This window comes from Salminus brasiliensis, chromosome 8 (assembly GCF_030463535.1).
Source record: "Salminus brasiliensis chromosome 8, fSalBra1.hap2, whole genome shotgun sequence".
NCBI lineage: Eukaryota > Metazoa > Chordata > Actinopteri > Characiformes > Bryconidae > Salminus > Salminus brasiliensis.
This window is the reverse complement of record NC_132885.1, coordinates 4292495-4436673: the sequence shown is the minus strand read 5'-3', so window position 1 is coordinate 4436673 and position 144179 is coordinate 4292495. Positions and strand designations below refer to the sequence as shown.

The 144179-nt window shown below is 40.7% G+C and overlaps 3 protein-coding genes across 3 annotated transcripts in view; all 3 read right to left on the bottom strand.

Moving 5' to 3' along the window:
- ttn.2 (titin, tandem duplicate 2) overlaps positions 1–58988 on the bottom strand; it is a 184343-nt gene extending 125355 nt beyond the window's left edge. Inside the window, 44 exon segments of the mRNA XM_072684995.1 lie at positions 7425–7988; positions 8110–8388; positions 9100–12888; positions 23454–23504; positions 30045–30437; positions 30778–30966; positions 31072–31197; positions 31306–31590; positions 32675–32906; positions 33012–33180; positions 33271–33412; positions 33503–33763; positions 33861–34121; positions 34202–34462; positions 34555–34818; positions 36041–36301; positions 36413–36673; positions 38045–38308; positions 38407–38679; positions 38804–39070; positions 39183–39464; positions 39554–41250; positions 41361–41529; positions 41664–41828; positions 41937–42190; positions 42306–42544; positions 45225–45452; positions 45557–45729; positions 45827–45969; positions 47361–47576; positions 47660–47705; positions 47834–48092; positions 49653–49718; positions 50077–50313; positions 50910–51023; positions 51124–51354; positions 52409–52514; positions 54280–54437; positions 54692–54953; positions 55395–55606; positions 55689–55777; positions 55863–56150; positions 58415–58618; positions 58898–58988. Of these exon segments, the coding sequence (XP_072541096.1) occupies positions 7425–7988; positions 8110–8388; positions 9100–12888; positions 23454–23504; positions 30045–30437; positions 30778–30966; positions 31072–31197; positions 31306–31590; positions 32675–32906; positions 33012–33180; positions 33271–33412; positions 33503–33763; positions 33861–34121; positions 34202–34462; positions 34555–34818; positions 36041–36301; positions 36413–36673; positions 38045–38308; positions 38407–38679; positions 38804–39070; positions 39183–39464; positions 39554–41250; positions 41361–41529; positions 41664–41828; positions 41937–42190; positions 42306–42544; positions 45225–45452; positions 45557–45729; positions 45827–45969; positions 47361–47576; positions 47660–47705; positions 47834–48092; positions 49653–49718; positions 50077–50313; positions 50910–51023; positions 51124–51354; positions 52409–52514; positions 54280–54437; positions 54692–54953; positions 55395–55606; positions 55689–55777; positions 55863–56150; positions 58415–58618; positions 58898–58988 (14521 nt within the window).
- On the bottom strand, positions 14121–17020 carry LOC140561109 (myosin light chain kinase, smooth muscle-like). Its single transcript, XM_072686044.1, has 2 exons — positions 15487–17020; positions 14121–14149 (listed from the first exon to the last, which is right to left on the bottom strand). Exons 1-2 carry the CDS (start codon positions 17018–17020, stop codon positions 14121–14123), a joined length of 1563 nt encoding a protein of 520 aa, XP_072542145.1.
- A 15388-nt stretch (positions 58989–74376) lies between the features above and the next one.
- On the bottom strand, positions 74377–140121 carry ccdc141 (coiled-coil domain containing 141). The gene is made up of 25 exons (XM_072685412.1): positions 140020–140121; positions 130401–130523; positions 121249–121440; positions 119589–119697; positions 116534–116787; positions 112404–112523; positions 111592–111789; positions 109374–109546; positions 107735–107876; positions 104998–105117; positions 103828–104019; positions 103551–103727; positions 102482–102661; positions 101861–101986; positions 100705–100893; positions 100016–100177; positions 98191–98331; positions 88433–88573; positions 87575–87772; positions 85138–85321; positions 84273–84385; positions 82631–82690; positions 80648–81130; positions 79450–80171; positions 74377–76959 (listed from the first exon to the last, which is right to left on the bottom strand). The coding sequence occupies exons 1-25, from the start codon at positions 140119–140121 to the stop codon at positions 76686–76688; spliced, it is 4875 nt and encodes a 1624-aa protein (XP_072541513.1). The 3' UTR covers positions 74377–76685.
- Positions 140122–144179: the final 4058 nt, after the last annotated feature.

Sequence of the window (144179 nt, the reverse complement as noted above, 5' to 3'; positions counted from 1 at the left end):
CATCCGATTTTTACTGGGGAACCTAGAATCTCCTCCATATCACTCAGAGGTTTGATGAAGGTCGGAGGAATAATTTGTTCTGTTCGCAAGACAAAAAGATGTCAACAATAGAAATGACCTATTCTAAAAGTCTAAATGGATCTATCTACAGGTAGTTATTTAAGATGAACCACTGAAGTGAATGAAGCACCAACCTAGGACATTCAAGGTCACTTCACACTTGCAGACACTGATGTGATTGGACACCTCGAAGTGATAGGTTCCTCCATCATCTAACTGCACAGACTGAATCTTCAGATTGCTCACATTATTGGCAAATATAAGGCTGTGTTGCCTGGAGGGAATCACCTCCTTGCCATTTTTACTCCATTTCACTTTCAGCTCAGGAGTGCCTGTTACTTTGCATTCGAAACTGACTGGATCTCCAGCAGTGACATTTATGACTTCTGGCTTTTCAATAATCTGAGGGGGCTCTAAATTTCAAAAAGAGTATGCACGTACAATCAAACGTCAAATAGAAATGAATTCTGAAGAGTCAATAAAACCTTAAATACATACAATAAGTAACTAACCTTGCACCAAAAGTGTGGCAAAACACTTGTCCTGTCCTGCCTCATTCACTGCCTGGCAGGTGTATCGTCCACTATGGCTAGACTCACATATAGGAATTCTCAAAGACGCAACATTATCCTCGAATGTCCTTTCAATTTTAGGGTCTTCCAGGATCCAGGTTTCATCTTTCTGCCACTGTATGGTCAGAGGTGGCGACCCTCTCACAATGCATTTAAACTCAGCTACATTTCCCAACACCGTGGCCACATTTTGAATCTTTTCTACAAAAGATGGTGGTTCTGGGGGTGGTGAATCCAAGAAAACAAAATGAACGATGTTACGAATTAAAACCTACACAATGTGTACAGTTCATACTGTAAGAAAGAAAACGATGAGCTAACCTTTTATGCTTAATGTTGTCCTACATGAACAACTGCCAACTTCATTTGAAACAATACAGTTATATTCTCCAACATCCAGAGCATCACACTTCTGGATGTCGAGAACAATCATTGAGCCATTCTTCTGCGAGAACACATGTTTAGTGCTGGATTTGATCTCCTTTGAATCCTTTTGCCAGGTAATCTCAAAGGGAGCAGTGCCTTTCACTTGGCACTCAAAGGAAGCATTTGAACCATTCACCACCTCTACAGGAACGAACGGCTTCACAATAACTGGTGGCTCTGAAACATTGAGATAAATATCCACACCATGAAATCTGAATCTTTTCAGCTGATTCACTTGCTCTGAATTGTTCAATTAACCACTTAACTGTTTTACTAACCTTTCACTTTCAGTTCCATACTACAGCTTTCGCTACCTGCTTCGTTTCGGGCCTCACAGTAATAAACTCCACCATCTTTGAGATCAGCACCACTTATCTCAAGCCGTGCCAGGGAATCAACAAAGCTCATTTTATGCTTCATGCTCTGACTTATTTCATTGCCATCTCTGAACCAGTATATGTCTATCTCTGGAGTGCCCATGACCTGGCACTCAAAACATACAGACTGTCCAGGTTTCACCACTGAAACCTTGTCTGGTTTTCGGGTGAATTTGGGGGGTTCTGCACAACAGACACAATTAAAATCACAATTAAAATAATAATTATTATAGGTTCTTGAACAGATTAAAAAAGGACAAAAGGGGATTAATTCAGAAATGGACTGGATAAAAACCTTTGACAAACAGCGATGCTTGGCATGAATCAGAGCCAACATCATTGGTTATTTCACAGGTATAGTCTCCAGAGTCTGATGGCTTGGTGAAAAACAGCTCAAGGGAACTAGAGCCATCGTCTTTTTGAACTGAGCAGTCAGCTCCTGATAGGACCTGTTTCTTATCTTTGAACCACTTGATAGTCAATGGGGGAGTGCCAGATACAAGTACATTGAACTTCACTCGAGTTCCAGGTATGACATCCTGTGACTCAGGCTTCTCAATGATAGTTGGTGGTTCTGATTATGAAAGGGGGGGGGGGAACAACAGTCAGTATCCTGTAATTCTATTCTAGGTTACTTGAAAGTGCATATTCATTTAATGTGTGTATATATGCATGTATAAACCAATACAGGTGGATAGCTATTTCTAATAAAATGCAGAACTACTGCAGTCAAAATAAGTTAGAAACTAGAATTAGAACAATGACAACTACCAAGTAAAGAGGCAAATAGCCAAAATGCTACTGTTGCTCAGGCCTTCTGTAGATTATACTATTTAGCACTATTAATTCTGAGCAAATTTACAGTCTTAAAGGATAATGCATGACATTATTAATGGGAATGAATGGTCAATGCAAACCTTTGACTTTTAAGACGCCAGAACACTGGTCAGTGCCTGCTTTGTTTGTAGCAATGCAGGTGTAACTGCCACTGTCAGAACTGTCAAGGCGAGTGATTTCCAAAGATGCTGCATTCTCAAAGAAAATGCACTTGTGTTTATCATCAGCCTCTATCTCCTTGTTCTCCTTAAACCAAGTGACAGTTATAGGCAGGGACCCAGAGACCAGACAGTCTAACTGTGCAAAGGATCCTTTAATACTTTCCATTTCCTTCAATTTTCGTGTGAAAGAAGGCTTAATAATTTGATCTGTCACAATAAGAAGATGCAGGTGAGTGCACAACAATGGGATATCACTTCTTCTACCAATTTTATGAAATGACAACAAATTTGCTGAAATACTGACCCAGTACAGTCACGAAAGCCTCACAGGTGCTACTGCCAACATCATTTGAAACCTCAAATTTATATTCGCCTTCATCATTTCTCTCTGCAGACAGGATCTTTAACATAGAGCTCTTATCGGTGCTTTGCACTTTGTATTTTCTCCCTGATGTAAGCTCTTTTCCATCCTTCAGCCATCTAGCTTTCAAGGCTTTGGTGCCTGAGAACCTGCACTCCAGAGTAGCGGGATCTCCAACAGTGACACTAATTGATTTGCACGGCTCTGTGATATTTGCTGGCTCTGCAAAGGATTACAGGCGTATGTTAACTTGCTCTCACTGCCAAATTGTATTGGTTTGAGTTAATCACATTAGCTTCCCGGACAGAAAATTAGACACCTTGCGTGTTTAAGGTGGTAGTAACTTCAGGCTCCTGCGGATGGCGTTGCACCAGGATTATCGGGCTATAAATACCTGCGGGGTGTACGATGAGATTCATAGATTGAGAAGAGGTGGTGTATTGAAGAAAGATGAAACTGATGGACAGCTTGTGAATAAAAAAAATGCAGTTCCTGAAAGTCTGACTGGAAGCGAAGCCATTTTTATTCACAAGCCGTGAAACCTGCTGGCAGTCCCTGTCCATCAGTTTCAGTTTTTGGTCCCAATTCTGATGAGAATTTCCTCTAGGCCGGGATTTCTGCTACTGCTAGTAGACCCATATGACTGTTTGCTTCCATATACCTGCAGATTCAGCTACTTTCTTCACACTGTGGTCGTTGGCCACGCCCAAATGCAATCCCTCCTCTTAGCCAAATATTAACTGTATCTGCTTTGCAACCCATTTTCCACACATCCAACGAGACCCTCACTGCACTATACAACCTCTTCTCAATCTATAAATCTCGTCACACACCTCGCAGGTATTTATAGCCTGAGCATCCTTGTACCGCGCCATCTGCAGGAGCCTGAACTTACTACCCCCCTTAAAAAACACGTCAGGTGACTAATATAATGTCCACGGAGCTGCAAGTTTATCTACCTAGTTTACTCAAAAGTAACCAAGCAATCGCAACAAACCTTTGACCACCAAAGCTGCTGTACACTTCTGACTTCCAGCTTCATTCTGGGCATGGCAAGTGTACTTTCCACCATGCTTTAACTGTATAGACGACATACGCAGAACTGCTGTTCTGTTTTCAAAGGACATCTGAACATGCTCTGTATCTCTGACCTCATGGTCGTCTTTCATCCATGAGACTGTCATAGGCAGTGAGCCTTTCAGAGAACACTGCATTGTAATCTCACTGCCAATAAGGGCACTCATGTTATTTATCTTCTGCACAAAAGATGGTGGCTCTAATGGAAGAAAGTGAGCATAAGACATATAGTTAGCATATGAAAATGCATGATCCGTATTGACTGACTGATCCATCCCTATCCATCCTCATCCGTACTAACCTTTCAAAATCATTTCAAAATCGCACGATGCCTGTCCTACTTCATTTGCCACCATGCACTGATATTTGCCAGCATCTCCAAATTCGAATTTCAGAATCTGGAGGGTAACTATTCCATCGTTCATGGTAATGATATGACGACGGTCATTTCTAATCTGCTTTGAGTCTTTAAAACAGGAGATCTCAAGCGGAGCTGAGCCAGAGACAGATCCCTCCAGCACAACATCGGAACCTTTGACCACTTCTTTGGACTCAAACAATTTCACAAAAACAGGCGGTTCTAGAGGGAAAATAGTATAACAAAGTGATAAAGTTAACTGATTAGCTGCTGCTCACTACTCACTAAACACTACACCACTTTTAAGCTCTCTACACACCTTTAACTGTCACCAAGCAACTGCAGCGATCACTGCCGGCATCGCTGGATGCAATGCAAATGTAATCTCCACTGTCTTCAACACTACAATTGGACATCTGCAGAGTAGCGACTGAGTCAGCGAAGCTCGTTTGGCAGTGATCACTTGGGCTGATTTCGGTCTCATTTTTATACCACTTAGTCGTGATCTCAGGGCTGCCAGCTACTTTGCACTCCAAAACCACAGTGCTTCCGTTCACTGCTAATTTATCGGAGTCAAGTTTCATCACAAATTTTGGAGGCTCTAAAAAAAGAGAATACGCATCAGTTAACGCAAACCATTATGTCGTACCATTATGGAGTAAGAAGGCAGTTACATAGAGTAACATCTGAAAGAGCTTAAAGAGCAAGGCACCTTTGACAAATAACACAGTGGTGCACGAAACCTTTCCTGCATCATTCGCCACTTGGCAAGTATATTTGGCCGAATGAGATGGCTTCACGGTGTGCAATTCCAGAGTACTCGAAGTGACTTCTTTCTTGATCAAGCAAGTGCCTCCAGTTAGTATCTCCTTCTCTTCTTTGAACCATTTAATAGTGAAAGGCACTGTTCCAGTGAAGGCAGCTTTCAGAACAACAGTAGAGCCAGGAATCACATCTTGAGATTCAGGCGTCAGTGTGAAGACTGGAGGCTCTATAAGTAGTTTGAGGGGGGACATCGTCATCAATACATACTCAACTTGTCAGTTGGATATTTATACCTAAAGGGCTCAGAAATAAGGAATACGATTAATCACAGCTATGTCAATTTCTAACCTTTAACAGATACAGTTCCACTGGTCTCACTGTGCCCTGCCGCATTGGTTGCACGGCAGGTGAAAACCCCAGCATCGGGTGTCTCTAGACGAGATATTTTCAGCGTTGCAGTGCTCTCTTTAAATTCAGTCAGATACTTTTCCCCAGTTGTGATCTCCTTTCCCTCTTTGAACCAAGATAATGTCATGGGCTGGGAGCCTGACACTTTGCAATCCATCTGAACACTGGCCCCAACATTGCTATCAACCTTTTTAAGAGTTTTCGTGAAGGTTGGGGGTATGATTTTGTCTGCTCAAGAAAATAAGAACATGTTGTAAACCACAACACTCATAAAAATGTACAGTTTATGGTAATCATTCGAAGAAGAGAGAGAAGGACTAACCAAGAACTGTGACTGAGCAAGAGCAACGGTCTTTCCCGACCTTATTCGAAACTTCGACAGTGTATTCACAACTATCCCCCCTCTCTGCCGAGAGGATTTTCAAACTTGCTACATTGTCTTTAAAGGAGATTTTGTATTTCCGGCTCCCGGTCATTTCTTTGCCTTCTCGGAGCCATTTTACTTTAAGATCTGGACTTCCAGAGACAGTGCATTCCAAGGTTGCAGAGTCTCCAGCGGTAACACTGATGGATGGTGCTTTATCAACAATCTTGGCTGGTTCTGAGATTAAAAAAGGAGGATTGTAAGGATTATTGTAATTTTACTATTATGGCTCATTATAGTTGCTAAGTATGTCTGCTACATATTGTTTCATTCTAACCTTGAACTGATAGGGAGGCTTCCGATTTTTGCTGACCAGCCTCATTTTCAGCTTGGCATGTGTACTTTCCACCATGATGTATGGCTACATTTGCAATTGCCAAACTGGCGATGTTATTTTCAAAAGTTGGGATAACATTAGGATCATCATCTCGAAGTATTTCAGAATCCTTGAGCCATTTTACAACAATAGGGGCTGAGCCTTTAAGAGTACCCTGCAGTTTTACAGCGCTGCCCAAAACTGCAGTTGTGTTTTCAACCCTCTTTACAAAAGACGGTGGGTCTGAAGAAAGAAGAACCATTTATAATATAATTTCCATTTAAACTTTACCTTTACCAAACTGCGTAAGAGACTGCGTAAGAAGAGTAAAGTACATTTACTAACCTTTTAGTTTGGCTACTGATTTGGAAGTTATTTTACCGACATCATTTGATACGCAACACTGGTAATCCCCAATATCTGCACTATCAAATGACTGTATTTCCAAATAATAAACGGCATCCTTTGAAACTATTTTGTGTTTTTTATCGCTGGTAATTGGCTTCTTATGCTTAAACCAGGTCACTTCGAATGGAGCAGTGCCTGTAACTTCACAGTGGAACTGGGCTGTATGTCCCTTCACTACCTCCATTATGTCCAGTTCCTTTTTGAAAGCAGGGGGTTCTAAGAGTAAGAGTAACAGCATGCAATTCAACAATTAATAACAATCATTAAATTATGATTATGATGATGATGATGATGATGATAATGATCATCATAAAGCAGTTGAGGAAGATATTTATGCTTGTCACAAACCTTTAACTGTCAATTGAGTGCTGCAGCTTTCACAGCCAGCCTCATTCATTACTTCACAAGTGTAATTTCCACTGTCAGACACAACAAGGGCTGAGATCTCAAGTGTTGCTTGACCATCTTTGAATGCTATTTTGTGTCTCTCACTGGGACTAAGTTGTTTGTCATTTAAAAACCAAGTAACGTGGAGTACAGGAGACCCTTTAACAGTGCACAGCAAGCGTGCAGATATGCCTTGTTTCCACAGGATCTTGGGCTCCAGTCTCTTCACAAACGCTGGAGGTTCTGAAGGGATTCAATTCAGAGTAAGTCTGTTTTGCATTGCAAGAGAGCTCACGAAAATGGAAGACTTTCAGGCACAAGAACAGAAAGAAAAATCAAGCTTGCCGCAAAGACGACAGAGATGGGTTAAGATTGTGTCCTCTGTCAAAGCAAAGCTAAAAGCTAAAAAAAAAAAACACTGAAAAATTCATTTCTAAAGATTTGTGCACACACACACTGCGCAGTATGTTAATCTCATATGTCTTACCTTGCACAGTTATCACAGAAGAGTGTGTGCTGCTTCCAGCATCATTCGCAGCAGTACAGACATAAGTGCCAGTATCTTTAATCTTGGCCTTTGGGATTTCAAGGCAGGCCACTTTCTCTTCAAAAGAAATTTTGCTATCCATTGTATTATGAATTTTCTTGCCATCCCTCGTCCAGGTGACGGTCACTCCCGTATCCTCGTTCACCTGACACTCAAGTTTCAGTGGATTACCCACTGCCAAAGACGTCGCCTCAAACGTTTTCACAAAACTGGGTTTGTCTATAACCCTGATTTCAGTGCTGCAAGTGGCCGTGCCGACACTGTTGGATGCTTTACAAAGGTACATTCCCTGATCACTCTGCTCAAGTTGCGTGATCTCAAGATAGTGTCTGTTCTTTTCAGATGAGACTTTATAGTGTTGATCAGGGGAAATGGCAATGTTGTCTTTGTGCCAGACCACATTCATCGGCACGGAACCAGTAATAACATATTGCAATTTCGCTTGTTTGCCCACAAATAAAGTCATCGGATCAGGCTTTGATACAAATTCTGGAGGGAAAACCTCTATAAAACACAAAATCAAACAAACATTAGACTGAAAAAGAAAAGGAAGAGGTATGATTTGCTTTACTAGAACATAAAATAATACACAGCACGCTGAGAAGGTAAAGGATAGGTGTCTTACCCGTTACATTCAGGGTAGCAGAGCAGCTGTCGCTACCATGCTGGTTTGATGCTTTGCAGGTGTATTCTCCACTATCGGCCTTTGCCGGGCTCAAAAGCTCCAGAGATGATGTGGTGTAGCGGCTGATGATCCTGTACTTGTCACTCTGTCTGATCTCAGTGCCAGACTTGAACCATTTGAAGGTCACGTTCGGTGCATCTTCAGTCTCGCATTCAAACTTGGCAGCAGTGCCAACGTTCGTCTCCAGAGCATGAATTTTGTGCCTGAAAACGGGTGGAACTGAATTGTGCAGAGGGGGAAAAACACAAAGGACCATCAGTTTGGTGTTTTTTTTTGTTTCATTACATGGTAAACTATATTACTATTAAAAATCTGGAACAGCTCACTGGCATGTTTAAAATATATACTTTCAAGTCCAATCTTTAATCTTTAAGTCCTTATAAGACTTAATTGAAGCATATTAAACAGATTCATTTAAACATACTGTATTTACTTATAGAACATAATTCAAAAACAATCAACATGGCATTAATAATGAGATGCGTACAGTAGTCCAGGGGTGACTGTGGAGGGAAAATTATGACCATGTTATGGAAAAGAACTGATCGATGAAGAGTAAACCAAGACTTGATGTCCTTGGAAGGCATGCAAAAGGAAGTGCTCAGTGAAGGATGAACCATGGATGAGGTACAATTCATGGGGGTGTGCCCTGGGTGACGCAGATTCAGTTTTCAAGAACTAAAGTAAAAAAAAGGTGGGGAAAACTTGTGCAATGTAAGAAGGTGATGAAGAAAGGGATGATACTGAAAGAAACCCAACCCGGTTAAGAGTTGATGAACACTACAAAGTGAAGGCATGCTTACACATTGGTGAATGATAAAAGCCTTAAAAAAGAAAAGGACTGTGAAGAGTGGATTATAATCAAAACCACATTCAGAGTAAGTTAGTCATGGATGATATGATGTGGTAAAATAATCCCCATATTCCAACCTCTTGAGACCACTGTGAGCCTTGATGATGTCGAAGTCTTGCCAGCTTCACTCACAGCCTCACATGTGTATTCTCCTTCATGTTTATTCTTGACAAGTTTGTCGATTACTAATGTGTAAGTGTCCCTATCTTTCAAACACTTGAACTCTTTGCCAGGCCTAATTGGTTTTCCATTGAAAAGCCAGTTCACTTTGGAAACATGTCTTATAGTCACAGAAAATGTCGCTTTCGAGTGTTCTTCAATGGCCATATCCTCCAAGGAGCTCTCAAAAACGTGTTCCCTCTCTAATTCAGTGGTCTCCTCTGTCAGATATTCCTGCAATCCCTCCCTCTGAATGAAAACATCAGCAGACTGTTCAGCTGGGACCGGCCCAAAGGACATTTCGGCCGTGATATCTGCCGCACCTACATCTCTGTCTTGGGTTCTTACAGTTACCGACCTCATTTCCTGTCTTTGAACCTGAACAGACTGCTTCACTTCCACTGTCGACTCGGTGGTAATCGTCATCGTTCGACTTTTAGAGTCTTGCACAATTTGTTTGTCAGCTGTTACAGACAGAACCGAAGCAGTGGCTTCAGTCTTCAGAGCAGCCATTTGAGTTTTAGGCGGCAAAAATACTTCGGTATTTTCCGCTAACTGTACACTCTCTACCATTGATGAGAACTTTTCTTTAGAAGCAGCACTGCTAACCTGTAATCTCTGGGGCCTGTCAACATGCATCGTTCCACGCTGTTCAGAGGTAAGAACCTGCTGCTCACGATAGACAATGGAATAGAAGGCAGCCTGGAGTTCACTCTTGAGATCTGCTGTCTGAGGGTACTCCCCCTCGAAAGCAATGGTGATCTCTATGGGTGCATCTGCAGTTGTGATAAGATACGTGAACGCACTACACCTGGGTTCTCTCTGCACTTTGACCGCCTGTACCTCAACAACGTCTAGACGCTGAACCACGTCTGCCAGAATCAACGACTGGTCTTGAGCAACAGCAGACGCAAGCGTGTTTTTCAATTGGTGCCTTATGTCTAAGCTGTATGCTTTCGGCGCCTGAATCACAAACGTGAGTTCCTTGGGAAGAGTCTGACTTTCTCTGGACTCTGACACTTGTAGAGCACCCATCTGCTGCTCAGTAACCACTGCTGTGGTTGTTTCCAAATGTGTAACATCCTGTGATAGTTCACCTCTTAGAACATGTTTCTCCTCCATCAGTATAGACTGTCTAACAGACTGGCCTTCTTGAATCTTTACAGCAAAGTCTTGCTCGGCAGCCTCGAGGGCAATGCTACTTTCGGTGGACACTGCCTTCTCTTCGACATGAACCAACTCTGATGGTATTTTGGGCTCCACCTCAGTCAAGCATGTATATTTGTCAACCACATCCAAATTCTCCACATGCCCTTCCTCTAGATCTTGCCTGTCTGACACGGACGTGGCATGTATAATGTTCCAGTGATCCTCCTTCTGAACCAGTGCACGCTGTTGCTTAATATCACTGGAAAAAGGAGTCTCTTTGGGGAGCTGCATTGGTTCTGCGATGACTTGCAAAACACTCTGAGGTTTCGGTTCTTTCCTGATTTCAGAACGAACCCCTGCCACAGACACGTCAAGAGAGCTGGAATAATCTGCTGTCAGTTCTCTTTTCTCTTCCGTGGTAACTGCATGTCTACGGGCCTTTTCCTGTTTCTGCACTGCCATCTGCTGGTCTGGCCTTTCTACTGACAGTATGCCTTCTTTGGATAACACGCTTTCTGGCTGAACCGCCTGTAGATGCAGGGGCGCGGGGGTCTCTTTACGGGGCTCTATGGAGATTGATGGCACTTGGTTGGAAAACTGACTCGACTCCTCACACGGAATAGTCCAGTGCTCATCTGTTGACACTGTGTGCATTAGAGTAGGAGATTTTCGAGTCGTAGCTTGCTCTGGGCTTGGTTTCTCAGTACTGAATTTCTCCTCAGATGGAAGTGCTGCTTGATCTGTAAATACCTGTAAATAAAGCACCTGTTCCTCTTCCCTCTGCGACTGAACTGAAACAGCGCTGTCTAAACCTGGGATCATGCTTGTTTTATCAGCTCGCAATTCATTCTTTTCCTCAGCAACTAGAGCAGACCTCAAAGGTCTGTCTTTAGCTAGAGATGCTGTCTCTTCAGCAGGTCTATGCATAGAGATTTTTTCCTCTTTTGAAAGAGTTGTCTTGGTTTCGTTCAGTGAAAGGACGACCGGTTTGGAGGATTCCTTCTTAACGGACGTCTGAATTGCTGAATCTGACACTGATAAATCTGTAGCATGGCCCTCTGTTAGTTGCTGTTTCTCGGTGGAAACGGCTGTATATAGAATTTTAATACCCTCCTTAACCTGGTAGCTCTTTTCCGCTTCTGTCTGTGGGATCAGTTGTGATTGCTCTTTAACAAATGGGAGTGTTGTCTCGACCTGGTGACTTGAGACTGGGTATTTGGGCTCAGGAGCTGGTTTTAGCTGCTCTTTCTCACCGCTGACTAGCGACTCTGCTCTCACAATGGTTAGAGGGGTCACGCACTCCGTTGTGGCAGACATGACCTTCGAAGGCTGCTCCTTGGCAACTTCAAGCTCGGTGACCTCAGGACTTTTAATACGGTCAGAGTGCTCCTCTGTGAAGCCCTGGCTCTCTTGTACAGCAGAGGTCATGGCGGCCATGTGGAGCTGCTTCAGAGGTGTCGCCACAGCTGGTTGTGGCTGGACTGGAGCAACAGTTACTCTCTCATGCGTCTCATGAGACTGCAGCACTGCAGCTTGGTGAGTTACCTTTTCTCTGTTCACAACTGCAGACGAGACGTCTAAGTCACGTAAAGTTCCTACATGCTCACTTGCTACGGTCTGCCTCTCTTCAGTGCCAATAGTATAAATCATCTGGTGTCCTTCCTGCAGTCTAACTCCGGCCTGCCCTGGAAGACTCACGCTGTACAGTCGAGATTCAGTCACCTCCTCAGTGCTGGACGTCTTGTAACCTTTTTGTTCCTGAATCAACTGCTGTTGACGAGATACGGAGAAACTTTTGCGGAACACATGCAACTCAGCACTACAGGTGGCCTCCCCGAAGGTGTTGGAAGCTCTGCATGTGTAAAGACCACTATCCCTCTGCTGGGCATCGATCATAATAAGAAAGCCAGTGCCATCGGGGTCAGTTACAACACAACAGTTCAGGCTTGGTTTAATTTCAGAATTACCCTTAAACCACTGAACCTGTGGACGGGGAGTCCCTATCACTTTGTACTGAAATTTGGCCTCAGACCCCTCAGCACACTGTACGGGCAAGATCTGAGTGGTGAACCGAGGTGGTTCTCCAGGGATTTTAAACATCTCCTCAACCCATTTCTCTGCTGGTGACAAATCACTGACCTGTACTCTCAGTGTGGTTGTGCAAGTAGTCTGGCCAAATCTGTTACTGGCAGAGCAAGAGTACTCTCCTTCATATTCCTTCTTTACCTCGGTTATGATCAGACTGTACTCATCTCTTTCCTCCACGAACTTGTATACAGATGAAGAAGTAATGACTTTTCCGTTATGGAACCACTGAACTTTAGGCTTTGGAAAACCAGATATTGTGACAGTAAACCTAGCTGAGCTTCCAATCGTTACTGCTGCGGGTGTAAGCTGGGTTATAAAAATAGGCCTTTCCTTTTTCTTTTCCAAGGAACTAGTGTAAGATTTTTCCTCTGGCTTGAGTTCAAGTGTTTTAGATTTTTCTGGTAATTGGAGGGAAGTGCTGTAGGTGTCGTCTTCTTGCTCCTTGGTCTCCAGGGTCAAGCTAGAAAATTCTGTATGAAAATAACGGAGGTTAAAGATTCACCATATAATTCATAAATCAAACAGATCATCAGTGAGAGAGCGTACAAATGGTAAAAGATAAAACAACTGTTGCACAATATTTTTGTCAGTACTTTATTGTGTGTCTAATGTACACAGAATTACATAGAATGAACTGAAACTCAACTTATTTACTCCTCAAACCACATTCTTTCTGAATAATTCTCTGTTTCAACTAAGGAAGGTTTAAGAAGGTTTTACATTGGTAAAATATACTCTCAGATCTCATTGTTACTATACTGAGAAAACATACTTTTTATTTACAGTTAAAAGTTAAATAAATCTTCTCTGTAACATTAAACAAGTCAAATAAATAACTCTATACTAAAAGTAATATTTAGATTGCACAATGATTCCTTCACTATCACTGTAAATTAGCACTGCTTATACTATACTGATTATTCTTTAGGGCCCTACCAAATCTATTTCAAATGTTTATAATCATTAGTTTTAATTGATAAACTACAATTATCAATTGTAGTTTGATAATTAAATTAGCAAAAAGAAATCCTTAAACCATAGGACATGAAAAATCATCACAGTAGAGATTTGAGCCTAGAGCAGGTTTTATGGCCATATATTTAAATGTTACTGCATTTGCTAAACCCACCAATTTACTATAGCTTATACTTTATTTTATTTGTAAACAGTGTCCTATTTACGTTATCCGCATCAACATGTTTAAAAACAATGCACATATTTATTTATTCATTTATTTATTCATATTTATTATCAAAATGTCATTTTAAGTGATTAAATATGTAAATAAAAAGAAATTTAAATGAGTTAATTGGTGAAGAGTTTGTTTAAACCACTATAAACTATATAAAGTAGGTTTGTTTTGTTTTTTTTGCACAAAAAAAAGATTTATGATAGCCAAACAGTGCTATCAGATCAAACTCCCTACTTGCTATTTCTGTATAGTCTGTATAGTCATGTATTATACTATATATTATTCACATGACTGATACATTGGCAATGTTGCTGTAATGACAGGTAGGTACAATAAATTGGGAAAGTTACAAGTATGTTCCTTTTTTTTCCAATTTGGTACTGACAATTAACCCACCCATTCATAACTCCCCCATCACTAGCAGTGATCTGGCCTTGCCAGGCAGCCGACGCGCTCTGAGGAAAGCGCCAGATCCCCAGCTAACAGACGCCTGTGCCAGTCAACATCACTTCAAGAAAGATGAGGGGAGAGAGCACCATCTACCCACAAACCAGTAAAACACAAAGGGCACTAAACATTTGTACTGGGGTAATATCTGGAATATATAATTACTTACAACCTGTAGATTTTGCACGAACTGCCCTCGAGGACGCAATGCAATACATTCACAAAAGCTGCTGAAGGCTCTAATCTCAATCAGTGAGGATTATCAATCGACGTGCAGATAAACTGAATCAGGTACATTAAAAACTGCAGCTTCTCATTTTTGTAATCTGACTTCAACATTTTTAAAATGTGGAAATAATCGTAACTAATTAATAATGGCACAGTAAAATAAAGTGTTAATTTCACCTTCGTCACATGATATTTGGTTGTCTACAAGTACAGAAATAATCAAGCTAATATGGTGTACAGTGCTAAATTTACCATAAATTTACTGTAGAGTATGAGTACTTTGCTCTCTAATTTCATACAGCATCACTTGCAAAACTCATATTAAACATCTAAGACAATGTCCTATTAAAGCTCTAATCTAAATTAAATTAATCTAGATTAATTTAAAAGGGGGGGACGGGTCATTCAGTGGGACATTCAATGTCGATTAATGTGTTGACTAAAATGTAGCAACTCAAAGTACACAGAAAGTTTTTTTCCTGCCTTTCCCTTAACTAGACATCAGATATGTCTGACCATCTACTTTGTGCCAGTCGTTTCACATCTACTAAATGTTCATGCACAGTATCACATGGCCAAAAAGAAAAGAAGAAAAAAATGTACATTTAATCACTTAACACCACACATGTAAAACTATGAACAATTTTTGACAACTAGTAATCTATAATAAATAAACCAACCTGCAATTAAGAGACAATACATGCTGCTACAGATTAGGCTTAAAAGCATGTTGGATATGTTGTGCAGAGAACTATACACGATACCACAATAATTTACATATACAATACATGAAAAATAATGACAACTATGTCTCTATGAAAGACACACTTCATAAAATAGCAGTCCTGTGTGGCAAAGAAGTTAAACTAATTAAACTAAAAGACTTTTAGCAGGGACATTGTTTCGATTGAGCCTGCCTTGTTTTGGATAACACATTTGAATTCGCCGGCATCCTCTTGAACTACATTTGTTATGAGCAGATTGAAATGCCCTGAGGCCTTTTCTTGGATGATGTATCTAGGGTTTGTAATTGGAGCACCGTCTTTCAACCACTCTGCTGTGGGGTTTGGTTTTCCACTGACTAAGCATTGAAGCAACACTGGTGTTCCTACTGCTGCAGTGACATTTTGCAGTGGTATTATGCATTTCGGGGGTGTTTCAGTGACCTGGAAATGAAAACTGCACGAGTTTGTTGATTTGCCTTTGAATTCTATCTTATCTTCCTTAGACGGCTCTGCGAAGACGTCAAAGTTGATGCTAACGTACTTCTCTCCCTGTTCGCTCACCTCATTATCAGTCATGGCTACCAGTCTTACAGCTTTTTGAGACTCATCCGATTCCTGCTGGAACTCAAACTCAAGCTCGATTTCTGACGTTTGTTCGCCATCAAATGAGGAATTCCCAACCACCAAATCAAACTTCTGGGGCTGAATTTTGGCGCTGCCTAGAGACACCGCAGTGAGTTCTCTCCCCCTAGCCTTTCCGGAATACGCTTGTGGATTCAATACCATTAGAGATGCTCTACAGAGCGTCTCACCAACAACGTTAATAGCTCGGCATGTGTAAATGCCACTGTCATGTGTGTTGGTTTTCAGGATCTTTAGGAAGTGGTTATCACCATCAGAGCTATGAAAGTATTTCTTCTTATCATGAGGGATCTTCATATTACCTTTAAACCATGACACTACTGGCGAAGGGATTCCCATCAGAGAGCATTCAAACATTACACTTGTATTTTCAGGTGTCTCTATGTCACATATTGGATTGATGAAACGTGGTGGCATCTCCGTTACCTCAAATGCTATTTTCAAGTCCTCACTTTCTTGCGTTATAAAATCAACGGCACCTTCCTCATACATGCTTGGAAGAACGTCAAGAGAGATGATCATGCTTTTGTTGTCAGCTGTGTATTCTGGAATGGTGACAATTTTCACCTGCTTCTCAAACTCTTTCACCTCGTTCTCATCCAGCTCAACTTCTAATAAAATTTCTTGTGGGGATGGGGATCTTGATGAATCCTCATCCTCCTCAACGTCAAATTCAATTACATGCTGATGGGTGACTGCAGGTGGCGCTGGTATCATCCTCGCCTCTTGAGATATCACTACAACTAGAGCAACACTTTTTGCTTCACCAACATAATTCACTGCCTCAGAGATGTACTCCCCCTGATCAGCTTTTGATATGTTCCGAATTTCCAACGTTATGTTATCACCATCTCTTTCAATGCTAGTTCTGTCATCTGGAACAAGCTGAGTTTTGTTTCGGAACCATTTGACCTCTGGGGATGGCAGTCCAAATACTTCAGCACTGAACCGTAATACGTCACCTTCAAACACTCTTCTCTTGGTAAGAGGTTTAAGAAAGGCCGGAGGTATTCCTTGTACCTTCTCCTGAAGGGCCCCCAAGCCTAACAAACCACGACCTTCTTGGAGAATCATGCTCTCATCAATAGTAACTGCAGGGGGAGTTGTTTCAATACCTTCATCATCTGGGGATCTAAGAAACTTAGCAGAATAGAATCCATCACTAGAGCTGCTTGGGGGTCTCTTGTGTTCAATGGGAGAAAATGGATAGTCAGGGGACATCATAACACCACCTGGGGTCTCAGTAGAAGTGTGGAAGGATTCAGGTGATTTAGGAAATTGTGAAATTTCGGTGGATGAAGCAGGTGTGTAGAACCGCTCAACTTCTGCCATTTCCTCACTAAAGGTGCTGCCAACTTCAATGGACATCTCCGATTCTGGTGACAAGGGTCGTCCCCAGTCAGACGGTGGGTTATAATAGTCATAAACAGCACTGAAGGTTACTTCTTCCTCCTCAAGTTTTCTAACACCAGTAGCACTTAGTTTAACACCTTTTTGCTGTTGTTGCTGTGAACGTTCTTGAGCAGTTAGTCTTGTCGCCACTTCACTTTTTGGTTTCGATATGTCTGACATTTGACCCAAAACCCCCCCTTCTGTGTCCTTCTGGCCTAAATCACTAGTTGCTGTGTCTTTGTATTCCATTTGGATTCCCTGAATGCTAATTGTGCTAGTTTTCGATGGTACAGCTGCATGTTCCTGTATTTCTGATACGATTTTTTGAGTAGATACAGCAGGGTCATCTTCTTCAAGATGGCTACCACCCGGTCTAACAAAGGCTCCTTTACTTCCCTTTATAGCCGCTTCCTCTACTGCACTTTCTTTTGTTCTAGGGCTACCAGGAGTGTCGGTTAAGTTCCTCGATACATCTGGTAATATAGCCTGAGGTCTAATTAAAGTAGGAGACTGTTGAGTCTCAGTGACTTCTGCGAGAGAGACAAAACGATGCAAATCACTAGATGATGGCTCCACCAGCAACATGTCCCTCACTGCTTTCCCCTCAATGGACTGGTCCACATTCTCTACAAAGCCTGTCTTTGAAACATCTTGGATGATTCTCAATGGGGATGCCTTGCCTGCGACTAAAGAAGCAGACTCCTTAACATCACTCTCTACTGGTTTAAATGAAGATGTTAAACCATCTGCATACTGTTTAACATCAAGTGCAACTTCTGGAATGTCCTCCACAGGGTAGGAGGACTCTAAAGTTATACCTTCCGGCTCTACTGTGGGAGATTCTGGTCTCTCGAATGCCTTTTTTATTCTTGATACTTTAACCTCTGCGCCTGATGACTGCAAACCACAACCAGTTAGAACAGGTACATCTGACATACCCCCTTGCTTTCCACGTGGGACTTTTCGTGCATCCACTTGCAAGCTAGAGGGGTCATGCAGGGACAGTGTAGGGTCTTCAGCTGATTGATCAATCCTATACATATCCTCCTCACCTTTTCTAGTCAGGTCCTTGGATATAGAAGAAGGACCTGCTAAAATTTTAGCTCTAACTGTGGGAGTGCTGTCAGTTGTAAAGACAAGAGATCTTGCCTGCTCACTCATTTCTAGTGTTGCAAGAGATGAGAATCCAGAGTCTAATGTTGTGGAGTCAAAAGACACATCGGCTACACTCTCGACTTGTCCAAGTTTGTTAGTGGCAGTGCATCGGTACGTTCCTGCATCAAGATAAGTGAAATCATGAATGTAAAGCCGGTAGATTTTGTCATGCTCTTCAAACGTGTATTTGTTTGTGTCAGGGTCAAGGCACATGTCATCATGTGACCACATGGCACTAGGTGTTGGTTCACCAGATATCATGCATTCAAAAATGGCAGTTTGGCCCTCTGAGCAGCTTATGTTCTCCAACTCTCTAATAACTTGAGGTCCTTCACCAACATCATCAAAAGAAAACGTGAATTTATGCTTCATAGTTTGAGATGTGCTCTCATCAGACGGCGCCCCAGCCATCTTTTCACTGGGCTCAAATGTGTCTTTAACTTCCTCACTAATATCTAGCACTGGTGTTGGAGCAGTTATTCTGATTTCTACTGGAGATGAGTGGATGGAGGAGTCGGAGGTGCGAGGAACATGAACAACTGCCTGCGGTACCTGCAAAGTGAATTTTTTGTCTAGGCCAGGATCCATGAATGACTCCAGTTCTTCCTCTAATATTTGTTCTTCAGCCATTACTGACTCTTCTGTCACTTTAACTTCTTGAGGTGCTTCAGGCCAGGTCTTGTGTTCATCATCAGTGACTTTAAGCATACAAGAAGTACTGGCTTCTCCATATTTGTTGAAAATTTTACAGGTAAATATGCCTTGATGATAACTTGTTGGATAGTAGATGGTCAGAGTTGAAGAATTTGCTCTGGTACGTACATCAAAGTCTGGGTCTCTTATTATAGGCTGTCCATCTTTAAGCCAGGAAACAGATGGACGTGGGTCTCCATGAAACTGGCATTTTAGTTCAGTCATTTCCCCCATCCTTACTTCTACATTTGGCGCAAATGTTGTAACAAAGACGGGTGCCCCAGATTTCACAGCGCCTTCGTCTACCTTTTTCTGCAAAATGGGGGCAGTTTCTTGTTCTGAGAGCCCTCTAACATCTTTTGCTGCAATGTGAGGAGTCTCTTTTGTAACTTTCTCATGGGCGGTATACTGGCTTTTAGTGACTTTTTCAACGTCACCAGCACTGGGTCTGTCCTTCACAAGGAAAGCTTTTGAGTGCCTGCTTTGAGTTCCTTCAAACTGAGAATCTAATACAGGTACCCTGTTGATTTCTAAACCAGCTTCACCAGTTGAGGATTGAGGCAAATGTTCAGCCATGGTCCAGTTAGATTCCAACTCAACATTTTCTTCTTGCTCTTGTTCAGACAGAATGTCATGCTGCCATTTTTTAATGCGTGTAGCATGAGCCTCCTCCTCACTGACAAGGTAGTCACTGTCAGTGCGTAACTTTCCATTGTCTTCATGAGAAATAGTCTCGAGTTGGATTTTTGAACGGTCCATTCCATAGCCTTCCATGGTAACATCACTCGAGAACATTTCCTTTGGTGTTTTTGACAATGACTGACCCTTCTTGGGTAACTCAGCAACTTTGTGCGTCACAGTATCCTTGGGACTATCCACAACGGCAGCCCACTCAGGCTCCATGTGAGCTGCATGTACTTGTTCACTCAAAACATCCTGTTGCCACTTCATTATTCGTTGGTTCAAGGCCTCCTCTTCACTAATATAGCGTTCACTTTCATTTTTTAACTCATTAATTCGTTCTCGTGATAAATGCAACTCCCTCTGAGATCCACGTTCACTTAGGCGCTTCTCTTTTGGAGATCTTGCAACCTTTGTTAACGAAGAGTCCCTCTGACTGATTCTTGATTCTATGTAAGTTTCATCGTCTTCAGATCCTTGCTGCTGTTTCAATTTTCTTGATGGTTGTACGGAAGTCTCCTCCTCACTCACCAACTGCTCTGGCTTATGTTTCAGGGCTCTTTTGTCAGGCAGCAAAAACGGCTCACTGTGGGTTTCACTGTCAAAGTCTGGAGGCTTTGCTCTGGTCAAAGATCTTGAAACCTGTGCTGATGACAAATCTTCCTGGGTTACTTGTGAAGGTTCTTTCCTGTACTTTTCAAATGCAGGAGTATATGCTTTCTCCGTGGACCAGTCTGGTGTAACAATCTCTGTGAGGCCCTGTTGGAGTTTCTTTACATGGTGGGTTTTGTCTTCTCCTGTACTTGCTAACTGCATACTCTCACTTTTTAACTCTAGTGATGAATGTGCTTCACTTGGTGTTACATGCTCACTTAGGAGATTTCCCTTGGATGAGAATCCTGGAGCCTTGGTGGATGAAGAGTCCATTGCAAGTTCCTTTTCGTTCTGTTTTACAGATTCATGAAAATAAGGTGACTTCTCCTTAGACCACACAGATGGCATAGCTTCTGGGTGACTGTGTTGTTGTTTCTCTTCTTCACTTATGAAGTCCTGAATGGATGAAACCAACTCGCGTGCTGAGCCTTTCTGAGTAATCGTGGCTTGTTTATATGTTTTATCTTCAGCTTTGTGAACACAAGAGTCCCTTGCTTCAGACCTGTCAGATGTACCTGCTCTTGGTTGGTCTAACTGCACATCCTCTTGCCACCTTCTAACACGTTGAGCCAAGACCTGATCTTCACCTTCTAAACTCTCTGGGATTTCTCTGTTTCTTTCAAGCTCACCCTCCATATACATTCCTCTGGACTGCAACTGCTGGATGGTTTTGTCATCATCCTGTGGAACATCCTTACCAAGAAATGCTTCCTTCATTAACTTAACATCTTTTGTTCTTGGGGATGTTTTGAGTTCAGGCTGCTCATGTAAGGTTTTAACACCTTTAGTAGTTTTGGAGGCTTCACCTGCCTCAAGCCATTGCAGCACAAAGGGTTCTTTAGCCTTTACATTGGCCTTCTCATACCACTGTCTAAGATCTGAATCATCTGTGCCAGTTTCACATTCCTCCTTTGCTGCTTCTTCCTTTGAAGCAACAACCGCGTGCATTTTTATTTCTGATGCCTCAACTTTAGTTTCCTTCATTTTGACGTCCCCTAGCGGGAGTTCGCCCCTCATCATCTGTATTGTCCTGGATCTGGACTGAGGTTCAAATGAGTGCTTCGATCTTGGCTGTGCAGGTTCACCCGACTGAGCTCCAAGACCAGTGATTCTCTCAAGCCTACTTTGAAAATCTGCTGAGGATCTACTCGCAGCACCCTCACCTTGTTCACCTGGCCGAACAACATGCTGAAGCTCCGGCAACAAGACCGGCTTAGCCCTAAGCCTTTCTGCGTAATCTGCATAACTAGGCTCACTCGTGACTGACTCCAGATCAAACTCGGAAGAGGACATTGTTGATATGGAAAGCCTCTTCTTCTGTTTAACAGCTTTTTGTAAGAGGCTAAGTTTTGCTCTGACCTCTCCATGAAGACTGTCTGTGTCACTAAACTTATCGCTGTACCGATCACTGCATCTATCACTGAATTTATCACTGAACCGATCACTGTAGCGGTCTTGACCAGTAAATCGGTCACAATAAATGTCACTGTAGCGATCACTGAATCGCTCATGTCTTTCAAACATAGCCGGAGGAGAACGAGCACGTTCTGAAGCAGTCTCCAGCTTGCTGTCTTTTTCCGGTGCCCTTGATGGGGACGAAGTCCCAAAGTACATTGTGCGGAACATAGCACTCTTAGGTCTAGGGCGCCCTCTTGGTTGTCCTTTGGTTGTTTTATCAAAAGGCGAGCCAACACATCTAAGGTCTACTCTAATTTTTCTCTCCTTTGTTTGATCAACCAATGAATCCAGGCTTGAGTGGGATCTGTCTGAACGTCTGGACAGACTTACATAATTGGCCTCTTGCTCCTCTCTTAATGACACAAGAAGTGATGCTGTGGATTCTGCAGATCCTTCTGTGTTAATCGCCATTACTTTGTAACTCCCTGAGTCTTTATCTTTAATTTCATTAATGGTCAAACTTGTTAAGTGCACATGCATTTTACTCGCAGTGTGTATTTTACGACGGTGCTCCTTTTGAATCTGCCTGTTATTATGAAACCATAATATCGTGGGAGCCGGTCTTGCGACTAGTTTGCATTTGAATGCAGTTACCTCCCCCTCCACAACAGACTGAAATTTGAGCTTTTTTACAATAAAAGGCTTAATATTTTCATTCCCAGAGTCTGTTACAAGATGAAGATCTAACGCTTCTTCGGGTTCTGATAAAGCACCATGCTGCTGTCTTCCTTTTTCGGTGTACTCAGTTCCTTCATTATAAAACAATTCTGTAAAAGAAGGGAGACAAAGTTCAACAAAATTCTCAACATGCTAAAGAGACTAAAATGTATTTGAAATTGAATATTAATAGAAATATTAAACACATGCATCGAGTCACAAAGCTATAAAAAAAACAAATTCACTCACCATATTTGTTCGAATAAACGCAAGACTCGATTCTTTAATAAAGATTCTGACACGAAAATGGCTTGATGTTTTGTTCCTTCTTCTGTGGACATTTCTTCAAAGCATAAATGTCTTTTCAAAGCATTAATGTATTAAAATAAAACTGGCCTTTGAAAAATGGATTTTTAGATAGATTTACCTGGTGTATTTATCCTAAAATATTCCTTACCTGACTTGCAGAAAGACGAATAAACGCCCTTTCTAATCCTTAGATTGGCGGTAAATTGCTCAACATTTAGAGAAACATTGCTCTCTATTGAATACAAAGACAAATTGTTAAAGCAGCTCTAGATTTGTATGAGAAGGCGTTTATTCGAACTAATATAGTTTAGAGGTATAACCAGGTTATTTAAAAAGCAAACAACATTAATCACATACCGCTATCTGCAAGCCAGTCTAAGAAATATTTGCAGGAGGGAGGTCCAGATGCAAGAAACATAGGAAGCAAGTAAAAGATGTGGCTACTTCCATATCTTTTAAAGAATTATTTCCTGTGGTTCGGAAACTTTAAAAGATACACATCCTGCACCTTGAATTTTCAGCTACAAGATTTCCTGCATGCTCTTTAAATCCAATAAATAGATGCAAAACCCCACTTTTCCCAAAATGCTGTACAACAAGCAAGTCAAACTGCTTGCTTTCCAAAAAGGTCAAGAGGTCATACATACAAATAGGAAAAAAATAAGATATGAAAGTGTTCCCATCAAAGAGATCCATGCAGTTTGTACAGTCAGTTCATACAGTATTGTCAAATAGTTCATGTTCAACACCATGTTTCACAAAAGGACATTACTTAAAACAAGATTCAGTAGACAGTTCTTACCTTTGACTTCTTCCTGAATTTTAGTCTCAATCTCCTCGTGTACTTTTGTAACTGTAAAACAGCAATTCGAGGAACTGGGTCATTACAAAGCCATGCACCAGTTTTTTTAATAAAATAAAAAACATGAATTTACTTGAATTCACTTTAGACGACCAGCACTGATCAAATGGCATGAAACAAATGGCTACAGAGATGACATACAAGAAAAGGAACAGAGGAAGATCATGCATTCGCCAACCTGGCACTAAGAGGTGAGTACTGCATGCAGCTTCTCCTGCAGCATTAACAACTTTGCAGGTGTAAACTCCTTCTTGTTGTGGACCAACATCTTTCAGGTTCAAGCAGCACACTGAACCATTCTGTGACATTGTACATGTAGGGGACTCCTCAACAACTTTACCATTATGTAGCCAAACAACCGAGACAGGGGAGGGGTCATTCAAAACACAAAGAAGAGTTTTCCCCTCCCCAGACTTCACACTGGTAGCTGGGGACATATTTTGAAGAAAGTCAGGTGGAACCATAATAAGCTCCCCTGTTTCCTTGATGGACACAGGCTCAGTGTATTGGCTTGTTTCCTTTGGTGTTGGCGGAACAGAACGTCCCATTGAGTGTTCCACTTGTTCCTGTTGAACAGGCCTCTTGTAACCATCATCTGCCTTAAATGGACTCTCAGGAGTTGACTGAGAGATGGTCAACGTTTCTGCCTTTGGCGTTGCTTCTGTTGCAACAATAAAGTTAAAGAATAAAGAGTTAGCCCAAAAAGGTTTCAAGAGAAAGAGTAGGTTGAAATGGAGTACTGAAGACGATAAAAGAAGAGATGGTGATCATGATGACGCATGTGGAATGAATTTCGGCGTAGCTAAATGTCAAAATAACAACAAACATTGGTGGATTGGTGGGTGAAAGAAAGACACAAGTGAGAATGAAATGGAATGGGATGCTTAAAGGGTATATAGCCACCTTCCACTGTAAGCTGGGCAGAGGTCATCTGGGTCTTGCCAACTTTACTGATAATGGCACAGCTATAAACACCCTCGTCCTCAGGTTGGGTGTTGTATATATAGAGGGATAACACATTTCCATATCGGCCATATTTAATCCTTTCTGTAACAGTGAGTCTTTTACCATTATGGTACCATATAACATCAGAGAGTGACCGGGGATCAGCGTGGAGGACAAATTTGACCATTCCACTTCTTTTTACATTTACATTGCTCTGATAACTGGGCGAGCTCATAGTGGCTTCCTCCAAAGCTTGGTCTTCAGCTTTAGAAGTTGATGATTTAAGAAGCACTGCTGGAGACATGCTGGAGTTTGTAGCATCATGAGAACTAAAATCAATGGACTCAACTGGTCGTCCGGGAAGAGTTGTTGACCCTGATGTTACATATGATGTTAATCTCATCACTGAAGATTTCCCAGGCATGGTTTCAAGAGAAAGAGTATCACTTGGTAACGTTTGATCCAGTTGGTCTTCCGAAGAAAGAATTTGTATTTCATCTTTCGTTGAAAATATATCTTTGTCCTTGGTCTGTGGAGTGAGGTCGAGAACTTTGACTTCATGAGAGCCAGAAATACTTTTAATCGTCGTTGTGGTAGCAGCACATGGCTGCTGAACCTCATTACTTTTTATATCTGATTTTGACAATGACACTGAAGGTCTTGCAGGTGTGGTTTCAAGGACAAGCGTAGCTCTCGGTAAATCCTTGTCTTTTTGGAGCTCCAGTGAATGTTCATGAAGAATGTGTTTATGGTGATCAACCATTTGCTTTTTTGTTAAAGAATCTTCAGGCCTCTCCTTATGAACCTCACCTCTTCCTTCTGAGGTGTGTGCTTTCATCAAAGATTTGTTCTCCAAAATATTTCTAGCAGAGCTTACACCTTCTGCCATTTTACCTGTTCTGTCTTCTGCGAACACAGGTACATCAGTACTTAATGGCAATAATATTCTCTCTGTGGAAGGCCTGTGAATTCTCAAGCCAGGGGCTTGATCTTGTAAACCAGGTTCTTGTTCAGGCAAACATGGCTGATCTTGCAAAGGGACTTCTTCATGATGGTCAACAAGAGTTCTCTTAGAGGCTGAATGTTCCTGAACCTCACCACCTTTTACAACAGGCTTTGAAAATATCTTTGAAGGTCTGTCTGATGTAGTTTTAAAATCAAGACTATCACATGGCTGGTTTTGATTTTGAGCCTCCACAGATAACCTTGGCTGATCTCTCATTGAAAGTGCAGTAGTGCCTGGCAAAGGGATCTCAATGTCCATAACTGACCTTCTTGAAGGTGTGAATGGTTGCTGAACCTCAACAACTCTTTCACTTGATTTCAACCATGTCACTGAAGATCTTTCAGGCAGGGTTGTAATGTCACTTGCCAGCCTGTTATCTAGTTGGACCTCTACATGTGGTGGTTTGTCTTTTGTTAAAGGTTTGTCTGGTGAAGTGATTTCAAGAGAGCCTGCAATTCTATTACTAGGCTTTCCAGAAAGGGTCATTTGTTGCTGAACTGTGACCCCTGGTTTGGAAAATATCTCAGAAGGTCTGTCTGATGGATGGATTTGAGTTTGATCCGTCACAGGTAAACTAGCTTGACTTCTCAGTGAATGTGTAGTAGGGCCTGGCAAAGGGACTTCGGTGTCCATAACTGACCTTCTTGAAGGTGTGAATGGTTGCTGAACCTCAAAAACTATTTTGCTTGGTTTTGACCATGTTACTGAAGCTCTTTCTGCCAGGGTTGTGATGTCTGGAGAATCACTTGGCAGCCTACCATCTAGTTGGACCTCTACATGTGGTGGTTTGTCTTTTGTTAAAGGTTTGTCTGGTGAAGTGATTTCAAGAGAGTCTGCAATTCTATTACTAGGCTTTCCAGAAAGGGTCATTTGTTGCTGAACTGTGACCCCTGGTTTGGAAAACATCTCAGAAGGTCTGTCTGATGGAGTTTCAAAAATAACAGTCTCACAAGGCAGGTTCTGATTTTGATCCGTCACAGGTAAACTAGCTTGACCTCTCAGTGAATGTGTAGTAGGGCCTGGCAAAGGGACTTCAGTGTCCATAACTGACCTTCTTGAAGGTGTGAATGGTTGCTGAACCTCAAAAACGATTTCGCTTGGTTTTGACCATGTTACTGAAGCTCTTTCTGCCGGGGTTGTGATGTCTGGAGAATCACTTGGCAGCCTGCTATCTAGTTGGACCTCCACATGTGGTGGTTTGTCTCCTTTTAAAAGTAGATCTGAGACCATGGTAACCGTATCAGGGGGTGGCAAAGTGATTTCAAGAGAGTCTGAAATTGTCCTACTAGGCTTTTTAGAAAGAGTTGTTTTTTGCTGATCTGTAAGACCTGGTTTAGAAAATAAGTCTGAAGGTCTGTCTGATGGAGTTTCAAAATCAAGAGCATCACGTGACAGGTTCTGATTTTGATCCTCCACAGATAACCTTGGCTGATCTCTCATTGAAAGTGTAGAGCCTGGCAAAGTGTCTATAAATGACCTTCTTGAAGGTGTGAATGGTTGCTGAACCGCAACAGCTTTTTCGCTTGGTTTTGACCATGTCACTGAAGATCTTTCAGGTGGGGTTGTAATGTCTGGAGAATCACTTGGCATCTTGTTATCTTCTTGGAGCTCCACATATGGTGGTTCATCTCTTTTAAAAAGTAGATCTGAGACCATGGTAACCGTATCAGGGTGTGGTAAAGTGATTTCAAGGGAGCCTGAAATTGTCTTACTAGACTTTTTAGAAAGAGTTGTTTTTTGCTGAACTGAAAGACCTGGTTTGGAAAATAAGTCTAAAGGTCTGTCTGATGGCATTTCAGAGCCTAAAGCATCATATGGCAAGTTCTGATTTTGATCCTCCACAGGTAAACTTGATTGATCTCTCATTGAAGGTGCAGTAGGGCCTGGCAAAGTGACTTCAATGTCCATAAATGACCTTCTTGGAGGTGTGAATGGTTGCTGAACCTCAACAACTCTTTGACCTGACTTTGACCATGTCACTGAAGACCTTTCAGGCAGGGTTGTAATGTCTGGAGAATCACTCGCCATCTTGCTATCTAGTTGCACCACAACATGTTTTGGTTTGTCTTTTGTTAAAGGTTTGTCTGTGACCTTGGTATCTGTGGTGGGGTCTGGTGAAGTGATTTTAAGACTGTCATCAATTCTCTTACTTGGCTTTTCAGAAAGGGTTGTTTTTTGCTGAACTGTAACACCTGGTTTAGAAAACATCTCAGAAGGTCTGTCTGATGGAGTTTCAAAATCAAGAGCATCATGTGGCAGGTTCTGAGTTTGATCCCCCACTAGTAAACGTGGATGATCCCTCATTAAATGTGTAGTAGGGCCTGGCAAAGGGACTTCAATGTCCATAACTGAACTTCTTGGAGGTGTGAATGGTTGCTGAACCTCAACAGCTTTTTCGCTTGGTTTTGACCATGTTACTGAAGATCTTTCTGCTGGGGTTGTGATGTCTGGAGAATGACTTGGTAGCTTGCTATCTAGTTGGACCTCCACATATGGTGGTTTGTCTCTTTTTAAAAGTATACTAGTAACTGTATCAGGGTGTGGTAAAATAATTTCAAGAGAGCCTGAAATTGTCTTACTAGGCTTTTTAGAAAGAGTTGTTTTTTGCTGAACTGTAAGACCTGGTTTAGAAAATAAGTCTAAAGGTCTATCTGATGGAGTTTTAAAATCAAGAGTATCACATGGCAGGTTCTGATGTTGATCCTCCACAGGTAAAATTGGTTGATCTCTCATTGAAAGTGCAGTAGAGCCTGGCAAAGTGACTTCAGTGTCCATAACCAACCTTCTTGAAGGTGTGAATGGTTGCTGAACCTCAACAACTCTTTCACTTGACTTTGACCATGTCACTGAAGATCTTTCAGGTGGGGTTGCAATACTCAAAGAATCACTTGGCAGCTTGTTATCTGGCTGGAGCTCCATGTGTGGTGGTTCATCTCTTTCTAAAAGTATATCTGAGACCTTGGAAACCATATCAGGGTGTGGTGAAGTGATTTCAAGAGAGCCAGAAATTGTCTTACTAGACTTTTTAGAAAGAGTTGATTTATGCTGAACTGTAGGAGCTGGTTTGGAAAATGTCCAAGGCGATCTGTCTGATGGAGTATCACATGTCAGGTTCTGATTTTGATCGTCCACAGGTAAACTTGGATGATCTCTCATTAAAAGTGTAGTAGGGCCTGGCGAAGTGACCTCAATGTCCATAATTGACCTTCTTGGAGGTGTGAATGGTTGCTGAACCTCAACAACTCTTTCACTTGATTTCAACCATGTCACTGAAGATCTTTCAGGTGGGGTTGTAATATCTGGAGAATCACTTGCCCTCTTGTTATCTAGTTGGACCTCTACATGTGGTGGTTCGTCTTTTGTTAAAGGTTTGTCTGTGACCATGGTATCTGTGGTTTTAGAAAGAGTTGATTTTTGCTGAACTGTTACACCTGGTTTGGAAAATGTCCAAGGCGATCTGTCGGATGGAGTTTCAAAATCAAGAGTATCACATGGCAGGTTCTGAGTTTGATCCTCCACAGGTAAACTTGGTTGACCTCTCATTGAAGGTGCAGTAGAGCCTGGCAAAGTGACTTCAGTATCTATAACTGACCTTCTTGAAGGTGTGAATGGTTGCTGAACCTCAACAACTCTTTCACTTGACTTTGACCATGTCACTGAAGATCTTTCAGGCAGGGTTGGGGTGGGGTCTGGTAAAGTGATTTCAAGAAAGCCAGCAATTCTCTTACTTGGATCTTCAGAAAGAATTGATTGTTGATGAACCTCGGCACATGTTGCTACTGATTCGGACCACACTTTTAATCTCTTGGGTGTGGTTTCAAAGAGAAGAGAATCACTTGGCAGATCCTGACCTGGATCAGGGCTGAGTCTTTGGGTTTGTAGACTGGTTCTTTTTGTAAAAGATTTTTCCATGCTTGACATTTTCTCATTACCAAGATCTTTAAAGGACTCATCTGAGCAATACAAAGGAATAAGTTAGACAGAAAGTAACTCAGTTCTGCAGTATAAACACATATACTGCCCAGTGAGCACAGAGCGACATAAGAAGCCACATTTTATTTGGCCTATAAAAAGATTTTGCTATGTAGCTGTTATGTAAAGCTGTCTTATTTGTATCTTTGAAAGTTTGAGTTTTTTCAACATCCAGCAAAGACGTCTATTAAAATTCTAATCGAAATCTAGACTTCTTATTCACATCTTTTAAATGTCCTTGTGCTCAGTGGGTGAACAATACAAAAGACTACGTTAGACACAAAGAAACTCTTCTAGAGCATGCCACATGCAAAAAAAGAGAGTGGAAAGGTTTGTAACAGGAAACCAATTATGGTGAGAAATATCTAGAACTGAAATGAAGAGAGCAATGTGGATCACACTTCACAAAACTGAATGTGGGTTGATTGTACCAATGGAAAAAAAAATGTATATCTATTAAAAGGTTTAACTGTGAAGTTAGTAAAAGTGACTAAAAAGTCTCACTGAGGAAAATCAATGAGAGTTTTCAGCTAAGAAAACAACGTGAATCAACAATTAATCTTGGTGCGTCATACCAAAATAATGACCCAATTTTATATGAATATTACCTTCTTTGGTTACTGCAAGGGTTGCTGTGCAAACTGCCTCTCCAGCAGCATTGGTTGCTTTGCAAGTGTACTCTCCGGCATGCTCAGAGAAAGTGTCGACTATTATCAGTGTGGCAGTGTTGGTCATTTCATCAAAATGAAAGACAACATTTTTGTTTGGCGTAACAGGTTCCTGGCCATGAAACCAGCTAATCTCTGGTTTTGGCATGCCAGAAACACAAGCATAAAATCTGGCCACTTCCCCGTGAGGCACATTGCAACTCACGATGGGCTGAATAAATGTGGGTCTCTGACAAATAGGCTCCTTCTTTACACTCTTAATGCTTGTGGAGAGACTGGAGGAGGCATGCCACTGAGATTCTTGAGTTGTTACATCCGTAATTTGAGTTTTCCCTGTAAGGAAGTATTGATTGGTCTTCAGCCATCAGGCATTGAGCACACATTCATACATCTTTCTTAATAACGTTTCTACAGAGAGCTACAAAAGACTTCCTTGGAAAAATCAATAAAGTGAAAGTGTTCTTGCAGCAAGTGAAGTGTGTCCAATATAGATCCAGTATGAGTTTATAGCTAAAATCACCATAATTGAACATTGTAAAACAAAGAATCGGTTACAGATTAAAATGCAATTAACTGTAGCATAAATCTGCCATCACATCTTTAAGCGAAAAAAAAAAACAAATTGTCGTGATCATACAACCATGCTAGTAAGGATTAAGAATATTCAGCTCACCCTCCAGTGTCAGTACTGCAGAACAAGATACCATTCCAGCAGAATTGCGGGCGACGCAGGTGTACTCGCCCACATCTTCCGAATAAACTCTGACAAGCTCTAGCTGGCAGATGTCATCAAACTGAGACACTTTGTAGAAGCTCGACTGCTTGATCTCTTTGTCTTTGTAGTACCAAGTGATTGTCAGATCTAGAGAGAACATCAGCAAACAGAACAGAAGAATTCATCAGCTGAAAGATTGTAAATATGGACCATATGACCATATTTCTCAATGTGCACATCAGACGACCTTACCCTCTCCGGACACCCGGCACTGGAATCTGCAAGATGTTCCTTCTTTGACAGAGGTGTTTTGGATTGGGGATATAACCACAGGTGGGGACAAAGGTGCGCCAGTGTCAGGGGAAACGACCTCTGGAACTACAAACAATGGTTTTCATTAACAGTGTTATCAATGTTAAGTCATTAACTGGATTTCTGGGCTTAGACTGCCATTGGTTTACACAGCCATCTAATTTCAAATTTTACCTTCAACGTTCAGTGTGGCGGAGCTGGTGGCCTGTCCGTAGTCATTTCTTGCCTCACAGTTGTACTGAGCTGCATCTTCTGGGAAGACCTCAATGAGCAGCAGGGTGTGTTCATTTCCCTCTCTCAGGAACTTACACTTGAATCCGGCAGACAGCGCCTGGGAGTTCTTGTACCAGGTGACCTGAGGCTGAGGGATGCCGGTCACTTCCACAGAGAAGCGTGCAGGTTTGCCAGCTTCAACAGACAGAGGCTCCATGTGCCTGATGATCTGAGGAGGTTCAGGGACTGAGAAGAGAATATAGATGAGGTTAGTTAATTTTATTTATTTCAAAATTAAACCTGGACTTTTACAATTCAGAATCTAACCGGCATGCTTAAAACATCCACTAAATATTATAATCTTAAAGTTATACCCCTGCTGTCTGGAAGGACACCAATTTTTGATCAGTAAGTCTTTTTTTATAGCATTTGGTGAACCTTTCCTCATATTCTCAGCCTGGATAATAATATTAAGCTTTATTTAAACAGCAACTTTCAGAATTACAAAGTCCCTTTACAACAATCCAGAAACTTTGTTTCTTAAACTAAGAAATATCATGATTTATGCAGGAGCAGTAGCCTAGCCTTATAAGCAGTGAGCTGCAAATCTGAGCAAATCAGTTACCACTCTGTTAGCACAAGCACTTAGACATACGGCCTTGTGAATGTGTTTTGAGGGTGAAGAGTCCAGCTGCAAAACACTTAGCTCTAAGCCCTATTAGGACTGGATTTGTTGGACTGGATTTGTTGTACTGAGGGACGTCTGCAATGTCGATAACTAATTTGTACAGGAATAGAAAACTTGTGAGAATTTAGTCTCCTACACTCATAGAAGACTAGAAAAATCATTGAAAAAGCATAGAAGACTAAATTATCAATAAAGTTTTCAGAAGCATGACGTCTCTCAGAAGTCCTTTGAAAAAAGTTTTACCTTACAACTACAGTAAATGCCTGCCTTGGTGTTGTTATACATGACAAAAAAAATGAGGAAAACTCATTTTTAATGGATAGATTAAGCAAATTCACACAGGATATTTTTACAGGTGTTTTTAAAGAAGGTAAAAGGTGTCAGAATCTCACACAGTCTGTAAAAATGGCTGACATGGCAGATTCGGACTGGACTAAAATCACTCAGATGCACCGTTAATAATTATATTACCCCAGTTCTAGATATTCTCCCCATGTAAAATTTATCCCATACAAACAGGTTTTTCAGTTAACTTCTGTCAAAGTCCCTGTCCCTACCTTTAACATGTTAACTTAGGAACAATACTCCCAGATTTTTACAGATGAAGAATCTATATTTAATAAATAATGAACCAAGACTTACTGTTGACATATAGTGTTACAACACTCCTGTTCTTCCCAGCAATGAAAGTATACTCTCCAGCGTCACTTCGGAAGGTTTCAGAGATTGTCAAGCGATGAATTTTCCTAATGGTAACATAGTTGAAGCGCTTATCAACTGTGAACTGAATTTCAACACCGTTCCTCAACCAGCGGCCCTCAATATCATCCTCATTGACTTCAAACTCCAAAGTAGCCCTCTGCTTCTCGAGCACCTGCAAAACAAACAATAATCAAAAACATATTATTATTAATAATAACATTATAATGCAGATCAGTCATTAATATTTGAGAATTTGGGTCTGTAAACCAGTGTTTACCGTTATTTCCTTCTCGACAGGTTCTGTAATGCGGACATCCTTGCCCTCTACTGTGAGATGAGCCTTGGAAACGCTTGAACCGGCAACCACAGAGTACTCGCCGGCATCAGACATGCGAACAGTCTGAATCATCAAGCGCTGTATGTGCTTGTCTGTGGAAACTTTAAACCTAAGGAATCGTGTAAAAATATAGGCTTAGAAAAACTGGTTCATAGACAGAAAAAAAGACTTGGAAAATCAATTAAAAAAATTTCCAAACCTTTCAGATCTTTCAAGTTCTTGTCCATCTTTCATCCATGTGACTTGAACATTGGGCTCAGAGAGCTCACATTCAAAGATGGCCTTTTTCTTCTCGGTGACTTTGATGTCTTTGATGTGTTTGGTGAACTCAATGACACGAGCTAGAAAAGAAAATATTACAGCATGATCAGAATAGAAAACCTCTAAATTCTGCACAAGATTCTTTTGTAGGAGGTTGAAGAAGAACTTACCCTCCACAAAAAGCTTAGCTGATGTCTCGGCAGATCCAGCCACAAACTTGTACTCTGCACTATCGCCAAAGTGCACGTTCCGGATGGTCAGAGAGTGAGTAAGCTGTCTAGATCGGGTCTGGCATCTGTCTGTGGAGCGAATCTCCACACCATTCTTCAGCCATTTGTAGGTGATGCCCTCATAGTTGACCGTCACCTCAAATGTGATGGTGTCCTTCTCTTGAGCGTTGAGGTCTTTGAGCATGGAGGTGATCAGAATGGCTGGAAGATTCGAGAAACAATGCATGTGTATATTATTTTCATGTTTCGGTGAAGACCAACAACCTTGAAGAAAATTCACACAGACAAACTGACTTACGGCTAACGGTCAGAGTAGCGGAGACTCTGTCATTTCCACACACGAAAGTGTACTCTGCAGCATCATCTCTACTGGTGTTCATGATCTTCAGTTGGTGGAGCTTGCCTTGCACCACAATTCTGAACTTCTCACTCATCTCAATCTCGACTCCATTTTTCAGCCAGGTGGACGGGACATTGAAATGTGAAACCTCACACTCGAATGTGGCCACCTGGGTCTCTGGAATCTCAATGTTCTTCATAGTCTTGGTGACTCTCAGAGCTGGAACGATCATTGCATTGAATTTATTTAGCATTCACTATGAAATTCCAATGGTAAAAAATGGTATCAAGTATACTTACATTCAACATGCAAAAATGCACTACACTGCAAATGGCCCACTGTAGCTGTGTATTCTCCTGCCATGCTCTCTTCAACATTAGAAATCACCAGCTTGTGTGCTTTTCTCTCTGAAAATATTTGGACGTTGGCACTTGGCTTGATTTCTTGGTTTTTGAACATCCATTTAACTGGGATGTCATCATGGGACAGGCTCAGCTCAAACGAGGCAGTGTCATTCAGTAGGGAGGTCACATCTTTGGGCTTCTTCACAATTTTAATAGCTGGGAAATGATTAGAAACAGTGGTCAAAAACAGTTACATTATCCATGGATTTAGACGCAAAAGGGGTGGAAAGAAGGGGAGTTGGACCTACTCTCAACGTTCAGTCTGGCATTAGCAGACAGCTTTCCGAGCTTGAATCCGTAAACTGATTCGTCCTGGGTGTTGCAGTTTTTGATCTTCAAGGAGTGAACAGCGCCATTTACTGTGATCTCATATTTATCACTTGGGACAATCTCCACTCCGTTCTTGATCCACTGGGATCCTTTTACATCCAAATGAGTGAGTTCAAGACTGAACACTGCCTCCTGAGTCTCAGTGACAGTCTGGTTCTTCAGTGTTTTCTTCACTTTCACAGCTGTAAAAACAAAGAATGCAGATTGTAAGGGTGCACATTGAATGAATGATGAAACAATGCTGTCAGTGAAGTCAGTACTTCATAAAACATCTCATCTCATTAATTACTTCATAAATCTCATTCATTTCTCACAGCAATGAGAGAGTTTTACTGTAGAAGCTGCAGATCTCATCGGAACAGATAAAGCAGGTGAACATAAATCCAGTAAAAATGAGAAACAAGAGCTTCTCATTCTTAAGAAAGAAAGTAGTGAGATCTTGTCAGTGATCTAGTCTGAAGAACAGAGCTTGGTTCCACATTCCAATGCATGGGTGTGTTCAGAGCCAGCCTACTCAAGTTACGTGGCCGCTTAGGGCCCCGACGCCACCAGGGGTCCCCCAAGAGCATCAAGATATCGTGATAAAAATATAAATTTTACACTGAATAGAATACATGACATTAAATAATAAAACAAAATGGTATCACACAGGTAAAATAAATTTCTACTGTTGGGCAAATGCAGATTTGTGCCGCTTGAATGACTGATAAAGGCCCGGGCACTTCAGCGTAGTGGGATGGGGGGGCCCCAAATGAAAATCTGTTTAAGGCCCCATAAAGGCTTGGGTCATCTCTGGCTGTGTTCAGTTCCATCACCAGCTCACCTCATTTAACATCAATCACTAATCCATGGTCACACTGGTTAGGGTTAGCCTTTGGCCTCGCCTTGCCAAATGGGCACGGCTGAGAGCAAGGCTGGAAATCAGCAATGTAAACAGTCCTCCATTTTTGTTCAACAGTTTTAAAAACGTGCTGTTAAAACTGCTAAAAAACCCAGAAGAAAAGATAATTACCATCTAATCCCACCTCCCTACTGACTCTGTACCGGGTCGCCTCTCGCTTGTGTTGTATTTTGCAAATTTGCATGAGAACTCGACGCGAAAGTTTCCCCCGTTATTAAGTTATTCGCCCCAAACCCATGTGACCAGGGCTTTAAGCACTGATTTACCAAAACAAGGGCTGGATGATAACTATATATAACACTAGACTCCCATGAGGAGAGCTTTGGAGATGGTTAATGAATGCAGGGATAGGAATGTTATTAGTGTTTATTTTAATATTAGTGTTTTACTGTATAAATAAACACTAAAAACCAGATAATTTTAATGTCTCACTTTCTCATTTTTACAGACGCCTAACCCTTTTGCACAGTATTCTTAATGTAAGACACCAAAAGTCAATGTACCTTCAACTCTCAGGTTGGCTGATGTTTTGGAGTTTGCCACTTGGTAGGTATACTCTCCAATATCCTGTGGTCTGGTGATAACAATAACAAGGCGTCTTACAGCACCAATCTGTTCACTCCTGACATTGTCATTGAAGGTAACAGGTTGACCATCTTTAAGCCAGGTCCCCTCAGCAGCAGGGTTAGCAACTTCACACTCCAGCACAGCAGTCTGAGACTCTGCAACAGTTAAATCCTGCAGGGGTCTGTTTATGGCACCACCTGTTGAAAGAAAACGCAATCTGAGGAAGCATCTTCACAAGTCCTTGGCTCTTAGAATAAACAGTTTTAACATTTTGCTCAAATGAACTTGGGTAAAACAAATTATCTGACCTGATACTGTAAGTGTTGCACTTGATGTCTTCTCTCCAGCTGCAAAAGCGTAAGGGCCCTCCTCGTCTTTCATGGCATTGACGACAGTGAGACTATACTTCTTGCCCTTCGACTCAATCTTATACTGAGGACCAGCTTTAAGGGGTTGATTCTTAAAGGTCCAGAAGGCATCAATCCCAGTGTGAGATAACTCAACCTCAAAAGTGACATTTTGGGTCTCGGTACAAACACGATCCTCCATGTGCTTTATGATGCTGACCTCTGAAAGAAGCAAAAGGTCACGTCAATTTTACAGTTACAGTATACATGTATGTATAACATATGTAGCTGTTCATGTTTTTACATGTGATACAAGATATATTGGTTATTTCTACATTATACAGCTGGGTTTGAGGACCTCTTGGCACATAAGAATTCTCAAATGCCCACCCAGCACCAGATATCATATGGATGTTGGTTTTTTGGGATAAATCTGGTTGGCCCATTATGGACTTTATATATCCCCAAAAGAGATGTTGGAAATTGGGCTGTGTCTGGCCTGTCTGTTTTTGCCCAAATTTAGCCCAAAGTGGACATCTTTTTCAGACCACATATAACCCTAATACATCTATGAAAATAATTTGATGAAAACATTGTGTACAAACCCAATTTCTGAACATGCTGCTGTTCAAAAACATAACATTTTGGCATCTTGAAAAAAAACAAAGGGATGTGTGAAACTACGCCACCCAGTGCCTCACTTTTAACATGGACACAGAGGGATATCTTTTTTTAGATGCCTTTTCAACTGTCTGAAAAAGACAGCTATTCACCTTTCACTTTTTAGCCATTTTTATCAACGCTATTAAGACGTCATGTATAGTTGTCTTTTCAACTGGTTTTGCTGGGTGGTTAAGAATTCTCCTGCATCTCTAACATGAGAATCATTGTGCAAAACAACAATGGGCATCATTTACCAACATCTTCTAAAGAAATGTTGTCAGAATGTCAGAATTTTCTCAAAACGGCACGAATGGGTTTTCAGAAGAAATTTCTACATAAGAAAAGGTTGGTGAATAAGGCCCAATGCTCTTTATCCATTATTTGGGTGTGTACTAGACATGGACAGATCAGTGTTTTGGATTTTCATGAAGTGAAGTTTACTTTGAAATTTTTGAAATGTACTTTGCTTTTTGGAACCAACACATTTAAAACATTGTTGAACGTGAACATACTCACAGATACTCACAGTACTGGGTTGAGTGGTTCACTCTCGAAAGGGCTATCAGGTTATTAGTGTCTTTACTCTCTCTCTCTCTCTCTACTATATATATATATTCTTTACTCTCTCTCTCTCTCTCTACTATATATATATATATATATATATATATATATATGTATATATTTGGTTGTTCATATTCTATAAATGGGTTTTAGTCAGATACGATAAAAAAGACTGACTTTATTGGGTTTCTGCAGTATGTTTTGGAACTGCAGCATGCTGTAATGCTCTGGCAACTCGCAACTCGCGACATATGGATCATATGATCGGCCGATCGCATATTAGGTCTGAAAATCAGCCAATAACAATACACAGCCAATCAATCCTTCACTCTCTAGCATGTACCATACATATGTTGCAAAAGTACTTACTCTCAACAGAAAGCTTGCATGATGTATCAACTTTGCCAACAACCAGTTTATACTGTCCTTCATCAGAAGCAAAGGTCCTGTTCAGTACCAAGCGTTGCTTAGATCCCTTAGCAACCATTTGGACTCGCTCACTAGCTGTCAGCAGCTTGTCATTATGGTACCATTTCACAGAGCTAACATCAGCAGCTGAAATCTTGGCTTCGAGTACAGCCTTTGTACCTTCCACTGTACTGACGTCCTTCAGGGGTATAATAATATTGATTGCTGTGGGAGAAAGAGGCAGAGGGTATTATAACGAATGTAAGCTTATTTTCATTTAACATTCTATATAACAACTGAAACCAGTGCTGACAGAGACTTACTTTGAACAGAGAGTTTTCCTGTGGTGGAAATGTCCTGAACAGGCACAACAAAGGAGTACGCTGCAGCATCATCCTTGTTGACATTTTCGATAAGGAGCTTGTGTACAAGCTTGTCGATTACAATATGAATTCTATCAGTAGCTGAGATGGGTTGACCATTTTTCATCCAAGTTCCCTCCACATTCTCCTGAGAGAATCGCACCTCCAGCTGGGCGATATCACCTTCACAGACAGTCAGGTCAGAGAGGCCTTGCATCAGCGTAACTGGGCGCACTGTAACAAGAAGAGGGAAGACCATTGCTTAAGTCCTAACTCCTAGACATTACACATGCTTCCTAGTAGATTAGTAGGATGCAGAATTGTAAGGCATATTTTATCATTTACAGCTTCAACTTACGTTTCATCTTCAGGGAGGCACTTGTCTTTAGATCGCCCACTTTGAAAGTGTATTTGCCCTGATCCTCTTTCTTCACATCTTTTACAGACAGGCTATGGCGACCACGACGTGAGGTGACGACGTATTTGAGGCTGGGAGTGATCTCTTTGTTCTCGAAGTACCAGGTGCCCTCAGCATCCTCGCGGGATAAGACGCACTCAAACTCTCCAGCGTACGTCTCGGGCACTTCGATACTCTCCAGATTCTTCACGATTTCAAGCGGTGCACCTACAGAAAATCCCATTGTTTATTTATCAAACTGTTCCTACATTCAGATCTGTCAGTTCAGTCATTATTTCCTTCTTGGAATAAACAAAACACATTAAATCATAAGGCTTACCTTCAACATGAAGTTTAGCAGATGTTCTAATGTGATCGTCCTCAACAACAGCACAAGTGTACTCAGCATCATCCTCCATGGCTATGATCAGCACAGACAGGAAGTGCACCTTTCTGTCAGAGTGCATCCTGTACTTGTCTCCAGAGAAAATCTCTGCATTGTTCTTCAGCCATTTGACCTTGACAAAAGGCTCATTTGTCTCACATTCAAAGGTCACCATGGTGTCCTTCTCTTTGGCATATACGTCCTCCACTTGCTGTGTGAAGCTTATAACTTGCTTGGCTGAAGAAAAACATAATTCAGTAAATATTACGTTTTGGTAAAAAACACAGAAGCAGGTGAAGCGGGAGTCTCAATAACAACATACGTACCTTGTACCAACAAGAAGGCATGACTTGAAGTCTCTCCTGCAATATTAATGGCTTTTACCATGATGCTAGCAGAGTCTTCAGCTGAGACATCTCTAACTACCAATTCACAAACATGGTCTTCAGGCCAATACCAGTAAACACGGTCCGATTTTTCCAGCAAGATTCCATTCTTGAACCACTGGCATTCTGGATCTGGTTTCCCAACAACTCTGCAGCGGAAGTGCACCTCATCGCCTAGGGCAACTGTCTGGCTCTGAATTCGTTCTAGGATCCTGGGCGCCTCCATGCTGGGAGATAGAGTCACTTTCTCAGGTCTGATGGTAGGAATTGTAAGTTTGCGTTCCTCTTCCATCTTCTTCCTTTCAGACTCAGGTATCTCTTTGGTCCAGTGCAGAAGCTCCTCCTTTCTCTTCCTCAACATATCTTCATAAGACTCATCCTTCTTGCGAGATTTAAACTCTACTGAAGAGATGGCCTCATAGTAACCCTCTTCTGTTCTGCGTTTGAATTTGCTTCTCAATTCCTCTGTCTCTTCTGTAGACCTCTCATGAACAACTCTTTCAGCTCTCTTCAGTTTGACGACCTCTTTGGCCTGTGATGGTTCAGCAGGCTTGTCCACTTTAACAACATCAAAGGCCACTCTGCCATGCTCAGGTCCAGGACCCTCTGGAGGCTTTATCTCAGGGGCACGTCGCAGAACTGTCCTAAAGTCTTCCCTCTGTTTGATCTCTAGCTTCACTGTGTGCTCAGCAGTGCCCTCGGGGTTCTCAGCCAAGACCTTCACATCTCCTGAATCATAAGACTTACAATCTACGATCTCAAGATAGTGAATGCCATCATACTGTAGTCTAAATCTTTTGCTTTTGCGAATAAGCTGTCCATTGAGGTACCAGTTGACTTTTGGGGTTGGGTAGCCAGTTACTCTACAGCGGTATTTTGCAGTTTCCCCCTCCAGTACTCTGTTAGGTTCTGGAAGCAGGACGATCTCAGGTTTAGTTTTCTCTGATGTGTCATCTCCAGTAACTCCTGAGGGACCTCCCTCATGAGCAATGCGCTCCATTTCGTCTATTCTCTGTCCCCTCCTACCCTCTGGCAACTGACTTTCCTCAACGAGACTCTTCTCGTCTTTCACAATCAGAGTAGCGGAGGTCTGGTCAACACCAAATTTGTTAGTAGCTCTGCAAGTGATGATGCCACTGTCTCTTGAATAAGCAACCTCATAATCAAGGCTGCAGTACCCAAACTCATTAACCATACGTAGTCTGTTAGCAGCTGCCAGAGGTTTCCCATCGTGCAACCACTCAACAATCATCGTGGGGTCACCAATAGGGGTCAGTCTACACTCAAAGTGCACAGGGCCAAATTGCTTGAGCCTGACTGAAGTCAGTTTCTTTTTGAAGTGAGGCTTCTGCTGCTTCTCCTTGTCATAAAGGTCACCCTCCTCCCATTGTTCCTGACCATAGCGGAGATGCAGTGGCTCCAACTCTGGTGCAGCAATTTCCTTAGCCTTGTAAGTTCCCTTGGGGATGATTAGCCTCCTTTCTGGTTCGGGTTCAGCAAACTCCACCTCAACGTTGACTCTGCAGCGTGTGGTATCTCGGCCGGCTTTGTTGATGGCCGTGGCTGTGTACCATGCGCTATCAGTTCCAGTGGTTTGGGGGATCTTGAAATGTGCCTCTCCCTTAGCCCCCTCAATCCTGAAAAATAATATCATTGATGTAGTTACGAATGTGCAGACGCCTTCAGTAAGGGAAAATACAGATTAACACAGATTTTAAAGCCAACATTTTTAAGAAGGGGCACTCACTTAATGTGAGGGTACTTGTGAGGAGAGATGATGTCACTGTTCTTCAGCCAGACAATATCAGGGAGAGGGTTTCCAATGGCTTTGACAGCCAACTCAACCAGAGTTCCTTCCTTGACGCTAACGTTCTTCAGCTTCTCGATGAATTGTGGTCTAACTAAGTTTTCCTTGGCTGTAAATCAAACAAGAAAATAGATTGCAATGATTTAGTGGGCTGTTCAAAGCTTAATTATTTTAAAAAACATATAACACAAAGAATGTAGCATAATTTAAACATATAGAGACAGTAAGGGAACTGGATGTTACCTTCTACAGTGAGAGTCATAGAAACAGAAGTTTTTCCAGCTCTGTTTTGCGCAACGACTGTCCATTCTCCAGAGTCATGAGACATTGCAGGAACCACGATCAGAGACTGTGTTCCATCTTCCTTCACCACAATTTTGTGGGTATAGTCATTAACCACTTGTTGCCCTTTATTAAGCAACAACAACAAAAAAAATCAGTTTTTGACTTCTCATCAAATTCTGTCAAATTAAATATACACACATAGAACTAAACTAAACGAATCAAACTAATTACCATTGTGGAACCAGAAGGTGTCGGGCATGGGTCTGCCAACAACCTTCAAATCAAATCTTGCAGTCTGTCCTTCAGAGCATCTAAAAGAGGATGGCTTCATGACGAACACAGGTTTGTAAAGTCTTTCCAGCTGGGTCTCATCCGTCTCATCCAGCCTGCGAGCAGGGGAGCGACCAGGGGAACGGCTGACAGAACGTGCAGGGGAACGTCCGGGAGAGAGGCTAGTGGAGCGTGCAGACATTGGAGATTCAGACCTAAAATAGGAATTGATAAGCTCATTATATAAACACATAATAATAAACAGACACTGATTCAATCGTTTTGTGGTATCCTATAACTGATTATGGTATTATAAAAACACAAACTTACTGTACTCGTCTCACTGCCTCTGCCTGAGGATAGTACGGTTGAGCAGAAGCTGCAGACTCCACATAGAGTTTTCCAGAGCTGACTGCATTGCCCTTCATGTTACTTGATAAAGCTGTATAGACTCCTTCATCTTCTGGCAGGACCACAGGAAGACGCAGACTGGCTCGACCGTCCTGAAGAACCTCCATCTGATAACGGCCTCCATGTTTGATGCGCTTACCATCTTTGTACCATGCAATCTGTTAAGAAATTAGAAGGGGCATAAAGGTTATGAACCTCAATGTTTGCAATGCCTATGATTGCTATAATACAAAGGGAATGGGGTTAGGGAAATCAAGGAATCAAGGAAAATAACATATGTAGCTGATAATGAGCTGTTTCCATCTAAATGATGGCATGCAACATATTTTATATTGCAGAAAAAAGACTGAAAAATGTTGGACATAGCAAATATTGAATAACTCTAAAAAAGGAAGTTTAATTGAGGCTATTTAACAACTAAAAAATGCATTTGCCAAAATGTGATCTAATCTAAAATCTAATCATATCTAATCATATTCAATTAAGGAATGTGCCAAACCATTTTTTGCCCTTGATCTGAATAAAGTCTTAAATTATTATGTATCAGGTGGTATAAGTTTAAGTTTAAGTTTAAGTTTCAAGTTTATTTGTCATTTGCACAACATGTCAGGACATTTATGCATTGAAATGCTTGTGATGAGGTTTATGCTCTACAGGAGGACAAACTGTATACATACTTAACATATTACAAATAAAGTTATATATAAAAAAGTATATTAAATAAATACAAAATATACACAAAATACAGAATATACAAAGACAGAATGGATCTGTAGAAATTCTTGATATGTACATTTATGAGACAGGTATAGTCTGAAAGAGAGTGGAGCATCAATATAAATATGTATGTTTATGCCTATTCCTGTTGTATAAAGTGACTTAGTGATGTTGTCTATAGCAGTGATATATATATAGTATTAATAATAAAGTGACCGAGTGCAGTGGTGTTGGTGAAAGGTTCACATCTTGTTCAGGAACCTGATGGCTTGTGGGTAGAAACTGTTCATTAGCTGGTTTGTTCTGGCCTGTGTATAATCCAGTCTGAACATTTCAAATACTTTTATTTATTTATTTATTTTTAAATTATTTAAATGTTATTACATTCCTTTCCAAATAAGGGTCTGCAATATGGTAAAAAAAATATATTATATCACTATATTTTAAAGACATTTTAACGATATGCAATATTAACTGTGATATACACAGTCACTGACAAAGTTCATCAGTAGCAGCAGATTCTTAAAAACTACCATTGGAATCCTCTCCTGTACTGAGCACAGTGCTTTTTATCTCAATGTGCTGCGCTTCATCTAATTAAACAGTCCTAATTGCACTGTTTGTAATGAAACTAGTTAGTTAATCAGTGTTCGTCAAGCCCAAAAGATCTCTATGATCTGCTTAGAAAAACCTATTGTTTATCATGTTAACACAACAGATTCTAATGGACCTAAATCTAATGTTCTGTAAAAGTCTCATGAACTGTATATATCCAAAATAAATATTTTATAAGCATATACGTGTGTGTTGTTTGAATCTCATTTCCTCAAAACCTTGTGTCTCCAAAATGTCAACTTTGGGCTCCTTTGCCCATTTAAACTATTGTAATTTGACTGATTGGGTGATTGGGCCTTAAAATGCTTCACTAAAGGCAGGGGGTTCTGTTCAGCGCATGCTTCATTCTTCCTCCTCCAGACATTCTGCTGATCCATAGACCCAAAAAGGTCCAGTTCTGTTTCATACCTCCACCGAACAGAACCCCAGAACTCACATGAGGATGGCTGGACATCATTCCTATATTGCATAATAATAGTCAAGTGTCCCTGTACTGAGGGACATGCCTGAGGGATTGTTCAGAAGGAACTGATGTAGTCTAATTCACTCTAAATAGGCATGACTGTAAAGAGGCTCGACACCTTTATGTCAATGTTGCTAACATCCTCCTAAAACAACACCCAGCTTAGTTATTTTCACACCCATTCCATTTGGTAGCAGCACTGCCCTGGCCTGGTCTACAGGTCTATTCCCTGGCTGGGAAAGCCCACCACTCTACACCAATAAAGGTCTTCAGGTCCTTGGAAGTCGATACAATAAAATATTGTCATATTGCCCACCAATAATTCCAAATAAGGGAAGATATGTACAATTGTCGATTACTCTGAAATGCCAAGTAACATCAACATACAAATTGATGTAGGCTGTGTTTACAGCTTTACATTCTGAACTGGTGGGTTCTGTTTTTTGACCTCTGCTTTTTTTGCAAGTTACTGTGATATAGTGTTTATCACTCACTAATGATCCAATATTTAGATTTTAAAGTAAAAGACTAGATGGCACTACATCTCAAGTGACATACTGTGCAACATACAGTCAAAACAGTGGTATTTAAAATTCCAAAATCATCATTAAAATCATTCCTTATAAACTCCACAGGCTGCTTGTTAGCTACTGAAAAAGGCCTCACTGCTGCAAGTTGAGGGCAAGTGGAAAACGTCTGTTTTCGGCACTTCTGATAGATTGAAAAATTGATCAAAGGAAATAAACTGGGACAGCCTTATTCTGTTCTTTTGGAGCAGATCAGGACATCCATAGTTTCCATTGTTGTCATTAAATTAGGCATTATTAACAGTGCAACAGACCACAATACTGAGGACCTAGAATGCCGTATTTAAAATTTGGGCCTTCTGAAATATTGCACCCAGCTACCTCAGCTTACAGCTTATTAACTGCGTCAGGGCACTGACCAGTGCGCTTTGCATTCATCTACAATGAGAAACGAGCTTTAATTTCATGTGAAGTGACAACAGAGATAGGACCTTATTAAGTAAAAGTATTCAGTACCTTTGGTACGGGATTTCCTTCCATTTTGCAGTGGAAAGTCACACCCATTCCCTCCATGATTCTGTAGCTTTTGACAGCTGTGCTGATTGAGGATTTGATAGCCTCATGTTCAGCCACAGTCACCATTTCCTCTCCATCTTCAATCACCAGCTCCCGGTAGGTAATCTTCAGAATCCTGATCTCAATCTCTTGAATTATTCTCTGCTCAATGGCAGAGATTTGGAATTCCTGATGATGATAAAGATAAATGTGAGTGATCATGTGTTGTGATTGTTGTAAACATGCAAGATTCTTTTTTTTTTAATTGAATAAAACACCAAAAACAGCTTTACCTTCTCTGTTATGAAAGTCTGCATCAGCTGTGCTTGCTGGGCCATCCTCCTTTGCATATCATATTCACTAACAACCACAGGGGGCACTTCCGCCACTCTGGACTCCTCCACTGCAGTGGTTACTAATGTTTTATATGTCACTTCTTGTGTTTTCATGTAAGCATCGTATTCCTCTGTAAAATGACACATTCATATCATTAGTTGATTCATAAAACTGGCCTCTTTCCTATGGCTTTAGAGAATCCTCGTATGATATCAATGATCACTGACCTTCCTCAAGGAGGTTTGTGGAGGCAGATACTTCTCCATGCTGATTTCTGGCAGAGATGGTGTACTCTCCAGCATCATCAGCAAATGTCATGGAAATCTCCAGTTTGCATTCTCCCGTGTCCTTATTGTAGGCTACCCTATATCTGAGGGTAGTAAAACATGAGTGTGTATGAGTTGTGATTCTCTGCATTGCTGCATACATTTGATCTAAAAATGTGATCAGATACTTTTCGCCAATCCTGAAACTAGTTAAAGAGAAGAGAATTAAATTAATGATATAAAATATTATCATTTTTTAAATTAATTTATTCAGCAAAATATTTAAATTTCTTTGTCAGAAAAAAAACATGTTTTAAAAACTAGTGTTGACAGAATTTTAGCTCATTCCTCCTACAAAACTGGCTTGTTTAATGAACTTCAGTCTAGAGCTGGACAATATGGCAATATTTTATCATATTGTGATTAATTTTGTTATCGTGGTACAGAGTATGCCTTTATGAGTGTATCACGAATATGGTCAGTGCTTAAAGAACACTGATTAACAGCATGTTTCTTTACAAAGAGTGTCAGTAATCAGTCTTACTTAAATCAATAGAGTGCAGCATATTTCTAACAAATCACGGTACTCAGTATGGAGTATTTTGATAGCACTTAAAATTTAAAAAATAAGGGAGCGTAAAAATTTTATGCTGTTGGTACATTTTGTCTACATGACAAAATATTGCAAAAATATCATAAAAGTCTTTCCATATCGCCCAGCTCTACTTCGGTTATTTTAACTTCTCCTGCTTCAACTACTTTATAGACTTAGCTTAGGGTCATCGTCATGCTGCATGACCAACTTATGGTTAAGCTTCAATACACAAACAGATACCCTGACATTTCCCTGATGGTTGATACAGTATATCAACACTAACAATATTCAATGAATTAGTGGCCTGTAGGTTCTTAGATATTACTCTGGGGTTCTTTGTGACGTCCTGTAATATTATTTTTCTCTTGAAGTGATATTTGCTGGATGACTATTCCTTGCGAGAGTAACAGCGGTGATGAATTCCCTTAATTTGTATATCATCTGACTCACAGTGGAATGCTTGTGGCCATAATCTTTAAAAATAGTGAGCCTCAATAACTCAATAACTTATTTTTCTAAAGTACTCAGCAATTTTATTTGTCCCTTCACTCCAAAACATGTGGTACAGACCCAAGTTTATGGTCTGAAAATATGAGAGGTGCTAAACTTACACCTCATTACCATCCTCTTGACTGAAACACCTTGACTGAAATAACTTTTACTGGTTCACATAGTTTCTTTTTCTGACAAAGATATTTAAAGTTGGATAATTTTGCTCAATAAATAAAAGCGAAAAAATGAAATGAATAAAAATGAAAGTTTTTGCATAATTTGTTCAATTTGATTCTCTAGATTTAGGTATTTTGTAAAGATCTAATCTCGTTACAGGTCTATGCTTGTATTGTATGAACTCAAGACAGATGAAGATCAGGAGATCTAGGAGATCAGAACACCAGGTACCTATATCCAGTAGTGAGTGGGACACCATTCTTCTTCCAGTAGATGTGAGGTTTGGGGCTGCCTCCAATCTGGCAGCTGAAGACAATGCAGCCACCTTCTACCAGTTTCTGGGTGGTTGGCTTCCTTACAAAGAAAGGAGCCACAGCTGCTCCGGATTCTACAGTCTCGACAGCGCTGACCTCTGACACCGCCGCTTCTTTAGTCTCAACAACGGTCCTACAGGAAGTGTTACAGTTGATTAGGGATGCACAGCGGATGATGCTAATTATTTTTGTTCTTTACGTGACTTTGGTACTTACTGTTTCTCCACAGTAACCTCTTCTCGGCTCTCAATCTCCTCAGACACTGTAGGGGGGAGAAGAGGTTGAATACGATGATTAGGGTAAGCTTATTAAAAATAGAGTAAACTACAAAGCAAGCTTGACTCATCATAATTTCCAGCCAAAAAGGATTTATGCTTCATGGAGGGCTACCTTTAACAAGGAGATAGCAGGAGGTGCTGACAGTTCCAGCTTCACTCGTAGCAGTGCAAGTGAAACGGCCACTGTCCTCAGCGAAGGCCTCACGTATCACTAAGCGGGCATAGCTTTTCTCATATGTGATCTGGAAGTCAATGGAGCTCTCGATCCTGTAGTCTTCCCTGAACCACATGATACCAGGGGCAGGATAGCCTGAGATCTGGCACTCCAAAGTTACAGACTCTCCTTCAGTAACGGTCATGTTCTTCAATCCCTGAATGAGAGAAGGCAAGAGAATTCTGCTGGATAGGATGTTCACCACTGGACACAAATAGGAAGGCGGGCAGTTTTAATAGATCATTTTGCTGGATCATTTACTAATACATACATTTACTTTGAATTTATGTATTTACATTAAAACACAACTTACATATGCAAATTATATAATGCAAATATAGTGAAAATAAGGATGGTTGTAGATTGACTGCAGCTTTACTGAACCCTACAGATTGTGCATTAGCTACTGCAATTATTTACAATTTATTTCATAAACACTACAGATCAAAAGTTTCAGAACACCCCCAATATTTCCGTATTCCAATGGAAATGCAGCATGGCCCTCACAAGCCTGCTTTTCTTGTTTCACCATCTTAACACTTGACTTTTGTTATTGCCAGTTCACCTGCAGAAGTCAAACCTGCAGCTCTAGGTCTGCTCTTCACAGCTGAAACTGAGACATGGTCCAGTATTAAGCTGCTGAGCTATGATGAGTTGTCGTGAGCCGCCTCAGAAATGTGTCTTCTGATGCAATTGTGGATTTGAGTCTGTCAGACCTCTTCATACATATACTTTTAATGTTCAGTAATATGCACATTTACTTTAAATCTTTGTATTTACTCTAAACATACATAAGTTAACTCAAATATACAAGTTTTTTATACAAGATAGTTACAAAAAAATATGCACTGAAAATATGGATGGTTCTGGATGGGCTGTATGCAGCTCTCTTGTTCCGTTTTCAAGAGTTTTCTGACTCTTGGTTTAGGAGACTGTCCTCATCACATGCTGGCTTTATCTGGATGTTTTCTAAAGGAAAGAGCTCCACTGATAGGAGTTACATTTTTACATTTATGGCATTTAGCAGATGCTCTTATCCAGAGCGACTTACGAGGTTACTCGTATTACAGAGGAGGGCCAATGTAGTGTTAGGAGTCTTGCCCAAGGACTCTTATTGGTGTAGCGCAGCACAGTCACCCAGACAAGGAATCGAACCCCAGTCTCCCATGTGGTGTAGCAGCTCACTGGCAGGTAGTGGTGTTATCTGTTGCACCACACCAACCACTATTATTGAGTTACTGGGTTACTGTGCTCTATCTGTGGTTCTGTGTGCAGGGTCTATTTCTAGTCATTATAGGAGCAGTCTGAGCATGCAGTGTTGGGTAAATACTGTGGTTGAGAGTGCTGTAACACATTTTTTGCATCAATTATCAGATTGATTTACCTCCATTGACCTGCTTACTAGGAAACGCAGCTTTTTTATCATTAACATTATTTTTTCATTTTTCCTCAAAAGCTCTGCCAGTTTACTGCTTACCTTTGTACCATTTCAGGTTATATAACCTTAAATGGACTTGAAGCGCTAATTCAATGTCAATAAAACAGAAAGAAATAGGGTTGTTCTAAAACTTTTGACCAGTAGTGTACTACATGTTCTTTGTTTTGCTTTGTCTCGGAGAGTCTGCAATGTCCAACCGGCTGCAAAATGAATGCACCAGTTGGAATTTTAAATGGGTTACTGTGCAAACCAATGCACAGTGAACTTGCACATACTTACAGCAACAATGGTTGGAGGTGTAACTGGCTCTATGGCAGCTGAAGGGACTGCTGCTGTCTCAAGAACCTGGAAGGTGTAAACAAATGTGTTGGTTACATCCAGATCATTGGTGTCAGGCACCTGAGTTAGCAGTGGGAGATTTGTTAAAGGATAATGTTACAAGGGAAGAAGATGTTCTTGGAGTGCACAAACAGAACGTCAAGTAATGTGATTAGAGGAAGCAGGTAGGTGTCAAGTAGAAATCCCCAGTTAACCAGGTAAAATCTGTAAGAAAAGGTGTTAGAGCTGGACTAGGTGATCAAACAGGTGACTAAATGACCAGAAAAGAAAAAAAGAAAGAAAGAAAAAGGAACGAACAGCCACTCACTCGTGAGATTAATGGCAAACATTAGCTCGGGCCGGCAAGCATCACCAGTCTACAAACCTGTGTCTCCCATTCCCCTGTATATGAAGCGCCTATCTGTCTCTGTAACTCTGTGTCGAAATGTAAGTGATATTTTTCAGTAGTGTCCCTAAACGGAGGAGGGGTCGGCTCTGGAGTCACTCTCGTCTCCACAACCTTAAAAGCTGGAGGCTTGACGGGCTTGATGATCTTTTGAGTGGCAGAAGTAGAAGAGAACTCTTTCTGTAGAGTGGCAATAGCAGAGCCTGCTATTGAAACCTGACCAACCCAAGGAGAGCAGCGTTACCACCACATATCGGAACAACATGGTTTTTTATTGCTTGATTAGCCACTCTACATGGAAAACATCTATGAAAAAGATGACTTTTAGAAGTTTATGGGATGGAAAAGGTAATGGGAAAATGGAAAATGGAAAGGTTAGATGATTCGTTCTTCAGCATTATTATGTGGCTAGAAAATATGGTGGATATTTGTTTATGATGGACTACGGATTGTAGATTACATGATGTGATTAGGTTATATGATGAAGAGTTAGGCCTAATAGATATGGGCTTTATATATGTTATGTGTCAGTCAAATTTACTGTAGTTTCTTAAAGCTGTTTGTCAGGCAAGCAGTATATACCCATATTTCATATTTGGGGCATAGTTATCATATCATAAATGGTAATCAAAATCAAACAAATGCATTTAAATCTTTGTTTAGATTCAACAATCTTAGCATAAAATCATGCATTTCCCAAGAATATCTTAATCAGCACTGTGTCAATTCTGTCTATAGAGTTTAAAGATATTGATTTTAATATTGCAGTCATTTTGGGTTTTCACTGCTTGCTTGACACTACTCAAGCTTACCTCATAGCTATGTTCAGGCTTAGGGACAGTAATTTTTGAAACTGTGAAATGTGGAACTGGGGATGGGGCAAGTCCAGTATCCACGTGGGGCCTAACCTCAGTAGTTCTTTGGATCTATCACAAATCAAGAGAAAATGAGTTGACGTCTACAAAAGACATCATCTTCAATGGCAGAAAAGTGTGGGCTGTCACAGACACATGAAAGACTTCTAACCTGGGTGATCTGAACAGTTTGATCGGAGGTGGCACTCGACGCGACACTGGGAATTTGCAACACCTCCGTTTTACTTGTCACATGCTGCTTAGCAGACAGAGTTTCCTTCTGCTGTTTTATTTCTGTTTCTTCTTCGGCCGCGACACTTTCAACATGCCCGGGCTTTCGCACGCGAGCCTGATCCACTGCGGCAAGAACCGTAGCCACCGCTCCGGCCCTTTTCCCATCACCCTGGCAAGAACAAGCGGCCATCGTAATCTAGCACATACACAGAAGTCACGTCCTTGGGAAAAGATGTAAACAAACTCAGACAGCGTGGGTTGGTTAAAACGGCAGGATTTCAATAACACGCCAGTTTCAAACTGAAGCCAGGTGGTGAAGGAGTGTTCCTGGTGTTAGAAAGCATGGTGAATAATGATAAATCATAGACAGTACCAAGGTAGGAATCGGAGACAGTGCCACAGTCACACGAGGGAAAGTCATATCTGATTAATAGTCAATACCCCTATGGAAATCTGATATATGACAATATATACATTTAAGATATATTACATATATTAGAATATATATAACTGTCTTATATTCAACATACATCTGTCAAATACTGAAATATAGGTTACCTATATGCCAACTTTAAATATAGGACATATATGTTGGCTATATACAAATACAGCTGATATTTACCTGTATATTTGCTAATTATATGCACATATATGTTTTTGATTTACCTATCAATCAAAAATATATTGTCAAAAACCTTGCATCTCTATTTTTGTTTTTCACTTTTTGACATAACATGAATGGCAATTTATCTTTATATTGTGTCCAAATTTCATGAAGACTGGACCAATAGAAATTCTCCAAAATTACTTCCATTGAAAGTTACCTCCTCTAGTGACATTTTGGAGATACACAGTTTTTGCATATAGTATGCATATATATCCAATAGTTGATACTTACATATATGTACCCATGAAATATATGACATATATATGTCCAGTTCTTTCTAATATATGTCAAATATATGGCCAAGTACCAGATTTCCAGAAAGTAACTGCCTTAATTTTATGCATCATATTCAGTAGATTTTCCACTGTTTTCCATAATTAACAAGAGGCTCTAAAACACAGTAAAACACAAGCACACTACAGTGTACCTCAAAAGACGTAAGTGTCGGATCCATTCGCAGTGATGTTAGGTGAAAGTGTTGGACTTCAACTCATACAAAGTGCTCTTAGTGAAACACGGTGAATGTGGTCAGAGTGAATTTGTAAATTTCAGCTACCTGCTTCTGTAAGTTAATGGTCTGCGATGTTACTGTACTTGTTGTGGTCTCGGTCACAGTGGACTGCTCAAGAACTGCCGTGGACAAAACCTATGCCAAGGGATTGGTTTGTTATGCCCAGAAGGAAACTAATAATTATCTTAGTTTTCAACATAAACAAAATGATAGGTCAGTTAATTGCTAGAAAAAAAGCAAAACACATTTTTTATACTTATTTTTTACTTATTTTTATATAGTTTTACTGATGCAGTTGGATAACATATGTAAAATAGATGTATCAGATCTCAACCCTGGAAATGAGGTCAAACTAACACTGAGGTGCCACAACTGCAATAATAACAATTCAGGATTTTCTTGTGATTCAGTGATTTAAAAAAAAAGTGAAGAAAAGTAATGGATGAAAAATGAAATTCTGAAAAAGTCTAAATGGAATTTGACTTTGTGAACATGAATGGAGGCACAACATGCAGATGTGGGTAGAAAATAGCTATATTTACTCAAATAATAATACTAATTTAATAATAATAAAATGGACTCATATTCAAATATGTGATCAAGAGAAACTATCCTATGTTTCACTCCATTACATTTACATACACCTCCTACATTAAATAGGCATAATTTTATTTTAGATCAAAAGTTTCCTCAAAAGAGAAGTAATATATTTCTATGGCAACACATGCTAAATGCAGCTCAAATCCAGTGAGATGTTTTTACTTTTTACTTTTTTTTTTTTACTTTTTTTTATGTCATTATTATATAATATTTAGGGTGTCTCAATTTGTTTTTTTGTACCCCCTGATCTGATCCGAGTCTCTAAACACTGAATATTAGCTCATTCAGATCTGATCTTTGTGTGTGTATAAATAATCCATCCCCACAGTTAGGTCAGACGAGCTGCTGATTAATGGGATCAGTAAAATCCTTTATTTTCAGTCTCAGTTTCTATAATCAGACTTTCTGGACTGACTGATTTAGTTTAGTCGAGACTTTTCTTAAAATGATGTTTTATAGTGTTTAATATCTTATAATCCAGTCTGATCTCCTCTCTCCTCACCAATCAGCTCCCAGCTCCTTTACAACACTGCAGTCTGATCACTTCCTGTAGTGGTACACACTCTGGACTGGTATCTGTGGTTGTTGTTGGTCTACTGGTGTGTAATAACTGGTTTATAGTGGGTGAATGTGCTGTGTGTGTGATTGGGGTTTCTATAGCGTGTGTGCATTAGCATTAGCGTTAGCCTCCACTCGGTTCTGAATGGGTTCTTCAGTGCTGGTTTATAAACAGAGAAAGGCGAGCACCGGTTCTGCGGTTCTCCCGCTGGTAAGACAGAGCGTTTCAGTGAGAGTTTTATAAAGGGTCAGATATTATGGTCTGTTTTCAGGTTCCACTGTAAAATAGCTCCACACTGCAGAACCTCAACTCCTTTATTTACCTTCTGAGAATGTCCGGCAATTATCATGTCTGTTCATGGTACTTTGAGGACACCAGATGGCGCTCTGAACACCGCGGTTAAAATAAAGACTCGGAACTGGATTAGGATTAAAGTAGCCAATACCCAATCCATTCAAATATGCACTGGATCGCATTGTGACATGTCTAAAACTAATAATTGGCTTGCTTTTTAAAATAAACAAAATTATTTTACATTATTTTACCACATAAATGTCTTTCTCTTGAATTTTTTATTCAAGCTGTGTTTTGCCAGACTACTTTTACTTCTGAGAGTCATTATAGCAGTGAAGTAAAAATACTCCCTTAATCATGGTTTTAAGCCATTCTACCCACCTCTGAAAAAAAAATAATAATAAAAAATGGACGTAAACAAATGGATGTCGGATGAGTGACCACACCACTGAATGACCAAACTACCTGCTCGGTCGGAGGTGCGAGAAGGACAGTAGCAGGGCTGCTCTCTACACTGTGAGGCTCTGCTGAGCCAGGGAAAGGCTCGCGAATACGAGCCTGGTCCACTGCTGCCACCACGGTGGCAACAGCAACAGATTTGTCATCCATGCTTTGCTGTTCCTTTACCGCACATGCAGGTTAGGGTGCAAGATAAAAGTCAGTGATTGATCATGTAGCAATTCTTTAGCATTGCAGGTAGAGACATATGCATCATTGGAAATACAAATGACTATATTTGAGTTGGCTCGAACCCTGTTCAGATGAAAAGCCAATATAGACAACCCAGACTGAACAACAAATAGCAACCAACTCTACTCCTTTCCATACATGCGAAGCAATTCCCCAAAGCAAAGTGTCCTAGAAAAGTGTCTTACCTCTTTGACAACAGCGCCACTGACTTGTTGCTGCATGGCGATGGAGCCCTCCCAGCGCTGCTCTGTGTGTATCTGTGTAGACGTCTGGACCTTGGCTACTCCAGCTGCCATGCTGGCTACATAGCTGGACTCAGATACGTAGCCTGCTTGTTTCCACGGAGGCAGGACCTCGGCACTGGGTGTGACCTGTTTGCGGGTCAACACTGGGGACTTGACTGGTCTGATGGGTGATACAGACAGTCTGGTGGAGGGTGATACAGCTCTGAAAACAAACAAGGGGTAAACGTCTCAAATGCCATAATAGCAAACATGGGGAACGTCCGTCGCCCATCGAACATCACCATCATGAGTGTGTTCAGTGGCGGGTCACAGTTCAACTCTTCCCTAACTATCCTCAGTAACACTACGATCAAATCCTCACAGCAATGCCCCAGAATCTAGAAAGAAACGTTCCCTGGACATTACTGGGACAGGTCCAAAAGTATTGGGACACCTGCTCATTCTTTGCTTCTTCTGAAATCAAGGGTATTAAAAAGAGTTGCTGTCTCTACTGACCAGGGAAGAAGACTTTCTACTAGATTCTGGAGCATTGCTGTGAGGATTTGATTGCATCTATTTATCTCTTATGCTCTAATCCTAAGTGTAAACACAGTCATAGAGTTGGGTTAGAACTAGACTAGGTAAAATTCAAGAGGTAAGATACCTGACAGGAGTAGGCGTGGGTGCCTTCACATGCCTCACAGGAGAGGGGGACTGGTGACGAGTAGTTGAAACTTTAGTCAGAAGAGATGGAGGGGACTTGGAGGTTGGTTTCGGGGGAACACGAGGAGGTGTCTTATGGGCCAGCTGTTGAGTCATAATACCTCCCTCTACGTGCATTTGCATAGCTGTGGACTCAAAGTGAGCCTCCATTCTCTGGGAATGGGAAAAAACACACGGTCAGCAGAGCAATCTCACTGCGATCTTGTGGAAATTTGGATAAAGGATGATGGATTACCTTTTCCACTCTGGTTTGACGAGCTTGTGAAATCTGAGTGGTTGAAATAACTGTCTTTGTTTTCTTAGCAGGCACAGCTTCCTCCTCACCTGTGCAGACGTTACGTTTAGTTCAGACACTAGTTAAGATCTCCAGATATAATTTTTAGTAATAAAAAATAATCATAAAATGTACCTTGAACCAGCAGTTCAGCAGTAGAGGTGGCACGTCCACTGCTGTTAGATGCATTAACAGAGTACGTTCCAGAGTCTTCAGGGAAGGCCTCTGCAATCAACAAGCTGTAAAGGTCTCCATCCTGAACGATCTGAAAGTCAGCGGAGCTCTGAATCTCAGCTCCCTCTCTGTAGAACTTCACCACAGGTGTAGGGATTCCTGTTACACGAACATCCAGTCGCACTCGGCTTCCTTGTCTCACGGTCATGCTTTGTAGTCTTTGAATGAAGTTGGGTGGCGCAGTTTCCGCTGAAAGGGATTGATCAAACATGATCAATGAATTACACATACAGTGGCATGAAAGTTTGGTGTACACTTATGTTACTGTGAATAGTTAAGCATTTCCAAAAGACATGACGCAAAGGAAAATGGCCCAAAGCAAGGGTCTGGGCACCCTGCATGGTTGTAATTACCATTATCATTACTTAACACAGTTTATAGACACTGTTTGTTGCAGCTAAGGGTCTTTCCATTATCTATCCACAGATTTCTGATGATGTTTAAGGCAAGGGACTGTGAGGGCCACTAGCGGTAGTCCGTTGCCGATGTTGCAATGTGTTTAGGATTATTATCCTGCTAGTTTTTATGTCCCTTAAAAAAAAACTGGGACAAAATTTTAATGGTAAGGCTGGTAATGCAGGAAAGGCTAACTTCTGATGACTCTTCTGTGAAGGTCATAGTTGTGCTGCACAGTAGAATAGTGCACCACCACTCCAGAGGCTCGCAGTATCGCTGTTCCTGTTTCTTTTTTTAATTACGTTATGAACCAAAGACTCCTAAGCATCCTGAAAACGCTTTGCTAGGCATCACATATTATAATTTTTAGAGTGAATGCAGCTGCTTAGAGGAGCCCACCAGGATAATATTTCTGATATTAAGTCAAAATGGATTTAAAGATCTTTTCTATTATGTGCAGGCATGTTTATTCCTGATTAACCAATTATATTCTGATGGCTAATTCTGGCTTTTATAGATTTAACAGCATGGCAGACATTACAACTGCAGCTCAGATGGATGAGGCACATTAACACAGAGGTTTTACAGAGGTTTTTAATTTAAAAGAATAATTAAATTAATCCTTTCAGAGGAAACATGTTCATTTATGTCAAGTACTGGGACTTCTTTGTTTTTGACAGTAAATGTAATTATTCTTCTGTCAAATAATAGATATTTTAATACCACACTGATAATATATTAACATTAATATAACCATGTTTACGTTGTTTATGTTGTTGTGCTTGACCAAACATCTTTTGCTTTTATTATTAGTATCCATAGCTCAGATTTTCCATGCATTTAGGTACCCATACAGGCACGGAGTGTTGGTAATTAACATGCATGAGCTCATTAACATGTCAATTTTGATTGAATTCAGTCCTGAGAGCATTAGTGAGGCCAGGTGAGGTACTGGATGGAGTTCCATCACTACAGAGAAAGCAGATCCACTGTTTTGCTGCCCAATGCTTGGGGGCTTTATACTCCTCTAGCCTACCATTGGCATTGAGCATGGCACTCACCTGAAGATAGCTAAATTAATTCATTAGAACGGACGTCTGGTAGGACTGCACTTATCAATTACATCCATAAAGGGTTAATCTACCAACTATTTTAATCTTCTTAAGTGTATTGATTAATCTAACGCAGGATGCAAGTGTTTCTTAGCCAGCTGTGTTTTACTGCATCTTTAGTTCATACACAAGAGTGAGGTTGTATCTGGAGTCAGTTCCTGTTTCATCTCTCAACATGATAACCAAAGAAGAGTCAAAGCCAAAGACTGTAAACCAAAAAAATACACACAAGCAAACTATATACTGTAAAACCTTAAACCTGCAAGCACAGCATTTCTTCACATTCACTTCATCTTGTACAGCAACTCAGAGCCTACTTACAGAGTATTATAAATAGCAGTCCTTAATCCCTTCTGGACATGATACTGCTCTTTATCTTTGACAGCATATCCAATTTTTATTGGCAGAGCCTCCATTTAAACTAGTAATATAATTAAAAGCCTGAACTGCACACCTAATCCCTGCCTCTCCTGTTACAACACTTGCCAACAGTTAAAAGCTGTGCCAATCAGGGTGAAATACACTACATTTGCATCACCAGAAAGGACATTTTTGGTACTTTGGGTGGGAAAAACAGTCATCCAAACTGTTAAAAATACATGCAGAAATGTACACACTGTTCTAACATTGATTACCTAATTATCTAAACCCAACACGAGTCCTGGAGGAACCTCTGTCCTGCTCTCTGATTAGCTGATTAGCTGGATCATGTGTTTTGGAGGCTGGATTGACACTACAATGTGCAGGACAGAGGGTCCTCCAGGACTAGTGTTGGGTCTAAAAGATCTAAAAGATCAATAAGCTTTACAGTAACCTCACACTGCACAACCACTGTCTATGCAAGCATAATAAAAAGTCCTTCAAACTGAAACACCATAGCTCAAGCAAGTTAACGCAAGCTAAAGGTGCCCAAGGCCTTTACAAATGACATGAATTGTCTGTTACCTGTAACCAGCAGTTCGGCTGTGCTAGTGGCTTGTCCAGCGCCATTGGTGGCTCTCACAGAAAATCTTCCGCTGTGTGCGGCTGTCACGGCGGGGATCCTCAGAACAGCGCGGCCTTCGCTGAACGAGATCTGAGCGCCGGGCAGAGCGGCAGCTGAAAGAACCTGGCCATCACGAAACCAGCTCACCTCAGGAACTGGAGTACCTGGAAGCGAGAGGACCTTTTCAGCTGGAGTTGTGGTTCTTTTATTAACATCAGTTACTAGCAATGTAATTAGCAATGTAATTGTAATGTAATGTAATTGTAAACCGATAAATACTGGTTATAATATTAAAATAAGATTGCAGGTTGGGAAATGAGGAATTTTCACTTCCTTTTAAACTGTACATGATTATTATGAAATTATGAGCTGGGTCTCTGAGCTCTCATTTTACATTTCACCAGCCATGTAAGGAGATGCATAAGCTTGGAAAGCTTCCTTACCACTAACTTGAGCTTCGAACGTTGCAGCACTACCCTCAAGTGCCACAACGCTCTGAAGCGGTTGTGTAAACGTTGGCGCCTGTGTAGTCATGATGGTAGGCACCCTAAGGAGGAGAGAAGACAACACAACAAAGCACTGATTACCAATTCCCCCAACACAAACACCCTTTAGGAGTCAGCAATGTGCAATTAGGAAGAAATCAACAGTTACGGGCCGGGTATTTTTAGCTGTGGTTAAACTGACTAATGGTTGATGTGACTCCTCAGCACCTGGCCAACGGCAACTTGTCACTTGAGAGATCAGTGGCTCCATGGGGTCTGGGTGTTAGGCCAAACACTCAGATCTCGCATCTACTGACAGTTCACAGACATGACAGTAACAACTGGTGCCTGTCCCTCCCCACACGCACTGCTTCAGCCTGGTCATAGCTTTTTTACAATGACTATTCACATCTGTCACTGACTGTCGCCTATACGGGACATACCCCGATCACATCGTTTCATTTAGAAGATTCGGGTATTACTCTCATATGGTCACTTTCTGGGGAAAATCTTTTAATTTTTTGACATAATATAAATCTGGCAGTTGTTTTTTTTATTGTGTCCAAATTTAATGATGAATGGACCAATAGAAATGCTCCTAAAGACTTCCATTGAAAGTTAAGACGGTCTATGTGTCTATGTGCAACAGGGACGGTCTGCCGGTGAGTCAGTTTAAAGGATGGTCATGGATAGAGCTGATATGAATAGCACAGTGCTCACAGCGACCAGTTTAAACATGCACACATCACATCACATCTTACTTTTCATCATAATGATGATGGATTTTTAATTGAATTAAAAAAAAAAAATCCCTAAAGGTTTGGAGAATAAGCCCCATTCTTATGAACTTAAAATTCTTCATATGTTTTCAGAACCATAAAAGCCTGAGATGGCAGTGGTTCTGTATTTACCCCCTGCCCTCACCTCCAAAAAAAGCATCCTGCGACCACTGATACAGTGTTAGATCACTTTTAACCCACGTATAGAAGTAGTGTGAAGGTTAGCAGCTACATGTTCAAAGCCTGTATGGGGGCTATAGGCCACGCTACACAATGACTTCTGAGGAGTCCTTTGTCTCGTCTTCTGGATTTGATGGTGATGATGATGATGATGATGATGATGATGATGATGATATTATGGGCCTAATTAAAGCCTTCCACCATCAATTTTAAAAGACTGTCATCTAACACAAAAACTGTCACAATTCTTATCATTCTATTAGGAGAAGCAATGCATGGCTAGGAAGGAAGTCTTATAGTCTGATTGAAGATGGCTGACAAACTACACATGTGACCTTCACCTAAAATAGACTGAGCAGTGCCTGTGCCAGATTCCTACATGGAAAGCTGATATTCCCATAAAGTTAGTCAGAATATTGTTTAAATATTCGACATTTTCTATTATTAAAATATCTGAGTTCTATTTTAGAACTGAATTTATTTTTTTTGTATATTCTGTTTATGTATCACCGACAAAATCACAGCTGTAATGCAACAAAGTAAATTCAATAAAAATATATATAATATTATAATAATATAATAATAATATCTTAAATTGGAATCTCAGAAATTGTACCAATTGTCCCAAGCTGAGCATAGTCAAGACAAAGCTAGAAGACAAAATCAAAGGCAGGCATCCTTTTAAAAACAAAAATATGACTGATATGCCAAACAAGTCAACTCCACTCATCAACAGCACAAAAAAACTCACATCAAAGGTTTTCATTAAAATGAAAAGATTTAAATTTTAATTCAACTCCATTTTTAACTGTAAAACTTCAAACACACTGAAAACCCAGTGTCACAAAAGGCAGAGTCTAAAAATAAGCCATATCACACTTGATTGACAAGCACCATGTGGCACATAGCTGGAGGTGCAACTGATAGCCCTGCTGCTGATTCCCTTAAAAAGACATTGTGGCCCAGCTGGAACACCACTCTAATGCTATCACAGGCTATTCTTGGCTTTTCTGAAGTACTTTTCTGAAATGACTGCACCATACAATAACCTCAGGGATGAAAAGTCTCAATCTCAGACCAATGACCGTCTTCAAAAAACCCTATCCACACTACTCCACACCTAATCCATTGAGGAACATCCAGCATGGTCTGACGTTCTCAGGGTTTTGTAGATTCGTCTTTTTCTTCAAGTAATCGAACAAAACATCACACCAGAAAACAGCAGGACGGAAAGCACTGCGGAACAGGGCTACAAGAGCACGACGCTTGCTTACTTACTTGTATCCACAAGAGTGCCTTGAATTGTGGGGACGGAGCCCAAGGGGATATTATCTTCCGAAACAAACTCCTTATCCAGATATGATTTCAGAAAGTCCAGTGTGAGAATGGTTGGGCCTCGAAAGTATCCCCCAAAAAAACAAAACTACACAGGCTGTTCTCCGTGTAGTTTTGCTTTTTCCCTTGCAATCCCTACACCCGAGGCAAGGCTGGGAATGCTTCAACTGCTCAGAAGTGCTGGCAAAGTAGTTTTACTTTATATACCCCTGGACCTGACAGCATCACCGCTACATCACCACACCCCATTGGTCAGCTGGGCATCATGGGAGACAGCAGCCATTTTATGCAAACTCACACCTGTCACTCACTTCTCTTAACACTGCTCAGGCCTTGGTAACACAGGATGTTCACTACCCCCCTCCACAACACTCTCCCACACCTCTTAAGATAAAGGCCAGTGCCCTACATACAGATAGGAGGCCTTGAGCTCTCCAAATGTATTGTATCAAAGTCAGTCCATTCCTAAAGGTATCTCCCAAAGGTAAACCTGTTGCTTACTGTTGTGTGTATATATATATATATATATATATATATACACACAACAGTAAGCAACAGGTTTACATATATACATATATACAGGTTTATATATATATACATAACAGTAAGTATATATATATATATATATATATATATATATATATATATATATATATGTGTGTGTGTGTGTGTGTATATATAAACTTCCTTTATGAGGATTATTTAAGGTTCATTTAAGACTATGTATCAAAAAGATCCTTCAGCAGACCAGCAGACCATTCATCTTAGATGTTAGCTGTTTTTATTAACTTCTTAAGTATATTAACAATTATTAGTAATTTCTATATTATTCATTATATTATTAGTTATTCTTCAAAAAATGACTTTCACCAAAATCTTTGTAAGAATTTTCTTACATTTGTTCTTGAGAAAAGTCCTAACAAAAAGTTTACCTCAGATTTATGGTGTTTTTTTTTTTAAGTGCATTAAGTTGCTCACAGCTCTGCTCTTATAAAGGTGGATCCCACTGAACACACCCGTAATAAGAAACATCCTGGAAACCGCGTAAGTGGGTTTTAAGAAGCCTCTTAATTCACTCTCGCCTCACTGCATAGCTGTGCATATGACTGTTCACATGCACAAACTTTCTCTCACATTTTTATCTTTTATGGCTTGATTGATGTCACATTTGCCGCTCCAGTGTCGGCCAGAGGAGGATGGGTTCCCCTTTTGAGTCTTGGTTCCTCTCAAGGTTCCTTCCTCTCGAGAGAGTTTTCCTTGCCACTGTCGCCACTGGCTTGCTCAAAAGAGGCTTTTTAATTGAAATGATATAGAAATGTCTTCTTAAAAAAGTTTGAAGAATTGAAGAAGCTTCTTGGACTACTTACGAATAGCAGAGTACTATGGTCAGCTTATTGACTAAGCTTAGAGGTATCTTTGAACTATTAGTCTATTCTAACTAGCTGAGGTTTTTCTTGGGTAAATAGCAAAGCACTTTTGTAAGTCGCTCTGGAGAAGAGCGTCTGCTAAGTGCCTTAAATGTAAATGTAAACTTGAGATTTTAAAAACAGCATCCTGCAACCACTGATAAAGTATTAGAGATAATAGATAATAACTTTTAACCCACTTATAGAAATGATGAATCTTTAGTGTAACACTAACACTACAGGAGTCCTTCGTCTCGTCTTCTGGATTTGGGTGTTGCACCTACAATTGGCCCAGACTTGAAAGACCTGAGGTATCTTTGCCAATTCGTCCTTGAGTGTCTCAATAATTAAGAAAAAATGTAAAAACTCAGATTCCATAAAATAGGACAGAATATTTACGTGTTAATTTGCACAGGATTACTGTAACCTGGGGTTATTTTTAATGGCTTGTTTTATAGACGGTAAAATGCACTTGAAAGTGTGAGTCCATATAAATGACTTGCACAGAGCATTTAGACTGGAAATATGATTATATTTTTTCATTACATAAAAATATGATATGCCCCATCCCACATTCAAGATTGTTTCATTACATATAGTTTAATTTAGTTACCCAGCTAGATCTACCCAAACTCTATAATCAGCACACCTAAACATAATAACCCCATAAGCCCATTTGTAAAGCTAATATGCATATAATGCATAATAATCATAATCAAAGGGTTCCTCTGATATTAACCCATGTCTGTTCCAGACTGACGAAGAAAATGAATGAAACCAGAGTGAGAAATTGGGGTTGATGTGCCAGGTCCCGTTTCACTGTGCCTTAGTGCCATAGTTTAGTGCCATAATCTCGTTAGCTACATTCACCAAAGATCATGGACACCCTTTCCCTCTCTCTGAAAGCTTGCTACACAGTCAAACTAAGCTGCAGTTGGAAGCTAGCTGGCTATCTCACCCACCAGCCTCAGTGCAAATTTCCCACTCCACCTTAAAAACACATAGCTAGCCAGCAGCTAACTGCTGCCTCATTTAAGGTAGAAGTGTCCTTTTACACGGAAAGTTGGCAAATAAGAAGCTAGTGATGGCTGTCATATCTTCAGCTTTTACTTTTAAACAATGAAATAAATATCAGAGGTGAAACACTGTGTATTTTGTGGTAAATGGGGGGGGGGGTTGTTTCTCTGTCTCCTGAGGTAACTATTGTTAGCTAGCTAGCTAATTGTTAATGTTACTAGTTTATCAGCTAACATTTAACTATTATCAACATGTAAACAAAATGTAATGTTGCTATTCTTTCAAACACATATAAATATCCATAATCACATTTTTTTAATTAATGAGAAGTGCCCACCTTCAGTCTAACACATTTATAGCTAAATCTTTACTTTAGGAAATTTTAATTTAATTAAATTAAACTAAATTTAATACTATTTTAATACCATTTATTAATCAGTTCCCATATTCTGGCTAATACTTAATTAATTCCCTTTATTTAATACATTGCTCAACACTATCTAAACTAAGAGAATTATTTAATAAATGTAAATGCTTTTGGTTATTAAATAGAAATGAACTCATATGAAAGAATTACAAATCTACCCCTAAAAACATTGAAATTAATATTAGAGGTGAAAGATTGCGTGTATTTGTTGTAGTAAATGGTAAATTTAGGAAAGCTAGCTAGTGTATAGAGCCCCTGAAGTGTCTAAATAGAAAAATAAAATTTTTAATACCACTTATTAATTGGTTCTTATTCTGGCTAATGCCTAATTAATTCCCTTTATTTAATAAATTGCTCAAAACTATCTAAACTGAGAGAATATTTTAATAAATGTAATTACTTTTGGATTAAATGCTTTTGGTTGCAGTGTAGTTTTAACAGTACGTATTACAATGATACTTACAGTGTTTAAATACAACAGGCTTGAAGGTATTATTAAATAGAAATAACCTACAATGACAGAATTACAAATTTACCCCAGAAAACATTGAAATTAATATTAGAGGTGAAAGACTGTGTGTATTCTGTGTGGTAAGTGGGAGGAGGTAGCTAACGTTAGCTAGCTCGCTAATCGTTCATGTTGCTAGACTGTTAGCAAGCAAAATGCAAAGTTACTATAAATCTCCATAATCACTAATTTATCTAAATTAATGAGAAACGCCCACCTTCAGTCTTTACTTTAGGAAACTTCAATTTAGGAAAGCTAGCTAGTGTACCAAGCCCCTGAAGTATCTACATAGAATTTTTTATAACCATATATTAATTGGTTTTCTTGTTCTGGCTAATAACTAATTAATTCCCTTAATTTAACAAATTGTTCAGTTTAAAGGCGTTTAAAAGGCAGTTTAAATGATCTAAACTGAGAATGATTAAATATATTTACAGTCTTTAATTTATAAATCTACTCCAGAAATCAAATGTTTTTTCAAGGCCTAAAATCCTTGAGGATTCCTAGATATGTGCATTTGACCTGGTCTTTGTAAGCAGGTTACTTTTATTACAGCAATACTGTTGCATCACCTGTTACACCATAAATAAAGCAGAACATCTGGCCTTGGTATATCTGCACTCTGCATCTGCTAAACTACAGGCATCCTGAGAGAAGGAACAATTTCTGAGAAAGAATTATAGCTAAATTTATATAAATATAAATATATATAAATAAATATATATATACTAAGTATACTTTTATAATCTCTCATAAATGTTGAATATTTTATATGGTTTATCTATTAAGTACAGCAGTGTTGTATCTTTGGGCACATTACTGTCTCATATTTAGATGTATATTTTACATATAGTTTAATTTAGTTACCCAGCTAAATCTACCCAAACTCTATAATCAGAACACCTAAACATAATAAGCCCATTTGTAAAGCTAACAGCATAATAATCATAATCCTGAGATTCTGCAAAACCAAGAGGAAAGGGTTCCTCTGATATTAACCCATGTCTGTTCCAGACTGACAAAGAAAATGAATGAAACCAGAGTGAGAAATTGGGGTTGATGTGCCTGGTCCCGTTTCACTGTGCCTTAGTGCCATAGTTTAGTGCCATAATCTCGTTAGCTACATTCACCAAAGATCATGGACACCCTTTCCCTCTCTCTGAAAGCTTGCTACACAGTCAAACTAAGCTGCAGTTGGAAGCTAGCTGGCTATCTCACCCACCAGCCTCAGTGCAAATTTCCCACTCCAACGTAAAAGCACATGGCTAGCCAGCAGCTAACTGCTGCCTCATTTAAGGTAGAACGTGTCCTTTTACATGGAAAGTTGGCAAATAAGAAGCTAGTGATGGCTGTCATATATTTTACATATAACGGATGACAAATAAGAAGTAATTGGAAAATAAGTATTTGGTCAATAACAAAAGTTCATCTCAATACTTTGTTATATATCCTTTGTTGGCAACGACAGAGGTCAGACGTTTTCTGTAAGTCTTCACAAGGTTGGCACACACCGTTCCTGGTATGTTGGCCCATTCCTCCATGCAGATCTTCTAGAGCAGTGATGTTTAGGGGCTGTTGGCGGGCAACACAGACTTTCAACTCCCTCCAAAGGTTTTCTATGGGGTTGAGATCTGGAGACTGGCTAGGCCACTCCAGGACCTTGAAATGCTTCTTACAAAGCCACTCCTTTGTTGCCCTGGCAGTGTGCTTGGGATCATTGTCATGCTGAAAGACCCAGCCACATTTAATCTTCAATGCCCTTGCTGATGGAAGGAGGTTTGCACTCAAAATCTCACAATACATGGCCCCATTCATTCTTTCATGTACACTGACCAGTCGTCCTAGTCCCTTTGCAGAGAAACAACCCCAAAGCATGATGTTGCCACCCCCATGCTTCACAGTTGGTATGGTGTTCTTTGGATGCAACTCAGCATTCACTCTCCTCCAAACACAGCGAGTTGTGTTTGTACCAAACACACTACTTTGGCTTTATCTGACCATAAGACATTCTCCCAATACTCTTCCGGAACATCCAAATGCTCTCTAGCAAACTTCAGACGCGTCCGGATATGTACTGGCTTAAGCAGGGGAACACGTCTGGCACTGCAAGATCTGAGTCCCTGGCAGCGTAGTGTGTTACTGACGGTAGCCTTTGTAACGTTGGTCCCAGCTTTCTGCAGGTCATTCACTAGGTCCCCCCGTGTGGTTCTGGGATTTTTGCTCACCGTTCTTGTGATCATTTTGACCCCACGGGCTGAGATCTTGCATGGAGCCCCTGATCGAGGGAGATTAGCAGTGGTCTTGTAGGTCTCCCATTTTCTGATTATTGCTCCACAGTAGATCTCCTCACACCAAGCTGCTGCCTATTGCAGATTCAGTCTTCCCAGCCTGGTGCAGGTCTACAATTTTGTTTCTGGTGTCCTTCGACAGCTCTTTGGTCTTCACCATCGTGGAGTTTGGAGTGTGACTGTTTGAGGTTGTGGGCAGGTGTCTTTTATACTGTTAACCAGTTCAAACAGGTGCCATTAATACAGGTAATGAGTGGAGGACAGAGAAGCCTCTTAAAGAAGAAGTTACAGGTCTGTGACAGCCAGAAATCTTGCTTGTTTGTAGGTGACCAAATACTTATTTTCCATTCTTTAAAAATCAGACAATGTGATTTTCAGATTTTTTTTCTCATTTTGTCTCATAGTTGAGTCTACCTATGATGTCAATTACAGACCTCTCATCTTTTTAAGTGGGAGAACTTGCACAATTGGTGACTGACTAAATACTTTTTTCCCCCCACTGTATATGCACCACACACATCTGATCTAGTTCTAAAGATCCTGCAACTCCTGGATTTTCCTCTGTATTGAAGGTAGCTGTGTTATTTGGCCTGTCACTCAGATGATTTAGCTGAAGCTCAAGCAGTTCCTGAAGTGAAATCGAACACCCGCACCTCACTTCTCTCCGCCCAGCTCCAGTATCCCTTCTGCACACTCGCTCTCTGCTCCAGCTGATGAGGTGGCGTGGGGTTAATATGACAGATCCATGGTATCTGTGTCACCTGCCTCATGTGCAGACAAGTTTGTGACCGGCCTCACTCTGACCTCTGCAAGGCAGACATCACATTTCAATGCTTATGATATTTTATACTTTGATAATTCACAAAATATAGGATGGTCACATAACACAGCTGTTGTCAGAACTTTTATCATTATTCAGCATGATTATTCATTATCAGTCACCAATGATTGGATAGTTAGATTTCAGATCATTGAAAAGTATTTTTATTTTGCATTTATTAAAGTTTCTCAGCTGAGCTGTAAATTATACAAAAGTAGATTCAGTTTAACTACTGATACTAATAATTCATTACCTACAAAAATTGTTTAAATTCTACTAAAAATCATTTAGGAACCTTGCTATAATGATATGATAAATAAAACAATGCTAACAATGCTATCTCCTTTTAATTATTTAGCAACTAATGTGGTATTTATTCAGTACCTACAGTGGATGTTTCAGTAAGTACAGTGAATTTTTCAGTATATAATATAAATTCATTAGTATCTACTATGATTCCTTTAGTAACCACTATTAATTATACAGTGTCTACCATTAATTATTCAGTAACTAACATGTATTATTCTGTATCTATTATAAACTGTTTTGTAACCACTATGAAGTATTCATCTATTATGAACGATGCAGTATGTACTATGGATTGTTGAGCAACCACTATGAATTATTTTGTAAACACAGCAAATTATTCAGTATCACATTTCGATTTTTTTAGTATGTACTATGATTTCTTTATTAACCACTATGAATTATTCAGCAACTACTATGGATTAATCAACAACTATGATTTATTCAGTATCTACAGTGGATGTTTCAGTAACCACTATGAATTATTCAGTTACTAACATGGATTATGTAGTATCTAATAAAAACTGTTAAGTAACTGTGTTGCATTATTCAGTATCTACACAGAATTCTACAGTAAATACAACAAATGACACAGTATCTATCAAATTCTTCAGTATCTACTACTAATTCTTCAACTAATGTGGTATTTATTCAGTAACTACGATGGATGTTTCAGTAAGTACAGTGAATTTTTCAGTATATATTATAAATTAATCATTAATATCTACTATGATTCCTTTAGTAACCACTATTAATTAGTCAGTGTCTACCATGAAATATTCAGTATCTAACATGTATTATTCAGTATCTATTATAAACTGTTAAGTAACTACTATGAATTAGTGAATCTACTATAAATGATGCAGTATGTACTATGGATTGTTGAGTAATCACTATAAATTATTCAGTATTTACTATGATTTCTTTTCACAACCACTATGAATGATGCAGTATGTACTACGGATTGTTGAGCAACCACTATGAATTATTTTGTAAACACAGCATATTATTCAGCTATTATTCATCTCATTTAGATTTTTTTTAGTATGTACTATGATTTCTTTATTAACCACCATGAATTATACAGCAACTACTATGGGATCATTAACAACTATGATTTATTCAGTATCTACAGTGGATATTTCAGTATTTATAGTGAATTATTCAGTAACCACTATGAATTATTCAGTAACTAACATGGATTATTTAGTATCTAGTATAAACTGTTAAGTAATTGCGTTGCATTATTCAGTATCTACTCAGAATTATACAGTAAATACAACAAATGACACAGTATCTATCAAATTTTGCAGTATCTACTACTAATTCTTTAAAAACACTGAATTATTCAGTAACCACTCTAAATTAGTCAGGAATCATTTTGGATTATTATAAACATCTATGGATTTATCAGTCTCCACTCTGAATATAGCACTGGGTTCATAAAATCCAATATGAATTCAGTAGTAGTTTATTACACTGCTTTCAGTAAATCATTAAAAGTCTGCAGAGGCTTTTCAGAGGCTATTGTGCATAAATAACGGAGTAGTCCTGAACCTCAGTGTTATGGCTCTTCAACATTATGTGGTAGTGAAAGTAAGTTTAAATGCCATTTGGCCAATCAAAGACGGACCAGAACCCACCCCCGCTGCCATTTGCTTTAACAGTCAACACCCCCTACCCCCCCCCCCCCCCCCCAACATTCACATCATCTCACACACAGTGAATAACAGTACACAGCCCCCAACACTCTGCTCTTCCTCTGGGGTGTGGGACAGTGTGCCCGAAAGATCAGGTCTGTATTTGTGGAAGCAGAAGACCTCAAATCCTAAATGTTCTAATTTGTCAGATGTCACAGATGTTTTGTAATAGAGATATGTGAAGAATCGAAGAAGGGTAAAGAAGCTTTACAGTCAGCACCATGTAAAAGTAAAGGTCACACCAAGCGACCTCTAAAAGGTTCCTTACACTCTCTATTACCCACCTTTATTACAAATATGGCCCTTCAAATCAAATCACTTTTATTGTCATGTCATATTACACAGGTGTGAAAGTGAAATGAATCTCTATTCACAATATGGCACCGGTAAAGGCAATTAAATTAGCATTATTTACATTAATTAGGCACTGGATGAGTGTGAATTGAGGTAAAGTGTGAGTGGGAACAGTCTTCTTCTATGAAATCCCTCAAAGCCCTTTTATTTTTAAGAGTCTTTTTGTTGGTTTTGATGTTAGAAGAAGAAGAAGGGTTTATTTACCCCATAGCATTTGTTTGCATAGCCTGAGCTGAGTTCTTGGCTCCTCCTACTGTGTTTTCGGCCACACAGGCACTCGCACCAAATGCTGACACATCCACACCTCTCTTTAGAAGAAAGCAAGAGCCTCTTTGGCCTACCCCCTCAATTCACCATTAAACCACATTTCACTCCATTTACATTTATGGCATTTAGCTGGCGCTCTTATCCAGAGCCACTTACAAGGTTGCCCGTATTACAGAGGAGGGCCGATCTAGTGTTAGGAGTCTTGCCCATGAACTCTTATTGGTGTAGCGCAGCACAGTCACCCAAACCAGGAATCGAACCTCACTGGCAGTTAGTGGTGTTATTTGTTGTGCCACTCCACCCTGGAAACTTCCACAGATCCAATACATCCACAATTCCAATTATCTCCTTATCTAATCTACATTATCATTCCCTATCATTTCTATTATCTTCAGGGTCTGGATGAACTCACATTGCCTTCGTCACATGCCACAGAGTGTGTGTCCCTTAAGCACAGTGTGTGAGGATCGTCTTTGGCCTCTTCAGGGAGGCTTACTTCTCTGGTTGATAAACCCTGCTGTTTCTGCCCCAGCATGGAGGGAGGGGCGACTCCATGCTCTGGGGAATGAGATTAAGTCATGACTGAAGGAGGAGATGACCAGATATAACAGTGACTCACTCAAATGAGGGGTTCACTAGGATTTTGTTGTATGCTCAATAAATGATTTTCTAACTATACATTAAGATTTGAACCTTTATAGGTGCAGTATTGAAGCTTGATTATCTGAAAATCATTAATAATTGCACTGTAAGGTGTAATAATATACAATAAACACTTTCTTACCACCCTGTTATGCAGATTATTCAGGACTGTTTAGTCTATAATTAGTGATACATTGAACCTACAGCACCCAAACTGTCCATTACACAACAGTCAAGCTGGACAGATGGTAGTTTAACCCTTTTGAACAACCAATCACTGATAAACTGAGCTCCTCTATGGACCTCATTATGACATAGTAGAGATTATGTTCTTGCTTCCAAAGTACCACAAATACAGACTCTTACACCCTGTACAAGGCACCTCGCGATGCTCATCGACGCTATCTTCCACCCCCCAACAGTCTATTCTCCCTCCCTCCGTCTGCGTCGTTTAAACTGCAACGCTGCTTGTGAATATCTCTAAACTGATGGGCGTGGTGGTCTCGAAATGAGGGGTGTTCAGGTCAGTTTCTGGAGTATTGCTGTGTATCTTGGCAAATGAAAACACAGACGTTCATCAACAGTCAGACATTCGTTGCTATCTTGGCAGTGAATTGTCAACACAGGCACGTGCAGCCTGATGCTCATACACCCCCCCACACACACTTTACACCGCTGAAATAGCAACCCGCCAAGGTCAGTCTGACCGCACCTGGCTCTTAAAGGGATGGCGAGAGACACGCTGGTTGGTTTATTACTGCACGTTTTGCCCAAAACACACCCATGATTAATTAAGAGACTCAGTATGTCTTTTGCACGTTTCACTGACACACCCTAAATCAATTTTTGTTAAACTTATTGAAATGCTAAATTAAATTTGCCATGTACAAACTTAAGTAACTTTACCTGCAGTTTCCTAATTTCACAAATCCTGAATTTACACTTTGAATATTTAAAAGCTGCTAATTGTTAGCAGTGTAGCATCTACACAGCAAGTGCTTTATACTGGGCATTAGGCAGTGCAGTGTGTGGGGGGGATAATGTGACCGTGTGAACACTTACCATATGTACTCATAATAAACATAATCTAACCAATGACCAAACAGAACAAAATCAATAACCATACATAACAAATAAATATCAGTATTTTATATATAAATAACAAAAGTAAAAGTCTTTTTACATTATTACATTCAGAACATTTCAAATGTTTTTTTTTTCTTTTGTAATTTCCTACAGGTTCTACAATAGGTTCTGTGAGTAATGCCATAGAAGAACCATTCTGAGTTCCATAAAGAACCACTTTTTAGAATAGAAAAATAATAACTAGTAAAAATAAGCTCGGTACAGTGAGTAAAAGTTCTTGAACCTTTCGGAGGTTCTTCATACTCACAGATACAAACATGGTTCTTTATGGAACCAAAAGTGGTTCTTCTAAAGCTTCTTTTCCACTGCAGGGCCAAACGTTCACTGATCACTGAGATTAATCGTTCTGGTGGTCTTTCCACTAGTACATGGTGTGACAGGCAATGCTTACAAACTGGGCTGGTCCCGGTTTTCTCAGCACGTTTCGCTAACTATACATGGGGCCACAGAACTTAATGGCTTCGGCTGATTGGCTCCATTAACTTTGTGCTGCAAGATCCTGGTCTTTATATTTCCAGTACAGAAAATGGGAACAATGTGGCAACAAGAAACATTTAGTGAACTGTAGCCGGCTACAGTTCAAAATCTCTACCACAGTATTAGCATGACGACTACAGGCCTCATCCAACATCAGCATTAGCACGCCTGCTACAGGCTTCATCCAATATTGCCACCGCAGCGCCAGCACGTGGGCTACCAGACATGTCCAACATCCCTACCGCAGCAAAAGCATGCCGGCTACCAGGCTCATCCGACATTGCTACTGCGGCATTAGCACAGTCTGGCTCGCTTAGTGGAAACTAGCATTACCTTCATGAGGCAAACACTTAAAAGTAAACTGCAGGGTTTCTTTATTAACGCTGATGTGTAGCTAGGGTTGCCACCTCACAGAAATGAAAATAAGGGATGCCCACCAAGGCTCCTCTGGGCCATGCCCACCATGGGCCCAACATTTTTAATCTCGGAAATGTATATATAATAAGGAATAAATGTTTTCTCTTAACTAATTTATTTATTTATTAATTATTTTTCCATTAGTATAATGTGTTCTTTGAATGGTCATATATAATATTTGTATTGGCTAATATTACTGAATATTAAATAAATGATTATTCATTTGACCTTAAAAACAACAACACAACAGTCTACTAAAATTTTACCATTTCCCTTGTAATGATCTCTACTTATGCTGTCCAGCCAAGGATGTGCCTCATCCCCCTTACGTCTGTATCAGACATTTATGAAAGTACGGAACATAATTGGTTCAATACGGGACGCAACATTTAAAAGCCAAATGAAGGACGATTCTGTATTTTACGGGACGGGTGGCAATTCTATGTGTACCGGCTGTACTGGACCATGTTCATGATTGCGTGTATATCATCAATTTTTAATTTCAAGACTACAGTTATAGCTATCCGTTAGCATGATGAAGTTATCACGTACGACTTGTTTATGTTAAGTCAACATTATCTATAAACCGCCTCCTTGGCATGGTTTTAGACAAGTGTTATTTATGCATGCAGATTTCGCGATGCTAACAGATGAATTACGGCTTCAGTTAGCTAGCTACAGTAGCCTTGTTGATGTCGTGCGAGACTAAATAGCGAAACTGTCGCATAATTATTTTGAGACGCTGAGTGTGCACTTCCTGGTCCTGATTTAGCAACACAGCAAATTGAAACAGGAGCCAACAGTCTAACAGTCTAACCGGTGCAGAATGGTACAGCACGGACTCAGCAACCAATGCTAGGCCAGTGGCTTTGCTTAAAGAACCCATTTAGGTGAGGTTAGCAGATGGTGGAGATATGTGTTTTTGTTCTGACGTCAGTGAAAGAAACCATAACCAGTCGATGAATATGTTGCGTGGCCTTAGTAACCACTTAAGGCCAATGGTTTCGCTCAAAGAACCCATTTGAGCACCTTTTATTTTTAAGAGTGTAAGGTTAGCATGCTGGAGATATGAGGTTCTGTTCTGAATTAGATGAACATAGAGTCTATTCTTTAACCCCTCAACACTCAGAGCTTATCACACACTAAGCTGTATTACTCAGTAACTACAGGCACTTCTGGACTTCTGGTGGGGCTGTTCTCTGGTCACAGAAGTTTTTCGGCCTGCTGGCGGATCAAAGGCTGTTTAATGGGCTAATGTTTATTATTTATTAACACACATCAAGAAATGCTCATAAACCAGGGAGATGTAAACAATGCACTTTATACAACATTTTATTACTTTATTACAGTCGTATGACCAGGGTTATGTTAACAGCAGAGACGAACAACGTGAGAGCTTTTTTAATACCTCATTATTAGGAACAGGAAGTTGATCACATTGTTAAAAACAGATTCATAACAGATGATTCTCAGATGTGTTGAGGTTGGGAGTGAATGCGTTTGGTGTTAAAAGCATCACATACACTACAGGTCAAAAGTTTTAGAACACTCCCAGTTCTTCTTACTGCCACTTCACCTGCAGTCCAACCTGCAGCTCCAGCTGGAACTGAGACCTGCTCCCTTCCAGCTTTAAGTATGGCTCGGTTCGGCCGGCCATCCCTCAAAATCCACGAGCGTCCAGACTTTTTTCTGTCCTGCACCAAAATGGTGGAACGTACTTCTCCTGGGTGTCCGAACAGCAGAGTCCAATGCTCGCTGTCTTAAAACCCAGACTGAAGACCCTCCTCCTCTTCTGAGAGGACTTGGGTGAAGAGTAGAGTATTATGGCCTCCATATTGACTTGTGTTTAGTAGAGTCTAAGATTAGAGGAGCTTAGAATTTTTAGTCTATTTAAACTAGCTGAGGTTTTTCGTGGGTAAACAGCGAAGCGAAGCTCTGGAGAAGAGCATCTGCTAAATATTGTAAATGTAAATGTGTTAAGCTGCTGAGCTTTGAGGTGTAGTCATGTCAGCAGCCCATCACACAAGCAGCTGTTCTGACCTCTCAGAAACTGGCCTTCTGATGATGTTATGGATTTGAGGGGGTCAGACCTCTTCCTCTACTAGATCTCTTCAGTTTCCTCCAGTTTCTAACTGGAGTCTTCTGATGGGGTAGAAGATGGTCCTCACCACATGCTGGCTTTATCTAGAGGAAAGAGCTCCACTGGTAAGAGCTAGACTGCTCTATCTGGGGTTCTGTTTTCAGGGTCTTTTTCTAGTCATTATGAGAGCAGTCTGGGGATGCAGTATTGGGTAAATACTAAGGTAGAGAGAGCAGCAACACACTCATTTATTAACCAAAGACTTGACAAAGACAAAGACTCCATAAAAAGGACCCTCAAAAGCTCTGACAGTTTACTGTCTACTGCCTAAGCCTTGGCTACACTACAGGATTTCTATATTCGAGGCCGCTTATAAAAGCACTGGGTATCTCATACCTCCCCACTGAGTTTTGCTGATGTTTACAAAAATGCCAATCGCACTAAACGACTAGGGATCATCCACCACACAACTTCAAACTGTTGCTGAACCGAACCTCTCTGACCGAACCAAACACATACCTAAGCCCCATGCATGCCTTGTATTACCCTAGAAGATGTGCCACTGACCCAAAACAAAAGATAGGTGAAAACGCCTTGGGGTGAGTTTGTGATGGAAAGACTGAGTCAGCAAGGTCTGTACAGACTGCAGAGGATGTTGGAGGTGAGGAGCACATACTATGGAGTACTAAATGGAGCTGCAGTTTCGGCAGCTGCAGTGTACTAGTGCCAAAATATAGCTGCTGCATCATTTAAGGAGGTATGTAAAAAATTAATTAATAAGAAACTAGTTGCGTTAATCTCTGTTTTCATTGGCTGTTGATGGAACCCGTTCAGACTGAGTTACTGGTCAGTATACACTACTAGATTACGCTCGAGTTCCAAAAAAATCCAATGATTAATGCACTCCGACTGGTCTGAAATGCGATCGGGAGTCTGGGTCTTTAACACACTACTTGATTCTCTCTCCAACTGTCGACTCCGACAGACGAAAAAAATCTCCAGACTAGAGCCGACCAGCACAGACTCAGCCAGGCTAAAAATGAGATAAAAAAAATTGCGTAGTGTAACCCTGGCTTATCTTTTGTACTGTTTGAGGTCATTGGAAATGTATCATTTTAGGTTTCTGTAAATAATCTGTAAATAATATTGTTGTTGCTTTTTTACTTCTATTATTTATATGTTGTATATAGTGGTAATTGATCTGTTTTAGCATCTGAATGTCTTGCTATCCCTTTTCTGCCTTGACACTAAGAATCTCCCCACTGTGGGACTAATAAAGGATTATCATTATATGTCAATAAAAACTGGAAAAATTAGGTGGTGTCCTAAAACTTTTGACCGATACTGTATCTTGGAAGCTTGCTATCCTGAGAAAACTGTTCTAATTCTGACAGCAGACAGAACCTACCTTAAATAAATCTAAATACAAACATGACAATCAGAAAACCTCTGTAAAATGAAGGTGTGTCAGTTCTGTTACCAGTGATTGTGAGTAAGTGACGCGACTTTGCGCTCCTATGAATCCTTAGAGTCAGATTTCAGGTTTTCAGGTGATCAGGTGATTAGAGAAAGGAGAACTGTTTAAAGGGTCCGTGTGTTATAAAACCAGCAGGTAGAGGAGCCACAGGAGGACACACAGGGTGCCGAAGCAGGTTTGCCAGTCCAGCTTGAGTGTATCAAGGTCATGGCAGGTGTTACCTTTGACGTGCAGCATGGAGCTGGAGGAGACTGTGCCGGCAGAGTTTGAGGCAGTAACCACATACTGACCCGAGTCTCCCTCAGCAGCGCTCTCAATGTACAACACATGCTTGCCTTCTTTATGGGACAGTGACAAGCGCTCGTCACTGGTCACTTTCTGTCCATTCTTGAACCTGAGGCACAGAGCGAATCATCACATCACACAATCACAGCACAGCAAGAAACAGAGCACACAGATCAATGTGGCCGGCAGTACAGGGGTGAAGTGGGAGGTTAGAAACATGGAGAAATGGTGACGTTAGAGCTGGGAATCTACAATAACAACAAAAACTGGGGTTAGTGGAAGTGGGAGAGAAGATACAGCACTGCTAAATGTGTAGTAGTGAGCCTGTTTACACTGGGTATTAATAGGAGTTTCATATCCGGATCGGATCTGGATCTGGATTGCTTCAAAAACGACATTAAAACATGCATAATATACTTTATACTTTATTAGTAAAATTTGAGAAATGTGTTGAAATCACACACACAGCTTTTAGGCAATCATTTCATTACCTGTTGTCCAGTGAAGAAGAACCTTGTAAAGGCCTAAAAAAACATCACTTAATATAAAAGTTCTTCACCAGTTTAAAGTTCTTAAAGTGTTATTTCTATGTTGTCACTCTAAGAACCATTTGAAGCACCCATTCTTCAGCTATGGCAGGTGTAGATGATCAATCACAGCCGGTAGCATGTCAATGTGAGAACCCTCTATTGTTCCGTAGTATTGTGGTAGCCCCCCCCCCCCCCCCCCATCATTCTTCAAAATTGCTCACAGTCTCCCAGAGCCAGACCACATAAAAGTACAAAGTAGAAAGTAGAAATCCACCCCAGTATTTTGTACCAACTGCCTGAACAGAGATGGGGCGTATTTTTATTTTCAGAACCTGGATTTGAACTTTCTGGACCAGAATTAGCTCAGCCCAGGCAGTTGGAGCAAAATCCTGAGGTGGATTTTTACTTTCTGGACCTGGATTTTCCATTTCTACTTTGTACTATTATGTGGTCTGGCTCTGGAAGACTGTGAGCAGTTTTGAAGAACAATGGGGGGTCCCACAATACTATGAAACAATAGAGGGTTCTCACATTGACATGCTACCGGCTGTGATTGATCATCCGCTGAAGAATGGATTCTTCAAATGGTTCTTAGAGTGACGACATAGAAATAACACTTTAAGAACCCTATAAGAACTTTTAAGTGGTGAAAAACTTTTATATTAAGTGATGGTTTTTTAGGCCTTTACAAGGTTCTTCTTCACTGGACAACAGGAAATGATTGGCCCAGTTAATGAAATGATTGCCTAAATGCTGTGTGTGTGATTTCAACAAAATTATCACATTTTACTAATAAAAATGACTTAAAGAAAGGCTTCCTTCTTGTTTTTTTCAGTATTTTTGAAATGCTCTGTACTGTTACAGTACAATACGTTGATCACTTAAAGCAGCAGTATGTGAGAATTGCAATTTTGGGCTTCTGGCCTTCGTCTACAGTCAGGAAGTATCATTTGCATTAGGAGCCACTGTTCAAAGAAACGCTTTTCTGGACAAGCTGAGAGAAGCTGCAGGAGCTTGATCTGAAGGTAGAGCAGCATGTGGGCTGAGGCGGTAGAGTAATACTACAGGATTTTACAGTAATATGGGTTACGCAGCATTACACAGTCCAGAGTCCAGAGTAGCAATGGTTGCTACAGGTGCTATTCTGCCTATTACACTGCGTTCACACTAGCAGGCAAGCGATCAGTCATTTCCTGTGGGAGTATGTGATCGGTTCCCACAATTTAGCAATAAGCGTTAAGCGACCAATTGAGTTGGGATTTTCTCAACTTTATGCAAATGAATTAGGAAGCAGTGAAGCAACAGTCTAAATGACTTCCTTGGACCAATTGTAGACACAGTGGGTCGAAGTCCCCAGCTTCTGCTACCTGAACTCTTTGTGCTATTCCCAACAGTGTGGTGCTAAACATAGAAGAGTGGCTCAAAACTGCTGTCATTTTTATTATTTAGTTAATTTTGAATTTATTTATTAAATACACATATTTAGTTATTTTAGAATTTTTTTTTTAGATTGTTAAGGAAAAAAACAACACAAACGGCCTCAAACACACCCACAAACCCCCCCGCTGGTGTGAATGCAGGGTTACAGGTACAACTGATATTTTAAGGTAAAAATGTTACATAATGCTGCTTTAAACCCTATTTTTTGATGTTTAGCTTTAAAAAATCCTAATTTTCTTTCTCTGTCGTCAAAAAAATGTGAATACTCAGTTACTAATATAATCAGAACTGTAAATAAGACTTAGGCCAGGTGATATTGTCTCAGTATCAACAACAGTTGTCTGCGTATCCTCTCCTGCTGCATGTCTACCTGAAGCGTCTAGCCATCTGGGAAATGAGACTACTTGTGTGTATCTGATGAGTTTGACTGGAGGTATGTAAAATAACACACTCTAAAGGGCTGCTAAAGGGCCACAATTATTTTCGGTAAGAAAACATATCAAAGAAGAAATCATGGACTACTTAGAGTTCCAAAAGGACCATTTTTCCACAAAACACAAGCACGACAAACTATGAACAATCTCTGAATGTCTAGGTTTTAGAGGTTGAGCTTGCTATGGGCTACCCACCAGGTTAAAGCAGGTTCAGGGAATCCAGTGACTTCCACCTCCAGGGTCACCGGAGAGCCCTCCATTACGGTGGCGTTAGCCAAGTGTTTGGAGAAGGTAGGGCCGTGCGCTGTTGCTAGGTTCCCCACGGCCCTGGCGCCGCTCGCACGCCTGATTTCCTCTCGGGTGGCCGTGGGCCTGCACAGCTCGGGCTCCTGCTCTGAGGTTAAGGGGGGTTTGGGGGAAGCATGCGTGTTACTGGCCCGAGCATGGCAGTGTCGAGCCGGGACGGGGTCATGCACACACTCCTGTGTCTCAGTTCGGCTCTCATGCACCGAGTATATGGCTTGGTGGCGCTCTGTGAGGTTTCCTGGCTTGCTGCTCTTCAGGATGCTGGAGATGGTGCTGGACACAATGGTTGGCGTGGGAACGCTCAGGGGGCTGTGGACAAAGGAAGAGGACTCGGCCCTGAAGCGGCCGGCCAGTCCTGCCGTTGGGGACGGGTAACTCTCCATTTGGCTGGACGCCCCGTGCTGGTGGGTGCTGTGGGAGCTCAAACAATAGCCATCCAGGTCCATGTTAGACTCAGGGGTTTCAGACAGAGGGGGCAGGGAAATGTCGTCTGGAGAAGTGCACTCGTATTCGTCGTTGGAGAAGGACTCCTCGGTAAGGTGGTCGTGCTGGAAGTCCCCGTCTAGGGGCAAGGAGAAGAGTTCTTCTTCAGCTGGAAGAGGAACTTCACTCTGTGAAACCACACATGAATATTTGGTTATATATATATATATGTGTATGTATTTATTTATTTATTTATTTGAGAATATTGTCCAAAAAAAAATATTTATATATATATTTTTCAATACTCTCTAATTAATTGATGACGTTGATGACGTGATGAAGTTAAAATGCTAGCAAGCATGTCCATTACATGTCCAGAAGTACTGGATGGAGCACCAACCATCCATCCATAATTCCAGAGAACACAGTTCTTCCACTGCTCCACAGCTCCTCAATGCTGGGGGGCTTTATACCCCTCTACTAGCCCACGCCTGGCATTATTAGACAGCATGGTGCCAATAGGTTCATGATGTTGATCTGCTCCAGAGAGTCCTATTCTACTGGCAGTACTTCTTCTCTACAGGGACTAGACAAGCTGTGTGTGGATTTGCAGATCTATGGTGGTAGGGGTGTGTCTTTTACACTGATGCTGCCGGGTACGCACCTTGAAGTGTGTGTGTACGGTGTGTGGAGTTGTGTGAGATCCACTAACGACCTGGATCTTGTCGTGGTGGGTGCCGTGGGCCGATGAAGCCTGCTTCTGTTCTCTCTGTGCGTCTGAGAAGCTGGGCAGGGAGGTGTCCTGAGATGTCCCCTTGGCCTTTTGGAGCGTGTAGAGTTTCCTGTCCCTTTCCACAGGTGAGCTGGACATACTAAAAGTGTGTGTGTGTGAAAAGGAGGTGTGTGTCTGCTCCTTCCTCTCCACCGTGGACTTGCTGGTGATGGTCTGCACTGTGCTGGTCTTTGAGTAGGCCTCCTGTGTGTAGCTGCGGGTCTCCGACAGCACTTTCTGCTGATCCAGTAAGTCCTGGCTTCGAGACTTGCGCAGCGGAGGCTTCTTGCTGTCTGGCTGCTTGGTAAGCGGATCCTCCTTGGTGCCGTCAGGCCCCGTCATTTCAGGAGTGTGACCAGTCTCCTTCGCCTCGGGCTGATAAAATCACACAAATAATTCCGGATGTGAATATCACTGAGCATATATCACTGCTGTTTTATAGAGATGGTTGACAGTGGTAACGGCCTCCACTTAACTGAACTGAAAACATGCTGGGTGAATGTCTGATGTCTAACATGAAAACTGCATTTACTGCTCAAAGCACAAAACCACTTACAAATGAAAGCTTCAATAACAGGGCTTTAATAACTGCCCGGGCACATAAAACAATTAGATAAGATAAAGGACTGAATGCTATTATCTATCAATTTCAGATTATATATATATATATATATATATATATATATATATACACACACATATATGTCCATATAGTAGTATTAGTCATATATGTATATACACATATTGAATTACTTACACTTTACTTAATTTTGGCTATTTTATTTTATAAAGCAGTTTAATTTGATAAATCATCTTTGCTTTATTTGCAAAGACGATTATTTGCTATGATCTTCTTTCATAAATGTTTATGCTTATATAAATCATACACTTTGCCTTATTGTTTCATGTGCCTTATTGTTATCAAAGCATTTCACTGCCAGCTTCTACTGTGTGTAACCTATACGTGTAATCTATAAACTATGAGGATCAAAATAATGAGGATAAAATAAAAATGAAGTATACAAAAATAAAATATATACAGAGCTAACAAGAAAAATAAAACAAAAATAATTATTATATTAATGTTAAAATATATATATTTTTAATGTTTATTTACTTCATTTACTACAAAACATGTACTATATTATAGCTATACTTTACTATATATACTAGTTTAGTATAGTATATATAGTAAAGTATAACTATAATATAGTATATTACACTATACTAAAACTTCTCTATGAAACCTAAAGTGGTTCTCTATGGCATCCTATAAAGAATGAACCACTGAAGCACTTTTAATGTAAGATTTCTTTTTTAACCCCGTTCTTGAGCTTCTCTGGGTGGACACATTTTGGCAGGGGTGGTGGACGGAAATCATGCCCGAACAAAAAGCTGGCTATGTTCTGGCGTATGCTTTTAGAACATCCTCAGACCTTAGGGTTCGAACAGCTAGACGTCTGAGGTATCGTGTCTCAAGCCAATTGGAGATCAGGTGGGAGAGTCTGGAATGGCTTTAGGCTCAGAGGCTACTTAGATGGTAAAGTGATGTTTGACATTCGCAGTTTCCTTCAAAACCAGTATTTACTGAATTGTACTGAGTTTCTATCAGAGATTAAGCTTTAACTCCCATCACTGTCCTTACTCCATGCAGTTTAATATTAGGGACCAAGGCCAAATGACCTACAGAAAAAGTCGCAATATTCATTTACTCATTCTTTCGTTAATTTTCTTCTTCTTATAATAATAATAATAATAATAATAATAATAATAGTTGTTGTTGTGTGCAATTATAAACTCTGAAATTTCTGAATGCAGATATTGTCACTATAAGGATTCTCTTATCGGCACAGGCCTGCTGTTATCAATGCTTACAGTTTCTATGGTGTCGTATGGCTTGTTGTCCTCAGCACTGTGCTGCTTCAAAGACTCCGCCTGGAGAAAAACACATGGTAATATAATTTTACTACACTGCTCACAAACATGGCATGTTGTTGGTGTGGCGCAACAGATAACACCACTACCTGTCAGTGAGCTGCCACACCACGTGGGAGACTTGGGTTCGATTCCTGGTCTGGGTGACTGTGCTGCGCTACACCAATAAGAAAGAGTCCTTGGGCAAGACTCCTAACACTACATTGGCCTACATCTGTAATACGGGTAACCTTGTAAGTCACTCTGGATAAGAGCGTCAGCTAAATGCCATAAATGTAAATGTAACATGCTATGCTTTAAGCAACATTTTAAACAACAAGAAACTGAACAGGTCTGGATTCCCTGTAAACGTGATTGAGCAATAGGTTCATTTCAATTCAGTGGATTTTAATTTTAGTTTTAATGAATAATTTTCATTTATTATGAAACGATCAACAGCTCTGTCCACCGTTATGAACACCTTTACAGTTTGCTGTTCAACACTGACACCAGTACATCCTGTGCATTAACGTATGAACCTGCTGTGATTATGAGGGTTATTATTATACAATATTTCCCTGTTTAACTAAGTAAAGTTAGAGTTGCAACATTTACATTTAGAGTATTTAGCAGACGCAAGACGGAGCTGCTGTACATCCTGGGAACTACTGGACCTAAAAACTACTGGACCTAAAAACCTTTGAGAACTCACTGATCACTCCTTCTACAGAAGCTTGAAGCCTTGGTGTAGTGATGGATGATCAGTTATCGTTCTCAGGTCATGTTGCAAACATAACTCGGTCCTGCAGATTTCTCTTGTACAACATCTAGAGAATTCCACCCTTCCTCTCTAGAGAGGCCGCCCAGGTGCTCGTTCAGTCTCTCGTCACTTCCAGACTTGACTACTGCAACTCTCTTCTGGCTGGTCTCCCTCTGCCCACCATCAGGCTCCTGCAGCTTATCCAGAATGCAGCGGCACGGGTCGTCTTCAACGTTCCTAAATTCAGCCATGTCTCTCCACTGCTGCGTTCTCTCTTCACTGGCTTCCTGTAGCTGCTGCCCTCATCAGATTCAGACCCCTGACTCTGGCCTACAAAGTCAAGAACGGACCAGCCCCTCCATACCTGATGGCAATGGTCAAAAGCAGATCCGCACTGAGAGCCCTTCCAGCTTCAAGTACGGCTCGGCTCGACCCGCCATCCTTTAAGATCCACGGAAGACGAGCGTCCAGACTTTTTTCTGTCCTGCACCGAAGTGGTGGAACGAACTTCCCCTGAGTGTCCGAACAGCAGAGTCCAACGCTCACTGTCCTTCAACCCAGACTGAAGACCCTCCTCTTCTGAGAGTACTTGGGCGAATAGCAGAGTGGTCTCCTTACTGACTTGTGTTTAGTAGAGTCTAAGATTAGAGGATCTTTGAATTATTAGTATATTTAAACTAGCTGAGGTTTTTCTTGGGTAAATAGTAAAGCACTTTTGTAAGTTGCTCTGGAGAAGAGCGTCTGCTAAATGTCTTAAATGTAAATGTAACTGTGAGGTCTTCAAGTCTGGACCCACCTGCGATTCTGTGGGGATCTTTAAACATTGATCAAACCATTACTCACCTGTAGCTTGGCTTCAAGGTCTAAAAGTCCACTGGAGAGCTCCTTTATTGATTCCACTATTTCAGTGTGCTTGTTAACGGTTTTCTCAGTGTACTTCTTTCCTTCCTCAGCGCCTGCAGGAGGAGTGATGTGGGCCTCGATTATTCACAAGTGTATTTTCAGGACTTTTGCCCAATTAAAGCACTACTTGGATTTAGCACCACCACAAACATTAACAGGCAGAATCACTCTACAAACAAAGCAAATCAGACCAATTTCATTTCAGAAGAGAAATCTATAAGGGATGTAATGCTTGTATTTTTAACCCTTAAATGAATGGCCGCTTTACAATATTGTGTGAAACAGGTGGATGAGCTTTGCCGCTCTGAAAAGAGCTCAAGCTCACTCATTTCCAGGCCTGATGGAGGTGCGAGAAGACCATCAACACCTAAAATAATGTTATACTTTTAATCTATCATTTAAAGTGGACCACATACACACACACGTAAACTAGTCAGCATACACTAGCTTACTAAATATATATTGCAGGTGCAAGTATATATTTATTTATATAACAAATAATAATAATAATAATAATAATAATAATAATAATAATATACTGTAGGTGCAAGTATATATTTATTTATATAACTAATAATAATAATAATAATAATAATAATAATAATTTATATTTCAGGTGCAAGTGTATATTTATTTATCAAACTAATAATAATAATAATAATAATAATAATAAGTTATATTTCAGGTGCAAGTATATATATTCATAAAACAAATGAACAATAATAATAATAATAATAATAATAATAATTTATATTTCAGGTGCAAGTGCAGACTGCATTAAATCTACAGCAGTGTAATATCTCACCATGCAGACGCACTGCCAGCTCCATAATCTGACTGATCCGTTCCTCCTGCTGTGGAATTGTGGGCCAGACGAATTTCTCAAACTGCTTATGGAGAGTGGTGATGGCCTCCTTGGTTTTGCACTGAGACGAGTATTTGCCCACTCTCACGATGGTGGAGCTTGCCTCATCACACCAGAACTGATACTGAGGATCAAAGAGAAAATCAAAGCCAATCAAAGAAGTTTTATAAAGAGAAAAGAACACTGACAGTCCCGTGTCTTGTAGTGATTGATGTTTATCAGTACACGGTTCAACAAAAATGACAAGTAATTGAACTGGGATTATTCTCCTCACAAATACTTTCAATAAAGCATTATTTGAACGAACACTATAAATAATGGTTAATAAATAGTATTTATTTTGTTGAATAAATCTGGTTTAATGGCTTGTTACTACATAAAGTCATTTTATAAGTCGACTGGACTTATAAATAGCGTACAAAAGCACTGTTACATTATACATTGCACTGCGTCTCATAGCAGCAAAGCAGATGATGTTAATGCTGAGTCTACTGAGGGCTCTGAAGCTTCTCCTGTTTCTCATGGTGGAAGCAAAAGTCCACTGCTGCACGGTCCTTGTTAGTAGTTTTGTATTATTGATGAATGTAAATAAAAAAAAAAGGCCGAGATCATCATTATCATTTACATCCTCACAGTTATCAGAATAAATAAATCTAATTAAATTAAATTAAAATAAAGATGCTACAGAGGTTTGTTAAGCACTTACTGCAGGAACCCTTTGCACAGTCACACTGCACCCACTAAGACTTTCCCCACCCACACCTACACCTCAACTCACACCTATCCAGAGCCTTTAGTAAATAATGTAAACATTCAGATTATATAAAACCTGTACATTTAACTGCTTTTACCAGAACAATACTGTAAATAGAGGGTGTGTGTAATGTGTGTGTATGTGTGTGTGTGTGTGAGTGTGTGTGAGTGTGTGTTCACTACCACAGATGGGTCAAATGCAGAGGACACATTTCGCTGTACAGTGACAAATACATGCACCTTAATCTTTTACAGGTTTAAAGAAGTGGAATTAAAGGTTCTTTACTAATCTGAAGGTTCTTCACACTCCAATCTCTTTCCTTTATGACCACGGTTCTGCGATTTTAGCTAAAAAGATTTTTTAAAAGGTCCAATTACAGAAAGTCTAGTTACTCAAGCCAAGGTCCGGAACATCATAATGTCTACCTTACATTAACATTCAGTGCCATATCCTGAGTACCAAAGTAGCCTAGCGTCCACTGTATGTGTTCAACAACTCAATGTCCAATCAAATTACAGTTCAATAACAATTCAGTTATATAATACACATTATTAATATATAACAATAATATAAAAATGATAAATAATGATCACTTTTTTTTCTTTTTTCATTTACAGTAAAATTTTAACCTACAGTGTATCACAAAAGTGAGTACACCCCTCACATTTCTGCAGATATTTAAGTATATCTTTTCATGGGACAACACTGACAACCTTACACACTGAAAAGTCATCTGTGTGCAGCTTATATAACAGTGTACATTTATTCTTCCCTCAAAATAACTCAAAATACAGTCATTAATGTCTAAACCACCGGCAACAGAAGTGAGTACACCCCTTAGTGAAAGTTCCTGAAGTGTCAGTATTGGCCAGTGTGGCCAGAAGAAATTAATGGCTGTGTATTGAGTTATTTTGGGGGAAGAATAAATGTACACTGTTATATAAACTGCACACAAACGACTTTTCATTGTGTCAAAGTGTCATTTTGTCAGTGTTGTCCCATGAAAAGATATACTTAAATATCTGCAGAAATGTGAGGGTGTGCTCACTTTTGTGATACACTGTAGAATAATGCTTTTTAATGCATGTGCATTAAAATAAAGCGCTTGATAGCTCAGCTCGTCTCGTCTCGTCTCGTCTCGTTGTCCTGCTGCTGGACAGCTTTTAATAATGGCCACGGTCTCTGAACATGTGAGCCATACTGGTTCAGAACTGGGCATGTAAAGAATAAACCTGTCCGAGACGATTCTGGATTAAAAGCTCAGAATTTCGTCCACTTTTCTCTTCATAGAGTCGCCTTTTGAATTTAATTATTAAAATAATTGAATTATTACTCACTACAGAGAAGTTTGCTGGTGGGCCACAGGCTGTTTAAGGGGATAACATTCCCCTGACTCGCTCTCTTTCTCCTCTTGTGTGTGTGTGCCACTGACTCGAGTCACAGTGATTGGTCTGGGAGATTTCTGGCCTGCTAAACCTGTACCGTAAAGGCCAGGACCAGGTCCAAATAGGACAGCATCTGCTCCCATTACTGACCTCTGTTCTATGGCATCGCTCAAATCACACCACTATAGAGTGTATGTTAGATGGTGCTAGTGAATGTGTCTTCTGAGCTTTTCCACACCTCTTCCACGGCTTGCTGTAGCTTCATGCTGAGGTCCAGGTTCTGCTTGTACTCCTCCACCGTCCTGTCAAAATCTCCCACCTGCCTCTGCAGCTCATTGACGGCATCCTCCAGCTCTCTGGGGCTGCTGCCAATCAAATGCTTCTCGCTGCTGCTGGACAGCTTCAGTGTGAAGGCCTGTAGCTTCTTCTTCACAACCTGCAACACAAAGCAGGACCTGGTTCAGACCCTAACTAACGCATCAGAAACTGCCAAACAGATACACTATAAGGACAAAAGTATTGGGACACCTTCTTAGTTATTGTTTCTTCTGAAATCAAGGGTATTAAAAAGAGCTGATCCTGCTTTGGTTGGAGTAACTGTCTCTACTGTCCAGGGAAGAAGGGTTTCTACTGGATTTTGGAGGAGGAGCATTGCTGTGAGGATTTGATTGCATTCAGTGAGGTCAGGATGTTGGACGATGATCATCACCCCACCTCATCATTCTCAACTTCCCAGCTCATCCCAAAAGTACTGGATGGAGCACCATCATTCATCATTCCAGAGAACGCAGTTCCTCCACTGCTCCACAGCTCCTCAATGCTGGGGGGCTTTATATCCCTCTACTAGCCCACACCTGGCATTATTAGGCAGCATGGTGCCAACAGGTTCAATGATGATTGATCTGCTTCTGATTCTATTGGCAGCACTTCTTCTCTACAGGGATTAGACAAGCTGTGTTTGTGTCTGTGTGCATTTGCACATCTGTGTCAGCAATGGGTGCAACTTAAAGTAGCTGAATGCATTCATTAGAAGGGGTGTCCACAAGTATTTGGACACACAGCATATCAGTAAAGATTATTGAAGTGTAAGCTTCACCTGTAGCTTCTCGCCGTATATCTCTATCTGCTGCATCTGGTTTTTCACTGCTTTCAGGTTCCTCAGCTTCTCGTTTTTCTTCATGTAGTTGAACTTCAAATTGTTAAACTTCTTCTTCAGGTCTTTAAAAGATTCCTTCAGCTGAAAAAACGAAGAGAAACCAATCTCTGATTATGAGTCAATCCGAAAACATCTACGCAATGACTGGCCATCACATCTCACATCTCCATTACTCCAAACACTGCACTGTCTGCACTCATATGATCAGTGTGTGTGTGCATATGTGTGTGTGTGTTTGTGTGTACACTTCAGGGTCAAAGGGGGGAAAACCCAGGCCTCCGCGGAGGAGAAGGGCAGCAAATGGCTGGGGTCCGTCAGAGAGGATTATTTTAGATGGTTTAATGCTCGGGTTGGGGGTGATTTATAGTACAGGGCCATTTTTGACCATCCCGACGGGCTTTTGCAATGGTGTAGAGTCTCCAAATGATCGGCTCATGTGTCATCCAAGAACAGCTGCAGCCCAGTATAGAGTCTAAAGAGCCTTACAGGACACAACTAACCTACAGGGGGAGTCTCCTGTACTGAGAATGAAAGAAAGAGAGAGAGAGAAGAGGGGGAGGGGGGTTTGGGGGTCTGAACTGAAATAGGAGAGCAAGCAAGCGAGTGAGAGAGAAAGAAAGCAAGAGGACGAGAGACACCAAAAGAGAGCAGAAAACAGTAAGGGTGAGGGAGAGAGAGAGAGATTGTGTGACTCTCTCATGGTGGGAGTGTAAACAGTATTCCAGCTTCTTCCTCTTTAACTGGGCTTTAAAACACACACACACACACACACACACACACACACACACACCTGCTGCCCCTCCAGGTCCTCTGAGCCACACACAGCCAGGCATGAAGTGAACTGTGATAAAGTGCTGTCAGTGTGAAAGACAGTGAGAGACAAATGGACAGGGATGTATTAATAGTGAGAGTTTCTGTGTTTTAATGCAATGGGTATTTTATATATATATATATATATATATATATATATATATATATATATATATATATATATATATATATATATATATATATTTCTGTTTATTATATTTGTTTTTAGGTTTTATATATGATTTCTATCCATTTTCACCCCAATTTGGATCACCAATTACCCAACCCATGCACATGCTCCTTCCATCACATGCAAGGATGGATGAAGGCCGACACCCGCCTCTCCCCTGACCAGCCACCGCCTCTCTTTCTGAAAGTGCCGTGTACCTGGCTCTGATCTGTCTGATTGGCCAGCACTGGAGGGATGTGAGGAGAATGTGCCAAACTGGTTCAGACCCTTCCTAAAACATCAGACACTGAGCAAAACCCTCAAATACACCATATGGACAAAAGTATTGGGACACCTGCTCATACATTGTGTCTTTTGAAATCAAGGGTATAAAAAGGAGTTGGTCCTGCTTTTATTGGAGTGACTGTTAGACTGCTAGATTTTGAAGAAACATTCCTGTGAGGATGTGATTGCATTCAGCCATAAGATGGTTAGTGAGGTCAAGATGTTGGATGATTGCCACCCCACCCCATCCTTTTTCCGAACTGCTGACAGTGTGTAAAATGTTTTATGACCATTTATGTCAATAAAAGCATTTTTCTATTACATTTTTAACTGTTCAGCTTTATTTTCAGAGTTCAGTTAAATGTTAAATGCTCTTCTTGCTGCTATTTCAGATTAGACTTATCTGTAATACGTCGCTATATCACTGCTGTCCAATAAAAACATTTTTCTCCATGGTTTGAACCCTAATTCTGTATGAATGGTTAAAAATAAATAGATTGAGTAAAAATAGAAATAAATAGAGTTCCATAAATTATGTCATAGAAGAACCATAAAGAACCACATAGAACAAAAGAGTGGGAGAGCACGGGATAAAAAAAAGCGAGAGAGCAAGCGAGAGAGAGAACAAGAGCATGAGAGAGCGTAAGAGAGTGAGCAGGTGAATGTGCGAGAGAGAGAGAGAGAGAGAGAGAGAGAGAGAGAGAGAGAGAGAGAGAGAGAGAGAGAAATGTGAGAAGAGAACAAGAGCAGGAGACAGAATGAGAAAAAGTAAGAGTGCGAGAGTGAGCGAAAGCAAGCGAAGGAGTAAGAGAGTGAGAGCGCAAGAGAGAAAGTGAGAAAAGAATGAGAGTGAGTAAGAGACAGAGAATGAGAGTGAGTGAGAGCATGCGAGAGTGAGAGAGAGCAAAAGCAAGAGAAAGCGAGAGAGAGAACAAGAGCATGAGAGAGGGTAAGAGAGTGAGCAGGTGAATGTGCGAGAGAGAGAGAGAGTGAGACAGAGAATGAGAAAAAGTAAGAGCGCGAGAGAGCAAGCGAAAAATCAAGAGAGCATGAGAGTGAGAGAGTGAGCAAGAGAGAGAGTGAGAGCAAAAGAGAGAGAATGTGAAATCGTAAAGGAACTAGACAGCGAGAGAGAGAATGAGAAAAAAAGTGAGAGAGAGAGCAAGAGCATGAGAGAGAGTGAGAGAGTGAGAATGAGAATGTGAAAGCGAGAGAGAACTAGACAGAGAGAATGAGAAAAAGTGAGAGAGCGCGAGAGAGCAAGCAAAAGCAAAGGGCAACCGAGAGAGAGAGAGAGAAGAAGAGAGCATGAAAGAGAGAGGAAGAGGACAAGAGATAGTGAGAAAGAGCAAATGAGAGAACAAGTGAGAGAGCGAGAGCAAGGGAGAGAGTGTCAGCTCCAGCCTCCTGATGAGCAGCAGCAACTGGCGGAGCTGAAATTCCGGGCTGTTTACTCATGCATATTTATGACTGTGAGTGTGTGTGAGTGTGTGTGTGAGTGTGTGTGAGTGTATGTACATTATCCTGGCAGATGAGACATGACCACACACATAATCATCAAATAGAGACACACACACACACACTCTCTGTCTCTCTCTTTCTCTCTCTCTCTCTCTCTCTCTCTCTCTCTCTCTCTAAACAGTTCAACAAACCAAATAATACAGCAGTAATAACAGCATGCTGACTGCCAACAAGACAAACCGACCTCCTGAGGAGCCCCACCTTGCTGCTTTTCAGTTAGAGACTGTAGCTTATATATATATATATATATATATATATATATATATATATATATATATATATATTAGGCGGTATATTAACCAAACTGTGATGTTCTAGATGACTAGAGGGTCAGAACCATCTCCAGAACATCAGGTAGGTCTTTTGGGATGGTATGCAGTGGTCAGGATCTACCAAATGTGCACCAAGTAAGGACAACCAGTGACTTCAGGGTCATGGGCACCCAAGGCTCAAGGAGGCCACACCTCACAACTTACAGGACTTAGAATAAACTAATAATTCAAAGATCCTCTAATCTTAGACTCTACTAAACACAAGTCAGTAAGGTGACCATAATACTTTGCTATTCGCCCAAGTACTCTCTGAAGAGGAGGGTCTTCCGTCTGGGTTTGAGGACAGCGAGTGTTGGACTCAGCCATTCTGACACCCAGGGGAAGTTCGTTCCACCACTTCGGTGCAGGACAGAAAACTTTTGGATCACAGTCCAACCCATGATGTGCTAGTGGCTTCAGGCAGACTCTACATACCTTTGAACATAATCTGACACCTTGGAGTTTTGGGGTCTGGCTTTCTGGCCACCAGCCTAAAAATTCTCAAAGCTCTCCCTGCTTTCTTACCGTCTCCTCCCACATCAGCATAACCTGGTTGAATGGTCCAAACCGGCAAAGTGAAGTTAAGCCCCTCCTCCTCACAATCTAACAGCCTATAAATTACTACCTCATTTTTTTTGACAAAAGTATTGGGACACCTGCTCATTCATTGTTTTTTTGGGGGGGAATAAGGCTTTGAACTTTCTGGAGATTCTGGAGAAGCATTGCTGTGAGGGTTTGATTGCTTTCAGCAACAAGAGGGTTAGTGAGGTCAGGATGTTGGATGATCACCACCCCACCAACTCCCCAACTCCCCTAAAAGTATTGGGTGGAGCACCACCAACATTCCAGAGAACACAGTTCTTCCACTGCTCCACAGCAGCTCAATGCTGGGGGGCTTTATACCCCTCTACTAGCCCACGCCTGGCATTAGACAGCATGGTGCCAATAGCTTCATGATGTTGATCTGCTCCAGAGTCCTATTCTATTGGCAGAACTTCTCTACAGGGACTAGGGACTAGCAATAGGTGCAACTTAAAGTAGCTGAATGAGTCCATTAGAAGAGGGTGTGGACATATATTTGTATCCGGAGCTCGGACAGCGTTCCCCAGAGTACAATTAAAAGGTGGGGGTTCTAATAAAGGTGTCTAATAAAGTAGATCCTGGTGACTTTAATAGAAAATCTATGGTGGAAATAAACTCCAGTGCAATTTGATCATAAAGACGAAACCGAACAGCCACGGCAATGAGACAGATACGACACACACCCAGTGTAAGTCCTATATGTACAGCTGCAGTCATATCCCCCAGCTCTATTTAAAGCCAGGCTTCTCTGAGTAATGCAGCTGGTGATAAATTTAAAGGTCATGGCATGTTACGCGACCTGGGTGAGTTTGGTGCCACGGCAGAACTGCCCTCTGCTGGGCAGAATGGGCCTGTGTGTTTAAAGCATTGCTAGTTAAACAGTGCTAATGCTCTGTGAGTTTTGGGGATCTGAAATAATGTGATTATCATTCTGTTCTATTTGTATCTCTGAATCAAGTGCAGGCCTCATTAGAGATGCCATTTGAACAGATTAAGAGTCTTCATCATGTGGCCCTCTGGGCTCTGAATGTTGTGAGCGTTACACTAAACCTCTAGTTGTTGATCTCAGTCCCACAGGACCTCTAAGCAGCTCGGGTTCTCTTTACAGGATTGAGCTCATCAGTTAATCCTGTCATGAGACGAGTCAGATGTATAATATTAAAATGAGTTTATACTGGCACAGAAAACCAGTTTGTGGCCTACAGCTTTCACACTACAGTACAATCAATAAATCAATCAATCAATCAATCAATTAATATATATTTATATAGGCTTTTTACAACAAATGTCAGTAGGGCAGGGGTATAGTCAGTTGTACTGGTAGGGCAGGGGTACTGTCAGTTGTACTGGTAGGGCAGGGGTATAGTCAGGTGTGTTGGTAGGGCAGGGGTATAGTCAGGTGTGCTGGTAGGGCAGGGGTATAGTCAGTTGTACTGGTAGGGCAGGGGTATTGTCAGTTGTACTGGTAGGGCAGGGGTATAGTCAGTTGTACTGGTAGGGCAGGGGTATTGTCAGTTGTACTGGTAGGGCAGGGGTATAGTCAGGTGTGCTGGTAGGGCAGGGGTATAGTCAGTTGTACTGGTAGGGCAGGGGTATTGTCAGTTGTACTGGTAGGGCAGGGGTATTGTCAGTTGTACTGGTAGGGCAGGGGTATAGTCAGTTGTACTGGTAGGGCAGAGGTATAGTCAGGTGTGCTGGTAGGGCAGAGGTATAGTCAGGTGTGCTGGTAGGGCAGGGGTATAGTCAGGTGTGCTGGTAGGGCAGGGGTATAGTCAGTTGTACTGGTAGGGCAGGGGTATTGTCAGTTGTACTGGTAGGGCAGGGGTATTGTCAGTTGTACTGGTAGGGCAGGGGTATAGTCAGTTGTACTGGTAGGGCAGGGGTATTGTCAGTTGTACTGGTAGGGCAGGGGTATAGTCAGTTGTACTGGTAGGGCAGGGGTATAGTCAGTTGTACTGGTAGGGCAGGGGTATAGTCAGGTGTGCTGGTAGGGCAGGGGTATAGTCAGTTGTACTGGTAGGGCAGGGGTATAGTCAGGTGTGCTGGTAGGGCAGGGGTATAGTCAGTTGTACTGGTAGGGCAGGGGTATAGTCAGGTGTGCTGGTAGGGCAGGGGTATTGTCAGTTGTACTGGTAGGGCAGGGGTATAGTCAGGTGTGCTGGTAGGGCAGGGGTACTGTCAGTTGTACTGGTAGGGCAGGGGTATAGTCAGCTGTACTGGTAGGGCAGGGGTATAGTCAGGTGTACTGGTAGGGCAGGGGTATAGTCAGGTGTACTGGTAGGGCAGGGGTATAGTCAGGTGTGCTGGTAGGGCAGGGGTATAGTCAGGTGTGCTGGTAGGGCAGGGGTATAGTCAGGTGTGCTGGTAGGGCAGGGGTATAGTCAGTTGTACTGGTAGGGCAGGGGTACTGTCAGTTGTACTGGTAGGGCAGGGGTATAGTCAGGTGTGCTGGTAGGGCAGGGGTATAGTCAGTTGTACTGGTAGGGCAGGGGTATTGTCAGTTGTACTGGTAGGACAGGGGTATAGTTAGGTGTGCTGGTAGGGCAGGGGTATAGTCAGGTGTGCTGGTAGGGCAGAGGTATAGTCAGGTGTGCTGGTAGGGCAGGGGTATAGTCAGGTGTGCTGGTAGGGCAGGGGTATAGTCAGGTGTACTGGAAGGGTGTGTGTGATAGAGGGGAATCAAACCAGGGGGTGGAACTGGCTGTGAAAATCAGAGTGAAGAGCTGCTGATCTGGGCAGTAAGTGTTTATCTGCTCAGTAAATCACTGATATTAGAATAAACACTAATAATAACACTCCTACAGAAAGTGGTGGTTCATCTGTGTTCATCATTAGAACATTTCCAAAGTTCTCCTCTCTCATGGAGTCTAGTATTATTTAGAGTTCTCCTCAGATCAACACCTGGTTTGGTGGTAAATCAGGGCTTAATGATGGGAAATCAGGTGAGCTGCTGCTGCTGCTGATGGAGGTGAACACTGACACAAATAACTCCTGTCCAAATACCAAATATAGCTGAATTGTCTTGTTACCAGGCCATCATGTGTCATCACGTGTTCCTCAGCTAGGAATTCTTATCAAAAACTGATAAGACAGTGATCTGCTTTCATTCGTACCCCTATCTATACGCCAATCTGCCAGACATTAAAAGAGAGGAAAACTGACTGCTTCTGTCAGCATTAGTTATCTCTCAGCAGATGAGTCACAAAACTACTGATGAGCCAAACTTTCCACAGACCCATCAGTGTTACTCTGACAGGCTGTAGAAAACTCTTGGGAGATCTCCACTAGAGGGAGACAGATAGTAATCTATGAATGATCTATTCGGCATCATGACAGTGACTTTGTGTTATAATGTCGGTACATAAGAGGCCAAAGTTTCTTTATAGGAGAAATAGGGTAACACCTTTTAATCTTTTGTAGATGTTTCGCTTCTCTTTAACAAACTTTCATCAGAATATCTATTAAAAGGAACTACTTTAAGAATGCATATATATATATACAGTCGTGACACAGGGCGTGACTTCATCCCAAACCAGGAAGCTGATTGCCTTTTTTGTTCAGGGGTGCGGGACTTTATCCATAAACAGACGCCATGTTGAGCATTACGAGAGCTCAACAAGTTCAACAATTGACCGTCTCCTCATTTATAACGCCTCTGGGTGACTTACTGGAAGAGTTCTTCTGTTTCCACTCAGCCCGAGTCCATATAAGACTCCCACTCCTCACACTAATACAACTCTGCTCTCCACTCTCACACCAGAGTGATGGAGCTGCAGCTGTGTGGTCGTGTTGCCTTCTGGCCCATGCGGTCACGTGACAGACAGCTGCTCAGTCTGTGTGTTCTCACCGCAGCTCAGCGTCCAGACTATGTTAGCGCGAGAAACGTGTGTGATGACATCATCAACTAATTGACTATTAAATTAGTTGCCAACGAATTTGGTCATTGATTGATTTGATTAGTTGTCGCACTACTAATGGATGCAGTCTTAAAATTAAAGGTGCTTGAAAAGGTTCTTTGAGTGACACCACTGAAGAACCACTTACTAAAGGCTTGAAGAACCTTTGAGAGGTCTAAAGAACCTTCAATTGGTGTAATGGTTCTTCACTAATGTAAAGGTTCTTCACACTCCACTCTCTCTATTACAAATACTGGGTAAACATTTGCCAATATCCCAAAGGGGTTTTAAGAAGAAACGTCATCTTAAGAATGGTGGGTGGATAAAGCCCAAGATTGTTCATGGAACCAAAAGTGGTTCTTCTATGGCCTTACTCAAAGACCCTTTTAAAGAACCTTAATTTGTAAGCGTTTTTAATAGAGTCTATTCAAATTAACCCTAAACCATAAACTTAATCTCAAATCCGAACCCTAATCCTAAACAATAAACAAAGAGTTTCACCAGATCATCTATAAAAGACTGTCAAAACAATGTGACCAAAAATAGAAATACCAGTGAAACATCTAAAACACATGCGCCGATACAGAACCAGGGACAGAGTGTGTGTAAGGGAAGCCAGCTGGCTTTCTGTGCTTTGGTAGGTCTTTAATATAATCCTGGGGCCTGGTTTATTTTTGGGTAAGTGACTGATAACACTGGAATCCTCGCTGCTCTCCGGAGTGGCAGGAGACAAATGGCAGAATCCCACCGACACAAGGCCTCCCAGCCTAGAGACTAAACTTAACGAGGCCTGAACTCCTGTAAAAATAACCCAGGGGGAAGGAGACAATGGATGAGGCCTCCAGTAAATATGAGCTGAGTCTTTAATCTAGTTGTGGAAATGGGTTAACCCTTTAAACCCACATTTAGCGGGCCCACACTCCAGTTCCTCACTCCCATAGTAATTAGCAGTGGGAAATAAGGCAGTGTGTATTTGTTCATTCTTAAAAATAAAGATGCTAAAAAGGGTGAGGGATGAGTGATCCCATATAAGAACCACTTTTGGTTTGGATAAAGAAGCATCTGTCTGTAATATGGATGTGTGTGAGAGTGAAGAACATTTTAAAGGCCTAAAAAGCCTTAACCAGATGCTCTTTACCAATTCAAATGTGGTTATTCAGACAGATTTATATTGCAAACATGGTTCTTTATGGAACCAAATATGGCTCTTCTATGGCAATGCTCAGATAACCATTTGAATCACCTTTATTTTTAGTGTTATTGTGAAGACATATGTCCAATTATGTAATTATCAGTGTACTGTTGCAGTCACACAAAAATCTTGTATCTCAATTTTTGCAATTTCTCACTTTTTACATAATGTAAATCTCATTAATTATAGTTCCTCAAAAGTTCATGATGAATAGACCAATAGAAACACTCCAAAATGTCTCTGAATGAAATGTTATCACACTGACTTCCATTAACATATAAGAAGATTTTTGGATAGGTCTGAGCAAAAGCATAAATACAGGGACACACCTATTAATCACTGAATTCAGGTGTCTCATTCAGTCCCATTGCCACAGGTGTATAAAATCAAGCCCCTAGCCCTGCAGTCTGCCTTTTTTCCACACATCAGTGAAAGAACAGGAGGTTCTGAAGAGCTCACTGAGCTCCAGTGTGGTTCTGTATGTAATAGGAGACACCGCTGCACCAACTACAACAAGTCAGCTGGTGAAATTTAGACCTTCCCTCCTAGATCTTCCTCCATCAGCTGTGAGTGGTGTTATTATTAAACAGTGGAAGAGTTTAGGAGGAACAGCTCACAGAGAGCAGCTCAGCCACCGAGTGTCTGTCAGACCACGTAAAGTTACAGAGTGGGGTCAGGGCCGAGTGCTGAGCTCAGAGCAGAGTGCAGAAAAGCCTCCAACTGACTCAGTAACTGCAGCAAAGCTCCAGACCTGCTGCTGCTGGTAGAGCTTAGAGCAAAGGGGGACCAGCTCCATATTAATAATGCCCATGGGGTTAGAACGGGAGGTCATTAAAGAAAGATCCTGTAGGTGTAACGTGTAGGAGCAGTTTCTGAATAATGGAGCGTATTATTGTAGAGTGTAGAAGCTGAGCCGGCTTAGCAGTGCTCACCTCACCGATCTCCTCTTTAAAGATGCAGTAGTGTACGTTACTCATCAGGCTCTCCTCACACCGGCTGGACTGGGCAGCCCAGCTCACACTGCCATGACGCAGGCGTTCCATTTTATCCTGAACCGAGAACATCAGCACTTGCTGGAGGCAAAAAGCACATAAACACAGTTAAGAATACATCTAATTAAACATTAATTATAATCTTCACAGCTTTTAGACTGAAAAGGAGCACAAAAATGCTAATGTGACATTACTGAACCATCAATTATCAAGAGCAGCATAATGCAGCAGGTCTTCACACTCTTAAAAATAAAGGTGCTTCAATGTGATGCCATAGATGTCTGTAATATAGATGTGTGTGAGGAACCTTCACATCAAGGGAAGAGTCTTTAGACCTTTAAAAGGTTCTTCAGACACATACATCTCTATTATAAACATGCTTCTTTATGGAAAAATGGTTATTTTAAAAGGGTTGTGACAAAAATACACAGTAATCTTATATGTAGACAGTCAAGTGAAACTCAGAGATGGTGTACAATTCTACGTCGAGATGTTTTCAAAGCAGCATTAGGCGAGAATTGGTATTTCCTGCTCCTGTGCTCCCCCTACAGTCAGGAAATGGAATTCACATTTTGAGTCTCCCCTTTAAAAACAGCCATGCTTTACACATGCATTTCTGGACTTCTGAGAGGTACAGAACTGTCACTGAAAGTGGAGGAAGCATGTGGACTGAGGCGGTAAAGTGATATTATAGGATTTTACACAAAAATGACTCAGGATGCCAACTGTGCTCTTTCTGACTCTGGCTGCTGATGGCAAAGCGGCATGGGATTTTTATATTGCAATCCCATAGTGGTAGTGCATTAGACGGCTGTGCCACTTCAGGCCTAAAAGCAATGATTAGTAATATGATTTTACTGCATCCTTACTGTTAATTTAGAGTTTTAGAGTTTGAACAATGGTTTTATTGCTTTTTGGGATATATATTAACATAAAATCACAACAAAAATGTCCCATCCCATTTGAAATTCATAGTAAGTACCGTATTACCCCACATAATTGAGATAATTCCATAACCATTTAAGAAAGCATGCAAGGATGTCCTTGTCAACAGAAATGTGAAGGAATCACTGTCTAGTTGTTTAAATAGTTCTGATCAGAGGAGGACGGGTCGGGTCTCCCTTGTGAGTCTTGGTTCCTCCCAAGGTTTTTTCCTCCAGCTCTGAGGGAGGTTCTCCTTGCCACCGTCGCTGTTGTTGGCTGCTCACTGGGGATCTTTGATCCATCATGTCTTACGTCACTTTTTTACTAATTACTAATTATGTAAAGCTGCTTTGTGACGACAACAGTTGTAAAAAGCTATACGAATAAATTTGACTTGACTTGACTGGCTCTCAGTAAATTGGCACTCCTGACATCAGTTTATTCCTAGTGAGAGTCAAACGCTGATGGTTTGTTTACATCATGCAGAAAGACATAACTCTCTAAGCCCCAAAACTATCAGGTTACCTGACTCACAAGAACAGGTAACCTGTGGTTGTGGTTGGTGTGGCGCAACAGAAAACACCACTATTTACCAATAAGATATTGCACCATGTGGGAGACTGGGGTTCGATTCCCAGTCTGGGTGATTGTGCTGCGCTACACCAATAAGAGTCCTTGGGCAAGACTCCTAACACTACATTGGCCCACATCTGTAATACGAGTAACCTTGTAAGTCGCTCTGGAGAAGAGCGTAAGCTAAATGCTATAAAATGTAACAAACTGTTTAATATTCTGGCAAAATTTCAAAGCTGAGAGCGCCGATTCTGAGCCCTCGTCTCACCGACTGCTGGACGGTGTTGGTGATATCCGCCCCCAGCGAGATGGCCAGTTTGTAAAGGTGTCTGATGTGGTTCTGTCTCTCCTGGTGCTGACTGAGCTGGATCCTGGCCTGGGTTGGATCACTGAACCCCTTCACTGGTTCTGCTTTCAGCAGGTTGTCCAGCTGAGGGTCAGGAAAAAGAAGAGAAAGGTGAGAAAGGTGCACAACTGACCTGAACTGCAGTCAATCAGCCAAGACATGTCTGAATCTTGCTTTTAAAGAGTTGCAAGGGAGCTGTAAAGCTAATGTAGCTAATAAGTAATAGACCTCAGGTCTTCACACTGGTAGGTAGGGAGGGGGAAGAGTTGAGGAATCTATAAAATAACACACCGCCAACCAGGTGGAGGGGTACGCGCTGAAGAGGGGGTTTGCCCAGGACGTCATACAATCTAGAACCGCCACTGGGCATTATAGATACTTGCACAACAACAGAAATATTTGTCATTTGTATTTGTTGCATTCTGCCTTTGAGTTAATCAATACTTGCTTGATACACAACTGAGGCCTTCTGCAATCAATAAAGTCTGAGACTTCAATAGAGCTACTGCTGCCTTTTGTATTAGTCTGGAGCATCAAACTTTGATCTACTTATGCTGCCATTAGCTGAAGCTTATTGAAAAATCATGGGAGATCAATGAGCGTGACATTACCTCTTGATAAAGCTGATGGAATTTGACGGCCATGCAGAGAGCTGCTTCATATTCTCGGATTTTATCCCTCACGCGCTGGTGCACCAGGAGGAGCTCGCTGACCCTGTCGTTCTTCTCCTTCATTGGTATTCCTTTCAGCACCAGCAACTCCGACGTCTTAACAAGGAATTCCACTTCTGCATTCAGCGGCTAGGACAACAGAGAGGGAAGACACAATGGTAAACTCATCGGATTGACGATTGACGATGCATCCAGAAGCAGATAAAGAACTGCTGGGTCATATCATTTAGTCTGTATATGTACAACAACTGCTCGAAAGAACAGTGTCCAGTGCCAGGCTGTGCTGAAAATATGCAGCAGATGCAGTAGATCCAGAAGTCTTGGCACCCTTGACAAAGACCAGGTGAAGGCTACCTACATAAAATGTCATCATCTTAACGTACACTGGAAATATGAGAGAAATCTCACCTATGTGAAAGGGCAAATATTCATATACAGTCTAAATTGGTGAATTTCCGGCGTTACTACGTATTCTTTGGAAACACTCGACACAACTGATGCACGTTTACATTCATACACAATTTCTATAAGTAAAGGTGGTTGGTGTGGCGCAACAGATAAGGCCACTACCTGCCAGTGATTCCCGGTCTGGGTGACTATGCTGCGCTACACCAATAAGAGTCCTTGGGCAAGACTCCTAACACTACACTGGCCCACCTCCGTAATACGAGTAACCTTGTAAGTCACTCTGGACATAAATGCCATAAATGTAAAGGTAAAGGTAGCGTAAGGTGCAAGTATCTGTCACTGTACTGTGTACAGCAAAATGTAACCTCTGGATTTGACCCATCTGTGGTAGTGAACACACACTAGTGAACTAGGGGCAGTGGGCAGCCAACTCCGGGCAGCACCCGGGGGTTAAGGGCCTTGCTCAAGGACCCAACAGTGGCAGCTTGCCAAGCCCGGGTATCGAACCCACGACCCTGTTATTAACAGCCAGACTTTCTAGTGTCTATGTGATGCAAAATTGTAAGGTCAGTGTGAAGTCCCTGAGTTACTGGTGTACAATCAAACTGATGACCAACGAAGACATTTCTACCAAGGGTGTCAATCATTACAGACAGCAGACAGCAAAAGACATCAGTGTGACCCTCACCAGAAACTGCGGCTTGGTGGAGCTGAAGCTCTCCTGCAGCTTCGATACAGTCTGAAGATCACCTCCTAGGTCAACTTTAAATGCTGGAGTAAGAAGACCCTCCAGAGCTTTCAGGTCCTGTACAACCTATAGAAAAAAAGGTACACAGTCCACGGTCACTGTACACACTGTCACCATGACTAATTAAATAGGGTTGCTTGTTGTCCACACAGGGGTTAGGCCTAGTCCTAGACTACACTTTTGTCCTTTTACTGGAGAATGGCTTTTAGACGCCATATCCTGCTGTTAAATTTAGGCAGCTTTACCTATACACACACACTATGGTAGAAGAACTTATTCATCTGCAGACATCACTTTGCGGAGAGTGACGGCGGGTCGAAATCTGCTCGGAGGTGGTGCTGAACCCTGCAGTTTCTCTCAGAATAACGTTCAAAAGCCCAAAGGTAGAGAAGCTGTTTATCCAAGAGCATCCACCCAGCCTGTTACAGGTACTTTTACTCAAGTCTGGGGCTCTATTGCTTTTTTCCACATGTCTGAACATTTAGCTGTTTGCAGTGAAATAACTCTGGAAGACAGGTTATCAAACTTGACTTCTAAGGTGAGCTGTTTTCTTCTTGTTACCTTTTTAAGCTGGTCCTTGAATTTCTTCCACTGCTTCTTCACAGACTTCATCTGACTGTATTGGAGTTGCCACGATGTCCACAGGTCAGAGAGTTCGACTTTTTTCCTGTTTAGACTCTCCATGGTCTTTTCCACCACATTCGTTGCTGCTTTCACATTCAGACTTAGTGTCTCGCTCACCTGGGTCCAGCAGGAATCAGTTTAGTAAATGAAAGCAGCATCAGGTATACATTAGATTAGATTAGATCAATTATTTAAAAAAATTGATAACTAGTATAATTAGATGAATTACTATCATTAATTAAATTTAATTAATTTAAATTAATGTTATTTTTATAGACTAATTATAAAAAAGTTAGTGAGTATAATTAGATTAATTATTAAAATATTTTTTTTTAATAGATTTATTATAATTATTAAAGAAGTAGATGAGTATAATTAGATTATATATATAAAATATATAACTATTTATATTAGATGAATTATTATAATTAATTTTACAAATTATTAAAATTAGATGAATTATTATAAATATTTTAGAAAATAGGTATAAGTAGAGTATAATTAGATTAATTATTTAAACTTAAATAAATAAAAAGAAAACTAGTATAAGTAGATAGTGAATATAATTAGATGAATTATTATAATTATTTACAAAAGTAGATAGTGAGTAAAATTACATTAATTATTATAATTATTTTAAAAAGTAGATACTGAATATAATTAGATGGATCATTCTGATTATTAACAAAAATAGATAATGAGTATAATTAGATTAATTATTTAAACTTTTTTAAAAAGTAGACAACTAGTATAATTGGATGAATTATAATAAGAGAGGTCAACAGATAATGGTAATGAGATTTCCATGGTAATTTCTACCCCAACCACTATGTGGCAGTATTTTGGTAGACAGTCTAAGTCTAGACAGTTTAAATGTAATTGTATTTCCTGGGCAATTTAACTAAAGATCAGATGCAGGTTTTGTTTATGCAGATTATTTTTACACAACATTAATTTGGGAAAATGAAAACAATAAAGGGATGTATGGAGGACTAGCGTTGCTGACCATGTTAGCAGAGTTGATGAAGTTGTTCCCCTGATCCTGCATAGAGAGGAACTTCTGTAAGAACGACTGCCATCTTGCATCCATCACTTCCTTTACTGTAGCACCTGCTTCTTCATTCTCCTCCTCCGTCTCTGGCCTGTTCCTATAGCAATCCAGCACCTTAACCTGCTCTTCAGCCTGGGGAAAGTGAGTAACACAGCATTACTGACTTTACTGACAACAGCCTTGGAAAGAGCCATCTTCAGAATCGTCTTCAGATGACAAGCACTGCACGTACCTCGTCAGCAGAGTGTAAGAAGCTAACATAGGGCCTGAGGGTCTCCACTCGCACTGTGATGTTCCTCTGAAGGTTCTGCAGCTGCTCTCTCAGCAGGGACGCCCTGTTAGTAAGCTCCACTGCACTAGAGCACTCCAGCTTCCTCACCTCACCAACAATTCCTTCAGCGATCTCCAGCTCCTTTACTACACCCTGCAGGTAAACAACACACCTGAGTTTCTGCTTACTATTTATTTACGGCGTATTTTACGAGTCTCCTGTTATTTGGCAGAAATTGTGCCAAAGCCAAAAATCTCTTGCTTCATCTTTTATCAGACTGACTTTTGTTGGACTACAATCGAGATCAGACAAATTTTTTGTTGGGCTACAATTGAGATTAGATTTCAGTTGAGATCAGACTTTTGTTTGAATTTTGTTGGATTATAGTCAAGATCAGGCAGACATTTGTGGGCTACAGTGGAGATCAGACAGAATTGTGTTGGGTTAAAGTCAGGATCAGATAGAATTGTGTTGGTAACAGTCAGGTTCAGACAGAATTGTATTGGGCAACAGTCAAGATCAGATAGAATTTTGATTGGCAACAGCCGAGATCAGACAGAATTTTGTTGGGCTACAGTGGAGATCAGACAGAATTGTTTTGGGATACAGTCAGGTTCAGACAGAGTTCTGTTGGGCTAAAGTCGAGATCAGACAATTGTGTTAGGCTACAGTTGAGATTAGACATAATCTTTTGGGTTACATTGGAGTTCGGACAGGACTGGGTTGTAGTTGAGTTCAGACAAACTTCTGTTGGGTTACAGTCGGGATCAGACAGAATGTTTTGGGCTACAGTCAAGATCAGACAGAATTTCAGTCAAGATCAGATTTTTGTGAATTATAGTTAAGTTCAGACAGACTTTTGTTTGGTGACAGATGAGATCAGACAAATTCCTTTAGGTTACAGACGAGATCAGACATAATTGTTTGGGCTACAGTCGAGATCAGACAGAATTTGTCAAGATCAGATTTTTGTGAGTTATAGTTAGGTTCAGACAGACTTTTGTTTGGTGACAGATGAGATCAGACAAATTTCTTTAGGTTACAGACGAGATCAGACATAATTGTTTGGGTTACAGTCGAGATCAGACAGAATGTTTTGGGCTACAGCCTAGTTCAGACAGTACAGCCTACCTGCATGTGTGTGGAGAGCTCCAGGTGTTTGTTGAGTGTATCCTGGGCCTCGGAGAGGGAGGAACCGGGCTGTGTGCTGCTGGCCAGAACACTGTTACTGCTCTGAATCCAGACAGTGATCTGAAAAAAGCAGACATACAGTCTCTACAGTCCACAGTATATTTAATGAGTGTGCTCAGAGGTGCAGCTTCCCAGCAGCACTCACTGCTTTACACTCTTTCCCAAAGCATAACAATCAGCGCCACAGCCAGGTCTAATTTTATGGCCCACCCAGATACACTGGCAGTCATATCTTCTGAAATAAATGCAAATGAGCATCACATTTTGGCCCTCACACTTTTTATATTGGGTTACAACTTGGTAAAATATCGTAATAAAAAACGTTTATTATTAGCATCCAAGGACCAATCATACGTTTCTCCTGTTCATTAATCAATGAGCTTCTTTCAGCTGAAAACTGGCCTTACTTTCAATAACTACAGGCAATTTATTCTTTCTAAACTTTCCACACTTTAATTAGATTTCTTTTGTATTCAAGGTGACAGAAGTGTGACGGTCATTTATCCCTTTCTCTCGTTTACTGCAGTTCTGGGGTACTATTAAATATGGCCCAGGCTGTTTACATGGCAGGCACTGAGCGAAATGACCTTCACTCTCCCACATAATGATGCTCATTATGCTACAAGACGTTTGGGACACCAGGCCCAAAACCACAAACCTCCAGCCGTAAAGAGAAACTCAAATTACAGATTATACTTCAGCTGGAGGAATGTCCATAAAGCCAACTATAGAAATATTACTGACGTCTATTACGACATATTGCTGCTAAAAACCGTAGCCTTCAAAATCAAACCCCTGAGATATAAATACAGCACTGTGCAAGAGGCGTAGTCCACCTGAGACAGCGTACTTAAAGTAGGTGTAGAACTACAGTCACATTGTAGCACAGTTGTCACAGTCATAAACAAAATAAATAAATAAACAAATAAATAAATAAACCAGCTCTTCAGAGTAGATCAGCGGATATGAATGCATTCTTTTCATAATAAAATAAAATAAGCTGTAATTTTGTTTGGTGACAGATGAGATTGTTTGGGTTACAGTCGGCTTTAGACAGAATGTTTTGGACTACAGTCGAGATCAGACAGAACCTTGTTGAATTTCAGTCGAGGTCAGACAGAGTTATAGTTAAGTTCAGACAGACTTTTGTTAAACTACAGTTGAGATCAGACAGAATGTTTTGGGCTACAGTCGAGATCAGACAGAATGTTTTGGGCTACAGTCGAGATCAGACAGAATGTTTTGGGCTACAGTCGAGATCAGACAAATTTTGGTGAGTTATAGTTAAGTTAAGACAGACTTTTGCTGAACTACAGTCAAGATCAGACAGAATTTGTTTGGGTTACAGTCGAGATCAGACAGAATGTTTTGGGCTACAGTCGAGATCAGACAGAATTAGTTTTTTCATTTTCATGGTGGTCAATAGAAGTGGTGTAACAGATCACCCCTGGCGGTTCGGGACGGACATGAACTGCAGATTAATCACCAAAGTTTAACCATAACAGTGTGGAATCCTGTCCTACTGCCGCTGCTACGTCTTACAGTAATAATTCCCTGAGTACAAATAAGAGTCACTAATACAATCTGTGTCAAAATATATCAGTAATACAAACAGACCGTATTAAAATAAAAGTCACTAAGACAAACGAATAAACTGATTATCAAAATTAAAGTCACTAATAAAAACTAACAAACTGATTTTGTCTAATTACAAGTCACTAATACAAACTTACAAACTGATTTTCAAAATGTCACTAATATAAACTAACAAACCGTGTCCAAATAAAAGTCACTAATACAAATGACTAAACAGATTGTATCAAAATAAGTCACTAAGACAAACAAACTAACAGTATCAAAATAAAATTATTAACACAAACAACCAGACCATATGAAAATAAGTCACTAATGCAAACAAACTGTATCCAAATACGTCGCTAATACAAATGAAGTCAATGTCAAAATAAGATTCACTAACACAAATTAATAAACAGATCATATCAAAATAAGTAACTAATACAAACTAACAAACTGATTGTCAAAATAAAAGTCACTAATCCAAACGAATAAATAGACTGTATCAAAATTAGTAATTATTCCTACAAACAACCAAAAAGTAACTAATGCAAAAAACACCAAACTGTATCCAAATAAGTCGCTAATACAAATAAAGTCAATGTCAGAATAAAAGTCACTAATACAAACGAACAAACAGACCGTGTCAAAATAAGTCACTTATATACAAACAATTAACACAACACTTTCAAGCCAAATAACTCTCTCATGTTTTGTCTCCCTTTTTCCTTTTTTTGCTGAAATCCAATCAGTGATCTGATCAGTGACTCTAAAACCGTGATCTGATCTGAACCATGTTATTCATTATACCACTAATCAATAGGAATAAAGAACCTAAGCTGGTTAAAAAGATCATGTGAAGATTTTTAGATCTTTAAATGGTTCCTCCCACATCTCCATTACAAACATGGTTCTTAAACATCATAATTTTTTATTTTTTTTAATTTATTTTAATTTTTATTTATTAATGTTATTTATTTAGTTATTTATTTATTTTAGTGTGGGTGTAAGACGCTTGCACAGTACTGTATGTGTTTCAGCAGAATTCAGTCGATATGAACAGAACTAAAAGACCTGAGGTGTAATCGTTTTTCTTCTGTACCTTGTCCTCCAGGTCTTCGAATGAGGTCAGCAGCTGCTGCCTCTTCCCTGCCAGCTCCCTGTAGGCCTGACACTGCTGGCTCAGCCCATCCACCCGCTCTCTGAGATATCCCAGCATCCTTTGCACACCTCCAACTTGGGCACTGCCATGCAAAAACACGAGCGTGAAGCACCAGTGAAGACGTATATAGCAAAACAAACCTACTTCTAATTTAGGTCACATCTCCAAACCCTCATACAAGAACGCTTTGGAAGGGCTATGACCGTCTCCAATGTCATGGACTAATTTTATTGGACAACTTGACACTGTGTCCCCTTCTGTAGAGAAGAAGCACGATGTCCTCAGTTAGTCAAGCTAATGTCCAGCTCTACGAGCTGCCTCTGAGCTATAGTGTAATAACATTTTAATAACATAGTTATCTTTATATTACATATTTTTTATATTTTTGTGAGTTAGGGTGACTTTGAGATTGATTCTGTTGTCCCTCCCCCTAGCTAAAATCAAGAATCTGATTGGTTCTGACTCTCAGTTTGACTCTGTTGTCCCACCCCCAGCTATAATTGATGCTTCCGATTGGTTCTGTTTCCCAGTTTGATTATGTTGTCCCACCCCCCTAGCTAAAATCAAGAATCTGATTGGTTCTGACTCTCAGTTTGACTCTGTTGTCCCTTCCCTCGCTAAAATCAAGAATCTGATTGGTTCTGCCTCCCAGTTTTTACTCTGTTGCCCCTCCCCCCAGCTAAAATCAAGAATCTGATTGGTTCTGCCTCCCAGTTTGACTCTGTTGTCTCACCCTCAGCTATAATGGAGCTCCCGATTGGTTCTGCCTCCCAGTTTGACTCTGTTGTCTCACCCTCAGCTATAATGGAGCTCCCGATTGGTTCTGCCTCCCAGTTTGATTACGCCCCCCCCCAGCTAAAACCAAGAATCTGATTGGTTCTGCCTCCCAGTTTGACACTGTTGTCCCACCTCCCAGCTGAAATAGAGAATCTGATTGGTTCTGCCTCCCAGTTTGACACTGTTGTCCCACCTCCCAGCTGAAATAGAGAATCTGATTGGTTCTGTCTCCCAGTTTGACACTGTTGTCCCACCTCCCAGCTGTAATGAAGATGTTGATTCTGATGACCTCTTAGTACGACTGTCAGTTGTCCCACCTCCAATCTGAAATGGCCATTCTGATTGGCCCTTATTGGGTTAATGGCAACAGCTCAGTCTTAATGTGGTTTGGAAAGTGTATTGTTTTTTTTACAATAAGCTGCTGAACTTATTAAAAATATATATGTTTAGAATATGGATACCAAATTGATTTGACCAGATTAGAACCTTTAGAACCTCATGTTAGACAGCCCTGATTTACAGCAATTTACTGTTCACCCCCATTCACCCCCCTATTTTAACACGAGGGTCACAAAGGATATTGAAATTATTACAGTGTTTCCTTATTCCTTATTCTGGACACATTTTTTAATTAATAATTAATCTAAAAAATCGTAATATTTCTCTCAGATATTTGATTTAAAAAATATTTTTTTATTTAAAATATTACACCTTTATTAACATCACTGGCTTAATACTATTGCAAACTGTTGGATGGCAGTCCGTGGTTTGCGGCCTTGTAATCACTACTGGAGCTTTTCACCTTTGTGTGCTGAGTTTCTGAAGTATAAGCTGGCCTCTGAGAAGCGGATCGGCAGCGGCGTCTTTGATGCCGCGATGAAGCTCCTCGTGCTTCTTCGCCAGCTCAGGTAAAGGCACAGTCTGAGTCTTCAAACCCTTTATGCTGCTCTCAATGGCTGCCAACACTTCAAACGACTGAAAAGCACAAAGAGCAGCATATATAGAACACAACCCAAACTTCAATGATCCATATCTCAGAGCCTGACACAACAGAACAAAGCTGTGTCCTGCTGGGTGACAATGCCTACTATCAGACGGGCTCTGAGGCAAAAAATGTCCAGAAGAAAACATCACCACACTGGCAGAGACATCTCAGTGATCTTCTTTAAATGCTGCACAATGGAGGTGAAACACAAAGGAGGAGGAGGAGGAAGTATACCGCAGAGCAATCAAAGGTTCAATCTGCTTCTTGCTCAACTTGACACCTACATGATCAGCCTTAATAATGCAGACCCCTCTCCTCTGCTGAAACGGCAGGGTGTGTAGAGGCACTGCACATGAAATCCTAGCTGTATTCACTAGAGGGCAGTGCACCAAAGCAAACACTGCACTGAGAGCTCTGTTTACTGCTGCCAGTGGTGGGAGAAGCACTTGAGTAAAAGAAGACAAAAGATTAATGCATTAGTGTCTGGAAATTGAAATTAAAAAGTATGAAACCCCGTAAAAAGCCTATGATTCGCCGGTGGGCTGAAAGTGTTATTAAATATTAGGCCCTATTCAGCAACTACTAACTATTCAGTTTAACTATAACTATAGTTTAGAAAACTGTATAAATGGTTCTACTATTTATTATTATTTAAAAAATAATAAAATTAATTATATATATATATATATATATATATATATATATATATATATATATATATATATATATATATATAATTTATTGGTTTGATTGTTTATTTATTTATTTTTTATTTACCATGTTTGCTTATTTCTACCCAATAATAAGATAGTCCTTTATTAGTCCCACAGTGGGGAAATTCTCAATAATAATATTAATAATAATAATATTCTTAATAATAATAATAATAATAATAATAATAATAATAATAATAATATTGTGGATTTAAAAATTCTAAACAAAAATAAAAGAAATGTAATTACATATTTTATATTAAATAGATCTCTCTCTCACTCATATATATATATATATATATATATATATATATATATATATATATATGTATGTATATATATAAATATTAGGACCTATTCAGCATTTACTAACTATTCAGTGTAACTATAACTATAGTTTATATAGTTTAGAAAACTGTATAAATGGTTCTAGTATTTATTATTACTAAAATATATATATATATATATATATATATATATATATATATATATATATATAGAGAGAGAGAGAGAGAGAGAGAGAGAGAGAGAGAGAGAGAGAGAAAATAAATATAATTATAATATTAATATTAATTATATTAATATTAATATAATTATATATATATATATATATATATATATATATATATATATATATATATATATATATATATATATAATATTATGTCATTATCATATGTCATTTTGAGGCAAGAAATTCTGGACATACATATCCCTTTGGGTTCATGTGGTTTTTCATTAGCCAAATTCAATAATCTGATTGGTTCTGCCTCTGAGTTTGACTCTCTGTTGTCCCACCCCCAGCTGAAATCAATAATCTGATTTGGTTCTGCATCTTAGTTTGAGTCTAGTTTTTGGGGGTTCTTCAATTTGAAACAACTTGGAACCTCTTAAGATGCTTTGAGGAACCTTCAAGAAAAGGTTTTGAGAAGAATAGGGCTCCTCTCAAAGGGTCCTTAAGAGGTTCCTCCACAGTTTCAAACCGAAGAACCCCTATAAGGTCCTTAAGGAACTTATACTTTTAACAGTGGCCATGTTTTGCCACCTTCTTTACTTCAAATGGTTTCTAATCAGCCAAAATCAATTATTTTATTGGTTCTGCCTCTGAGTTTGCCTCTCTGTTGTCCCATCCCCAGTTGAAATGGACATTTTGATTGATTCTGCATCTCAGTTTGAGTCTGTTGTTAGAAGAAAACATGCTCCTAGAAGGTTCCTCAAAGCACCTTAAGAGGTTCCTGCACAGTTTCAAACTGAAGAACCTCTAAAAGTTCCTTAAGGAACTTATACTTTCAACAGTGGCCATGTTTTGCCACCTTCCTTACTTTATTAGCGCTGCTGAAGAAGCTGTTGCTCTCCTGCAAGTTTCCCCGCCGGCCCGTCAGCAGGTTCCAGAAATGCTCTTGTGTGGCAGAGAGGTTCCGGCTTTTCTCCGAAAGAGCCTCAAGCTTGGAGGAGCTACCTGAAGAGGACAGCAGCTCAGAAGCCTGCTGAACCAACCGCTCAACCAGCACTCCCCAGTCCTGCACAGTCAAGGGCATAACTGTTAATACTCTTCTGAGTGGACAGAGTGGACAGAAATGGGACAGTGCTAGCAAATATGCTACATATATATAAGAGAATAGTCTGCTGTGTCTGATCCACTCGTACCACCAACGCCACACGTCAGTCAGTGTCACTGCAGTGCTGAGAATGACCCACCACCCGAATACTACAGCCCTGTGGGGTCCTGACCACTGAAGAACAGGGTGAAAGGAGGCTAACTAACAGAGTCTGCAGAGAAACAGATGGATACAGTCTGCTCCTATATGGCCGAGGTGACTAAGTTATACAAGAGTTTGGAGGACTGTGGTCAGTTACCAGCTGATGGTGCACTTTGGGCTGACTTCAGTCTCAGCAGTGTCTTGGCTCAGCTGAATGTAAGCCATTAATAACTTCAAAAAAAGGAATAAAATGAGCAGCAATGATAAACGGACATCAGTTTTTAATCATCTTTTTATCTGCAGGACTTAAATGAGGAATGCACAAAGAGCCTTGGGAACCTCAGTCTTCCCAGAGATGATTATCCTTCATCTGTATTTACTCACTTTGGTCATTAAACTGCTCGTAAAAGTCCTCATAAAACATTCAATCTTACCTTGGCTTTGAGTTCAAACTCTTTATACTCCTTCAGTAACTCTTCGCTCTCAGAGAGTGAAGAACCCAGCTGATTCTTCTCCAAGTACAGGTCAGTGTTCTCCGTGAACCAGCGGCTGACCTGCAGGTAAATGCAGTAAACGTTGAGTAAAATGAGTGAATACTGCACCATCACTGCACCGTCTGTCTGAAATCCCCAGCATTTTGCCTCCCGTCTTTTAGGTTGGAGCTTCTGGCAGTAGCCAACACTAAATGGCCAAATGTTTGTGGACACCCCTTCTAATAAATGCATTCAGTTAGTTTAAGTTGCATCAATTGCTGATGCAGATGTGCAAATGCACACAAACACACACATAGAAACAACTTGTCTAGTCCCTGTAGTGAAGTACTGCCAATAGAATAGAACTCTCTGGAGCAGATCAACAGCAGCCTATTGGTACCACTATTGGCAATGCCAGGCGTGGGCTAGAGGGGTATGAAGCCCCCCAGCATTGAGCTGTGGAGCAGTGGAAGAACTGTGTTCTCTGGAATTAATGATGGGGGAATTGGGGTCCAACGTCCTGAGCTCACTGATGCTCTTGTCGCTTTGAATGCAATCAAATCCTCACAGCAATGCTTCTCCAAAACAGCTACTGACAGCTACTCCAACAAAAGCAGGATAAACTCTTTTTAGGAGCCTTGATTTCAGAAAAAAACAACAACGAGCATGTGTCCCAATACTTTTGTCCATGTAGTGTATCTGCAGGTATGTCATATCAACTGTTTGCCCTGGTTAAAACATTTTGGTCTGCATAACATTTCTTAGATTTTGTTAGGCTAATATATGTGCTTTTTTTATTTGTTTGATTGTATGCGTACATTCACTGGCCACTTTCATTATTTTAAGCTGCATTATAAGCAAGTATTATTACACAAGGGTCTTGCAGGACAACAGCCATATCCATTCGCTTCTGTTTATTTATGAGGCCAACTGCCTACTATTTTTAAGCAGAATCAATAGGACCACTATTATTGGAACATTGCAGGATATTAATAAAAGCATATAGCGTTATTAGTCTGTATTGATAATACAGCTCCTCATTTATGTTACCCAGTGATATAGGTGAGGTGTCAGAATTAACAGCATTAACAGCCTTAGCAACTCTTTATCTTCAGAATAATGCATCATATCGCTGCCAATGACAAACAGGTGTCTCTATAACGTTGATTTTACAGAAGAAGGCAAAAATGATCTTAACTCTGAATGGAAGTCAATGTAAAAAATCCCTTATTCCAGGTAATTTAGAGTGTTTCTATTGGTCACAGTGCACAGAGCAGCTACAGGGTTCAAACTTAATCTAAAACTAAAAACAGACAACATGGAGATACATGGTTTTCATTGGACAGCAGCGATATTATCCCTCAGTCTGAAATAGAGCTGCAGTTTCTTGGTCAATTAAAGCATCATATTAATAACGAAGCTCAGGCATTAATGTACATTTAGACAGATGATTATGACCTGCAGAACAGTCTTACCCTCGAGCTCACATTCTCCCCGACGCCTGAATTAGCATATAATTACCAAATAAACTAGTTTCTCATATCACTGAATTATTTAGAATAACTATATTCTGCACAGATGACACCATCACTGAAAAACTCATTTCCTGAAGAACTTGCAGAACTGTTGCACAGCTTAAGTGTTTTCCACATCCAAGCAAAAGATCACAGGTATAAAACTGCTTTTATCCTAAGAGGTTGCTAAGGTGGTTGCTATGCCATTGTTTGGTGGTTGCTATAGCGTTACTTGGTGGTTGCTATGGTGTCACCATGGTATCCTAAATGGTTGCTGTGGTGTTGCCAAGTGGTTGCCAGGTTGTTGCTAGGTGGGTGATAGTTGCTATGGTATATCAGGTGGTTGATATGGTGTGGCTTGCTTCATTGTTACTAGGTGATTGCTATAGTGTTGCCCAGTGGTTGCCTGGGTGTCACTAGCTGTTTTAAAAGGTGGTTGCTATGGTGTCACTATGGTTTTCTAGATGGTTGCTGTGGTGTTGCCAAGTAGTTGCACTCATGGTTGTTGCTTGGCGGTTGCTATGGTATCATGAGTAGTTGCTACAGTGTTGCCCAGTGGTTGCCAGGGTGTCACTAGCTGTTTAAAAATGCAGTTGCTATGGTATGTCTGGTGGTTGCTTGGGTGTTGACAAGTAGTCAGTAGTCAGAATGTTACTTGCCAAGTGCTTGCCAGGTTGTTTCTAGGTGGTTAAAAAGGCATGCTATTGCTATGGTTTCCTAGGTGGTTGTTTTTAAATTTTAAAGATTAGAAGTTTAGAATTTTTGAATTTCTCAGCATATTTTAATGAGCGTACCGATGCTGAAACACCCAAAATAATCCAGAAATCATCTTTGGAAAATAACCAACCATTACTGCTTTAATCTGTGCAACAGAATTCAGTCCATGTGTATTTAATAGCAGTGTGTCACACAGTGTCAGAACCACGTATGTGTGATTACCCAGACACACAGTAAAGGCTAAACTGAATGCTTCCCCTGACTCGGCTTTATTTATAGTGTGAAAACGCTTGGCATGACGGCTATGCTGAGACTTTGACTCCATGTCTCGTGACTCTATTTCAGCGGCTGAGAGACAGACGGCAATATGAGGCACCTTCCTGGAACTCTGCCAACTCAGTAGAGCTCTACTCTGCTGTCATTTCAGCGTGTCTCCTCCTGGATAAACGCCCACATGCCTTCAGGAACCACACATTAGCAGGTGAACGGCTAGAAGCTTAGAGCGTTACTGTTCTGCTGTACATTTAGTACGTGCAAATACCTTGTATCTCCATTTTTTTTCATTCTCATTTTTCACGTTTAGACATAATGTCAGTCTGACAGGTGGTCTTTACACAGTATCAGAATGTCATGATGAACGGACCAATAGAAATGCTCCAAAATGAAAATTACATTGACTTCCTTTGAAAGTTGTAAAATTGCCATTTTGGAGATGTCATGACCATGACGATATAGTTTCAACCTACCTAGTTGAATGTGTGCTGATCATCAGCTTATAAACACCTGATCTTGAAGGCTAGGGGCCAAACACGTATCCACCATAGTTGTCGTAGGATGTCGTGGCTGGGGGGTTTCAAAGAGGTCTAAGTTGTAGGACTGTGTGTGTGTGTGTGTGTGTGTGTGTGTGAGGGTGAAAATACCTCTCGAACCCTGCAGCTACACTTCATGTTATTGTACATTAATACACACACATTTACTCATTTAGCAAAAACAGTAAATAGCCTTAATAGCCTATATGACCCGATCATCTCCTCCCACTTCAACCTACGACTTAGGCCTACTTGAAAGCCCCACAACATCCTATCTACGGTCAATACCTGTGGGTCACCCTAGCAGTTGAATCAAGTGATGATCATCACACATTCAACCAGATGTGTCCAGATTTTTGACTGATATTGTATGTTTGTACTGTTATTTCAATTTTTCAATGTTTTTTAAGGACAAAAATATTTGGATATTAGATAATTCCATATTTTCAAGTATGGCATCTATTTAAAATCTATATATAAATTTTGATTTGTTACATTATTTTTTAATATGTTTTTTATTTATATTAAAAATAATATTTTACATTTTTATATTTATTTTCATTACAATTATTTATGCATAAAGTGTCTAATTACATCATTTATTGTATTTAGATGTTGAAATATATTTTATTTATTTTTTATTTAATATTTTAATTATTTATTTATTTATTTTTATTATTATTTATTTATCATATTTATATTTATAATTATTTTATATTATTTTATATTATTATTATTCATTATTTTATTCTTAATTTTATTTGATATTGAAGTTGTTATATACTAGTTACATTCACATTCTACTGACTGTATCTGTATTAACTGTACTCTTGATTGTAGTTTTTATCAAATCCACATCACAGTAAAAAATCTCTTCTGCTGAGAAAATACAGGTTATTAAATTTTAATGTTTAGAAGTTCAGAATTTTAGATGAGCTAATAAGGAGCAATCAAAGTGTGCGATGATTAAAACACCCGAACTAAATCACCAAATCTTTTTGTTACTAAACTGTGCCAAAATGCAAAGTCCTCAAACCCCAGAGAGACTTACCTCTTGTTCCTGCCTCTCCCACTGGCAGATCTTGTGCACGAGCTCCAGGTCATGAATCTGCTGGGCCATGCGTTGGTCGACCTGCCTGCGTCGGTCCTGCAGGAGCTCCAGCAGGCCCTCCACTTTCCTTTGGCTGTTGCGAGCACCCAGCCTGCCCCCTCCATACTGCAGGGCCGCTTCATCCTGAAAACCCTTCAGGAAGTCCAGCAGCTCGTAACTTTTGTTCAGCACCAGCATGGACTTCTCCAGCAGTCCTGGGTGTAGGAGTAAGTAGAGCAGTAAGCAGACAAATCATAATTTTATACAATTTTAGCCACCAAGTACACCATCCACTGTAGAAGCTCCAGATCTCATCATAACTGATAAAGCAGGTGAACATAAATCCAGTAAAAAGGAGAAACAAGAGCTTCTCATTCTGAAGAAAGAAAGTAGTGAGATCTTGTCGGTGAGCTAGTCTGAAGAACAGAGCTCGGTTCCTCCAGGTTCCTCCTGGATGCCCCCCAGTCCAGGCAGCAGCAGCTCACCTGATTTACCATCATTAAGCCCTGATTTACCACCAAACCAGGTGTTGATCTGAGGAGAACTCTAAATAATACTAGACTCCATGAGAGAGGAGAACTTTGGAGATGTTCTAATGGTGAACACAGTGATGGAGAACCACCACCACTTTCTGTAAGAGTGTTATTATTAGTGATTATTCTAATATCACTGATTTACTGAGGAGATAAATTCCTGCCTGTTAAGTCTGTTAGAGGACTAGAGGCACGTTAGGAATGCAGGCATTACTGTGAGCTTCCATTATTTACAGCTACAGTGTCTATACAAAGCACCCAGGCAGATTTACACATGTGCCATATTCCTTCCATTTCCTAATGTTGGATTTAACTGAGCACCCTAGACTTCAACTCTCCGATAGCCTTTCCTCAGAGTGTGCTGTGCTCTGTGGCTCTGTGGTCTTCATGGTGTAATAGTAGCCTGAAATACAGATTAACCAGTGCCTGGACCTTCCAGACAGGAGTCTTTACACTACAATCACCTGAGACACATTCACTGCACTGTGAGCCTACCAGCACCAACTGCCTGCTTGCCTAGTGTAGATTCAGTCTTCCCAGCCTGGTGCAGGTCTACAATTTTCTTCCCGGTGTCCTTCGACAGCTCTTTGGTCTTGGCCATGGTTAAGTTTGGAGTCTGACTGTTTGAGGCTGTGGACAAGTGTCTTTTACACAGATAACAAGGTCAACAGGTGCCACTAATACAGGTAACGAGGGGAGGATAGAAGAGCTTCTTAACGAAGAAGTTACAGGTCTGTGACAGACAGAAATCTGGCTTGTTTTTGGGCGACCAAATACTTATTTTCCACCATTATTTACAAATAAATTCTTTAAAAAAATGTATTGTTCTCATTTTGTCTCTCATAGGTGAAGTGTACCTATGATGAAAATTACAGACCTCTCTCATCTTTCTAAGTAGGAGAACTTGCACAATCAGTGGCTGACTAAATGCTATTTTGGCCCACTATAGGTCCGTCACTTTGAAGGGGGTGAATATTTATTTTACAGTATATAGATATTTTTAACTGACTTTACTTTGTAGAAATCAGTTTTCACACGAACAGTAAAAAGCTTTTTTATAAATTCTTGTAAAAAATATTTAAATACATAATTTAATACATAATTTAATACATTATTAAAATAAATAAGGGAAAACATCAAAAGGCGTGAGGCAAAGTGCAGTCACCTCTGAAAGTACTGGAAAATACTAGAATGTAAATACCAGGAAATAACATTAACTGTAGTGTACTGCACCCACACACACACACACACACACACACACACACACACACATTGGTTTAGATACTGTTTGATTGATCGGTTTCACTGGAGGAGTCTAATATTCCAGTCTGAACGTGTGGAGAAAGTGAGATTTGGTCCATTAGCCTCGTGTCCACATGACGTATTGTTATGACATTTCATCTTTATTACAGGCCAGATCTGTCAGCGTGGGTTTGGATTAATAAATATTTCCATCTGAGAGAGATGACAGGCAGACGTGTTCCAGGGGAAAGAGTACAGGATGTACAGTGTGTCTGGCATTTGGAGATAACCGGACCGGAGAACAGACAGGGTCAGCGCTGAGAGACACTGTTCAACCATTACAAAAACTACAAAGACTAATGTCAGCAGCATGAGGTCAGCGCCGAAGGACCTGGGTGGACTGGGCTGTTATCTACACTGCCTGTTAAGAGGAGCTTTTTGAGATGCATGACCACCAGTATGACCAAGCTTGACAATGCTGGTCGACCAGTTTGACCAGCAAAACCATACTGGACGACCAGCATGTCCAACCTGGACGACATGCATGGGAGCAGGGAAGGTTGAAAGAACCTCAAGTCAGTGGACAAAAGTATTAGGACACCTGCTTATTCACTTTCACTGTTTCATCTGAAATCAATGGTATTAAAAAAAGAGTTGATCTGTCTCTGCTGTCCAAGGAAAAAGACTTTCTACCAGATTTTGGAGGAGCATTGCTATGAGAATTTGATTGCATTCAGCGACAAGAACATTAGAGAGGTAAGGATGTTGGATGATTACCACTTCAACTCATCCCCAGCTCCCCAACTCATCCCAAAAAATTTGAGTAGCGCATCATCATTCATCATTCCAAAGAGCACAGTTCTTCCACTGCTCCACTGTTTAATGCTGGGGGGCTTTATACCCCTCTACTAGCCCACGCCTGACATTAGGAAGCATGGTGCCAGTAGGGTCATGTTTATCTGCTCCAGAGAGTCCTATTCTATTGGCAATACTTCTCTACAGGTGTGTGTGTGTGTGCATTTGCACATCTGTGTCAGCAATGGCTGCAACTTAAAGTAGCTGAACACATTTATTAGCAGGGGTGTCCATAAACATTTGGACATATAGTGTATTGCGCCTGGGTTTGAAGAATCCCCACGTCTCACACACGTCTCACACACGTCTCACAAACGTCTCACACACTCATGCTCACCTCTCAGGCATCAAGTGACAAAATACAATGAGACTGGAGCATCCCTCACCTTTCTTCATGGTGCTGTATTTCTGCATCAGCTCAGTCGAGCGGTCAGCCTTGGTCAGCTCTTGGCCAGCACTCTGCAGCTCCTCGGCTTCATCAATCTTGATGGCAAACTGCAGGCAGAGAAAGAGTATAGCTGTATATGAGACAGGGTGATCAATATCTCCACTGACAGAGACCGTAATGGTGTTTAATCCCATCAAGTGATTGAAATGTTCAGCAAACAATCTAATTAGTGCATTTTTCACTTATCCCAAATGAAATGGATCATCCAGGACTTTTTTGGTGTCGGAGCCATGAGGCCAATGTAGCAATGTAGCTAAGTAATGAAAAGTAATTGAAGGACAATTCACACTAGAACCAGTAAGACAAGGCAGGACAACCATATTCACTATTTGTCAGCCTCCGCCTTTAACCCACCCGTCCAGTGATCAAACACACACACAGTGGACAGTGAACACACATGGCCGGATCGGTGGGCAGCCATTGCTGTGGCACCCAGGGAGTAAAGAGGGTGAAGGGCCTGAATGTCACTGAATGCAATCAAATCCTCACAGCAATGCTCCTCCATCTAGTAGAAAACCTTCTTCCCTGGACAGTAGAGACAGTTACTCCAACAAAAGCAGCTCTGTTAAGGCTAAAAAGGCCCTGAAAGCCCCCATCCCCACCCGATTACAGAACACCACCCTGCCGGCTCCGTTACACAAACACAGTAATGAAAATGGTGCTGTCGGAGCGTTTTCCGTGTTTTAGCAGCTCAGTAAACCCAACACCACACACACTTCCCCCCTCCACACACACTTCCTCCCTCCACACACACTTCCTCCCTCCACACACACTTCCTCCCTCCACACACCCCTGTTTACTCTCTCACTCCACACAGAGAGGAGCGACCTCAGCCCGGCCCTTTATCTGAGATTCAGGAGCGGAGAGTGAACCTCAGACAGTGATATCAAAGCCCTGCTCTGACTCTGACACACACACACACACACACACACACACACACACACACACACACACTCCTCAGATCTCCTTCAGAAGCACATTAGAGGAAACAGCTGCTGCTTTATAGACAGGCTAAACACACACACAGCGCTGTTATCACACACACACACACACACACACACACACACACACACATAGTGCAGTCAGACCTAGGCTGAAAAAACAGAGCAGGACCGCCAAACTACAAAACTAAATATTGATCAGAACAATGTCACACTCACACATGCTGCCTAATGCCAGGCGTGGGCTAGTAGAGGGGTGTATATAAAGCCCCCCAGCATTGAGGAGCTGTGGAGCAGTGGAAGAACTGTGTTCTCTGGAATGATGGATGGTGGAGCTCCATCCAGTACTTTTGGCATGTGTCGGGGAGTTGGGAATGAGGTGACTTTGAATGCAATCAAATCCTCACAGCAATGCTCCTCCTCCAAAATCTAGCAGAAAGCCTTCTTCTCTGGACAGTAGAGACAGCTACTCCAACAAAAGCAGGATCAACTCTTTTTAATACCCTTGATTTCAGAAGAAATAATGAATGAATGAACAGGTGTCCCAATACTTTTGTCCATATACTGTAGTTCTGTATTTTCCTTGCTGTCCTGGGATTTTAAACACTGAAGGAATAAACTCCTTTCTCCATCTCTATCTCCCTCTCTCCATCTCACCTCCAGAGCGTGGTCGTAGAACTGGCAGGTCAGCAGCAGTAGTGTCCGTCGTTTCTCCAGGTGGCCGATCAGCGTGGTCCAGGCTTCACTGAGAGAGAGCGCCATGGCCTCATACACTCGTTCCTCTCCCTGCTTCTCCTCCGCCGCCTCGTCTGCCTGCTCCAGCAATGCCCGCACGCCTCCTTCATTCCTCTGTTAAAACAGCAGACATTTAAACCTCAGGCCCCAACAATTTAATCAAGAAGTAAAGTGTCCAAATATTATAATATTTATTTATTTACACCCAGTCTCGAGTCCCGTAACCCTTTAGCATATTGGGGCATTATAACGCCCTGCTGCTTATTAACCAAATTAAATCAAACTTGATTGGACAGGAGATCAACAAGACCTAAAATCCTAAGACCCCCAGTGAGCAACCAAAGATACCAGTGGCAAGGAGAACCTCCCTCAGAGCTGGAAGAAGAAACCTTAGGAGGAACCAAGACTCACAAGGGGGACCGACCCGTCCTCCTCTGATCAGAACTGCTTAGTAGAGATGGTCAGAATAATGAGAGTAATCATGGGTAATAGTGATAATAATGATAATAGTAGCAGACTGGTGGGATTAGTACTTTATTAAGCAATAACTGTGTAAATTAAGCATTTTCAGAGAACACAGGTGTATTTCCCATTACTTTGCACAACAGTTAGGTGTCCATTATTACGTGCTTCTCAAACATGATCAAGCCTGTAGATGGAAACTACTTCATCAAACCAATGCATGCTGCATAAAGAGGAAGACAGCATGCTATTTTGGGTTAAACCAGAATGGCTATTTGTTTTAGTAGGACGAATAAAGGGACGGTAACGTTGGTGGCTATTCAAAAGTCCAATGTGGTCCAATGGATTTAACCATTTTGAAGCTGCTGTAAAGATCCATGATGGTTTTGAGATGATTGAAGAGAGGCCAGATCATTCAAACAGAAGCGACATACACTAGGGGCCCTATTTTAGCGATATTTTTAGGAGAGCCATCAACCGAGCACCACGCAGCTTGATTTAGGGGGCGTGTCAGTGTGTCTTTGCTATGGTAACGACGGGAAATGTTCACCTTGCATGGCTCAAAATGCTAAAAAGTCATGTACTGAGTCTCTTAATGAATCATGGGTGTGTTTTTTTGGGCGTAACATGCAGTAATAAACCAATCAGCACTCGCCGCTCCCTTTAAGAGCCAGGTGTGGTCAGACTGACCTTGGCGGGTTGCTATTTCAGTGGTGTAAAGCGTGGGGGTGGTGTACGAGTGTCGGGCTGCACACGCCTGTGTTGACAATTCACTGCCGAGATAGCAACGACCGCCTGACTGCTGACGAACGTCTGTCTAGGCTGTTTTCAGTCAGTGGAGCTCCTGCTGTGTTTTCCACTGCTGAGATACACAGCAATACTCCAGAAACTGACCTGAACACCCCTCATTTCGAGACCACCGCGCCCATCAGCGTAGATATATTCACAAGCAGCGCTGCTGTTTAAACAACGTAGGCGGAAGACGTGAAAATAGGGGTGTACGATAGCAACGAGCATTGCGCTATGCCTTGCGCAGGGTGTAAGATAGGGCCCTAAATGTCCAAATATTTGTGGACACCTCTCTTAATAAATGCATTCAGCTACTTCAAGTTACACCCATTGCTGAAACAGATGTGGTAACTACCAGGCTGTTCAGCGCCACGTTACAACACAGTGATATGACCTGGCTGGATTACTGTGTGATGATCATCTCAGAGCATTGAATATTAAACGGCTGGGTGATATTTTATTGTATTGGGCCACATTTTATTTTATTCTATTTTATAGTTATATACAGTATTTCATGCTTCTCTAAGCATATCGTCAGAGCTTAAAGAACACTGGCCAACTGACCGAACACATTTCATTATAAACAGTGTAATTAGTGCTGTTTAATTAAATGAAGTGAAAATCACTGTACTCAGTATGGGAGCGTCCCTGAATAGCAGTTTTTAAGATTTGTCGCCACTGATGGGATTTTCATCTATGATTATTTCCAGAACACAGCTGCTCGTTAGTTCAACATTTAAACTCTAGGTTTTGTACACATTTCTAGATAGGGCTGGGTGATTTTCATATGCTAAAAATGCTATATCGTGATATTTAAAGGTATTTTCACAGTGCATGATATTTATCACAATATTTTGTCAGGCACACGAAAATCACCAGAATTTAAATGCTGTCCAAACACTCTGTACCTTGATTTTCTACTTCATCCAGTGAAACAGGACTAATTACATGCTCAGTAATGAAGCATGCAGTTGGTCAGTGTTCTTTAAGCTCTGACTATATGTCAACGATCTCATAAAATTCTCATAAAAGCATGTTGTGTTTCACAGTAACCAAATGTATCATGTTTCGATAAAATTGTCATATTACCAAGCCCGACTACTAGAGGCAAACTGCACAAAAAAAGATCTTTAAAAAATAAAATTAAATAAAGAATGAAAGTAATAAAATTGAGCTTTGCACAGAAATTATTTAAAAATTATTCTATATTGTAGTGAAAAAGGTTCTTTAAAAATTGGAACACTTGGTGCAGTATTTAGAGCTTCTTAAAAGGTTTAATATATATTAAATAATATTATATATATATATATATATATATATATATATATATATATATATATATATATAAGCAGAAAATACATGCTCGTCCTGACAACAAGACCATGATTTAGAGTTAAAGACTAAAATACACTGAAAATGAACGTGCTCTGGAAAATGGCCAAATTCCTCCTATTCACTGCTTAATATATCTGAAATTAGCAACCAGTTCATTACAAACAGGCTACAGACTTAGGCCTAATAACACCTGGGCAAAGATGACAATGTCCCAAGTAAATAGTAGACTTTGTGGGGCACATACACCACATTGCAAATCCCAGAAGAACAGGTGGTAGTGGTAATTACTCAGGCTTTCTGAAAGCCCACCAAAATCTTACATGGGTCCCATCTAGGCCCCATGTGCAGTGGACAAACCGGATGGGTGAACAGTCAGGTATTGAAGGTGATGTTGGTGTTAAAAGCAGGAGAGATGGACAACCGTAAGAACCTGAGACACTGGGATGTTCTAGATGACTGGGTTAGAACATCTCCAAGGCATCAGGCAGGTCTTGTGGGGCATCAGACACTGTGTATGGATAACTGCATCAGTCAGAGCCTGCATTGTTGGGTTTCTGTACAGTGTTTCGTACAGCGTCAGACCACAGAAGCAGGTCTACAGACCCAACAGCATTTGGGATTTCAGCAGTTACTGCTCCCTGATCCAACAACAATGCTAGTTTTCACAGCAGCTCTCGTCCGTATTCAGCTCTGCGTACTACGAACTTAGGCATTAACGTCAGAGCTAATATTTTGCATATGCTTTCACACACAGGCATTCTGTCTTCTCCCTCACTTTGCTCACTGTGAGGTCGTGGAAAAAATGTGCTATTCATTCAAAAGCACAATTGCGTCCTTGAGGCGTGTTCTGCCAGGCTGTATTAGCATGTGAACAGGGCACTCCACACAGCCCTGCGTTCAGACGCAGTGTGGGGGGCAACTCCCAATTCCTGAGAGCATCTCATCTGCAGATATAAAGGCAAGACTGCAAAGAGAGCCTTTAATTAAAGCCAAACTCCACCATATTGGCACTGGTTCAACTCATGCTTGACATGCTCAGTATTTAAAAAGCACTGGGTGGATTTGAAGCATCTGTTCAGCAGATAGATCCTCACTTCACTTTTACATCAAGAGACATCAACAGTTCTGCATGTTTGCAGACTTGCTAAGCTCTTAAAAAAGGTTCTACGTGGTACTCGAAGAAGGTTGTTTGAGTCACTGACTCGTACTGGAACACATTTTGGTGCTATAACGGTCATGATAACAGTAAATCAATTAATTAATAATGAGACTATAAGACTCTCAAATATTTTGAGGCATGAATAGAGCCACAGAACTGTGCAAATATCATTATATTTAAAAAAATTAAAATGAATGTGCTCTGGAAAATGCCCAAATTCCTCCTATTCACTGCTTAATATATCTGTAATTTGCAACCAGGTCATTACAAACAGGCTACAGGCTTGATCCGGCAAAGATGACGATGTCCGGAGTAAATAGTAGACTTAATGGGGGACATACACCACATTGCAAATCCCAGAAGAACAGGTGGTAGTGGTAATTACTCAGGCTTTCTGAAAGCCCACCATAATCTCACATGGGTCCCATCTAGGCCCCATGTGCAGTGGACAACCCGGATGGGTGAAGAGTCAGGTATTGAAGGTGATGTTGGTGTTAAAAGCAGGAGAGATGGACAACCGTAAGAACCTGAGACACTGGGATGTTCTAGATGACTGGGTTAGAACATCTCCAAGGCATCAGGCAGGTCTTGTGGGGCATCAGACACTGTGCATGTATAACTGCATCAGTCAATATATATATATATATATATATATATATATATATATATATATATATATATATATATATATATATATATAAAAGTTCAGTCAGAGAAATATGAATAGGAGTTCTCATAACGCTCAAAATCGCGTCTGTTTACAGATAAAGTCCTGCCCATCAACAAAAGGAGCCAATCGGATTGCTGGTTATGATGCGAGTAGAGGAGATTCCATATGCTAGTGGGTAATGCCCCTCGATTTGGAGATCCGAGCAAGTGCAGCAGCCAGAACAACCCAAAAAATCAGGCTTTTGTGCATTACTGAGCTGAAGACTACAAACTAGTCATGAGGTTGGAGTCAGATTTTATCAGTGATTTAAAATATTTGACTGTCAGCTTCATATTCGAATTACTCGGCCGCTTAGGGTCCTAACACCACCAGGGGGGCCCCCAAAAGCACCAAAATAACATTATAAAATATACATATTTTTAGGATAACATTGAATAATAAAATGAAATGGTATTACACAGGTAAAAGCAGATCTTATATGAATGTATTTTCATAGTTGGCACAGCAATACTAGATTAATCAATTTCTGCTGTTGGCTGCTGCCACTGTTGGGCAAATGCAGATATGCGTCACTTGGGTGGTCGATAAAGGCCTGGGTGCTTCAGCGTATTGCATAATATCTCACTCCCTGTGGAATGATGAAGCATCTGATACTGAGGTGGTGGTATGGGGGAGCCCCGAAATGACAATCTGCTTAGGGCCCCATAAAGGCTTGAGCTGGCCCTGCTTTTGTTTCTGGATATAACAGCAAGGTGGCGTTGCACTGGTGGCCTAAAATGAACTTGCCTATGAGGACATTTGTTGAGCTCAGCCTTTACAATTGTCGTCAATGTGTCTGTGGATATCTGTTATCACAAATATCAGCAGTTAGACATTTCTTAACCAATCAGGTTGTGAGGTTGGAACTAAATGTAATAACATAATTTTGGATTATTTTGCTTAATAAATGAATGTAAAGAAACTATAATGGCTTAAAGTTTTCTCTTTAGATCTAGTGTTAGACATCAAATGAAGGTCTGATCACATTTCAGGTCAAAGCTATGTAGAGATACAGAAAACGATAATGACCTGATGACATGTGACTTGTCCCTCCTTCAGTGTGAAGACCTGACACTAAGTCACTCCACTGGACCCAGCCTGGAAAGTGCCGGAGAAAGAAGAACTGACTAGGCTAGTTCCCCAGCTCGCTGCCTTCATGGACCACAAGAGAGAGAGGACGAAGGTCCTCCAAGTCCTCCACTGAGCACAGACTCTGAGGATGTTATTGTGAATGATGATAATGATTCCCTTGTCTTCACAGACCCGGTGAGCGAGGATGAACGTCAATTATTTCCTCCACTGAGCACAAACTCCAGGTTGTCATTGTGATTGAAGATTGATGATCTTCTTGTCTTTATGGACCCTGTGAGAGAAGATGAAGTTTACCCACCTCCTACACTGAGCTCAGACTGAGAATACATTCTTGATGGAGAATAACAAGCCATTTGGCTTTATGGACCCTGTGAGTGAGGATGAAGGTCCATCACTTCCTCCACTGAACACTGAGGGTGACGTTCTGAACCTGTGATTGAGGACAAAAGTGGATTACTTCCTCCACTTGAAGATGGCGATCTTCTTATCTTTATAGACTGAAGGTCCACTGAACTCAGACTCTGAGGATACATTCTTGATGGAGGATAATGAGCCTTTTCTCTTTATGGACCCTGTGAGAGAAGACAAAGGTCACTCACCTGGCCACTCAGCTCCTCCACTGAGCTTACTCAACTCAATTTGTGTGATTTGAGTGGCGATGACGACGACACAGATGAACATTATGAAGTGTCGCTGCATATTCTGGAGCTCTTACAGATTTTTCTTCACAACCCAAATGAATTATCAGTTGGAGTACTTCTGTTTCCTCTGTGGATGAATTGCACTTCGTCACAGATGAGTGCCAACAAAGCCTGGACGTTTTTGCCCAGATTTTGCTGAAGAAGACAATAAAGAACTGAGCCCACAAATGGATGGTGGTTACAATGGCCAAGACAGCCAGTCCAACGGGAAGAGTCCGATCCAGCCATTTGATGACTTGGTGGCAGAATACGGCAGGGACCATCTTCTGCTGGGCATGCTGGCCTGGAAGGCTGATAAGTGGAGTGTCATCTTTAAGTCTACGGGGGATTCAGTCATACCTGGATAGTACCCAATTTACTGTAACCCACCATCTGTTAATGCCTTCAGTGCAGGTGGGCAACAGTTCTGTATATGAATTGATTTTCTCATTGTTTTTCATAGCCTTTATGAAACGGGTTGCCATTTTCAACCCTTCAGTTCCAGTGGGCCACCTCCTGATGCCTTTAATGCCACATCTGACCAGCCAGGCCCGAGATGGCTTCATGCCTTCAGTTGCTTCTGACTATGCTCAGGTTCATTGCTCCAGTGCCGCCTCTACCTCTGGAGGCCAGAATTCCAGAGACTCGCCGAGCTGCTCCTTCAACAACACTGAGAGGGAGGACAGCCCCAGCAAGAGGAGCAGAGCAGACAGTGATGAGGAGAGTGACTAGTCTCTAGGTGACAGGACTCTTGTAAACTATGATGTTTATTTTTGAAACGATTATAAGCATTAAATGAAGATCATCAATTTCACCAAAGCAGCTTCTGAAGAGTAGAATTCCATGGTTTGAGGACTACTTTGTCCTACCTCTCCATCATCTTTTAAAAAGTAGGTTTTAGGCCAAAATGGTTCCTCATAAGCGTCATAATCCAGTCTTTCAGGTGTCAGGCAGTGTATTCATTGTGTAATAACGTGGATATGTAGCTTTTAGAGGCATCAAACACCAAACCTTGGGGCTTGGAAATCTTAAGGTGCTGTCAGAGCATCTCACCATGTCTAGAAGCCCAACTTCAAACAGCACAAACAGACTGGACATCTGATCTCGCTTCAACCAAAAGGAAGCATAACTGTTCCTGTCATCGTTATCTGAAGGATGTTACCTGTCTAGTTTGTGTGGTGTTTTGGTTTAGTAGTGCGAGAAACTTGGCCTTTGTAAACTCTCACGTCTAGTCTGCATTTGAACCTACGTACAGATGGTGCATAAAGCTATATGGCAGTATGAGGGTACAAAAATGGCCCACAAACAAAATGGCCCAAGGTGCACTATAGTGAACCTCATCTGTCCATAGACAGTTTACAGGCAAATATCTCAATCCTGAGAGGTCTCAATTATCAGTAATGACACCAAAAGCATGGGGTCATACTACTCTAACCATTTCTATAAATAATCCAGCCCCACAGTATGGATCAGACGAGCTGCTGATTAACGGGTTCACTAAAATCCTATATTTTCAGTCTCAGTTTCTATAATCAGACTTTCTGGACGTGATGTTTTATAGTGTTTAATATCTTATAATCCAGTCTGACTCTCCTCCCTGACCAATCAGCTCCCAGCTCCTTTATGACACTGTAGTCCAATCACTTACTGTGTGTATGTATGAGTGTGTGTGTGTGTGTAGTGGTACACACTCTGGGTTGATATCTGTGGTTGTTGGTCTACTGGTGTGTAGTAACTGTTTCGGTTTAGTAGTGCGAAAAACTTGGCCTTCGTAAAATCTCACGTCTAGCCTGCATTTGAACCTACGTACAGATGGTCCAAGAAGCTGGTTGGCATTATGAAGGCACAAAAATGGCCCAAAATTAAATATTCACGAGCCACAGATCACATACAGCATGAAACAAATCTGTTATCTTGGCATTTAAAGCACTTTATTATGTAGGAATTGCAACTTAAAACAGCAGCTTCAAAATCATGTTGATACTCCACATTCCCAATCTTGGCTGGAATGCTGCTACTGCACTGTAGAGCTTTGGTGGAGCTGCATGAGATGCTACATAATGTTAGTATAAAACCCTGTAATATATATATTATGTATAATTACAGTAGTATCACTTCATAACTAATTAATATCTCATTGGAATGTATTCAAATAGACAAAATGGAAATGTAATATTGTTAAAAAGGGATGAAATGCACTGGGGTGGCTGTCAATACTCTGGCAGGGTGTCCAGCAATAGCTTACATTTGGCAGGAAATTGGGCTCCCACACACACTGTATTGGGGAACTCACTCTTTTAAATTTCCATGCGACATCAAGACTAAACCCAAAATGGCTCTGATCCCAAAGAGTCGCAACAGCAGCCCTTAAACGTTCTGGGATGCCACACCGGACCAGGTACTGAAGGAATCACTGGAATGAGAAGCATTGGAGCAGGAGCACTTGGGTGGCTGTCAATACCCTGGCAGGGTGTCCAGCTATAGCCTACATTTGGCAGGAAATTGGGCTCCCCCACACACTGCATTGTGGAACTCACTTTTTCTAAATTTCTATGCAAGATCCAGACTAAACCTGAACCCAAAACGACTCCGATCCCAGAGAATTGCAACAGCAGCCATAAAAGGGTCTGGGATGCCACACCTGACCAGGCACTGAGGGAATCCCTGGAATGAGAAGCATCGGAGCAGGAGCTATAACGAGGCCCGGGGGGAAAGCACAGCGTGGAAATATCACAAAGGAGGACGAGGAGGACGTTCTGTACAGGTCTGGACCATTTAAATGAGAATGTGAGGCTGAAGTCCAGACTGGAGCTGCAGTGACTGTGTGCACAGTGGAGATAACCTGCACCTTGAGTCTGGCCAGCAGCTGATCATGCTCTTCCAGAAGCTTCTTGCTTTCATCCTGGTTGTTTCCGATCTCCAGCAGGTCCGGATGAGCCTCGGTCAGCTGCAGCTGGATCAGCTCTCCACACTGTAAACACACACAGACGCATATTTTCCTCATTTATGGACTGGTATTGTTGCGGGAAAAGAAAATGTGGACTGTAATGCCATGTTTAACCCCCCACATACCTGTAATTCACTGTGGGATTATTTATGAAATCGTTTTTTTTAACTTTCAGTAATAATGTAACGTCTGTAAATACACTGTAGGTTATTGTTATTTTTCATTGCTTGATGTACTTTACACTGTTTATGCTTACCTGACATCATTCCACTCACCTTTACACTGTTATACTGGAGCGAATTGTGCTGAAAGTAAATATATCCAGCTGTCTGTCGCCACACACACAAACACAGCGATGATAAATGAAGGCCATGTTTACACTGAGGTGGATCAGCTGCAGCAAGGTGCACTACAGTGAACCTCCTCTGTCCATAGACAGTTTACAGACCAACATCTCAATCCTGAGAGGTCACAGTTATTAGTAATGACACCAGAAGCATGGGGTCATGCTACTCTAACCATTTCTATAAATAACCCAGCCTCACAGTTTAGATCAGACGAGCTGCTGATTAACGGGTTCAGTAAAATCCTTTATTTTCAGTCTCAGTTTCTATAATCAGACTTTCTGGACTGTCTGATTTAGTTTAGTCGAGACTTTTCTTAAAATTATGTTTTATAGTGTTTAATATCTTATAATCCAGTCTGATCTCCTCCCTGACCAATCAGCTCCCAGCTCCTTTACTAATCTAATTACGTCCTGTGTGTGTGTGTGTGTGTGTGTGTGTGTGTATGAGTGTGTGTAGTGGTACACACTCTGGACTGGTATCTGTGGTTGTTGGTCTACTGGTGTGTAATAGCTGGTTTATAGTGGGTGAATGTGCTGTGTTTGTGATTGGGGTTTCTATAGCAGTGTGTCTGTTAGCATTAGCGTTAGTCTCTCGGTTCTAAATAGGTTCTTCAGTGCTGGTTTATAAGCAGAGAAAGGCGAGTGAGCGGTTATGCGGTTCTCCCGCTGGTAAAACAGAGCGTTTCAGTGAGAGTTTTATAAAGGGTCAGATATTATGGTCTGTTTTCAGGTTCCACTGTAAAATAGCTCCACATTGCAGCTCAACCTCAACTCCTTAATTTACCTACTGAGAACGTTAAAAACCATGAAGAGCTGACATTTGTACATGTGTGACAGTTGCCCTTTTAGGCAGGTAGACGGTTCAGTGTAGCTCATCATGTAATTTCTATGCTCCACTAACTGTTATATGTAATAAACATGTTATAAGTAAAGCCGAAAAGCTCAGGATGTCTTAACTCTGGCTGATGCCACTGGATCTTGGTTTAGGGCAGATAAACAGTCAAAGCTGGCCACCCAAAGTCACAAACATGCTGCCATATCTATGCTGCCTAAACATGACAACTAGTCTAACTAGCTAGTCAGCTAGCCAGCAAGGAGTAGGGAGGGTGAGTTACTGTTGCTACCTGATCCACGATGCTTAGCACAAAGCAGGCAGGGGTCGGGAATCAGGTAGCGACATCCCATCATACGAGACCAGGGTTCACGTCTGCGTTTGTCTGTACAGTCACCACACATTCTGTGTACTGACTTTTACAGCTTCAAAAAAAAACATCTGTTTAAGCCCCACCTTCTTATTGCCACTATTGGTCTACATGTACCAGCATCTACATGCAGCCACAGACCATTATCACTCTCCCATTGTAATCACTGGCTAACGTCCCTAGACACACCTGTATTTCACCCAAACACACTGACCAGAGCTCCAGCTGACAAACTCCGCCATCATGAGTCATTTGTAACGAGGTGACCAATGAAACGGGAGTTAAACTGAAGCAGAGGTAATGTGGGGCTGAACGGTGGGACAAGTTTACTCATGCTTTTGATTAAAAATGCAAATTAATTCATTCAGCATCCATTCAAACTGTGCTCAGCAAGGTTTGGTTAAAACCTTTGAGAAACAGACCCCTCAGCACCAGGTCAGACCCCTCAGTTCCGGGTCAGACCCCACTCAAGCAGTTGTACAGGGTCACACTAACGTTTAGAACTTTTGAGCAAAGTGTGCTTCGGCCTAGACAGGCTATCCTTTCCAGACATGTTCACTGCCCTCCTGTTGGCTGTGTTTTTTTTAAACCAGGCCCAATAAATAAATACAGAGCACAAAAAAGACCACATTACTACGGCTTGACTACCCTGATTGTAGTATACAGGCGCCCCTCAGTTTTAGTGAATTCAGCTGACCAAGTGTCAGCCAGAGGTGTAAAAAGCCCAGCATTGCGTTGCAGTGATGATGGTCCATCCACTAATTACCCAACATCAGCACCTGACCTCACTAATGCTCCCATGGCAGAAAGCACTGAAATCCACCTCACAGCAAAGTTCCACCAGCTAGCATATGGTGTAGAGTTTCACTGTGCAGTGAATCACATCAGTAGTACAGCAGTAATGACCACAGTTTTGAGTATTAGACTGACCTCGACCTGAAAAACGACCCAACCATCACATGAAGGAGGGGAAAGAGCTGTTTTGAGCGCAATGATGGAAACACAAGGAGCTCCGGCAGCTGCTGCAGTTTGTCTTTATTGCAGTACAAATGTGGGAAATGCAGCTTGCACGCTGATGGCTATTTAATTGTGCTGTATATTTTAGGAGTGTTGGCAGTGGTCGTTATGCAGGCATGTGGTGCTCTTCCCTGGGCACGTGCCTTCCACTGCAGTGTGCACTGGGCCTCAGCCAGGACATTAAAGGCCGAGCTGGGAAAAGCTGCCCTCTGTGTTTCGTTCTGCTCTTTTTTTTCCATCAACAAACACATCTGACAGACAGTACAGCACTTACAAGTACAATAGAGGCTCACTGGTCCATGTGGTTGTTACAGTAGAACTGGACGCTGTGCTGCTCTCTTTACTGGGCTTCTAAGAAAACAACCAATCCTCTACAGCTGGTAGAAAGTATTTACATTTACATTTAAGGCATTTAGCAGACGCTCTTCTCCAGAGCGACTTACAAAAGTGCTTTGCTATTTACCCAAGAAAAACCTCAGCTAGTTAGAATAGACTAATAATTCAAAGATACCTCTAAGCTTTAGACATTACTAAACACAATACAATAAGGTGACCATAGTACTCTATTCGTCCAAGTATTCTCGGAAAAGGTGGGTCTTCAGTTTGCGTTTAAAGACAGCGAGCGACTCGGCCGTTCGGACACCCAGGGGAAGCTCGTTCCACCACTTCGGTGCAGGACAGTAAAAAGTCTGGACGCTCGTCTTCCGTGGATCTTAAAGGATGGCGGGTCGAGCCGAGCCGTACTTGAAGCTCGAAGGGTTCTTGGTGCAGATCGGCTTTTGACCATCACCGCCATCAAGTACAGAGGGGCTGGTCCGTTCTTGGCTTTGTAGGCCAGCATCAGGGTTTTGAATCTGATGCGGGAAGCAGCTACAGGAAGCCAGTGAAGAGAGAACGCAGCAGTGAAGTGACATGGCTGAATTTAGGGGCATTGAAGACGAAGCAGAGAGAGGTCGCGAGACCGAGAAAGAGAGAGAGAGCACATCATTCCTATTTATAGAGAACAGTTACTATTAGTATCTAATAGGACTGATTTTAAAGTCCTCCAAAGCTTCTAAACAGCTAAACACCTGCGTACCTCATTGCCGGTTCGTATTTCAACCCTTATAACAACTCAAAAGTGCATATTAACCCCCCCCCCCCCCCACTTCCTTTGCCAGGAGTCCAGCTCTGCAGCCCTGTTCAAGCCCAAAACGACTGTTCCTTCAAAAACCAATGAGCCACTGCTCATCACACCACCCACTCCCAGTGCTATTACTTGTCTCACCTAAGACGAACTCCTAGATTTACTGTTAAGGTTAGTGTTATTTAGTCTTATATGTCCCTGCACTGGCTAGCTAACTTTTACTTCAGCTTGAGTTCACCTCCCACCCTCTCTCTCGCCCACTCAGTCAGTCTCCACTCAGCACCCCATTCACGTTCTCTTTCATTCATCTTTCAATGTCTCTCTATTTCTCTCTCTTTTCTCTCTCTCTCTTACTTTTCGCTCTGATTTCTCTCTCTCTCCCTCGTTAATTTCTCGTTTTCTTTTCTTTTATCTTTTTGATTGTGTTCGCTTCTCTCTAGCTTTTCTCCTTGTATCTTTGTCTCGCTCTCTCACTCTCTTTTCTCTCCCGCTGTCTGTATCTTCTTTATTTCTCTCCCTCTTTATCTATTTCTCTCTCTCTCTCTTTCTTATCTCCCACTTCTCTTCTTTGTCTCATGTCTGTATTTTGCTGTCTTCTCCCTCTCCCGTTCTCTCTTATCTGTCTTTAGGTTTCCAGCTACTCAAATTTAGATATACACTGATATACACTCAACGTCTGTTGTCTGCAGACTTTGATCTTTTGACAGCTATACGTTTTTAAAGTACATAACACCTTTGACCCCCTGCTGCCTTTACCATCTACTCTAAAAGGTAGTGGGTGGAGCTTCTCAGATCAGGGGGGTGGTCTAATGAGTCTAATGAGGCAGGTAGGAAGGGGGACTAATCTGAACGCTGTGTTGAATCATGAGGTTTCAGACCTCGGCAGGGCCTCCAAAACCTTTGGACTTCACAGTTTTGGGTTCCGGATACCACAGTCTAGGTGGACTGCAGCTGTTCAGGCACAGAAAAGGTTTTTTTTTATACTGTATACCTCTTTAAGGCTCATTATTCAGGAACTTGAATGACCACAGCACAAACTAGACTCCTCCTGAAAATATAGAAGCGTGAGGCAGATGGTTGTACTCATGAGTCCTGTCCACTTTAGAGGTTATCTTTCATTTATTTCACTTTCATTTGTTAAAAAAGAGCATTTTTGAAGTCTTTTACTGTAGTTGCTGATTTGATCACTTGTCTGTGGAGCACTTTGAGCTGCTACCTGTGTGAAAGCACTCTATAAAAAAGCTTGTTAAAGAAACTCAACATCAATAATGCAGAGCTCATGTACAGTGTGGTGTTTTGTCGCTGTGTACTGTCTGCATATTTCCCAGCTGTCATTCTCCCTGTGGGAGCGGCACTGATAAACACAAGCATTAGGTCAGCACGTCAGGCCGATGCCTCGCCTGAAATGGAAAACCAGCCATTGTTTTAACCCCAGTGGTCCCTGACCACGTCCCTAGAGATCCACCCTGGCCGTCAAACGTTCCCATTTTCCAAAAGCTTAATTCTTCGTTGTCCTTTAATAACATATTTACTCAAACGGTGTCGACTGAGCTATTTATCTTTCCAAAAGAAACCGAACAGCTGATGAAAGCCCTGCTTTGGAAATGAGGCCAAAGGCCACCTGTTGTAGCCCCTTGTTGTGATGTCAGAACTCGTCAGACTCCAGATTTTTCCACATCTCCAAATTTCAGTCTTACAGGTCAGAGGGTCTGTTTACACCTGTTACTTTAACTGGATTCTGCTCACACTTGTCATTAAAATATGCGTCTCCAGTGGGATCAGATGAGATCGGATTTTGTAAAAATCCACGTAAAAAGCCACACCAACATGTACATCATTCCTGCTTGACTTCCTGTTATCGACAGCTTCTCATCAGAATTGTCCTGCTCAGGGAGACTGTGAACAGTTTAGAGGATCTGTGCGGGTTCTTCTGCAATGTTGTGGAACAGTAGATGGTTCTAGATCAGTTTGAACTCTGTAATATTGCTTGGTACTTGGTACTAATTACTGGGTAATTAGCAGGAGCATGAGTGGCATACATGGCAAGAGAGTGTGAGGGAGGTAGAAAGAAGCCCAGATCCACAGTATTCCAGTGTATATCCATTATGACTCGTATTAGCGTTTCCCGACAGACGTATTTCTGCTTGTCTGATGGAATCCAATCACACTTGTAATAAATGTGGATGAGATCCGTCTCTGACCACCTCAGAATCTGCTTTGAGTGATCCGATCGTAATCTGATCATAATGAATCCTGAGGGGGCTTTTCATGCTGACAATCGAAATCTGAACATGATCCGATCACCAAAGATTCGAATCCGTTAATGCCAGAAGCCTTAGAGAGCTTTCTGCTTTGCACCACCCAAGCCCCACCAAGCACTTTCAATGATGTCGAGGCCTGGACTCTGGACTCACTTTGCCTTTTAGTTTCCTTTCAGACCCACAGCGTTGAGTCGTCTTCTCACAGCGAAAGGACGGACACAAACATCACGTAGATGTTTTCATATCTGAAGTGAGAGTGCAGCTTGATTTTCTCCTCTGTCTCAAAGATGAAAGCTTTAAGTGATCTCTATCTGATGGGGGCAGTGTTGGTGGTCTACCAGGTCTTGCGCAGTTGATAGGGGTCATTTTTTAAACTCCAGGTTTAGAAACTCCTGATTTTTCACTAGTTTTCCTTAAACGTTCTCAACTTTCATGTGAGTGGATTATCAGACTTCCTAAGTTACATCTCCTGAATTTGGGGTTGAATGATGGAAGAGTGGTCTCTGGCGTTTGTACAGTACTGTATCTGGTTTATACTGATAAAAAAACATCTGCCGTCCATTTCCAGAGCCTTTACAATGCTACGCAAAACTGTCAGGCATTGTTACAGAGAATAACACACAAATATCTAGATTCTAGCACAGGTAAATTTACATTTATGGCATTTAGCTGACGCTCTTATCCAGAGCGACTTACAAGGTTACTTGTATTACAGAGGTGGGCCAATGTAGTGTTAGGAGTCTTGGCCAGGGACTCTTATTGGTGTAGCGCAGCATAGTCACCCAGACTGGTAATCGAACCCCAGTCTCCCACATGGTGTGGGAGCTCACTGACAGGTAGTGGTGTTATCTGCTGCGCCACACCAACCACACACGTAAATAACCAAATGCCTCACATCTGTTGCCAGAATGTGCACAGAAAGGGTCTTTACCGCAGTAACATTTAGAGACTGTATGAAAAAAGTGGATACTTTATGCCCAACCCTAGTAAAGACTTAACTTTTAAGGTTTATCTGTTCATTTTGGACCAAAAGGATCCAAATAGCTCATAATGCAGTCTCTATTAGACTTCAGCACTTCCTGTGCTGAGAGCTGCTAAATGTCCCTGATACTTTTTTACATTGAGGTTGTTTTAGCCAGGCCACACTTGTCAATCTGGAGAAACTATAAATCAATACTCTTTTTATAATTTCCATTTCACTGCTGTCCAATTAAAAACATGTATCTCCATTTTTTGTTGGTTTTTAGTTTTTTCCATGGTTTCAACCCTGTAGCTGCTCTGTACACTGTGTAAAGCATTCTGGATGAAGGGACCAATAGAATTTCCCATTTTCTTTCGATATTTTGAGCGACTTCCATTCAAAGAAGGTTTTCGCCTTCTCCTGTAAAGTCAAATGCTAAAAGTCAAATTCTAAAGCTGCTAAATGTCCCTGATACTTTTTTTTATTGAGGTTGTTTTAGCTAGGCCACACTTGAGCCTGTATTTCACTGAAGAACCAAAGTTTCGGTTAGCATGGCTTTGTGCTGTCCTGACCACTGATTGAACACTCAGAGAAGCAGAGCAGTGAAAAAGGACAAATGGACACTGGACAAATTGACGTTGATGGCTATTTAAAACAACACACACACACACACACACACACACACACACACACACACACACACACACACACACACACACACACACACACTCAACAACAGACTGCTGTCTCTCCCCAGCAGAAAGATCAATAGCCTTTGACCCTCGATTATATCAGAGCTCTATTATATCATGATGACATTTGAGCACACTGTACCAAAGACCCTAAATATCATCTTCCCACTGAAGTATTATATGAGATTAATATCGTAATATGAATATACAACCAGAAATGCTGCATTTAATGGCATGTAGTGTCACTAACCACATAACCATAAGGCTAATATCACATGTTGACATCACATCACGACTATTTAATGGCAACTGTTATCAGAACTGATAGAATTATTACAGTATATTATTGATCAGAACCACATTATACTGACCATCCTCTCAAATGAAAAATGCATATATTTATAAAATGTAGTCTTATTAATGGTACAAATAAGCGTAACTCAAGTTATATCCAAGAGGAAAATCTCAAGCAGTCAAACTCTGCAGATTTTACAGCTCTGACTGATACTCGCACAACTTGCATATGCATTCATATTGAATATTCATATCTATCTATCTATCTATCTATCTATCTATCTATATTAATTAATTTAGTTTTTATTATTATACCTATTATGTTTCTCTCTTTTTATATTAATATTTATAAGACTATGCTGTTAAATGGAGGAACTGCTAAGTAAGAACAAACTCTTGAATCTTGATAGGCAGTTAAGCATGAGCATAGCTCTGTTGCTGCTACTGCAACACTACATACTTCATACCTCATTTAACGTAATAATGAAGTTATGGTATCTGTCTTTTCAGCATCGCCGTCATGCAAAAACATTGTCTCTCAATTTTGGGCGTTTTCTACTTTTGACATAACGTGAATCTTTCTGACCATCTTGATGAACGGACCAATAGAAATGCTCCAAAATGACTTGGAATAAAATCTTTCTACATTTACTTCCATTGAAAGTGAAGACGGTTTTGGACAACTGTTGATATAAAAGTTGTCAATCTGGAGAAACAAAGCTTTTTTGTAGGACATTGATGATATATATCTATTCTCTTTTTATACATCTTTCTAAACATATAATTTCTATTTCACTGCTGTCCAATTAAAAACATGTATCTCCATTTTTGTTCATTTTTAGTTTTCTCCATAGTTTGAACCCTGTAGCTGCTCTGTACTCTGTGTAAATCATTCTGGATGAATGGACCAATAGAATTTCCCTCTCTTTTCCATTCTACACTGACTTCCATTCAAAGTTAAGAAGGTTTTCGCCTTCACCTGTAAAGTCACCATATTGGAGATACATGTTCTTAATTAGACAGCAACGATATACAATATAACTATTTCACAGTTTACAGTAACTTTAATTTTAAATATTAGGTGTAATTTTGTATAAAACGATGCAATAAATGTAATATTTCAGATTTCAGTTTCAATGTTTATGTTATTCATGGATCAATAATATATTGTAATGATCTGTTAATAGGATTTTCTGGTCTGCCTTGAGATACAATATACGCAATGAACACAAGGGCAGCACATATTATATATATATATATATATATATATATATATATATATATATATATATATATAGAATATATATACTATATTATATAGAATATATAGATATTATATAGAATATAGATATTATGTTTATTATAACGTAATGCAGTCATTTTAAAGTAGACTAGCACACTACTACCACAGTTACTAATATATTATCATTAATTAATACATTTATCCGCCATCCCTGAGTTTATTTTGATTTTTCAAATACTAAAAACATTTTTTAAAGAGTTTCCAAACTTTTGAACAGCAGGCAATTTAGTATCTTTCCCTCTGAGCACGTATTCCCATCTAGCCGTTATTTAACTGGACATTAAACCTGCCCATGAAGTTCATGATAAACTCTGTTACCTTCAGCACAGCAACAACAATCTGTGTGTCCCCAGCCTGCACAGCCACTGTACTCAGCGCTGTGGTGGACGGGTGACCTCCTGGGTCACCTTCGCTGGACATTGTCTTCAGAGTCGGCACGTCCAAAAGCCCGGAGAGTCAAGCGGTGTTGAAGGTGCTGTAATCCACAGATCTCTCTCTCTCCTAAGTGTTCCACAGGCATCCAAACCCAAACACAGGGGGTGGGACGGTGGGGTGGGACGGTGGGGTGGGGGGTACAACTGTATTAAAGTGACAGTGCTGCCCACATCAGCACCAGCAAAGTGAGCCCGTCCTGCAGGTTCTGTCCCAGACCTTCTGCAGCAGAGAAATGTCCCGGCACCCTTCTCCTCCAGCAGGCTGGACTGAGTGAGAGGACTGCAGCTAGCAGGGCGAGCACAGCGTACAACTGAGGGTAAAAATAGAAATATCCACTGCGTTTATCACAGCACTCTCAGAGCCATTTGACACACCCCTAGTTTGGTGGCTTTGGTCCCTCTGTTCTCCCTCCCCCAGCCCACTGCCTGTCGTACTGCCTGTTCACCGAATGTTTTCCTTCTCCTTCTCAATCCTACAGCAGGACAAGATAAGGTCTAGACTGGCCCAGACTGGAGAACCTGGTTTGGAAAGGACAGTGATTACAAACCGCAGGCTTATTACTTACCTATTAATTCATTCATTAGCTATTAATATGTGATTCAGTAAGTGTAATGAATTCCTCAGAAACTGTTATGCATTGTTTAGGAACCGCTATGAATTATTCAGTATCCACTATGAGTTATTCTCTCTCCACAATGAACTTTTCAGTATCTACTATGACTTATTCCATATCAATGATGACATGTTTAATATTTATTATAATGCAGTTTCCACTATGAATTATTCAGTATGCATTATGACTTACTCAGTATTCACTAGGAATTATTCTGTATCCACTGTAAATTTCTCTGTATCCACAATGACTTATTTAGTATCTACTTTGAATTATTCCATATCAATGATGACATATTTAGTATTTACTCTAAATAATACTGTTTCCACTATGAATTATTTCATGTCTATCATCAATTTGTCAGTATCCATGACATTCAGCATTCACTATGAGTTATTTACTTACCTATTACTTACTTATTTACTTACTTATTTAGTATCTACCATGAATTATCCCATATCAGTGATGACATATTCAGTATTTACCCCATTGAATAATGCAGCTTCCACTATGAATTATTCAGTATGCATTATGACTTACTCAATACTCAGTATTCACTATGAATGATGCTGTTTCCCTATACATTATTTAGTATCTACTATAAAATATTCAATATCGACCATGGATTATTCAGGACCTCCTATGAATTATTCTATATCCACTGTAAATCTTTCAGTATCCACTATGAATTATTTACTATCCACTGTATTTTGTTCTGTATCCACAATGACTTATTTAGTATCTACTATGAATGATTCCATATCAATGGTGAAATATACAGTATTTACTCTAAATAATGCAGTTTCCACTATGAATTTTTCAGTATCCATTATGACTCAGTATGTGCCATGAATTATGTGGTTTCCCTATACATTATTTAGTATCTACTATGAATTATTCAATATTGACCATGGGTTATTCAGTACCTCCTATGAATTATTCTATATTCACTGTAAAATGTTCTGTATCCACAATGACTTAAGTATCTACAATGAATTATTTCATATCAATGATGACATATTTAGTATTTACTCTAATTAATAAAGTTTCCACTATGAATTATTTCATTTCTATCATTAATTTTTCAGTATCCATGACATTCAGTATTCACTATGAGTTATTCACTCTCCATTATGATTTTTTCAGTATACACAATGAATTATTTAGTATCTACAATGAATTATTTCATATCAATGGTGACATATTCAGCATTTACTCTGAATAATGCTGTTTCCACTATGAATTTTTCAGTATCCATTATGACTTAGCATTCGCTATGAATGATGCTGTTTCCCTATATATTATTTAGTATCTACTATAAATTATTCAATATTGACCATGGATTATTCAGTACCTCCTATGAATTATTCTATATCCACTGTAAATTATTCAGCACCCAATATGTATTATTTAGTATCTTCTATGACCAATTCAGTGTTCACAACAAATTATCCAGTATCTACTATCAATTATTCACTTGTACCATGAGTTATTCAGTCTCCACTATGAATAATCCATGATGTACTATAAATTATTCAGTATCCACTATGAATTATTTAGGAATTCAACATTACATAAATTATGAAGTATCTACTATAACATGTTCAGTAACTACTATGAATATTTTAGTATCCAGTGTGAATTTCTAAGTACTTAATATAAATGTGTCAGCACATACTATAGTTTATTCAGGACCTTCCATGGATTATTACTTCTCTACTATGACTTATTCAGTAACTAGTGTGAATTATGCAGGTTCCACTATGAATTGTTTTGTCTTCTATGAATAATTTAGTACGGACCATAAAGTATTTAGTGCCTTCAATAAAATCAATCAGAATTCACTGTAAATGATTCAGTACCCATTTTGAATGATTTAGTATTCGCTATGAATTATCCAGTATCTACTATAAATTATTCACCATGTACCATGATCTGTTTAGTATCCACTGAATTTTTGGTAATGATGAATTATTTACAAGTTATTTAGTATCCACAATGATTTATTCAGTTTCCATTATGAATTGTTCGGAATTTACTCTGAATATTTCATGATGTACTATCAATTATTCAGTATCCACTATAATATATTCAGGAACTTACATGAACTATGAAATATCTACTATAACATGTTCAATAACTATGATTTTTTTTAGTATCCAGTGTGAATTATTAGGTATTCAGTATAAATGTGTCAGCATACACTGTGATCTATTCAGGAACTTCCATGTATTATTAGTTCTCTACTAAGACTTGTTCAGTATTCACTATGAATTATTCAGTATCTAATATTTCTTATTCAGTAACTGCTGTGAAACAAAAATCCTTGTTTCAGCTACATTTACATTGTTAATTTTTTTTTTGCATGTGTGTGAAAGGCCACACTGCCATGCCAGATCAGGCGTGGTTTATTTTTGCAGTGTAATGAAGGTTTTTAGGGATAACCATCTGATTTGCCAAGCAGAATTTTCACCCTCTTCAGCTGTTTCATTATGGGATGCCTCCACAGAGCAGGAGTCACTGTCCCAAATAAAAAAAAGTGCTGATTCCCTGACCAGAGCACAATGGGAGGAAAAAGACCAGACCCAGGCACTGATACTGAGCGACTCAGGGGAACATAGCACCCCCCCACCCCACCTCAGCTTCCTCTGACCCCCCTGATGCCATTCACACACAGCAGTGTAATGGTCTCATTAAGACAGAAAAACCCACACCATTCTGCTGAAACACTCACACATACACACACACACACTTTCTTCCTGTAAATGGGAGCAGGGAGAGCTCAGTGCACACGGGGGAGGAAAAACCAACACATGCAAAACACAAACTTTCATCTTTACTGATATTAGCTTACCCACTGAGAGCATTCTGGCTTGCCCTGAATCTCGGGGAATGGGGGGGTGGGGGTGGGGGGGGGGTCTTATCATGAGTGTCCCGGGCAGGAAATGTGACAGGAAAAATAAGTGAGAATAACAGATCTACATGTCCAAAAGTCTGCAGACACCTGCAGTCTTCCCACCTGCTTCTGGGAGGGCTTTGCACTAGATGTTGGTACACTAGATGATCCCAAACGTATTGGATGGAGCACCATCCATCATTCCAGAGAACACTGCTCCACAGCTCAATGCCGGGTGGCTTTCTACCCCTCTAGTCCACGTCTGGGCTTTAGGCATGACCCAGGGGAAGGCCAAGCTGACCTGGGAGCACTTGTGGGGCAGTGGTGGCTTAGCGGTTACAGGCTCGGCTTAAGCAAGGCCCTTCACCCTCTCTGCTCCCGGGGCACTGGAGTTGGCTGGCCACCGCTCTGGGTGTGTGTGTGTGTGTGTGTGCTTACTGCGCCTAGTTCACTAGTGTGTGTGTGTATGTGTGTGTTCACTACCACAATGTGTACGATGCGGAGGACACATTTCGTACATAGTACAGTGACTGA

Coding starts and splice junctions, on each gene's coding strand:
- LOC140561109 (XM_072686044.1), bottom strand. CDS start 17,020: ATGTCCATTGAAGTTGGCAGCACCTTTAGTGAGGAAATGGCAGAAGTT. Junction 14,150..15,486: donor AGATAAGATAGAATTCAAAG/GCAAATCAACAA, acceptor GTTTGTGGGTAG/ATGGTGCTCTCTCCCCTCAT.
- ccdc141 (XM_072685412.1), bottom strand. CDS start 140,121: ATGTCCAGCGAAGGTGACCCAGGAGGTCACCCGTCCACCACAGCGCTG. Junction 102,662..103,550: donor TCATCAACTCTGCTAACATG/GTCAGCAACGCT, acceptor TGCTGGACCCAG/GTGAGCGAGACACTAAGTCT. Junction 87,773..88,432: donor TATACGGCGAGAAGCTACAG/GTGAAGCTTACA, acceptor TTTGTGTTGCAG/GTTGTGAAGAAGAAGCTACA.